This window comes from Callithrix jacchus, chromosome 7, assembly GCF_049354715.1.
Source record: "Callithrix jacchus isolate 240 chromosome 7, calJac240_pri, whole genome shotgun sequence".
Classification (NCBI taxonomy): Eukaryota; Metazoa; Chordata; class Mammalia; order Primates; family Cebidae; genus Callithrix; species Callithrix jacchus.
In genome coordinates, this window is record NC_133508.1 from 144866755 (window position 1) to 145010933 (window position 144179).

At 37.6% G+C, this 144179-nt stretch overlaps 2 protein-coding genes across 8 annotated transcripts; one reads left to right on the forward strand and one right to left on the reverse strand.

The window, feature by feature from the left end:
- Positions 1–3676: 3676 nt before the first annotated feature.
- On the reverse strand, positions 3677–78294 carry SLC30A7 (solute carrier family 30 member 7). 2 transcript variants are annotated; one of them, XM_002751133.6, is made up of 11 exons: positions 78026–78294; positions 77697–77798; positions 67257–67370; positions 63526–63613; positions 62447–62573; positions 60962–61105; positions 56450–56500; positions 51979–52114; positions 22927–23017; positions 19258–19407; positions 3677–10519 (listed from the first exon to the last, which is right to left on the reverse strand). In XM_002751133.6, exons 1-11 carry the CDS (start codon positions 78103–78105, stop codon positions 10472–10474), a joined length of 1131 nt encoding a protein of 376 aa, XP_002751179.1. In that variant the 5' UTR covers positions 78106–78294; the 3' UTR covers positions 3677–10471. The 2 variants fall into 2 exon arrangements, with proteins under 2 accessions (XP_002751179.1, XP_054092582.1); XM_054236607.2 differs by lacking the exons at positions 3677–10519; positions 19258–19407; positions 22927–23017 and adding an exon at positions 51073–51886.
- Positions 78295–79347: 1053 nt separating this feature from the next.
- Positions 79348–102426, forward strand: EXTL2 (exostosin like glycosyltransferase 2). Of its 6 annotated transcripts, XM_078332624.1 has the most exons (8): positions 79348–79516; positions 79720–79881; positions 81199–81246; positions 81646–81698; positions 85588–85665; positions 97013–97440; positions 98049–98119; positions 100405–102426. In XM_078332624.1, the coding sequence occupies exons 5-8, from the start codon at positions 85661–85663 to the stop codon at positions 100891–100893; spliced, it is 993 nt and encodes a 330-aa protein (XP_078188750.1). In that variant the 5' UTR covers positions 79348–79516; positions 79720–79881; positions 81199–81246; positions 81646–81698; positions 85588–85660; the 3' UTR covers positions 100894–102426. The 6 variants fall into 6 exon arrangements, with proteins under 6 accessions (XP_078188750.1, XP_078188749.1, XP_078188752.1 ...); XM_078332623.1 differs by lacking the exon at positions 81199–81246; XM_078332626.1 differs by lacking the exon at positions 81199–81246 and having other exon boundaries at positions 98052–98119.
- The last annotated feature ends 41753 nt before the right edge of the window (positions 102427–144179 follow it).

Consider the following 144179-nt stretch of genomic DNA (forward strand, 5'->3'; position numbering starts at 1 on the left):
GTTGACCAGGATGGTCTCGATCTCTTGATCTCGTGATCCACCCACCTTGGTCTCCCAAAGTGCTAGGATTACAGGCGTGAGCCACAACGCCCGGCCTAAGTTAAAATTTTTTATAGCACTTCGTCAAGTAATTTTGCATTATAGCTTGGATATTTTGAATATTATGAGTTGCTGGGTCTTGTTCAGATTTAATGGAGAGTATCAATATTTTTGTTTTAGCTGGCAACCAACCTGTTAGGTTTAGGATGCAATTCTAGATTGCTTTTTTTTTTTTGAGACGGAGTTTTGCTCCTGTTTACTCAGGCTGGAGTGCAATGGTGCGATCTCAGCTCACCGCAACCTCCGCCTCCTGGGTTCAGGCAATTCTCCTGCCTCAGCCTCCTGAGCAGCTGCGATTACAGGCACACGCCACCATGCCCAGCTAATTTTTTGTATTTTTAGTAGAGACGGGGTTTCACCATGTCGACCAGGATGGTCTCGATCTCTTGACCTCGTGATCCACCCACCTCGGCCTCCCAAAGTGCTGGGATTACAGGCGTGAGCCACCGTGCCCGGCCCTCTAGATTGCTCTTGATGGACTACGGTTCCAGTATAAGTTACTTTCAAAGACTGCAGTTCTCTTTGGATCTATCTCAAGTTTGTGGCATGCAGTTTGGGACTTTAGTCTGTTGGATAGTTTAGTTCTCAAGATTCTCAAGGCTAAGTAGAATCAGATCCAAGCATCAGTAATTTGAGGATGATCCTTGGGGTTTATAAACAACTTTATGAGGTTGCTTTCCTGGCTTCCTCCCATTCCATAATCTCTCCACTACTTCCTGATTCTCTGGGCTCCCTTTCTTGGTTGGTCCTTTGGCCAGAAATTTGAGGATCTAGTTACTCTACTCTTGCTATTTCATACCTTCATAACTGGGCCTGCATTCTTACCCATGTGGAGGAAGCAGAGAGAGAAAAGAAGTAGCAGGGTTGCTGAACTCTTGAAACCATAGCTCTACGAACAGAAATATTCCCCTCTCTCAAAGTTTTAGTTTCTGTGGGCTTCCATAGCTGCTGGCCACCACCACAGGGTTGTCTTGGGGGGAAGCTTTTGGAAGCCAGAGGGAAGTCTTCCTTCCAACTAATGTAAGTACAAATGTAGTAACCCTGCCTTCTTTTGAAGTCTGTAGAAACCAACACGACCTGTGCACAAATTATTGCTCATGAGGAAAGTAATATGATAAACATACAGAACAAATAAACCCTGTAAAGTTGAACATTATGATCTAACTTATTGTCTGGGGTGGGAAGACAGTGATAGCTAATCAGATGGACCTTATTTTATTTGTAATTTTATAAGTGACTATGATACACTCAAAAGTCCAAGCCAAATGGTCAAGCCAAGCCTTAATTGCTATGAATGCTATGAATAGTGTTCCTGCTTATATGTGAATCTGAGTGTCTTGTTTACTTAAAAAATACCACATTTAAAAAACACTATTCAGTGGATACCTTCAGGAAAGACTTTTTATAATGACTTTGTGTTGTTTTACTCTTTAGCTTTAGCAGTTGCTCTTTCACAAAAAGTACCATTCACTTAACAATTCACACAGAATCACTTTAAACTACATTAAAAAGCAAAATCCATCCTTTTTTTTTTTTCAATAAATTGATTGCCATGCCTACTGTGCCAGACTATGCATTTCTTACTGTTAACATTAGCAGATAAATTTGAATCGTGCATTTAAGTGTTCGTAGTATATGCTAAGCCTGAATTTCATGGTAGATTTTTTTGTCTGAAAGTAGAACTGGGTGACCTGACAATGTTTTAAATAACTAGAATCCCATTAAAATGTGGTTTGTTTTTTTTTTTTTTTGGAAAAAAATAAATAGTAAATTGCCATCATTCTGTCTACATCTATTGAACCTATTTATTCCTGTCTGCTGCTTTTTGCTGTAGACTAATGAAAAGTTTGGTGCCATATCAAGGGTTTGATATAATGAGGGAAAGAAAAGCATATGAGTTTCCAAAGTTGTTCAGGAGAGTTTATACTTGATAAGCATTAGAGAACTACTCAAGATTCCTGACCTAGAGGACTGAAAGTGAAAACTGGGAAAGCAAGACCAGTGTAACACAGGGTGGCTTCCCTTCCCACAGGTGTTTGTACAGACAACTTCCAACCCAGTATGTACACAGGAGAGGCTGCTCTGAAGGAGTGTTGATAGGCCACTGCAGAATTAGGCCCGAAGCTAATTCTAGAGAACACAGGATAGGTTAGGAGTCTCAATCTAGCAGGTCAAAGTGCACGATGCAGAGGGGTCAGCATGAGGCATTCAGGAAGCCAGGGCAGGACAAATGTTTCAAAAGAGTCCGGACAAAAGTTGGATTCAGCAAAAATTCCTTGTACTCCCTGCCAAAGCCAGAATTGTTTGGGTGGGGGCTGAAATGGAGATGGCTACATCTGGACAAGGAAAGTGATTCTGCTTGCAGTCATCAGTGAAATCCTGGAATAGGGGAGTGGGGACGGAAAAGAATTTGAAAGATTTCAAAGGAAGAAAGACATTTTATGATAAGAGATTCAGGAAATGGAGGTGATAAATGCATTGCTTAGTTTTCTAAGAATTCTATGAAGAATTCCGACAAATTGGTAGAGAATTGAATGGGAAAGATTTGTTTTCTCTCAGTTTTGAATTTGATATGCTGGTAGTTCTGCCACGAATGTGACAAGAAGTAAGCCACTGATGGCCTTTAAGCAACTTCTACAAAACAGGGAGGAGTGAAGCCATTCTGCTAGGAGCTATGGAAATGGTTAGAAAGGAGGCAGAAGCAACAAGTGTAGACCACAGATAAGGAATCTGACAGCAGACATGCTGAGGATAAGGCCCTTAAAGTATGGCAGAGATTGATCATAAAGAGGCTGCTTTGGTAAGAATACCTTTGAGAAGGAAGGTGGCATGAGTGGTGCCTGGGATATTATGGAAGAAGTTATTTTAAAAGGAATTGCTTCTAATTAGCGGGTAAAATTTGGAAGATATCATAATGGAGGTTCACATCTGATGCTTTGGTCTTTATGTCATATAAGATGAAGTCATCCGGCCGGGCGTGGTGGCTCACGCCTGTAATCCCAGCACTTTGGGAGGCCGAGGCGGGTGGATCATGAGGTCAAGAGATCAAGACCATCTTGGTCAACATGGTGAGACCCCATCTCTACTAAAGATACAAAAAATTAGCTGGGCATGGTGGCGCGTGCCTGTAATCCCAGCTACTCGGGAGGCTGAGGCAGGAGAATTGCCTGAACCCAGGAGGCGGAGGTTGCGGTGAGCCGAGATTGAGCCATTGCACTCCAGCCTGGGTCACAAGAGCGAAACTCCATCTCAAAAAAAAAAAAAAAAAAAGATGAAGTCATCCATAGAAACTGTGATAAGAGAACAATTTGGGGCTAATGGAAATATCTGGAAGTAAATAGTTTGAGACATGTTTATGAGGTCAAATACTGACTAACAGCCACAATGAGGCTGTTCACAATGTAAAAATATTTCCAACCTCCTAGTTTCTCTTCTCTCCTAATGAGTTCTGCTATTTCTTGGCGCCAAGAATCATTCTTTGCCTTTCATCCCTTACATTCTCTAGAATCTATTCCAATAACTGTAAGGTTCACAATGTTCATTTCAGTTCATCAAACTGATAGACACAATTCAGGTAGAAATTTTTAAACAAATTTTATTGAAAGAATTTTGATACAGTTCATGATTCTTTTTAAATGCATATGAAGTTTAACAAAATATTTACATGAATGTCTTCAAGTAGAAATGTGAGACATTATAGATTTGTTGTATTGCACTTAGGCAAATCACAATTGCTCACTTCAGCATATTCAAACCAAATCACAACATAGTCTTTGAAAGTTGGCCATATAACCTAGCCTTGTACTCAAACATTTTAAGAAATGTTTTGATGCCATAATCTTCACCTAAGGAATCAAACCCAAATACTAACTTGGACATAAGTTTAAACCCCACTAAAGGCAGGGAGGTAAAGTGTTGTAGGGGTGTTTAAAATATACTAAGAAGGGATTTGGCAACTTTTCATTCACAGTATCTCCAATACAAAAGAGTCATTCGGCTTATCAAACTCACAAAAGTGGGGGAAAATATCACTTGGGAAAAAATTTCACTGAATTGCTGTTAAAGGAAGCAATGACAAACTGTTGACACGACGAGATGTGTAGTTCAAAATCTAATCTACACTGAGGCTAACTGAGGCACAATGTGTGATACATAAACAATATTCAAATACTAAAACTCAAAATAAAAAAATTTTTCCCCACTAGTATAAAGTCGAAGTTCTATACAGGAAACAACAATGAAAACAGATGAAAAATCAGTGACGAAAAGGAGCGCAACTAAAATTTTGTGTTTGAGGAGAAAAAAAGAAAAAAAACGGTAAAAAATAATTCTGGGCAAATTTAAATCAGTTAATGAATACATGTAGTGTTGTCTTTAAAGCACCTTCAAGTACCTCTGAAAGAGTTTTGGATGACCATACATCAGGGATAAATGAAATCTGTGAATAGGGCGATGTACCATAAAAACAGGATGATGGAGACTGCCTGGCTCCTGATTTGGCCATACAAAATATAGAAAATCCAAGTGACCCAGGTTCTGAGTCCCAGTTCTGTCAAATTCCAATCCAACAATTTGTAAAATGGATAACATCTGTACCCTTCCACTGTATATGAAAAAGGAGCAGCTCACAGGGCTACTTGAAAAAAAAAATGGCCAAGGTGAATAGTCATTTATTGGTGCAAAAATGGCAAAAAAAATGCTGAGATGTCTTCTGTAAAAACAGCAAATTCCTGGTTTTACCTATCTGTAACCCTTACTTTTGACACTGCTATCTACAATGTTTACTAGTTAACCAAATATTTACTGAGCATGTAAATCCATGCTAGGTTTGAGGATAAAAGGATATATAAGATAAAGATATTCTTTATTACAAGCTTTCCAACATCATGATCAAAATTACAAATAATTCTCAAGGCTGTTGTAAGCGTTCAACACTTAATGTTAAGTTTAGGCATTGATTATTATTACTACTTATGAAACATTTCCTCCTTTTGAAAGGTGTATATAAAATGTGGTGTAAATCAAATCTACTTATCCCTCTCCTGCAGTGCAAAATATTTGTACCTTTAGGGAAGATAATTTCCTAATAAACGAAATTAAGTTCTCTTGAGTAGTTCAGTTTCTCTCCTCATATGGCCACAGAGGATGCTATCTTTTGATTCAGTCCCTTAAGCAACTTACTCTGCAGTGCCAACAAAACTTTGTTTTTCAAATAGTCTTAAAAGTGCTTAAAGTAATTCTGGTTCCTCTTTTTACCCTCTATAGTTTAAGATCAATGGTAAAGGTAGGAAATAAGCATAAGGGCATTGGAAGAAGGGATGAGTCTAAAATATAACAACTGTTTCCTCATACCAATTTTGTCATGGTGATTGCTCGCTAATTTTGTAGGAGAGTCTATTGAGATCTGCTACTACTTCTTGGATCTTTGAAGCACTGCTGAATGACACACAAAGCAGAGGTGTCAGCACCTGATTAATCAGTGCTCTTCTACTGGCTGTATTCCGTAAGCAAGTCACCTAAATTATCCCAAACAGCTTCCTCATCTGTAAAATAAGGATAAAAATTCCTTCCTGACAGAGGTGTTATGAGAATTAGAGGAGGTTTGCAAATGCTCTGTCAATCATAAAATCATGCAAAATTATTCCTTTGTAGAAATTTAAATATAATAACATGAAGGCCACACTAAGCGCCTGGCACATAAATACTTAATAAAAGTTATTTCCCATTCTTGCTTCCTGTGTAATTTGCAGTTAGGAAATGGCTAAACATAAACAAAAGATACCCTTGTCAGACTTACATCCATTTGGCTTTAAACCAAACTGTCCTCCTCTGCTCCTTTTCTTTAATTTTTTTTTGCTACATAATCTTTCACTGTATTTGAGGCTGTCTTGAGTCTCTGGTTGAGATCTGGATCACTAAAGCTTCTGGGGGATCATGTCTTCAATAAGCCTTCCAATGAATGTTCAAGGAAAAAAGGAGTATAATTTCCTTTATTTTTAATCAAAGTTCTTATGAACTGAAAACTTTTTTTCAAAGATGGTGATGAAAAGGAAGAAAAAAAGTTTAACTTTCCCAAGGTAATGCTTTTATGAAGAGTTAGAATCAGCAGTTTCGTATCTGGAATTCTGGTTAAGGCTTCAACATTTTACCTTACTTAAAAGATTTGTTTTATGCAACATTTAACGCCAACTTTTGCATGGCTCTAAAATTCTTTAAAATGCAAAAGCTCCTGTAATCCCAGCACTTTGGGAGGCCGAGGCGGGTGGATCACGAGGTCAAGAGATCGAAACCATCCTGGTCAACATGGTGAAACCCCGTCTCTACTAAAAATACAAAAAATTAGCTGGGCATGGTGGCACATGCCTGTAATCCCAGCTACTCAGGAGGCTGAGGCAGGAGAATTGCCTGAACCCAGGAGGCGGAGGTTGCGGTGAGCAGAGATCGCGCCATTGCACTCCAGCCTGGGTAACGAGCGAAACTGTCTCAAAAAACAAAACAAAACAAAATAAAATGCAAAAGCTTTTCCAATGGCTGAAAACCAACATGACAAGACTAAAATGATATGACCTGTGAATTAGCCTGGTTTATAAAACATAACAGTTCAGAGAACATAAACAAGATAAAGAAACTAAGTAATCCTTAAATTGGATTTAGCCTTGGGCAATTAACAGAAAAATTCACTCATAAAAGGACCACTGTACAGATATCATTTTTTTTAAATGTCAGGAACTGGTTTTATAAGAATAAAAAGGTTAAAATTAATTATAACATCTTCCATAAAGAATATTATGGAAATAATCATATATGAAACATGAGATACTAAAAGTCCATTTATAAAGTGCCTTAATATACCAAAAAAGGAGGTCAGATGTCCTTTATTTACAAATCATATTTAATCCCATTTACAGAAAGGCAAATATATTACACTGGAGAGGCAGCATAATAAAGCATAAAGAACTCTCAACTTTGAGTCAGAAAATCTGAATCTTTTTGGCTTTGCCATTAATTATCTCTGTGACTTAATGACAGCTTTTCTGGGCTTCAGTTTTCTCGTCTGTAAAATGAGAGGTAGAACTAGACTGCTTCTAAGGCTAGTCCTTGCTTAGATGCAAAATTCTATGTTAAGCAATGTAAATATTCTTAACTTTTGGCATTACATATCAGGGTTCTATCATATTAGTAATCACTGTAAAAACTGATTATTCCATGGTAGGTAGGTAAAAACATTATAGAGAACCGTGATCAAATACATTTTGAGTTCATTATTTGGCTGCTGTAAAAAGGTGCAAAAAAGCCATAGCATTTTGGTTAGATATATATGTGTAGGTTTTCAAGAATGCTGACGCATTCCAGATACAAGGGAAATGACAGCACAAGGAACACTGACCTACAGATAAACTAGATACTGTCCTTCACATAGACGCATGGGGAGTTAGCAAACTGAGGAAGCTGTGCATATGTTAAGCCCTTCATCTTGAGGAATATAATCTACATTTTAAAATCCAAAGCAAGTGGCCGGGCATGGTGGCTCATGCCTGTAATCCCAGCACTTAGGGAGGCTGAAGCAGGAGGATGGCCTCAAGTCAGGAGTTCGAGACCAGGCTGGCCAACATGGTAAAACTCCATCTCTACTAAAAATACAAAAATTAGCTGGGCAGGGTGGGGCGCACCTATAATCCCAGCTATTGGGGGCTGAGACAGGAGAATCGCTTGAACCTGGGAGGTGGAGGTTGCAGTGAGCTGAGATCATGCCATTGTACTCCAGCCTGGGCAACAAGAGCTAAACTCAAAACAAAACAAACTCACAAAACAAAAAACCAAAGCTAGTATAGATATATTTCTGTTTGGGAAAGTTTACTAGGAAAGGTAAACTGTCCATGAGCAATAAAAATTTGTTCTCCAGAGAATATTTTGGCTTTTAAAATATTGGCAAAGTTACACTCAGATATGGTTTTTTGTTTTTGTTTTTTTGTAAGAGTTAGTCCAACATCAGGAACATTGTAAATTAATTTTATAACAATAATCAGGTAGTATTTCTCATTGGAATTATCTACTTTAGTAATACACATATGCCAAGAACACTGATAAGACAAAGTATTTTCTAAGAGTGACAAAAAAGTTGCTTTTTCTAATTTTTTACTGCTGCACACATAGGTATACTGGCATTTAGTTAAAGCATAAATGTTAATGCCAACTTGCTAAATGATATGAGCTGGCAATATCATGTAACAAATGCAAAATTAGAGTTTTGCATCAGTCTAACACTATATAAACATACTCATGCATCTGTGTACTGATAGTACAGTCAAATAAAATTATTCATATTTTGACAAAAACTTAACTTGGAATGGAGGACTCTATGAAAGGCAGACTTGGGTCTTCAAATATCTCCATATGTGAAATAGTAGTAGTTATACATAACCAGTTTTTAAAGGCACACATCCAAAATTTCCCTTCACCTAGATCTGTCATTTTCTCTAATATGCCAAAACCCACAAAATATCCCAGAGTTCTCTCAGACTTGGTGGTGGTTGCAAACTTCTAAATGATTACTTACATTTGTAATGAAAAAGCAGTACCGTTATCAGGGCACTTCCTTTTGGACTTTCCCTCTTAAAAGACCTCAACAGTTGTTTTAAGCACATACTACTGCAGTAAATCATAGCTTTAGAACCACCTGGCAGAAAGCAAACGTGTTTAGAAAATACTATTTTGCCTGCAGAAAAGAGACTATTGATAGAGTTCATGGCAATCTGAAGTTTAGAAAAGAATGAAGAAAGTGGTCTAGTTCTCCTAATACAGAATAGTTCATAGTTGTAGGTCAGAAATAGGAGAAAAGACACTCTTAAACTTAGAAACAATATGGATTTCTGCCATGTCACTATAAATTACTTATTATGGATCTACATTCTTAATTATCATTTCCATCCTGCAGAGTTTTTCCTCCAACATTTACAATTTTTTAAAGTTAAAAGGGAATACATATTGTAAAATTAATGGAAAAATATTTACCCAGATCATTGTCTCTTCATAAACACGGAGAATACTTAAGGGGAGTGCTCAAGCACTTATCACAAATTGCAATTTTATTTTTTCAAATACATAAGAACCTAGAAAATTAACTTAGTACTTGCTTCTTAGATATTTGTGTTAGGAATAGTTCTGCATCACCACATTTCCTCTGTACCTTTTATAATTCAAATTCGATAAAATGCTGCTTTAGGATTTCTGCAAGCGATTGTATTTGTGCAAAGCTCAAACAGGAAAACAAACTGGATGACTTGGCATTTGAAGAATGAAAAAGCCAAACAGCACTGTCACAACCATTTCTGCCTTCAGTCTCCAATGCCTTTTTTTCATTATAAAATCCATAAAAGTGACAAGGAAAGATATAGGAAAGTTTATCACAAACACAGTTGCTTTTACAGAAATTTGGAATTCAGCAGATGTTTTAAGTCAAAACAGCTTTCTCTGTAACAGATGAATTTGCAAAGTTTTGAAAACACAGCCCACAACGTAATTTAAAATGTGATAATTAAATTTGTTTTAAAAATCAAATTAACATCTTTTATTTTCTGATGAGATAAAACAATAAAAGAAAAATGTTCATATATCTAAACCTATGCTGGAAGTACACAGAAAGATAATCTGTTTACATTACTAGCAATAGTCTTGTTTTATACAGATTACAGGATATCCATTAAAAAAAATACATGACCTTTGATGGTACATTTCGATGCTGGCAAATACATTTTCTGATGCAAAGGCACTTTGAAAACCCAATATGGTTTGGTTTGTAAGTTTGCAAGGTACAAACAATTTTATAAACATATGATTATACTGAAGAATGTCAACAATTGTGACATTACGTATAAAACAGATTTCCAATTTCTTTATTTTTTTTAAAAAAGTAATACTGGTTTTCTGGGAATGAAAGCAGTGGTTTCCAGCAGCTTCAGTGAAGACATTCCAGAAGACTGGGGGTCCACAATCTGAAATTCTTACTGGCTGGGATGAGAGAATGGTGGTGCGGGCATTCAATAGGAAAACAAACAAAAAAAAACAAAAACAGAAACAGAAAGAAAGAAGGACAAACCAACACCCTAAACCAGAAACCTCAGATGTCAAAATGGTTTGGAGGAAAGAGCACAAAAAAAAAAAAGACTAAAAGTCCAGGAGATAATCCTCTTAAATCTGACCCCTTAGCTGTGAACTCCCCACAGCGCATTAACGGCTGACTCTACCCAGTGTACTTGGTGCTCAGGAGTTGTAGTGATAACTTCTCTGTTTTAAAAAGCTGGGTACAATGTTTTGGATTGTACAGTACCAGAAAAATTTGGTCCGTAAAAGGTGCATAATTTCTTTCCATTCACTACATGGCTGCAAAGTCAATCTGTACATACAGCTGCCTCACTCCAGCCTGGAAAGTTAAAAAAAAAAAAATTAGAAAATCAAACAAGCCAATAATACACTACACATTTCAGGAAAGTAATTCTTTTCTTTTTCAAATCTTACTTTAAAAAAAAAAAAAAGGAAAGAAACAAATATATTCATAAGCTACAAAAAAGAATCTCCATTTACCACTATAAAATAATAAATAAATAAATAAGAGCCATGTTGACAGTCTTATTTCCAGGTGATACTAAGAAAAATGCAGTTCCCCTTCTATAATTACTGTTAGAGGACACCATGGTGCTTGACTGGTTGGCTACTAGTTGAAATTCATACGTCAATCCTGTCTAAATCCTCCTTTGATAAGTGATTAGTAAACAATTTTAGCAACTGTAACCATCTATTAGAATTATTTTGCACTCCAAGTCCTCTCTTCAGTTTTGGATATGAACTTGCTACTCAAGGATACTGCTCTCCAAATTGTCCCCAGTATCTTCTGTATTATCAGTTGACTCCTTTTCAACTGGATCACTTCTATTAGCATACAAACACACTGTAGCTGTTTCTATCTTTGAAAAAACCTCATGAGAAATTACCTTTTGGGTACAATGTACACTATTCAGGTGATAGTTGCACTAACAGCCCAAGCTTCACTACTATGCAATATATATATCCTTGTAACAAAATATATTCTGGCACCTGTATCCCTGAAATCTATTTAAAACAAAAACAAAAAAACCTTTACTTAACCCTACATCTGCTTCTGGGCTTCCAATCTCTGCTCTTCTCTACAGCAAAAAGCCTCAAAAGAGTTATTAATATTTGCTATCTACAAACCTTTTTCTCTCTTCTCTCTTGAACTCATTTCAACCAATATTTGCCTCCCAACACTTCCCCAAAACTGTTTGTCCAGGTCACTTCTACAGGGCTCACATCAATACCCAATTCTCAGGCCTCTCCTTCCTACTTCACCTTTCAGCAATAATACAGACGGTCATTCCTACCTACTAAGCCTTTTTTTTCCCTTTTGGCTTCCAAAGAATATTCACTGGTTGCCCTTTTACCTCACTTGTCTTTCTCAGTCTCCTTTGCTGGTTCTTCCTCCTATCTGAACACTGAACATTGAAATACCGAAAGGCTGTAGGAAAAAATAAAGCTTGGCACAGGAGTTGGTAAATGCCTCAGCATTCCCAATACACTTACCACTTTGTGATGTATTATACAACTTATTCACGGTGTTTATTGTTTATTGTTGACCTCTCACTATAATATAATCTCTCCAACATAAAGGACTTGGTCTTCTTTTCTACATTGCTAACTCTTAGAACCTTAACCGGGAACCAGCACACAGTTGAGTGATCAATAACTATTTGTTTAATTAAAGGAAATTCTACCAATTTCCTTCTTTTAACCCCAAATAATCTACTTTTAATTAAAGAAACCCATCAGTCACAATAACCCCTTTTTTCTCAGTACCGCAGAATAAAAAGGTAAATTGGAATATTTAATAGGAAAAAACCAGAGTGGGGAAAGAATTAGCACTACCTTCTGACAGTCATTTCTGGACTCGTCCAAGCACTGTTTCCTAGCTTGGCTTTTTTTCTAGCATTCAGGTAGGAGGGCTCTGTACTGAGTGCTTGAAAGGAATCAGAAACCACTCTAATGGATAGAAAGCTTGACAGACTCTAGAAGCTTGCCAGCGCAAGGAACGTATTTTAATTTGCTGTTGCTTATCTTATTTTTTTTTAATAAAAGATCTTCCTGTGGAAAGTTAAAGCTCTCCATTATTCAAATTTAAGAAAAGTATATTTAATAGCATACTCTCCTCAGTTAAGATAATTGATTAAGAAAAAGGACAGAATTTAGTATCTAATGTTCTTGAGCTACAAATTAAAATCAAACTTCAAATTTCTCATTTTAAAAGTGTTGATAAACACCAACCCTACTAATCTGATACAATTGTTACATATTCATCCAATATTTGACAGATATTCAATAATCCTTGCTATACGCCAGGCACTTATAACAGGCTATTACAAATTATTATGATTGATTACAATTATATAATCTTACTATCCAGATGACACCTGAAATGACTATACGTACGAACTCTTTAAAAAGTCTTATATCTCAAACCATAAGAGGAAATAAATGTTGTTCAAATAAATTATCTTAACTTCTTTTCTTTTTCAACAACATTGTTAGTGAAAGTAAAACGGGCAAAATAAGTTGGGCTCCTTTTATTGTCTCTGCCATTTTCCTTACTCCTAGCCCTAACCCAGAGAAGATGGTAATAAAAAATGAAGTAGCCCAAGGCAATAAAAAAGAAAGAGGAAAAACAAAGAGGCTAGGTAAATTATCTTTGCATAATCGTGAGTTAATTACTCAAGCTGATATCCTCCCCCTGAGGGCTTACAGCTTTCCACAAAAGCTCAGTCTAACAGAAAAAAAGAAAGTAATTTTGCTTCATCCATCTGGCCCAATGAGGACAGCTTCAAGTTTTACATTTTCCTTTTCCAGTTTCCTTCAAAGAGAAAAGTGGAAGAATCCTATGGTAAGTCCCTGAATGCAAACTAAGTTTTCTATAATTTGTTCATATCACAAAGACAGACAGACACTCCAGCAGATGAAAACACTGCTCAGGTCCATCATAAATTCTACCCACAGAGTGGGACCAGGAGCCAGACACTGGCCGACAGGTCCTTAAATTGTAAAAACCAGGCCGGACGCGGTGGCTCACGCCTATAATCCCAGCACTTTGGGAGGCCGAGGTGGGTGGATCACGAGGTCAAGAGATCAAGACCATACTGGTCAACATGGTGAAACCCCGTCTCTACTAAAAATACAAAAATTAGCTGGGCATGGTGGCGCGTGCCTATAGTCCCAGCTACTCGGGAGGCTGAGGCAGGACAATTGCTTGAACCCAGGAGGCGGAGGTTGTGTGAGCTGAGGTCGCGCCACTGCACTCCAGCCTGGGTAAGGAGCGAAACTCCGTCTCAAAAACAAAATGTGAAAACCATACAGTACTCACTGCATGTCCTGAGAATAACATACAAACCATACTTCAGTCAGCATTTTTATAAATGGGGAAGACACCTAGTTATTTTGAACACTTTTATGCTCCTAAGAAAATAAATGTTAACCTGGTGCCATAGGCTTAGAATGTCTTCAATCCATATTTATTGTTGTAGAAAGGATAACAAATCAGAAGTAAAAAATTTAGAGAAATACATAGGAATATGACTACAGACAATTGTTTTGACTGAACTTATATTCATCTTTATCCCTTTAAAATGAAGTCTTGAAAAATTGCCTTACTCTTCCTTGTGAAACCTAAATCATTTCAGAGTTACCAAAATAATGAGTAAATGTGACTAAATTACAAGTCAGGAACAGTAACTTGAGTGTGAGTTTCCTTTCTGTAAATTGTCTTTTGAGGCTCATTTAATGTTAGGTACCTATCACAGTACTTGGCACATGAGCTCTCAATAAATGCTAGCTGCTGATGCTGTTGTTTGCCCACTACCCACCAGTGAACATTGAAATCATGTGGATTACTTCAAAACAATAAACCTGGGGTTATTCACTCCAACCTCAGGTCAGATTCTGGTGGAGTTCAAGAACAAATGATGAAGAGAGATAATGGGAAGATGGATAAGGAAAAACTGCAGAGCAGGCAAGCAAAATCAATACTGAGGAAACATTAAAGCCCTTGATCCAAAGTTAAAAAAAATAAAAAGGCAAGGTAGAAAAAACAGCAATCTACCTGGAGAAGGGTAGCAATCCACTTTCTCTAACTCCCTAACCTCTGCCTCAAGCAGACAGAGTAAGGTCAGATGAGCCACAGGAAGGGATTAACGGGAGAGTTAACGGGGGCAGAAAGTTTCTCAAACTTGGGGCACTCTTATTTGGGCTTGTGAGGAGGCTTTCTCGTTCCTTCCTGAGTATCAGTGTTAATTTCTATTTTGAGGCCAGAGAATAGAGCACAAAAAGCTGAAGCAGGAAGCTGGGTGCTTAGGACTTATCAGGCACAAGGGAGAAAGGCAGAAGAGTAGAAAAGATGGAAGAAATAAAGGTAGAAGTTCTATCAAGGAGTAACTATGTATTAGGCAAGACCGTCTTTTGTGTTTTGTGGAACTGAGAATTGTAATAAACTCCAAGCGTATTCTAGACTTTACTTCAAACATATTCTAGATGTTTCTTTAATGTGTTTTGTTCAAACATTATTTCTAACAAAAAAAGCAGATTAAAACTTTTAGGATAACAGTTATGATTATGAAGTATGTTATTTAAAAAAATTAACAAATACTATTGGTCAATTTAAAACATAAATGTTAATTGCCATCCTAATCTAGTATCCCATTTTCTTTTCGTTTGTACAATAAACACTAAAGTTGAAATTTCTATTTTATCATTTCCCAAATAATAACTCATCAAAAAAAAAATTACTGCAAGGGTAAAAAGAGGGAGTGGACTTTTTCTATGCCAGCAGAAAAGCTGGTACTTTAAAAACTGTATTGTCACTTAATAATCCCAAAAAAATCTCAGTACTGAAGTGGCTTTCAGCAATGCACTTGCATTAGTCTATATTCATGTACAGCAAGCCAACTTCTTGAGAAGTTGAAGATTAATTGGTAACTCTGGAAAATGAGATTAAAAGCATGATGCTTAAGATATAGTCACAAAGCTATAGTTTTATAAACAAAATAGAAAGCTATAATTTAGATAGTGGCCCCTTCAGTTTAAAGTTATCCTCATAAAAGTTTTAACAAAACAATTTTTAACCAAAAACCATCACTTAAATTCTAATTTAAGATCAGTTGTAAGAAAGACACCTAAAAATGTAATAAACCAAAAGCTATAACTTATTATTGAAAAAAATCTTTCTTTTGGTCCTTTGGAACTAAGGTCACCAGTATTTTAAATTAGTCTATAAGAAATATTTTGTGTGCTCAAAGAGGGGGCAGTTTGAGTTTTGTTATTTTTGATAAATAAAAGTTATAAGATGTAATTTAATATTAAAAAGAAAATTTTTTAAATTTAAATTTCCTTTCATGAAATAAAAATGCTCCTGAAATCCTTGGCATATACTAATTGCATAAGGACATGCATTACTAGGATATATGCAGAAAAGAAAAATAAGTTCATGAAAAATATCAGTTTTATGTATGTCAGAACTGAAACAGTAATCATAAGACAATTTAAAATCATTAAATGCAAGAATGAAAGTCATTAGTAGGGTGACTCCCTTCTCCCCTAGGAAAAATGTGTTGAACCACCTTCACTACAAGCCTCAAAGAATCCCTGGTCTCTGCAAGGAATTAAACAAAGTGGACTTCACCTTAGCTGATAAAAGGCTTAAAATATTCAAAGCTCAAATGCAGTTTCCAAAACCAAAGAAAAAGCTGAATAAACTTTCAATTTCATTTTAAAAGCCAACATTTCTAAGGTTACAGAAGAACCTCCCTCCACTTACTTGAATGGCAACTTCAGCAGGTCCTCAGCCTGGACACAGACGCTTGCACATTTCTAAAACTAGAAATTGCATTCCTTTTCAGAGTGCAAATTGTGCCAAAGTCCTAGGAGAGGATGGGGTGTTGTCCTAGCGCTCAACAGCAGCTCACACTATGAGGGTGAAAGGACATGGCATATCTAGTAGAAAATTCAGGGTAAAGGAGGAAAAAATACTCTGGAAATGTCAGTGAAAAGAAACACTACTGCTAGCCTGGTTATCTTGTCCCTGAAACATGTAGAAGGTGTGAGAAGGATTCAGACACACTGAAGGTCTTGCATGCTTCATTATGAAAGTCGTAATGATACAGACTTACAGTGTCTGTTAAGAAAGACACCTAGTTGTTAGAATTCTGAAATAAATAAGCAGCATCAGCATATTGCTTTGCAGTAGTTTATGTCTTGATTACACGTCATAAGATTAGCACTGGAGTAAATCCTAATTATACATAAGATTATTTCATTAATTTATTCCCAAAGGGACCTAACCAGACATTTCTCTTTATCAGAAACATAGAGTCTAGATCTCATTAGGATCTTTCTGTGCTTGTGGTTAAAAAAGACCAATGAGAACTCAACAATATTTTTCCATATTTAGCATATATAAAGATGGCTTTAATCAAATACAGTTTTTAAAATCTATTTGTACAACAAAGTCATTATACACATATACTCTTCTAAGCATGGGAGATGCAAAATCATGACAGCTGGTAGGAACTTGCACACAAGTTGTACAATATATATATGACATAGGATAAAGTAATACTGCTTTGTGGGACGCTTAAGGTTTCATACAGAAAGTAACAATTGCATTGGATCTTTAAGTTAGAGTAGGATTTTTGTCCCACACAGAAGTGTCAACAGTCTGGTGGGTTTGGAGTATAAAGTACATGGCAATGAAAAGCAGGAGAGAGACTTTAAAAACCAGCTGGTTCATGCTAGAATGTCTGGGCTTTACCTGGATGGCAATGAGGAGCCACCAACGTTTTTATTTTTCAACTTTTTATTTTGGAAAAAAAAACTTTTTTTTTTTTTTTGAGACGGAGTTTCACTACAGGCTGGAGTGCAATGGCGCAATCTCGGCTCACCACAACCTCCACCTCCTGGGAACAGGCAATTCTCCTGCCTCAGCCTCCTGAGTAGCTGGGATTACAAGCATGCACCACCACAGCCGGCTAATTTTTTTTTTATTTTTAGTAGACGTGGGCTTTCACCACGTTGGCCAGGCTGACCTTGAACTCCTGACTTCAGGTGATCTGCCCACCTTGGCCTCCCAAAGCTCTGGGATTACAGGTGTGAGCCACCACACCTGGCCTATTTTGAAAAATTTTAAAGTCAAAATAATAGTACAATAAATAGCTGTAAACCCTTCACCTATATTCACCAACTGTTAATATTATGCCAGTTTGCTTTATCTCTCTACATATTAATATGTAATCTTTTTATTTTTGCCAAAATATTTGAAAATTAAACATCTGGCTACTTTGCTATTAAATCCTTCAACATGTATCTCCTAAGAATTAAGAACATTCTTCTATAAACACAGTACCATTATCGCATCCAAGAAACTGAACCACCTATACAATTAAATGAATTACTGCAGTCTATGTTCAAATTTCTTTGATTATCCAATACTTTCCTTCAGTGGTTGCTTTTTATCCCCTAGTCCAAGATCCAATCAAGAACCACACATCGTATTTAATTGTGAAGTCTCCTCTAATATAGAATTATCCCCTACCTTTTTCTCCTTTCATGACACTGGCACTTTTTAAAAGAATCCAAGTTAACAGTCTTAGGGAGGTTCTCACAAGCTGTATTTGTCTGGATATTTGCTCATGATCAGATTCAAGTTAAACGTTTTTGATAGGAGTAACACAAAGGTCATGTTCAATATTCCCCAAGGTATCACATCAGGAGGTACATAATGTCAGTTTCAACCACAGATTTTTTAACATGGAACCTGTTTCTTCATTAGATCTATGTGTTAGATCAGGGATCCCTAACCCCTGGACCATGGGCCAGTACTGGTCCATGGCTTGTTGGGAACCAGGCCACTCACAGTGGTGAGTAATGGGTGAACTGTGACATTCGATTCTCACAGCAGCATGAACCCTATTGCGAACTGCACATGTGAGGGATCTAGGCTGTGCACTTTTTATGAGAATCTAATGCTTAATGATCTGAGGTAGAACAGTTTAATCCCAAAACTATCCCTCCCACCACTACTCCCAACCCTCGTTCATGGAAAAATTGTCTTCCATGAAACCAGTCCCTGGTGCCAAAATGGTTGGGGACTGCTGTGTTAGATGATTCTGACAGTGGTATCAATGTCTAGGTTTTGTTCCTAACGTTTCGAACAATCTATACTGAAAAGAATTTATATTCTCTCTACAGCTTTCTTAGATGTTATTGACATGATGTTATTCTCCCAAAATATACACAACACATACCATAGTAATCAGTCTTTGATTGTCAGTCACACAGCTATGTTAATCCTGAACTGAAAGAATTTGGATGTAGACCATGCACTGACTAATTCATGATTCTAAATGCACTATTAAGAAAAACTCAACAGCACATAAAGTTATTGCATCACACAGTAGGTGACCATGGTTTTGCTGTCACACAAAAAAGTTAACAGTTTACTTTTAGCTAAAGCCACTGGCAACATACTGTTCTTATTCCAAACACTTTTTTAGAATTCTTGGCTTCAAACAGCATCTAACATATCAGAAATGTGCAGTAAAGGAACTCCTTTTTCTTGAAGGAACTCAAACAAGTACAATGATGGGTAAATAGGAACTATCTTCCTATTCCTGAAGAATATTAACTAAAGTATTTACCAAACTTGACTCTGTGGTTGGGAAAAAAAACATGGTTTTATGCTTAGCTTATAGTTTAGTAGTATATAAATTTATTACAATAAATAGCAATTATTATTATTTTTTGAGGCAGGGTCATGCTCTGTGGCCCAGGCTGGAGTGCAACTGGATCATAATTCACTGTAGCTGCAAACTTTTGGGCTCTAGCAACCCACTGGCCTCAGTCTCCCAAGCAGCTGGGACTATAGGTACATGTCACCATGCCCAACTAATTTTATGTTTTGTAGAGACAGGGTCTCACTATGTTGCCCACACTTGTCTAGAAATCCTAGCCTCAAGCCATCCTCTTACCTCGGCCTTGTAAATATTTTTTAAACTACTAGTTACAAAAAATTTTAAGACCCTTAAAAGAAGTTAGTAAAAAAAGATATACCTGAGTAAAAATATTATGTGTTTGGCTTAAAATCCACCTGGCATCAGCATCAGGTGCTACTACTAATTTCAAAGTCCCAACGTAAACATCAGAACATAAAGTCCAGAAGTGCTGTTCCTGTAAACTGTAAACTCCTTGCAACTGCTGTACCTGAAATACAAAAAAAGAGATATTGACATCATAATCAAGTTAACTACCCCTCTTCCAATTAAATTATTATGCATCATATCAGTGAACATGAACACTATCCTCCAGTTTAGAAAGAGGAAAGGAGGGTGTTGGAATAAATAATACATACTTATTATGTGACTGTATTATAATACTGTACTCATTATGTGACAGGCACCACGACAAGTGTTTGGGAAACACAAATGAACATATGTCAAAACTTGCAGGACATACCTGAGAGTGTTCTCCACAGGGAAATTTATAATAACAATCACTTAGTAAAGTTTAAAATCTATTTATGATTTGAAAAAAAAATTATTAGAAGGACACTTCCTTCACTTATTAAAGGTTAACTACCAAAAATATAAGAAAAATAAGGATGAAACGTTAGATGTATTCCCTAAAGATCAGGAAAAATACAGATACCCAAATCCCTGCTATTGTTCTGCATCTCTACAATGATCTGGAGGAGCTGAACTAAGATCACTAACCAGAAGTTAAAAGAAAAAAGCTCAATGTGAAAAGATTTTCATAAAAATTACAGAAGTTTACAAAGAAAGAGGGAGGCTTCTCTGTGAATGTACCTATCAAAAATACTTATTTTTTATCAGAATTTGATGAATGTAGTCATTATTCTCTATAAACTCCAGGGAAGCTGATGGGAAATAAAGATAATACCTACTGTGCCTTTTTAAAAAGCTGCTTTTACTGGGGGAAATAGATCAAAGTGTACTTTTTCTTCCTCCTTTTGGACTCTGACAACATAGCTATTTTAACCAGATATCCCTCCACATTTTTCTACATGGCATCCTCATAGAATGGTCCACTGTTAATGAATCAAACTGATTTTAATTGAAAAGGTATCTTCTACTTCCACATGCAACAGTACAAGTACATGATTGCGGTTATCTTAAAACACGAACTAAAGAATAACTCCTGTAGAAACTGGCTTGATTTTCCAAATTAAAAAACAGGAGGAAAGTGTAGTTACAGATGAAAAGGGCAGTGTGGTATAGTAGAAAGAACATGACTTTTAGAGTCAGAGTGATGTGGATTAGAATCCTGATTCAGCCACTAGCATTTGGACTTAAGGTGAGCCTCAATTTTATCTAGGGAAAGGAAGATGATACTTCCTCTGTAGTTTAGAGAGAAACTATGTATAACAATTAGTAACAATTATGCTGATGGATGCTATGTTAAAATAATAACCACAAATTTTGAATGGGCAATATGTATTTTCCCTGTATCAAAAGATTATTTTATACCTTCTCCTTTTTCCTCTAGCCTTCTGATGTCTCTGCAGGATTACACTGCCTGATAAATTATAGAGAAAACAGAAGTACAAAGAAAATCCCTTATTCTTTATCATTAAATCTACCAGTGGCCCCTCATCTATGTCAGCACTTCCGCATTCCTCAGAAGATATAGCATCCCTGCTACTATCAACAATTAATCCTTCCAGTGTGCTTTGGGTTCTATCCTTTCTCACCTTCTCAAGATGGCATTCCTTTAATAATCTCCTTTAGTACTATAACAATTTCTTCCTCTCAGTTGAACTGTTATCATCAGTTAACGCACACGTTCTAGAACTGTGCTGTGCAATACAAAAGTCACTAAACACATGTGACTATTTAAATGAATGGAAATTAAGTTCAAAAGAATCAGTTACACTAGCCACATGTGGTTTGTGGCTTCCATATTGGACAGTGCAGATTACAGAACATTTCCATTATCGGGGAAAGTTCTATGTGGTAATACTGTTCTAAAACATCCTACTTTGAAAACAAAAAAACACCCTCTCTCCTGATACTACGTCCATATCCACTATCAACTCATTTCTCTGCTCCCTTCAACAACACTTCTTAAAGGAGCTGTCACTTCCCCAGTTCATTTTCTCCTTAATCCACTCAAATCATGCTCCCCTCTCCAACACTCCAATGAAACTGCTCTTATCAAGGTCATTAATGGTGTCCATGAAGCCAGTCAACAATCACTTCTTGTTCCTACCCTCCTTGACCCCACAGAAATATTCAACACAGTTAATTACTTCCTCCTCCTTCAACTCTGTGATCCTATACCTTTTGGTTTTCTAGCACCCTACTAACCACTACATTTCCTGGCTTTCTCACCTGTGCTCCAAATTTATAGTTGAAAGCAGAGCTAAAAGAGAAAAACTAGAACTTCTCCTGACTGAGGTAATCACATGCAATCTTGATGTTTTAGATGCTATTCATATATTGATGACTTATAACTCTTTCTGGTCCTAATCTGTCCCCAAAAACCTCAAGATTTTCATATCCAACTATTTAAGTAACATTTCTCCTAGGAGTTAGTAGCCATTTCCATTTTAACGTATCCAGAATAGAACTGTTCATTTGGGGAGATTTTCCATCCTCAAATCTGTACCAACAAGGCCTCAGTCTCAGTAGGTGGCATTACCATCTACCAAGTAATAAACCAACACTTTCTCTCCCCTCTGCTAATATCCACTTCCAAAAACATATCCGCGATGTATATTTATCTTGTTCTTCACTGCTACAACTGTAGTCTAAGCACCACTGTTTTTCACTTAGAGGACAATAACTTCATAACTGGTTTTCTTTGCTTTCATCCTTCCTAGAATACGTTCTTTGCATAGAAAACACGATAATCTCTTAAAAACATGGGATTTGTAACACTTCGATAGCCTAAAAGCTTTCCAATGCTTCCTACTGAATTAGAATTAAATCTAAATCTTAGTAGGATCCAAAACCCTAAATGATCTTGCTCCTGCCATTCTCTCCAGCCTTTCAAGCCATTCTTTCCTTTATTTAATATGCTTCAGCCACAATGGCCTTTTTTATTCTGTTATCAGAAACACTGAATTAAATCCAGCCACAGGGGAAATCAGCAATTTTTCTTGTCTGGAACATTCTTCTCCAGGATTTTCATATGGCTAGATCTTTTGCCATCAAGGTTTCAATTTCCTTGAATACAACTTCCTTAGTGAATCTAAGGTAGCCATCTATCACTATCACATCACTTTGTTTTATTTCTACTATAGCAATTATCACTGATATATTCTTATTTATCTACTTATTGTTTAGTACCTGTATTTCCCCACTGGAGTGTACGTTCCATGAAACAGAGGCATAGTGTGTCTTGTTTACCATTACCTCCCCAGTACTTTAGAAGAGTATCTGGTAGAGTGGGAGCTCAAAAACTCTATGTTGAATAAATGCTTACATCTCTGCTATATATATTCTATTCTATTTTTTTTTTTTTTTTTTAAAAACTGCTCAGTTTCTAGATGAGAACAATTTCTACCATCTTTTCTTTAGTAAAGTTCAGTATTTTCCGACAATTATATTCTGGTTTGTATAAATTACATTTTCACGGTCAGCATTCAATCTTGGAAGAAATACTCAATTATACACACATGTTACCCATATTTGCAAAAGATTAAAATCAAGAGATTGAAAACGGAATAAAATCCAATGGTTCAGAATATTTGAAACTCACCCTGTGATAGCACTGAGGCAGAGTATTTTCTAATAGGGGAGGAGTTCTCTGCATTAATATTCCAACAGATTCTCTTAAAAGAGGAATAACACTAAGGAAAAGGAATACAACAATTTATTAAAGCCATATTCTGACAATCCCATCCTGCAAGAAAGCAATAATTTACCTCCCTATGGTAGAAAATAATAGGACTTATCAGAATAATATGAGAAAAAACAATCAACCAGTCATTGTTTTAGATTTTCCATGTGATCAGTAAAGTATCCAAAGTAAAAGAGCCAGAGAAAATGTATTCATGTATGAAAAAGTAAAGCTATAAAACTGAAATAATATCATATCATCTAAACCCATCACATGTTCAACTGTTAGTTAAAATATGACTCCACATGGTCTGAACCTTCCAAAGTAATCGTAGCCTACCATGCTAACTGGTCCTTAATATTTATCAAATATGTACATGTACTTATCCGAATAGCACTGATCAGGAAAAAAAAAAATACAACAGTCGATTTGTCCAATAATGTCACATTTCATTATTTAAAAAATACAGAAGCCTAATGATAACCACAGATTAAGTGAAATGAACTCAGCTCCTCTAGGGATGGTGCCCAAAAGTCTGCATGTGTTGATGTAACTAGTCTTCAGTTAGTTTTTGAAACTACTGCTTTAGGCTATTTGGATGATTAAATGTACACAAAACAATTAATAGTAGAATGGTGAGGGTGACTCTAATGCAATGGTTTTCTAATCTAGCACATATTCAATTCACCTTACAGTCTTATTTTGTTTTCATTTCTGACATATTGAATCAGAATCTTGGAGGGAATGTCCAAAAAGCTCTCCATGTGATTCCAATGATTCAGAGTGGTAATGCACTATTCCACTGCTTGTAGTAGGCTGAGAGGGGAGGTCAGAAACTGCTTCATTACACTTAATAGCTCCAATCAGTGCTCACTTTTAAACTGATAGAATTTCAAAATTTTCAAAGTAAAATTTCTGATAATAGCTGTGTGTTATGAAGATAAAAGAACATTCGTGGCCGGGCGCGGTGGCTCACGCCTATAATCCCAGCACTTTGGGAGGCCGAGGCGGGTGGATCACGAGGTCGAGAGATCGAGACCATCTGGTCAACAAGGTGAAACCCTGTCTCTACGAAAAATACAAAAATTAGCTGGGCATGGTGGTGCGCCCCTGTAGTCCCAGCTACTTGGGAGACTGAGGCAGGAGAATTGCTTGAACCCAGGAGGCGGAGGTTGCGGTGAGCCAAAATCGTGCCATTGCACTCCAGTCTGGGTAACAACAGTGAAACTCCGTCTCAAAAAAAAAAAAAAAGAACGTTTGTCTTTCAAGGAAGGTCTCATAAGAAAAGGACTAGTGGTATTCTGACAGACGGAAAGGAAAGAGAGAGAGAAATATCAATAAAGACCCAAAAGAATAGAGACAATGCTTATCTGGCTCACTATTATATTCCCAAGGAGGTCTAGCAAAGTGCTGGTCATAAAGTGGTCCCAATTGTTGCTTAAATGAATGACAGAAATACAGATCATCAAATGTTTCAGACTCTGGCCTGAAGAAAGGCAGAGGGCATAGGAAAGAAATGAGGAGACTGTCTTCATACTTTAAGTGTATAGTGATAAGTACTTGGATAAGGAGGGTAACCATAGGAACAAAGACAAAAAGGAAATTTAAGCAAACAGAAATAACTGGTATCTAACTGGATCTAATGAAAGACACAATGAGAGCAATGTTAAGGACAGTTTACTAAAAATATGGAGAAGATGGCAGTAATGAGGATAGAAAGCCCAGTGTGGACAGGAGTTTCAGTCACATTCAAGTAAAAATATTCTTTAGTCAATAATGACTTAAGAACCAAGAAAAATTAGATGTCACCTTTAATTCCTTCTTCCCCTTAAATCCCCAAGTTCTCATGATTTAATATCCTAAATATTCCTTGACCCCATTCATTCTCCTTCATTGTACTACACATATCCACAATAATCTCCATATTTTTCATGTGATTATAAATAGCTTCCTAAGTGGTCCCTTCAGCTCTAGTCTTATTTCCTCAAGTCCATGTAACAGGCAGCTTCAACAATGGCTCCCAATGACCCTACCCTACCTGGTATTCATGCCCTGTGTAGAATTTCAGGACCTAGTTACTTGCTGCTAATGAACAGGGTATGGCAAAAGTGATGAGATGTCACTGTCAAGATTAAGTGAAAAGACTCTGGCTTCTGTCTTGTATACCCTCCTCTTTTGTTCTCACTCGCTCCCACATATCTGCTGTGTTGTGAGCTGTCCCACAGGGAAGACTGTGTGGCAAGAAACTGAGGGATGCTTCTGGAGAGATACTAGGCAGACCCTCAGTTCAACAGCCCACGAGGAACATAATCCTGTCAGTAACCACTTGAGTGAGCTCAGAAGTAGATTCTCCCCCAAACGAACCTTGGAATAACTGCAGTCCCAGATGCTACCTTGAATACTAGCTTGTGAGAGACCTTGAGCCAGGCAACATAGTTACCTATGCTCGGGAAGTATAAGATAATAATGTATATTATTTTAGCTACTAGTTTTTTGGGTACTTTATTATGTATCTACAGATAGCTAATACAACGGTATTTTATAAAGATATTAGACTAACCTATATAAAATAGGTATGTGACCCTATCCCTTTCCCAGCAAGAAATGTGTCAAAAGCTCCCTACTGCCTAGGGAGTTAAGTGCTGGCTCTTTAACATGGTGTATTTTTGGATCTGGCCCCTCAAGCTTCAACTCCTATTAATCCTTGCTTCCTATTTTAAGCTCTCCAAATATAACATAGTTGTGCTTTACCTTATGGTGTTTCTTTCACGGTTTTGCTCAAACTGTAACCACTGCTTAGAATGTCCCTAAGCTGCTCTACAGTCTGGCTTACATTTCTTCTTTAAAATCCAAGCGTCACCTCTTCTACGGCGTATTTCCTCATCCCAAACTGCCCTCTACACTGTATAAGATGTCTTCTCTGCGCTCCTATTTAAAAAAAAAAAAAACTATGCTACCTACAGTATTATTACATTGCACGATAATTACCAGCTTGTGTTTCCCCCACCCCCTGATGAAAGCTGCTTTAAGGTAGGAATTATCTTACTTGTGTTTGTAAACCCAGCATCTCAGATGGTGTTTGGCAAATAAATGTTTATAGAACAGAATTTATAGCCGAATCCATTAAACATAATTAATTCATAAATTTTGAAACTATATCTGAGGCTAGGGATCAATACTAAATCTTGCAGCATATACGGAATCATTAGCAGTTAAGAAAAGGAACTAGTAAAGAGAGTAAAAGGCACAGTAAATAAAACACCTGGAATAAAGGGAAACGTATTTCCAGCAATAGTAAATACCTCAATAAAAAATAAAATAAAAAACAAAAACAAAACAAAACAAAAAAACAGAAAAAGGCCATTAGATTAAACAATGCAAATATTGTTTGAGGCCATCCACTGTAACATTTCAGAAACAGTAAAGAGAAAAAAAATGAGTAGAAAACAACTGCAAATGGACTTAAGGATTTTGACGGTGAAGAATATTGGTTATTCATTCATCTAAACTAAAGAGTAGTATCTGTTTCTACCTACTGTGTTGCTATTAAATAGGTAAACACTTCCTGTATTTACAAAAAAGGCAAAGAAAAAATGGTGACATATTACTTAGGTACTAGTCAACCATCATTTTTCTTTATTCTCTCCATTCTTATTTCTCAGGAAAAAGAGAATCCATCACAGAATATTTTTATATACTAAACTTAAAAAATTTTATCTTTTTCCAACTGTATTCAGAAAATGAGGCAAAAAAATGATTCTCCATGAATTTGTGTTTGAGAATAAAAAAAAGTTTCTTTCCTACCTGTCTCCTCAGTTTAGTTATTTTGATAAATTCTTCTCCAATCTTAATCTAGAGAACTACTAACAATGTTTAGATATCTGAGGTGAAAATTATACTCAAATGGAAGTCATGACTCTTGGGTTCTAATTCTGCCATTAAATAGCTTTAAGCAAATTTTTAGAGCATCAGTTTTCTCATCTATAAAATGAAGGAGTAGTTTAAACATCCAGGCAATTTCTTTCATATTTTATATATTTTCCATTCAATAAGAAAAAGTGGCCAAACTATAAAGAATACTAGAGAGAGGATACATTTGGAAATGAGAAAAAATATAAATTGTTTTCATATACTAAGGGAAAAAAAGCAGTGTCATTAAATGACACATAGATATACTTGGCAAAATGATTTACTCCATCTCAACAGATAATCCGGCAAGTGAATTTTATTAAGCAATCAATATTAGATGATTATTAAGGATCTACTACTATATGTCTGACATCAGATTTTCTGGAACTAGATGGGACCTTACTTTAGAGTTGTGGAAATGGTGGCCTAGAGCACCAAAGTAACTTGTCTAAGCGAATGAGCAGGAGAACTAGAACAGATTAGGTCGTCAGACTCCAAGTTCAGTTTTGAAAAGTTCAAGTCAAGAAATACCTGTAATATGCCTACTAGGTAGAAAGCATGTGCTAGACACTGTAAATACAAAAATAAATAATGTAGAATACTTTGTTTCAGAGAAGTCCATAACTTTACTTTTAATGAGCCTGCAGAAAAGGCAATGGAAATCGGACATCAAACTTATTTAGGGTCCACCATTTAAAAGAAGGCACATATGAATTTAAAGCAACCACATGGGATGCTTGTATCCATTTTCACTTTCCACAAACTTTTGGTGAATGGTTTTCTTAATTGGTAAATTGATAACTTATTTTTAAACATAACCTTTAAAAATAAAGGGGAAGAGAGAAAGGAATAGAAGAGGCATTGGCTCAACTGCAACGAAAGGCATGCAGTATGGGAAATGACATTATTAAGCAGTAGGTATGAAATAACTTTTGCGAACAATTTTTGGAATATTTATTGTTTTAGAATATTCAGGTTTAGTCTAATTGTTCCCCCAAGGAGCTAAAACACAGTAAGTAAGAGATGGTGAGTCCCATCCATAATAATCCTTGAGGAGATCAGCCTTCAAACATTAAAGACATTCCCTTAGAGAGTCCAACAGTCTCTTAATAAGTCACTTGGAAAAATCGTCTACAGATTTATCCAAATCGTTGTTCAAATTTTTATGTGTATATTCCATGTGTGTCACCTCCCAAAATCTGCTACTCCCTGCCACCACCTTTGTAAAAAAGAATCTAGTACTTCCTTTTCCTCCCCAAATTTGCTTTCACATGAGGCCCTTCGTTTGAGGACTCTAGCGTTGGTAAAGAAGTTACATGATCACGGATAATGTATTAGAATTAAAAGGGAATTTAGAGATCACTCATTTTAACACAATTCAAGAACCATACACAGATAAATATTTTACTAAAATTAATGTTAGAAGTAAACATATATTTTTAAATTCACTAAATTATAAGTTATAAGACATCATAACTGATACAAGGAAATAAAATTGACTTTTTGTATTTTTTTTCTTTTTTTCATAAGGCTCAATTGTGGTTTTTATTGATTTGCCTATACTGGAATTTGGAATGGTTGCCTCTTTAGGTAGAATTTTAATAAAATGTTTACACTCAATAGCAGCAAGCATTTCACCAAAGCAAAGGGATAGATCACACTAACTTTCTCCAACTGCAATTTTAAAATAATGCAAGAATTTCAGCTGCAGGAGCTATAACTAGGTCATAAAACTGTGGTAGGAAAAAAAGGCACTTGCTAAATCACATGGTGATATGCAATTTAGAACAAGGCCGATTTCTATAATAATTTAAAGAGTCATAAAAATGTAAAAGAAACCTGTAGAAACTCTAGTTTTTGCCTGTAAAAATTGTGTTTAGCTCAGGAGTTTGTGTCCATATTTTTCTGATTAACTATTGTAATGGAGAATCACAAACCAGATATTAGCTTGGATCTAGCTAGCCATAATGAAAGGATATGTAGAAAAAGACAAGCTTAGCAAATTCCTGACTGAGCTAAGACTTAAAGCTGCATCCAAACCTAAAAAGTAAGCATTTGGAAACAATTAGAGGTTCACTTCTGGTTGACTAACCCAATTCTAGTCTTCACAATGAAAAACCATTTCCCTATCATAAATAAAAAGAGATGATGAGTCATTAGGTATGAGTTTACCAGTAAAACAGGGCAATGATTTTATTCTTCAAAAGCTGAAGGTAAATCAAATTTATAATCATATGATCATAAACATAAAATTAATTTGAAAGCTTTACCCTTAAATGCTAACAGATTAAATGAGCAGTAGTCACTTATTACTATTATTATGAAATAATAACATATTCAAATCTTACTTCAGAAACAGCTTTTAGTGAAGAAGCCTCACTACTTCAACAGTAAATAAAATTATCTACCAGTAATCATAAACAAATTGAACAAAAAAGGGTATTCATTATGAAAACTTCAGAACACTGACTACTGACAATCATGTTTAGCAATAAAAAATTTCAGTTAAAATTATTACTTAGATCTGAGAATAAATTTCAAGTAATATTAATTAAAACATGATTACTGATTCATCTTTATGAATCAACTTATGAGCTAAGTCCTCCTGTATACTGCAGGGGGTTTCAAAATCTATAAACATAAAGAAAGAAAATTATACTTTCAAAAATCAATTTGAAGGTCTGGCATATGTTACATACCGTATTTTAGTAGACAAAAAAGCCAAAAAAAAAAGGTAAAGCAATTCACATTTAAATTAAATATGCAGTCACATTTGCATAAATATAATTAATTCATAGTGATGGATAATTACCTATTAATCCAAAATTTCATAAGCCTAGTATAGAACAGATAGCCCAAAATCTTATCACCTGGGATTGTGGTTTACTTTATAATTATACTGAGTTTCTGAAACCTCTGGTTCAAATCAATGCATATTTAAGAGAAACTACTTTACTCAATAATGGAGATATTAAGATACCCTAAGGTACCCCTAGAACTTACAGCCAAAGTCATGAAAGTCATCCTTTTCCATAAGCTTCCGGAACTTAGCTGTAACGCCTAATGCATCTGGTCTTTGGACCAAAAACACCAGTGTATTATGTCAAATTTGTAAATAATCAGTAATGTCGTTGTTTAGATAGCAGTTAATCGTTTTTAAAATGCTTTCATTAAGTTTTTCTAATTTAATCCTCACAACAACTTTAAGTAACCTTTAAGAAAATGTTAGAACCACTCACTCATTTTACACATGAGAAAACCGACCGGAAGAGGTTAGAACAACTTGTTCTTTGTTACACATAGGTAAGAGTACGTGGCAGAGTTGAGTGTGACACTGCCAAGACAAAAGCTCTGCACATACTGCAGTGTCTCATCACAGTTATGTTCTCTAGAGTTAAGAGAATAAGAATGAAATGCCATGTTCATTTTATTCCTAGTGCCCAGCACAATGCTTAGACCATAATAAGCACCTAACACATCTGCTGAATGTATTAAATATTTTAAAATGTCAAATGCTAAACTACTGGAATTTAAACTAGCCCTTGTTTGACAGGACTTTCAACCCTTCACAATAATAACTAAATAGCATAACAATGAAGAGCTTCCCAATTCAGTCATATACAAAAAAGAACTTCTAATAAATAGAAGGCAAAGTATCTTATCCTCCATTTGAACATACATTAGAAAGAATTATGCTTAGGAACAATCAGCATTCTCAATTCTCAATGTACCATGTATCTTAATAAAAGCTTTTCTCTTCATTTTTATGAGTAAGAAACTAAAATCACACCAGCAATATAAGAAAAAATATATCTTAAAATGGGAAGAGATTAAAGTCAATACGGTATTGGGCAACAAGCTCCAGAAATTATACACAGTTTTGAGAGAAGATCCGGCAGGAATAAATTCATATTATTCATGTTAAATATGGTAACATTTTTATCGAAATGCTAATAAAACCTGGAGGAACTACCCCATTCAATCTGAAAGCAGCGGCTAGGTTAGGATGGACATAGGCAGGAGAAGAAGCACTGTAGGCAAATCTGCATTTTAAAAAGCATGGAACTCAAGAAACAGGACCTTGTTTGGAAAAACAAGATGAGACAACAAGAAGGATTTGTTAAGACTATCAAAATCAAATTAATTATCATTCAGGCAGCTTCAGAGATGACAAGTATTCGCCCAGAACGAAAAGGTCAGCAAGAAAAATCCAAAAGGAATGGGATCAAATGCCAATTAATCTCCAGTTTCATCTGGTTATCAGGAATCTGAGTTAAACTATGTCTACCTAGTTGTATTTGTCCATTTTCATACTGCTATAAAGACCTACCTGAGACCGGGTAATTTATGGAAAGAAAAGATTAAACCGACTCACAGTTCCACAGGCTTAACAGGAAGCATGAGTAGCTCAGGAAACTTAAAATCATGGCAGAAGGTGAAGAGGAAGACAGGACCTTCTTCACACTTGGCAAGAGAGAAAGAGACAGCGAAAACGGAAGTGCCAATCAGATCTGGTGAGAACTCACTCACTATTACAAGCACAGCAAGGGGGAAATCCACCCCCATGATCCAATCATCTTCCACCAGGCCCTTCCTCCAGTGCAACATGGGGTTTGAGCAGGGACAAATCCAAACCATATCACTAGTTCAAGTTAAATATGGTATACTTATATTTGATCCAATTTACATAGTGTTCCAACCCTATCGTTTCCTCACAACATTGTAACAGAGCTTTGGCCCTTAATGGCTAAGTGTGTTGCTGTGAAGAAATCCAGGATCCAGAAGGACACTGGAGAAAAGGAGAAAAGCATATCATGGAAAGTACAGTGAATCCTTTGTGCTCTTACATGATGCAGGTAGAAGCCATCCAGGATTTGGTTTGGGACCTGGCCCATCAGATAGCCAAGAACTAGTCTTTTTAAAGTAACTAAGAAGACACAGATGAACTGTATTTTTTTTTTCCTTGCCTTGTTTCCTCTCTGTCTTTCCCCATTTGGTGATGAGTGAATAAGAGTCACTTAAATGAAACAACAGCATGTCACAGCAGTAAGAGAAGAATACCTTTAAGAGAATGATGTCTGCTTCCCAATAGCCTTCCTTTAAGAAAGGCAAGCAAGCAATTAACACACTTTTACTACCAATGTGGCAGGTGCCGTTCAAGTCTTTATATACATATTAACCCATTTAAGTCACACACAAAAAATTATAAGGTAGATATTTATCATTGTCCCCACTTTAAAGATGAAAAATTGAGTCACAGAGAAGCTAAATGACTTGTCCAAGCTCACAAAGCTAGAAGGTTAAAGTAGGATTTGAACCCAGGCAGTCTGTCTATATAGTGAACGTGCGTGTGTGTATGTATGTGTGTGACTTAAAACAGCACGAATTTATTATCTTGCAGTTCTAGAGGTCAGAAGTCCCAAATAGGTTCCATGGGGCTAAAATCAAGGGGTCACAGGCTCTAGGAAGAATCTGTTTCCTTGACTTTTCTGACATCTAGAGGCTACCAGCATTCCTTGGTCCCTGGCCTCTTCCTCCATCTTCAAAGCCAGTAGTACAGCCTCTTCAGATTTCTCTTGGACTCTGATTCTTCTGCCTTCCTTTTCCATCTTTCAAGACCCCTATTTGATTATATTGGGCCCACTTGGATAACCCAAAATCATCTCCCATCTCAAAATCTTTAACTTAATTACATCTGCAAGGTCCCTTTTGTGAAGTACGGTAATATATTCACTGGTTTCAGAGATTAGGACTTGGTCATCTTTGGGGCCATTCTTCTGTCCAGCCATTCCTCTTACCCTCGCCAGGTGGGTAAGAAGGGAGAAATCAGGAGGTTGCTGGCAGGATCTCACTGGGTAAAGGAGGGTCTGAGTTAGGTCTTCCAGGTGGGAAGACTTTTCACAACACGGAGAGGATTCCAGGCAGGCTGAGCAGCATGAATCAAAGGCACAGCAGTTACCGTGAAGTCTACCTGAAGGAAAGAGGTGCACCTTGGAGCATTATGGAGAGCAACGCTGTGGAAAAGTTGGGTTCCATTCTTCTTCAACTATGAAACTTAGAGAGCAGTGCCTCCTTTTCACAAGCAACATTTTCGTATAATTTGTGGATGTTCTTTGCTGAAAATTAGGAATGGATTAACTAGATTCTATAACAAAGCTTCTTTTTCTGATTAGCATTTTTCTGTCTTTCCTGATTTCTTTAACCTGATTCCCTTTTTTGTTGTTATTTGTTGTTGCTTTGCTTTTCCTAATTGAATTCTAGCTTTGTAGCAGACAAAGGGGTACCCTGTCAGTACCCTGACATACCTCTCCCCTGCCTCACATCCCTTTTCCTTCTAACTGCCAGCATTTCGCCTAACATCTTTCTCTGACCCCAAAGCTTGCTTTGCACATCTGCCAAGCGGAAAAAAATTCTGATTCACCACTCTCCCACTTTTCAGCAGCTCTCTTCCAATGACTAAGGAGTTGGTCTATAAATCCCATTTCCCTTCTTCCCCTCCAGGGGGATAACTCTGAAGCATAAGCCCTACACAGGGTCCCTGAGTTACTCACCAACTTAAGCTTCGGTTGCCCATAGTGGTAACTTGATTGATAATGAACCCGATGCTGGCTCCCTCCCTTCCTTGTCTCACTTCTCCACTCCCCTACAGGTGTTAGGATCACCTCTGAGATAAACTACTTGCACTTGAATCCATGTCACAGGGGGACATGAATCAGAGGCAACCCAAACTAAAGTAGGATTTCACCAACGTAGTGAGTGCTCTTAATGAGTCTGTGACACTACTTCTGATGAAGTTATAAAAGTGACATTGCTGGCTCTTTCCGAGAACCTCTGACTACAGTAAAGTCCTGATTTTAGGAGAAGCTGATTTTAACAGTATATAAAAGGACCAGCCACCGGAAAAAACGCAAAATCTCAAGAAAACATGAACAGTTAAAAAAAAACAGCAGACCTTGGCAAGAGGCAGCGATAGCCAACAATGTGAAAGTTTTCTGTCATCAGAGAGCTGACTAGTATAGTCAAATGACATGACCGAAACAAATCCCTGACACCTCATTTCCATTCTGGGCCCAGACTCCATGCTGACTTCCAAAGTTACATGTTTAAGCAATCCTAAAATGTGAAACAAAAGCAAAAAGAACTTATTTGATTACCTAAAATACAAAATGTTAAATATCACTGGGAGAATACATTTTTTATTGAATATCTCCAAGTAAGTTCATTGCTACATTACATTGGATGCTGACTATATTAAAATATTCAGTTGCTAAGGTATGACTGGAAATCGTGTTTCCAAAGGATTAATTAAGGAAAAGAACAGATTAACTTAAGGGCAGGCTATACCTAGTACTGGAGAGCTCGAAATTACACGTGGATGAAGAGTGACCATTAAAACTAAAGAACCAAAAGAGCCATTGGATTTTCTTTCTGCAGCAAAGCAACAACAAATAACAACAAAAAAGGGAATCAGGTTAAAGAAATCAGGAAAGATAGAAAAATGCTAATCAGAAAAAGAAGCTTTGTTATAGAATCTTAGTTAATCCATTCCTAATTTTCAGCAAAGAACATCCACAAATTAAGTTAAAAAATCTTAATATGTCTTTCACTTTTTTGATTTACTTTTATTTGAAGGCCTAAAAATGTGGATGATTCAAAAGTCAAAAGTATATTTAACAATATATTCTGTTCAGATACGGTGTTTCACATTTGTATTCCTAGCACTTCGGGCTGAGGAGGGTAGATTGCTTGAGTCCAGGAGTTTGAGACCAGCCTGGACAACCTGGCAAGACCCCATCTCTACAAAAAATACAGAAATTAGCCAGGTGTGGTGGTGTGCACCTGTAGTCCTAGCTACTTGGGAGGCTGAAGTCGGGGGATGGCTTGAGCCCAGGAGGTGGAGGTTACAATGAGTTGAGATTGTGCCACTGCCCTCAGTCTAGCCTGGGTGACAGAGCCAGACCCTGTATCAAAAAATAAAACAATAAAATAAAATTAAAATTCAAAGTCTCACTTCTAATCCCTTTCCTCTGCCTAGAAGGTAACTATATTTGCTTTTGGTTAATTCTTCCAGTGTTTCTTTGCAAAATTATATGAAAACATGTAGATTATATGCATGTCTCTTCTTCTTATATAAAAGGTAGCAGTGCTTTTATATAGCTTACGCTATAAACCTAAATATCATGTGCTACATATTAAGTGCTATCTTGTTTTCTTAATAACGTTCTTGAAAATCATACATTACCACATAGAGATCATCCTTATTCTCCTTTTTAAGGTTGTACAGAACTCCTTTATTGATGATGTAACATTACAAAATACATACTTGGTCTTTGACCCCATTTCCTGACATATAACTCTTAAAATTCTTGGAATCTCTAAACTGACGTCTTTCTAATAAGTTGACTGATGGCTGGCAGCCTGTAGGTAGCTTCAGGATATGGGCTGGTCATGCAGAAATATCAAGGCATGAATAGAAAGATCCAGATAGGGAGAGGGGTTGAAGGTTAAGTTGATCACCAATGGCCAAATAATCAATCATGCCTAAGTAATGAAGCCCCCATAAAAACCCAAAAGGACAGGGTTCAGGAAGCTTCCAGACAGCTGAAGACATGAAGGTTCCTGCAGTGTGGCTTGCCTAGAAAGGACATGGAAGGTCTGTCCTTCCCCTATACCTCACCCCATGCATCTCTTCATCTGTATCCTTTGTTGTAGCTTTTATAATAAGCCAGTAAACATGCTTACCTGAGTTCTGGGAGCTGCTTTAGCAAATTAATCGAATCCAAGGATGGGGTTGTGGGATCCTGTTTATAGGTGGTCAGTCAAAAGCACAGGCAAAATAACCCAGGGCCTGCAAATGGCATCGGAAGTGGGATTCCTCAACCTGTGAGATCTCACACTGTCTCCAGGTAGTGTCAGAATTTCCAGGTAGTGTCAGAATTGAACTGAATTAGAGGATACTCAGCTGGTGTCTGCTAGATAACTGATTGCTTATGTGAAAGTAAGTAATTCAAAATCTAAGCTGTTGGAACTTCAAAATATTTTGAGCCTGAAAGGAATGTGATTATAGGACCTCAGTCACATAACATAGCTGTAATCTTTGTTTCTCTTATTAGATTTGCCTTCTCTCTTACCCACATAGTTTTATAAAATGTTGTAAATGATTAAAGGGCACCTAGGAAGACCCATTCTCTCTTCCCTGTAGATTAACTGCCCTCTTACCTTTCTTACACACAGACTATCATGCCCAAGATGAAATGTTAAAAACACTCTTTTAAACTGAAAAGGAAATGTAAACAAGCTGTCACTCATCAGATTGCTGTAACTCATAAAGCAGCCTTGTATAGAAAATGCTAGAATCCTCATAAATTTGTGTTCTGCCTGTATAACCAAGACCTTAACTTTTAATTTGGGAGCACAGACACCCTTCCTCTGGAGTTCATGCTTCCCGGCTTTTCACTTGAATAAAGCTGGATTCTGCTCTGTTCGATTATTTCAGGTTCACACTTGCTTGGTTTCTGGAGAAAAAAACCCACACATTTCACAGAAGTCTACTCTGTTGATTGTTGCTGGGTAAGAGAACAGAAAAAGCACTTCGAGTGTGTTTTGTCCATAGAGAAGGCCATTTGTCCTCTTTCCAATCTTTTGCTGTCACAAATAAAGGCACAAAGAATGACTTTATAGATACGTTATTTTGTGGGTTTTTTTTGCAAATTTGCCTTTGGGATATATTCCTAAAAGTAGGATTGCTTAATCAAAGGTATATGCATATTTAATTTTGCTAGACATTGCCAAATTTCTGAGTTAATACTATTCTCATACCCATCAGCAAAATATGAGAGTGCCTACTTTACCCAAAGCCTTGCCAAAAAAATCATGCAAAACTTTGTATATTTATCTACTTAAAGGTGAGAAGTGGTGTCTCAATGTAGTTTTAATTTCCATTTCTTACTTGTAAGTTGGGCTGAACTACTTTTCTATGCTTAAAAGTTGTTCGTGCTTCCTGCCAGAGGATGCCACCGAGGAGGCATTGTTAAACCCTCTCCACTGCCGTCATGTTGTAGTCAGAGTTTCCTAAAGAGCCCAAACAGCTGTGGATGCTCTTCATTGTCATTGGAAGTTGAGCTTTGAAACAAAGCTGAGGAGGATCTGAGGAGCCATTCTGGGCAATGTGGAACACTCACAGACTGTGTGGTAATGGGAACACCCCAGGGTCTTTGGGTTTGTCACATATGCCACTCCAGGAGCTTTGGGGTTGTCACATATGCCACTGTGGAGGAGGTAGATGCAGCCATGAATGCAAGGCCACACAAGGTGAATGGAAGAGTTGTGGAACCAGAGAGCTATCTCAAGAGAAGACTCTCAAAGACCACTGCCCACCTAACTGTGAAAAAAATATTTGTTGCTGGCATTAAAGAGTACACTGAAGAACACCACCTAAGAGATTATTTTGAATAGTATGGAATAACTAAAGTGACTGAAATCATGACTGACCAAGGCAGTGGCAAGAAAAATGGCCTTGCCCTTTTAACCATGCTGTAGATAAGACTGTCATTCGGAAATACCATACTGTGAATGGCCACAACTGTGAAGTTAGGATAGCTCTGTCAGATCAAAAGATGGCTAGTGCTTCATCTAGCCAAAGAGGTCGAAGTGCTTCTGGAAACTTTGGTGGTGGTTGGGGAGGTGGTTTTGGTGGGAATGACACTGTTGGCTGTGGTGGAAACTTCAGTGGTCATGGTGGCTTTGGTGGTAGCCATGGTGGTGGTGGATATGGTGGCGGGGGATGGCTAAAACGGAAGCAAAATTTGGAGGTGGTGAAAGCTACAGTGATCTTGGCAATTACAACAGTCTTCAAATTCTAGATCCATGAAGGGAGGAAATTTTGGTGGTGAAAGAAATGGCCCCTATGGTGGTGGAGGCAAATTCTTTGCTAAACTATGAAACCAAGGTGGCTATGGCAGTTCCAGCAGCTGCAGTACCTATGGCAGTGGCGGATGATTTTAATTACTGTCAAAAAATAAAGCTTAGCAGGAGAGAAGAGCCAGAGAAGTGACAGGGAAGCTACGGGTTACAAGAGATTTGTGAATTCAGCCAAGCATAGTGGTGGCAGGGCCTAGCAGCTACAGAGAAGACATGTTTTAGAAACTACTTATGTGTATGGGCAAAAAACTTGAGGACTACGTTTGTGATCAATTGTATAACAATTAATAACAGATTATTCTAGTTTATGATCTGTGGAAAGTGTAAATCATTCCGCCAAAAGGTTTTAATATAAATTTTTTTTGCATCCATGCAGTTGATTGCTAAATGTTATAGTCTGATCATGATGCTCAATGTTTTTTAAAATTAATTAGTTAATTACATTAAAGTTGTATTTCTTTTCCTGTAATCTAAATGAACGTATACTTCTGCCAAGTTTTCTATCAGGAAGTTGGTCTCTTAGTTAAATTACATTTTTATTTTTAGAAGCTCTCTCTTTAATAGAAAGGTTAGCCCGTCATGAGCTAAGTGGTCAGTATTTACTCTAGTTTATTAAGTCTTGTGACTTTCCTTATGATGCTTTTTTCCTATGTCGAAGTTCTTCTTTTTTAAAATGTAGCTTAATTCATGAAACTTTTCTGTTACTGATTGTCTAGTTTTGAGCCACAGCTACCCCTTAATACTCTCATGCTACTGTATATAATTCAGCCACGGCTTCTTTTAATACGGGCATGGTTTCATGTTTTACGTTTTTTATTTCTTGGAATTTCCATAAATAGTACTTAAGGCTATGAGATCAGAATGTATCTACCAATTGTAGACGTTTATTAAATGTCTACCATCTAAAAATTTAAATCTATTTACATCTTCTTTTTTGACACTCTCATTCAACACTCATTCACTTCAGTGTTATCAAATATAATACATACAGATAATGACCAAATTTATATCTTGCTGCACTGACTTCTAAACTCTGGGACCTTATTTTTGATTGTATAGTTTAAATCTCTTTTGACATCTTTGTCATTAAAAATTCAGTGTATCTGAAATTAAATTTGCTCTCCTTCTAATGTTCCTAATGGTACCTCCATTATTCTGGCTTTTTTTTTTTATACTTTAAGTTCCAGGGTACATGTATAGAATGTACAGGTTTGTTACACAGGTATACATGTGCCATGGTGGTTTGCTGCACCCATCAACCCATCATCTACATTAGGTATTTCTCCTAATGCTATACCTCCCCAACCCTCTGCCCCCCCAGCAGGTTCTGGTATATGATGTTCCCCCCTCCTCCCTGTGTCTAGGTGTTCTCACTGTTCAACTCTCACTTATGGTGGTATTTGGTTTTCTGTTCCTGTATTAGTTTGCTGAGAATGATGGTTTCCAGCTTCATCCATGACCCTGCAACAGACATGAACTCATCCTTTTTTATGGCTGCATAGTATTTCATGGTGTATGTGTGCCATATTTTCTTTATCCACTCTATCATTGGTGGGCATTTGGGTTGGTTCCTATAAATACAACTTACCAGGGATATGAAGGACCTCTTCAAGGATAACTACAAACCACTGCTCAAGGAAATAAGAGATAACACAAACAAATGGAAAAACATTCCATGCTCATGGATAGGAAAAATATCGTGAAAATGGCCATACTGCCCAAAGTAATTTATAGATTCAATGCCATCCCCATCAAGCTACCACTAACCTTCTTCACAGAATTAGAAAAAAACTACTTTAAATTGCATGTGGAACCAAGAAGGAGCCTGCACAGCCAAGACAGTCCTAAGCAAAAAGAACAAAGCTGGAGGCATCATGCTACCTGACTTCAAACTATACTACAAGGCTACAGTAACCAAAACAGCATGGTACTGGTACTAAATCAGAGACATAGACCAATAGAACAGAACAGAGGCCTCAGAAATAACATCACACATCTACAACCATCTGATCTTTGACAAACATGTCAAAAACCAGCAATGGGGAAAGAATTCCTTATTTAATAAATGGTGTTGGGAAGACTTGCTAGCCATAGGCAGAAAACTGAAACTGGACTCCTTCCTTATTATACAAAAATTAACTCAACATGGATTAAATACTTCAATGTAAGACCTAAAACCATAAAAAACCTTAGAAGAAAACGTTGACAGTACCATTCAGGACACAGCCATGGGTAAATATTTCATGACTAAAACACCAAAAGCAATGGCAGCAACAGCCAAAATCGACAAATGGGATCTAACTAAACGTAAAAGCTTCTGCACAGCAAAAAAACCTATCATCAGAGTGAACAGGCAACCTATAGAATGGGAGAAAATGTTTACAATCTATCTATCTGACAAAGAGCTAATATCCAGAATCACAAGAAACTTAAACAAATTTATAAGAAAAAAACAACCCCCCCATCATAAAGTGGGCAAACGATCTGAACAGACACTTCTCAAAAGAAGACATTTAGGTAGCCAACAAACATATGAAAAAAAGCTCATCATTGCTGGTCATTAGAGAAATGCAAATCAAAACCAAAATAAAATACCATCTCACACCAGTTAGAAGGGCAATCATTAAAAAGTCAGGAAACAACAGATGCTGGAGAGGATGTGGAGAAATAGGAACACTTTTACACTGTTGGTGGGAGTGTAAATTGGTTCAACCATTGTGGAAGACAGTGTGGCGATTCCTCAAGGATCTCGAACCAGAATTAGCATTTGACCCAGCAATCCCATTCCTGGGTATATACCCAAGGGATTATAAATAATTCTACTATAAAGACACATATACACATATGTTTACTGCAGTACTGTTCACAATAGCAAAGACTTGGAATCATGTTTACTTTTAAAATACTAACCCATTTGAAATTTTTTCAGGTATATAGTATAAGATAGAGCTCTAAATTTATCTTTTACCAAATGGCCATTCAGTTTTTAGGAAAACTATCTTTTTCCCATTGATTTGAGGTGCTGCCTTTATCATTAGCAAACCAGTATATATCCATAAACTGGTTTCTGGATATCCTAATCTGCTCCATTAGTCTTCTTGCTCTTTCAGGTACCTCATCATTTTAATTATAAAGGCTTTACATTTTACATCATCTTTTCCAGGATTTACTTGGCTATTCATCCTGTTTACTTATTTTTCCTTATAGGCTTTAAAATCAATTTTTACTACCTCCTCCTCAGAATAAAAGGATCTATTGGCATTTTTATTAGAATGTTTAAAAAATTTTATAAATAAATATAAAAGGCATTGACATCTTCATGATGCTGATTCTTTAAAAATGTCATAGTTGACAAAAAAGTAGTTCAAGTCTACTTTTGTGTTTTTTAAAGTTGTTTAAATTCCTCATGTATATTTTATTCATTTAACCTCTACATTATCTTTGTTGTTGCCACTGAAAACGTATCTTCTCTTTAATTACATCTTTCAATGGGAATTTGCTTATACATAAAGAACATGGATTTCTGCATATCAATCTTATATCTGTGACTTTGCTTAATTATCTGTCATAATTTTCCCATCAACTTTCATGGGTTTTATAGACATATTATATTCTTTGTATTAAAAAAAAATCATTCCAATTTTAAGTCTCCAATACTTTCTCTTGTCTAATGTTACCGGCTAATGATCACTAATACTATGTTAAATAGCAGAGGCAACAGAGATAATCCTTGTCTAGTTCCAGATTTTGGTAGTAATGCCTCTAGTGTTACACCTTAAGAAAGGGATTTAGGCTTTAGGGCAGTGATGTACATAAGTTATCATGTTAAGGAATTATCTATTGATTTACACATGGCCATAAACATGGGAACAATATACACCATAGACTACTAGAGAGAGGAGGGAGTGGGGGATGGGTTGAAAAACTAACTAACTGGTACTATACTCTGTACCTGGGTTGAACATACCCATGTAACAATCCTGCACATGTACCCCTTGTATCTAAAATAAAAGCTGAAATGACGAGAGGGAGACCAAGACAGAAACAGAGATTGAGAGACATTATTCCAGGTAGGAATTATATTTTTAGTAGAGAGAGGGTTTTACCATGTTGGCCAAGCTGGTCTCAAACTCCCAGGTGATCTGCCCGCCTCAGCCTTCCCCTCAGCCTGGGATTACAGGCACGAGCCAATGTGCACAGCCATTAAAACTTTTGTGGAAAAAGAATAATACGCTGATTTTTAAACTTCTTCCTTCATTTTAGCCTTTATACTCCAATAATGTCAATGAGAATATACAGCATTTCCTTAGACAAACTACAGTTTAAATACAGCAACAAGAAAAGTAGTGGGGTTAGATTAAAAGCAGAAATCACACACACTGCTACTTGTCCTTAGCTCTTCTTATTTGACATTTGGAGGTTTTAGCTTTAAGGTAAAGGAAAAAATAATACAGTATGCATGATATTTAAAAAGGAACCAAATACATTTCAATGATGAAGTCTTGAACAACTCTGACTGGAAGATGGTATCTCAGAACACTTTAACTGAAGTCAAAGTGGCTCCTAATTTACAAATTCTTTGTATTTTAGGGTATTTTTGAGTTGGCTGTTTGAAAATCACCAATTTCCCACAGGAAACAATGAAAAAGCAGTCGGGTTCTACGGTGGATATTTTAGTAAGAGCACAGTACTAAATTCTGGTACTAAAGTATGGTAACTGAGCAGTTAAAAACAAAACAAAAAAACAGTGAGTTTCAAATAAGAGCATGGAAAATACCACCCAGTATGCGATCCTAGTAACCAAAAAACCTGCTCCTTCTTCACAGGCCAGGAGATAACCTTAAGTCTAATACTAGCAGTTACAACCTTTTGGAGGCATTGACAGCTAAGGCATATTTATGAATTGTGCATGTGTGTGTTTGTGTGTGTAGTAATGTAATGGCAGAGAGAGGAAATTAGTGCAGATTTTCCTTAAGTCAGTATTTTTTTAATATACTTAATGGTGGTTTATTGGTGGTTGTGAGAACTGAATTAATATCTGATACTGTATCTTTAGAACCTAAGGAAGTGTTGAGAACAAAGCAGATGGTTTAATAAAAACTACTGAATTTTTGCAAAATGATATTCTTACATAATTCGGTTCTTAAGTTCAAAATTCTGTTTACCATTACTATGCTCATTGTGTTCCTTTCGGTATTACAAAACCCTCTGCCAGCCTTTCTTAACTAGGGTTTCTCATCTGAACTAATGAACACAGAAAATGATCTTAGTGACTATTTCTTAATTCCCCCAAGGATAGTACATAACTGTACTTATCTAGATACATAGGTAAGGAGTCAATAATTCCACACAAATTGAGCCTTTATAGTATTAGGGAGTTTTTCCCAACTGAGAAAGGCTGTTAGACTAATCGGTATTTATAAATAATATTCAATTATGGTTTTATATGTGATTAAAGAATATAATAACTATGCAATAATAGTCCCATATGTTCAATTTTACAATATGGGTACATATACGAGCAGCAAGTTAAAATCTTGGCAAACTGGTTACCTCTATCTTAGTACCCAAAAGTATAGTTCACAAATTACAACCACTTGAAAGGCAAACCACAAAGGAAATTGTTAGGGAACACCCAAAAGCAATTTTGAAAAAAGTAAAATCTCCACAATTTGTCATGTGGTAACTTCCTACATATTAAAAAAAAATCCTTACTTTTTACTTAATACAGGACACAAATTTATTCTATTTTATTCTATTTAAACATGAAATCAACAAGATTTATTAAAATCAGTATAGGGTCCAAATCCTGCATTCATGAACAATGATAATCTCTTACAATTTAGAATGTCAAGTTTATAATTTTGTTTCCATTAATGTATATTCTTTCTATTTCATACCTCTATTTATAACCATTGTCGTTTCTAAAGTCTGTACCTTAGTTTGCCTCTTAAAAATTTGTTTCCTTTAAAATTAACATGCTATTTCAAAACTTTTTAGACCTAACAAAAAGATTTTCTTTTGGTTAAAAAGCTTTTTTTTTTTGGTCCTTATAAATGATTTCATGGTTAAAAAAAAAAAAAAGTACAAAGTACCACAGGATGGTAACTGGTGAGTTGCAGAAAATAGATTAAAAAAAAAATCTAGTAAGGCTTCAGAAATACCACACCAGTAACAAAGTATATTCCTGTATCCTGCTTAGTTTTATAATTTTCCATCATATATAGGTACCCTTTTTATTTACGTGAATTAAAAAAATCAAGCTACAGATCTATGTAAATGGCCTCATTTCTAAATTGCAGTGAGACTCAAAGCTACAACTAATTGCTCAGATTTCTGCATTCTAAGATATGAATTCATTTTCTATCCCAAGCTGCCTTAGGGAAAAAGGAACAGAACTACTCTGAAAGCTCTTATAGGAAATACATTTTCAGGAAATTTTAAAAAAAAAATCACACTCTTACATCATATTCAGTCTCCTGTTTTACACTGAGAAACAAAAGTCATCATAATACAACTCAGTTTTACCCAAAAATTTATTATCACTCTTTGCCTATGTTAGAAAGTGTTGAGAAAAAAAAAAAAACCTGTTTTTTTCTAAGAAATCACTTTCACTGTAGAAGTGAAAATGGAACACCGGGCAACCTAGAAGGTATAGACATATATTTCTATGGCATGTTTTCAACTGAGCAACAGTAGACCCAGGAAATATATAGAGTGCCACTATTTCTTTTGCTATTGATGAACTGTAAATACTGAATATATAAAAATTAATGGTAGGGAAAAATACTTCTTTATACTCTATTCAGTTGATTTTTCAAAGAGTTTTCACTATTTCCTAAAATCAGGCAAATTTTTACCAATTTGAAAAACATCTCAGAGTGATCTCCTTGCAAATAGTTCATTATGAGGTGTACATTTAAATAAACTCAGTTTGCTTTCATTTTTAAATGAAAAAAAGACTAAACTGGAATTTCTTCACTTTGTACTTTGGAGCTACTTTTTAACTGATTTCCATTAAAAAAAGTTATACTTTTTTGAGGTCTAAGTCAAAAATATTGACTTACCGTAGAGAAATTAGGCAAGAAACATAATTTTAAAATTACACTACCCAGAGAGAGCCAATTAACATTCAGGGAAATATATTATATATAGATGAATGCTAATTGGGATTTGGTGTGTACACGTGTGTACACACACTCTCTCTCTCTCTCTAGTTTCTCCCTCATGCATGTAAAGATAAATGTATAGTTTAGACACAGACCTTTTACAAGAATGGATTTTTCTGATGTGTTAGTCTGTATCTTGTTGTCATTTATTGCCACTTAATGTAAGCCTCTGCTGACAATCATCCAACACTTAATATTGATTTAAAATAATGACTATATTATTATCTTTCATCTGAAACCTGTGAAAGCTCTCTGATGCTGACCAAGCTTAACAATCTACATACAGAACTTAAAGTGTTTTTAAAGTATGCCTAAAAAAGATTGTAAAGAAATACTGCTAACAGTGGTTATGCGACCTCTGCATGTTGTGATCCTAGTTTTTCTTTACTTTATATGCTTTCCAGTATTTTCAAAATTTTGGACCATATTTTATAATCAGAAAACTACTCAAATTTTTCTTGCCAAAAATCTAATTTCATATGCATAATACAAACAAAAGTATTATGAGAAACAAAATAAAATACAACAAAAGAATCTCAGAATAAAAGAAAAAATCCAAAAGAAAACCCACAAAAATACGAACGTGGGTCTCTTACGGTAATTTTTCCTTATCTTTTTCTATATTATACCAAGTTTCTTTGTCAAAATAATTATCTCCATAATTGAAAAAGACTACTTTTAAATATGCAATTTCATTAAATCCTCAGCCTCTTCTGTACATAGCCATATAGCATGCTCATGCTCTACCTGAAAACTGACCGTCAGTGGAGGGCACTGCCTTCCCTAGAGCACTATTAAGAGGCGCAGTTTTCTCTCCTACACTCCAGTACCGTCGGGGCTTGTGGTGAGGCAGATGTCCTTCTTGCTTGTCACTACCACTATTTATCACAGTGCCTCCTACTTCTTCCCTACAGCAGTTTCCTTAAGGCTGTGCCAGCAGATTATTCCACACTCTACCTATCTTGATTACCAGGGTTACAATTCTTAATTGTCCCCCTTCGGTCACTGAAAAATTTGGTAATGGACTTACTATCTTTCCACCTCTACTTTTTTCATTATTCTTTATTTAAATTAACAATCCACCCAACATCTGGTAAGCTAAGCTTATCTTCTGCCCCTATAATCACACTTTAGGCCTTAAGATCTCAATCCCAAGCATTTTATGATCTGAACAACCCTTCCTATTTCTGGATCACTTCCCCTAATACCTCTACTCTTAATACGTCTTCCCAAGCAGGGAAGATAGGGTCAGTGGATTAGACTGACCCTATCTTAGACCAGACTAAGTAGATTAGACCACTGAGCCTAACACCTTTTTTAAAAGCATGTATCAATTACCTTTACATCTTAATTTCTCACCACTCTAATCCCTGCCTTGCCCCTTTCTCACTGTCAGTACTCACCTGACAAAACCCCAAACCTGTTAAATCCAACTCTCTGTCTATTCCATAACTCTTACCAAGTAACTGAACAAGACTGAAGAAAAACATACCACTATTCTGGTTGTTTTCACTTTAAGTTCATGACCACAAACCTCAAAGTGGGCCCTCTGTGCTGCCAGGCAATCACACTGCTCCCCTTCACAGCAAAAGGCTTTGAAAAGGAGTTGACTTAGTTGCTATCTCCATTTCCTCCCCTCCCATTCTCTCTTGAAGCTACTCTGTCTGATCAGGCTTTCATTCTCATCGCCCTTCTTAGTCCCAGTAGCGTTTAGCAGCGTTGATTAATCCTTCCTGTTTAGCAGGTTTCTTTACAAGGCTTCTAAAACAAGGTATGGTTGTATCTTTCTTCCCACCTCGCTGGCCACTGCACTTGGTTGCATCTGCCTCCTGACCACCCCAAGGGCTCAGTTGTCAGGACTCCTATCCTTCGTCAGTACTCAGTCTCTGAGCAAACTGTGTACTAAATATGACTTTAAATAACATATATGATCTGATGACACCCAAATTTCTATCTTCCACCCCAACCTGCTCCCTGAACTCCAGAGATATAAGCATGTATCTACCACTCTCTGCCCTGCTCATTGCGCTCCAGTTGCACTGCCCTTCTTGTCGTTCCTCGTATCTGGCATATCCTGCCTCAATGTTTATACTTGAAGTTCCCTCACCAGGGATATTCTTCCTCTGAACAGTCCCATGTCCCTCTCCTCTACCATATAGTCTCTGGTTGGTTATTACCCTATGCAGAAGACTTTCCAAGCTCTTCTAAAATAGCATCTTCTTACCCGACTCTATGCCATCTGTCACCAACTGACAGTCCATTACTTATTTGCAGGTTTGTTTGCTTTATTGGCTGTCTCCCTATTAAAATGTAAGATCCATAAGGGCAGGCTATGTGCCTGGCAAAGTGGGTACTAAAACATTTGTTGAATTTTACAATATATGAAACTTTTCTGTTGTCTCCAAAGGGTGGGATTATGAGAACCTTTCAACAGATAAGTTATACATTTCAGTAATGTTTGAAATGTTTACAGTAAGCATGTTTAGTTTAGATATGTGTGCCTGCCCAAATCTCATGTTGAATTACAATCCCCAATGCTGGAGGTGGGGCCTGGTGGGAGGTGTCTGGATCATGGGGACAGATCCCTCATGGCTTGGTGCTTGTGTTTACAATAGTTAGTGAGTTCTTTTGAGATTTAGTCATTTAAAAATGTGTGGCATATTTCCCCCATATCTATTTCTCTCTCCCTCTCTCTCTCACCATGCTACATGCCTGCTCTGCCTTCACCTTCCACCATGACTGTAAGCTTCCTGAGGCCTCCCCAGGAGCAGAGCAGATGCCAGCACTATGCTTTCTGTAAAGCCTGCAGAACTGTGAGCCAATGACACCTCTCTTCTTTATAGATTACCAAGTCTCAGGTATATCTTTATAGCAATGCAAGAACTGACTAATACACATGTATTACTTTGGTTATCAGGGAAAAAAAGGGCAAATAATAAAAATATTAAAGATTACAATAACAAAAAGGAATCCAATTATATGACCTGAAACTATGTATTTATGTAAGTTACAGAGAAGTTTATAAGTAGTTCAGTAGGACCTAGACAAGGATGACAAATAAGTTTTACCTTGGAAGTCAGCTGTGGTTGGCTGGTTGTGGTTGCTTGAGGCACTATATCGAAAGGGACCCTGAAGCTAAATCAGTTTTAGCAGGCAGAAGCACCATAATGAGGAATATTTTCCAGGAAAACAGAAGGAGTGGGAATAGTGGCATTCATGAATTCCTGTGCCAGATGAATGCCATTCCATGATGTTAAATCCAGGTGCGGACTATTTTCAACCCTTTCTTTTCAGTTGGCTGCTCCCTAGAATGCCTATTTGTACACTCTTTGTCTACTTGAAATTTCCATATAAATGTAAGAGATCTCAAACTTACATCCAAGACAAAACTTCTGATCTATAGTCCCCTTCAAAAACAAAAACATTACCTTTCTCCCAGTCTCCTCTCTTTCAATACCTCATTCACTCATTGCCCAGATAAAAACTCTAGACACTATCCTTAATTCCCTTCTTTCACTCAACCCTGACCCATACATTCATATTCTCAAGCAAATCTTGTTAGCTGTACCCCAAAGCATTTTCTAACTTGATCTGTGTCTCTCCATATCTAAGGTTAGTACCTAAGACCAAGCCACCATGGCCTCTCATCTATTCCACTTTAATCTAATAGCCTTCTAGCGGGTCTGCCTGTTCTCACTTGTGTCCCCTTATAATCTATTAACCACATGACAGCCAAAATCATTTTTTAAAATGAATATCAAATAATGTCACATCCTTATTGTGTCCCACTGCACTTGTGAAAAATCCAAACTCTTAACCCAGGTAATCTTCCCCAGCCTATTTCTCCAACTTTATCTCAAACCTCTCTCCTCTTACTCCCTATGCTTCAGTCATACTGGCCTCCTTTCAGTATCAAAGCTGTTTTCACCACAAGGCCTTTCTACCAACTGATCCTTAGACTAGAATGTTCTTCCTCTGACAAGCTTTTCTTACGACAGTCAGATCTCAGGTTAAAGGGGCCTTCTTCAGAAGTCTTCCAGATCTACTCAATTTAAAGTAGAACTCAATCACTATCATATAATCATATCTTAAATCTACACAATACAAGTAACTATTTGACATCCAAGCAGTCTAATTTATTAATTTGTTTGTTGTCTCACTCCCCTATCACAATATAGGATCAAGACAGTGAAGATCTTTTTAAGTAGGTGAAAGGGCCTCCTTAATAAATATTTGGTGAAGACAATTTGTGCAGTTTTCTTAATGTGTGTTATATTCAGTAAAACAAGTTTCTCTTGTGGTGTCTGTGTGTTAAATTAGAGAAATTAAATTTAAATTAGTTAAATTAGAGAAATCAATGAATGAGAACAGAACTAAGAATTCCCAATTTGGAATTAAAGTAATTCTCTGAGGTTGAAAAAGACCCACAAATTTATTTTGATTCAAATTCAAAGTGTACCAACTTTTTTTTTTTTTTTTTTGCCAGGGAGAATTAGGCGCTGACTTTAAAACAATGAAAAACCATTTGCCCTAATGGAGGTCCAGAGTGATAATAAACAGGCTATAGCAAGTAAATGCTATGAAAAGCGTACTACAGTAGAAGGTGCTATAGGTACACTTAACTCAGGCTGGGAGGTAGAGCATCAGGAAATGCTTCCCAAAGAGGTGCCATTTAAACTGAATCTGATCTAAAGGATGAGTAGTTGTGATACACATACGTGTGTTGGTGGGGGTGGGGCAAGGAAGACATGAAGTATAAGGGTATTTTAAACAGAGGAAATATGAGCAAAGCCCAGAATCCAGAGAACTGATAATATACTCAGGGAACTAAAATAATTTACTGTGGCTGAAGAGCAAAGTATGAACTGAGAAGTACTGAGAGAGACCAAAGAGGTCACCAAGGGTAATATCATGAAGCCCTATTAAGGAGTTCGGACTTTATCCTAAGGGCAAGAGTATTAGAGGATTTAAATAATTTTTATATGTAACATAACCCTCATTTATAAAAGATAATTTTAGCCAATGTGAAGTGTTTAGAGGGAGACAGAGAGGTCAATGTGGAGATTGCTACATTTTCCAGCCAAGACATAATTGTAGCCAGAATTAGCATATTAAGAGTGGAGACATAAGTGAATATTAAGATCTTACTCTGAGAAGTATTTAAGCAATTAGGTGAACACTAAAAGCACAAATAAGGAGCTATAGTTGTAACCGTGAATAAATTACCAAAAGTCAGGTTTCACAGAATATGGGACATCTAAGCTGAACTTTCAAGTACAGTAAGATTTCCAAAGAAAAAAAGGTATTTCAAACTATATGAAATCCATTTTTTTCCTTTTTATCTAGAGGCAGGCTCTCACTCTGTCACCCAGGCTGGAATCCAGTGGCACCATCATAGCTAACTGCAGCCTTAAACTCCTGGGCTCAAGAGACCCTCCTGCCTCAGCCTCCAAGTAGCTGCAACTATAAGTACACAACCACCACGCCCAGCTAATTTTTAAATTTTTTTTGTAGAGACATGATCTCACTATGTTGCCCAGGCTGGTCTTATACTCTCCTGGTCTCAAACAATCCTCTTGTCTCAGCCTCCCAAAGTGCTGGGATTATAGATGTAAGCCACTGGGCTGAGCCTATAACAGACTTTTATATAGCAGAATTATTTCCTTGTTCAAATAATTTGAAAAAATTAAAAAATAATCTGTGTGTTTAAAACATATATCTTTTTTTGTAGGCAGAAACTCTTTAAACATCTCCATTTATGACTAATCGTACATTATGATTTTATCATACTCTATTAATCAATTCTAATAAACTACCAGCTACAAGAATCATGAGGGTCTGGTCTCTGGCAGCTCTCTGTTATCACTACAAAAAAGTTTTCTTGACAGTAAAATCACAATGAAAAAATAAAAACAGTTAAGACATATACAGTGTATATGTACATTTCTAAATAACTGAAGACGTTAAAATAATGGAACATATTGTCTTATCATTATGATAAAAACTAAACCAATAGTAAAATATATCTCAGGATGAGTTCAACTTAAAAGATAACAACCATATAATCTAATTCAGCAAACATTTATTGAGAATTTATACACCTATACAAGTCTATTTTTCCATATACATTGGTACTAGAGTAGGCAATAGAAAGATAAAAGAGCTAGGAGACAGATGCTTCCTCAAAAATTTTGTAAGCCAGATAGGAAGACAGACATAATTCATTTCAGGAAGCATTTTTACAAGACTTCTGCAAGGATAATGTGACTTTATGAATAAAAATGGTTCCAGTAGAGACTTTGATATTCTTTTACATTTAATAATGTAAGATGCAGATGTCAAAGGAATAATACACTAACTATAGTGAATATATTTTATATTTCCATAATTTTACTCTATAGATGGAATGTTGAATTCAAGAAAATTACTACTGATTTGAACTATGACCAAAAAGTTTAGCTGCCAAGTCTCAAAAAGAAACAGACTGTAGGTAAGAAATACATGGCAAACACAGAAAACATATGAAGATTAAAAGAGAATCTGGCTGGGTACAATGGCTCATGCCTGTAATCCCAGCATTTTGAGGGACTGAGGTGGGTGGATCACCTGAGGTCAGTAGTTCAAGACCATCCTGGCCAACATGGTGAAACCCCATCTCTACTAAAAATACCAAAATTAGCCAGGCAGTAATTTACAGCTGGTTGAAGGTGGCTGTAATCCCAGCTAGTAAAGAGGCTGACACAGGAGAATTGCTTGAATCCGGGAGGCGGAGATGGTTGTGAGCTGAGATCGCGCCACTGCACTGCAGCCTGGGCGACAGGGCGAGACTCCATTTCAACAAAAAAAAAAAGAAAAGAAAAGAGAATCTATGTAGAAATTTCCTAAGGAAAACAACATAATTATTTTATTTTAGATCTGTAATTTAAGTAACATATTTATCTCCTAGTTCTTATTTTAATACAGTAACACTTACCTTACAACTATAAGAATGGCTATAAGTATTGAACAGATAGGATCTGCTATCATCAGACCAAAATTTTGCATCATGATGGCAGAAGCAATTACACCAATACTTCCAAGTGTATCTGCTAGGATATGTAAAAATACACCTAGAAATGAACCATAATAAAAATCAAAATGGTATCTTTTGGTTAATTTGAAATACAAGTATATCCTAAAACTATACTCTTAATTTTATATATAAAAAACTAGATATCAATTTTAAAAGTAAGTAAGCACGTATATTCACTGTTTAGTAACCATGTAATATAATAGTACATTTTTGAATTAAAATCATGTTTCTGTTTCAAATCAACAGGGGTTAAAGTAACTGACTGGTAAATTACACTTGTTCTTAATGGTATAAATGAAGTAGAGAAGCAAGGTGATTTTTAAAAACTGTTTGTGAACATTCACCTCTGGCTAAAAGGAGTCCAAAAGTTAATAATTTGTTAGGGGAAGGAAACTGCATTAGGCTAAAAGAGCTGGTCAAGAAAACATTTTAACTATAGATATACGTACCTACAGAGCCCTCTGCTGGTGATTAGAATTATTACCATTTGGGACTACAATTTCCTATAAACTGCTTACCCTGTTATTATCCTAAAAGCTCTACCTAAATTGGTTACATACTACACTCAAAGGTGATGTGAAAGAAGGCAGAGATTTAAATATTTTAAAATAAATATAAAATACATATTTATTTTTGAACTTTTAATAATTAAATATTAATTTGGTAGAATACTGATGTTATACTGATATTCTAAGAACTTAAACATAATAACATTTAGTAAGTCAAAGTTACCTAGAAAACCATTTAAAATATCAGGAAGTAAGATTTATATACAATATTTCCTGAGAAAACTCAACTAAGACAAATTATTTAGAACTTTAATACTAAATTTCTATATAGCAAAACATTCTCACACTTCAACCATGTCATGCAAAAAATAGAACATTCTTCAACACCATCACCTGCCCTATCTGAAAAGAAAAAGTTAAGGCATAAAAAGCACATATCTATTTGAGAAATAATTTTTCCTTTTTATTATTTGCTACACACTAAAGGGTAAACTATAATTATTATTATTTGAAACAAAACAAGTTTTGCTCTTGTTGCCCAGGTTGGAGTGCAATGGCACAATCTCGGCTCACTGCAACCTCTGCCTCCTAGGTCTAAGCGATTCTCCTGCTTCAGCCTCCAGAGTAGCTGGGATTACAGGTGTGCACCACCACGCCCAGCTAATTTTGTATTTTTAGTAGAGACGAGGTTTCTCCATGTTGGTCAGGCTGGTCTCAAACTCCTGACCTCAGCTGATCCCCCGTCTTGGCATCCCAAAGTGCTAGGATTATAGCCACGATACCTGGCCTAACTATAATTATTTTTAGGTATAGAAACACAAACTTACTTAAACTCAAGAAATTTTCTCATAATTTAAAAATTGACTGGTAATGAGTCAAATCAAATCTTGTGTTCTGGGAAATTATACTTCATATTTTCTGACACTGATGGAAGTTTGTATGAAATATTACATTAAATATAAATCATCCCTCGCTACCTACATATAACTTTTCATTTATATACAGTTTGACTCATTATAACTGTTCTTCAAACAGAATGGTTCTTTAAGAACAGCTCTCGGCCGGGTGTGGTGGCTCACGCCTGTAATCTCAGCACTTTGGGAGGCTGAGGTGGGTGGATCACTTGAAGTCAGGAGTTCGAAACCAGCCTAACATGGCGAAACCCCGTCTCTACTAAAAACACAAAATTAGCTGGGCATGGTGGTGCATGCCCGTAATCCCAGCTACTCGGGAGGCTGAGGCAGGAGAATCACTTGAACCTGGGAGGCGGAGGTTGTAGTGAGCCAAGATCATGCCACTGCACTCCAGCCTGGGCAACAAGAGCAAAACTCCATCTCAAAAAAAAAAAAGGGAAGAACAAATCTCTTAAAAACTCTTCCAAAACAAAGGAATTTAGTCAGATATACTCATAGAATATTCAGTTCCTATCCGCTATTTCCAAATAGCAATGATTTATGTACAGTATTTCCTGAAAAAAAAAACTCAATTAAGAAAAATTATTCAACATTTAGATCTTTAATACAAAATTGCTATATAGCAAAACATTCTTAAACTTCAACCATGCCTTACTAAAAACAGAACATTCTTCAACATCATCATCTGCCCTATCTGAAAAGAAAAAGTTAATGCAAAAAAAGCACATATCTACTGGAGAAATAGTTTAATAATGTTGGGCCTTTACTTTTAAAACTAAAACTGGAAAAAAAATACACATCAAAGGGGATACTAAAAACGTCAATATATAATACCTGCTTTTAAACCTTTATATTCTTTAACCAGTGTTTTGGTAGAATAAAAAATGAAAATGACTCTAAATATAAAAGGAAAAAGAAAATAATGATTTGTTCCTGATTTTCCTTAGACTTGGAAGTCCTCACTACCATTTATTTGCTAACCTGAAAACTGATTTTATTAGTAAGAGTCATTAAAACTACCTAAGCCCTTCTTACTACATAAACTATTTAAGAAGAAAAATCACTAAGAAAGAAATATAAACTAAGATGTTTAACTTATCCAAAGTTAAAAGCCTTAGAAGACATGCTAGGATACTGATAATATAACTCCCCAAGAACTTGGTAAGCTAGGGGTCAAGAGATAGCAAATAATTGAAAAATTTAATTAATTCAAGTTTTTCATGCATGAGTATCTATCTACCTGGTCGTTTTACAATAAGTTTTTAATGCCAGGTAGATATCTCTGTTCTTCAGCTATTTACTGGGCTCTTCAGCCACCATTATCTGATGAATGTTCAGAAAATATAAACTTATTTTCATAATAACTTATATAAAAGAAAATTAGGAAGGCAAATCTAACTTCCTTTCCTCCAACTTGTGATGATTTTCAAAATTAAATTCTTATTATCAAGGCTAATTTATAGTACTGGATATAGATGCATCAAATATGCATGATTATAAGCTATTTCAGCAAATGTTATTCTAAAACAATTCCATATATTTTGTAAATGGAAAAGTTGTGATTGGAAGACACATTTAAGCCTTCTGAAAATAAATTTCTCAGTATGAAGGAATATATTCACAGTGAAAAAATAAAAAACAAGAGTTATATGAAGCAATAGTGGTGCAGTTGAGATTGAATCAGAAACCAATCAGAAAAGTCAGATTGAAGTCAAAAGTTAATAAAGGCAAGAAGATAGCAGAAAATTAGGAAACCCTGACAATAAGGTCTAAATAGAAACCCAGAGCCAGAGATTGGTTCATAACTCAACCCCCCATCCCCAAAAAAACTACTATAATTCATAGGCAGGATTGATTTTCTCTGGCTTGTATAACTTTGCAATATACAATTTTACACACCATGTAAGCTCCTACAGGTATTAGTTATGGATGGCCTACAAATATGATGGAGTTCTCACTCTGCATTAGATTTTTAGCTCTAAATTTTCCCACAACATAAAAATATATTAAATATTATTCTTGGAAAACTATGTAATAATCTTAAAAAGGCAAACATACGACTACAGACAGTCCTCGACTTAAAATGATCAGCTGTGACTTTTCGACTTCACGATGGTGCGAAAGCAATATGCATTCAGTAGAAACTGAACTTCAAATTTTGAATTTTGGTCTTTTCCTGGGCTAGCAATAATGTGCTATGATCATCTCTCATGATGCTGAGCAGCAACAGCAGGCTCCCAGTCAGCCATGTGATGGCAACGGTAAACAACCAATATTATACTTCACAGTGGACTGTATTCAATAAAGTACACGAGATATTCAACACTTTATTACAAAATAGGCTTTGTGTTAGATGATTTTGCCCAATTGTAGGCAGATGCCAAGTGTTCTGAGCACATTTAAGATAGGCAAGGTAAAATGACTATGTTCAGTAGGTTAGGTGTGTTAAATGCATTTTCAACCTGCAACATCTTTAACTTACCACAGGTTTATTAGGCCATAACTCTACAGTAAATCAGGAAGATCTATACAATGTTTACAGTCACAGGCATGGCCATTACTTATATTTAAGCAGAATAGTTTCTGAATCTTTTTCTTTTGAGATGGAAGTCTCACATGTTACCCAAGGTGGTCTCAAACTCTTGGGCACAAGCAATTCTCCCACCTCAGCCTCCTGAGTAGCTGGGATTGTGGGGCACATGCCAACTGTACCCAGCTCAATATTTTGCTTTTCTTATTAAATCAGAGAAAACAGTCAAGTGATAATTAAAAGAATGTCTGCTAATATATCTACTAGTATATTTAAAAAGATCACTAGAAAGGCTAACATTCTAAACACAAACACTGTGTTATATATTTTTCTTAAAGGAAAATTTCAGACAACTAAAACTTCAAAAACAATAAAAGCAGTTTCAAAAAACTAAGAAACATAAAAATTGCTTGTCTTACCTTGTAAGATCTGTCTGCTGGGTCCTGTTGTTTCTTTCAAGGAGGGGCCATCTGTAGAGAATTAAGTTAGTTTAAAACATGTTTTCAATTCCCCATTCAAATTTTTACAACTCAGAGTCCTTTTCATTCAAAGGCATCATCAGGAACGCATGGCTATATAGCCATATCAAAATTACAAACTTATTTTTCAAATTTAATAAAACAATTGAGTGGAGGTAAATTTAGTGGACGTAATTTTAAAATTCATCAAAGGTATGGAGGATTTCAGGAATCATTGTATTAAAAAAGATTAAAAGCACAGGAAACTAAAAACACTGTGAAAATCTTCTGATACTCATAACATATCTTCCAATACTTTTACAAGTGGAAAATTCAGAGAAAATCAAATGTACTGCTTGAAGTTATGAGGCCCAAGAAATGAAGCCAGGACAGAAAGATAACCTGACTATGGTAATAGTTTTTCAAAAGCTTCTAGCGTAATGTGGCAAACTCTTCATACAGAAGAGATAAAAATACTACTTTTTTTCATTTTGCCTTTATGATGAAAAAAGTGCTATAATTTCTATCCTTAAATATCTGGAAAATTACTAATCACCTTTAACACTAAAGCAGAAAATACAGGTAAACAAGACAAAAGATTACCAATATTTGTTTAAACAGAGCATCAGGAAGACTGACGAGCTTTCTGATCACAGCTAACAAAGTATATGCTATGTCATCTGTTCATGGTCCGCAGCACCAAAAAGGTCAAAGCACCCTTATCAGTACAGCTTTGGTAGAGCATTGCAATAATATTCTGCAATAATGTAACAAAGAAATACAAAAGCATAATACCACATAATATTTCCTATCTAGATATACTGCTGTGTGGGAAGGAAGTAGCTACCCTAAAAAATCCAGCTGATAGCCAAGTGTGAGGGATATGCAGTTTTCAATATTATCTTGACATGCACGTGAGCAAAAAAGTTGGACAAGCAAGGTTTAAAGCATACTTGTGTAACTGTTATAAAAATACAGCATATTTTAGAGACTGACACAGGCCACAGGCAAAAATAGACAAGTTGGATTACATCAAATTAAAAACCTTCTGCAAGGCAAAGGAACCAAATAACAAAATGAAAAGGCAACTTACAGAATGACAGAAAATATTAGCAAACTATGTATCTGATAAAATATATATGGAACTCACAATCAACAGCAAAAGTAAATAAGTAACCTAATTTTAAAATGGTCAAGGAGTCACAGAAAGATACATAGTGCATGTTCTCACTTACTTGTGGAGTATAGTTTTGAAAATCAAAACAATTGAACTCATAGAAGCAGAGAGTAGAAGGATGGTTATCAGAGGCTGTGAAGGGTAGTGTGGTGCTGTGGGGGGAGTGGGGATGGTTAATGGACACATACACACACAAATAGAATGAATAAGATCTACTGTTTGATAGCACAACAGGGTGACTACAGTCAATAATAACTGTACCTTTCAAAACAACTAAGAGTATAACTGGATTGTTTGTAACACAAAGGATAAATGCGTGAGGGAAAGATACCTCATCTCCATGATATGATTATTTCATACTGCATGCCTATATCAAAACATCTCATGTATCCCATAAGAATATACACCTGGCCGGGCACAATGGCCCATACCTGTAATCCCAGCACTTTAGGAGGCCGAGAAGGGTAGATCACGAGGTCAGGAGTTAGAGACTAGCTTGGGCAACCCAGTGAAACTCAGTCTCTACTAAAACACAAAAAATTAGCTGGGCGTGGTGGCAGACGCCTGTAATCCCAGCTACTCGGGAGGGTGAGAGAACTGCTTGAACCCAGGAGGCAGAGGTTGCAGTGAACTGAGGTTGTGCCACTGCACTCCAGCCTGGGTGACAGAGCGAGACTCCATCTCAAAAAAAAAATGTGTGTATATATACATGTGTGTGTGACACACACACATACATACATATATACCTATTGGCTGGGTACGATGACTCACGCCTGTAATCCCAGCACTTTGGGAAGCCAAGGTAGGCGGAGGAGATTGAGACCATCCTGGCTAACATGGTGAAACCCCATCTCTACTAAAAATACAAAAAATTAGCCAGGCATGGTGACACATGCCTGTAATCCCAGCTATTCAGGAGGCTGAGGCAGAAGAATCGCTTGAACCTGTGAGGCAGAGGTTGCAGTGAGCCGAGATCACATCACTGCATTCCAGCCTTGGTGAAAGAGCAAGATTCCATCTCAAAACAATTTAAAAAATAAAGAATATATGTCTACTATGTACCCACAAAAATTTAAAAAATTTATAAAAAAATAAATGAAATAAAAATTAAAAAAAAAATTAAATGGCCAAATATTTGAATGGACATTTCTTCAAAGAAGACATACAAATGGCCAACAGGTATATGAAAAGATGCTCAACATCACTAATCATATGGGGAATGTAAATCAGAATCACAATAATATATCATATCATACCTGTTAGAATGACTATTACCAAAAAAGCAAAAGACAAGTGTTGGCAAAGCTGTGGAGAAAAGGAAACCCTTGTACACTACTGGTGGCAATGTAAACTGGTACAGACACTATGGAAAACAGTATGGAGGGTCCTCAAAAAAATAATAATGGAACTACCATATAATCAGCAAGCTGGGTATTATATCAATGAGAATTGAAATCAAGATCTCAAAGATATCTGCACTTCCATATTCACTGCAGCATTAATCACAATAGCCAAGACATGGAAGCAACCTAAATGTCCATCAACAGATGAATGGATAAAGAAATGTGGTATATACATACAATGGAATACAATTCAGCCTTAAAGAAAGAAAGAAATCCTGCTAATTTTGACAATATGAATGATCCTGAAGCACATTATGCTAAGTGAAATAAGCCACACTACATTTATACTGCTTATATGAGGAATCTAAAACAGTCAAATTCATAGAAATAGAGAGTAGAACAGTGGTTGCACGTGGTTGGAGGGAGTTGGAAATGGGGAAATATTAGTCAAAGGCCACAAAGTTTCAGTTGTGCAAAATAAATAGGTCCTAGAGATTTGTATGGCATAGTGCCATAGTTAATACTGTTTTGTATACTTAAAAATCTGCCAAGAGTATAGATCTTATATTAAGTGCTCTTACTGCAAAAGAGAAAGGAAGAAAAGAAAGGAGGAAGAAAAAAGAAAATGAAGAACAAAAGGAAGAAAATAAAGAAAAAAAGGAAGAGAAGGAAGGAAGGAAGGAGAAAGGAAGGAAGAAAGAATTGAGTGTAGGAAGAAACTCTCAATGGGAATGGATATGTTTATTAGAGGAATCATGGTGATGGTTTCATGCCTGCATACTTACCTCCAAACTCATCAAGTTGTATACATATTTACCTCTTTTCATATGTCAATCATATCTCAAGAGTAGTTAGACATTTTTTTTTTTTAGACAGAGTCTAGCTCTGTCGTCCAGGTTGGAGTCCTGGGTTCAAGCTATTCTCCTGCTTCATGGAAAAATTTCAAAGACTAAAGAATGAAGGGCTTAGAAGGCTCACTCTCCAAGATCCCTTTCATATTTTCAAATCTAAAGCTTTAGGGTTCTGTCTATGTTGCAAATACAAGATAATATTTAAGCATACACTCTATTGAGACTAATCAAATTGTGTTGCCTAAGTAGCTTCTATTAAGCTGTATTTTATAAACTATATAAAATACAATTCAAAATAAAATATTGAGTTGATAAATACCTCATAACTTAGTACCCAATGCTATATAAGTTAGCATCCAAGTATTTCTAAAGAAACATAAACATCAGGTGACAGACATCAAAAATTATAATACAAGTGTGCAAAATTGAAAACCTCTACCATATTTTTAGAAGCCTATATAGCACGAAAGGCCTTGTGATGCTTAAAAAATTGGAATTTTCATTTCCTAAAATGCAATTGTTCCTCATGCACTAACACTCATTTAATATAGTGGCATTTAGGAGGATGGGAGAGGGGATGGTTAACGGGTACAAAAAAATAGTTGAAAGAATGAATAAGACGCAGTATTTGCTAGCACAACAGGGTGACTATTGTCAAATATAATTTCACTTTACATTTTTAAATAACTAAGAGTATAATTGGATTGTTTATAACACAGGATAAATGCTGAGGGGCTGGAAACCCCATTTACCCTTATGTGATTACTATGTGTTACATGCCTATACCAAAATGTCTCATGTAACCCATACATCTATACAACTCTGATGTATCCACAAAAATTAAAAATTAAAAATAAATACATAAACGAGTATCATTTTATTATGATATACCCCTGGATAAAAAGCTAACATCCACTACCTTATACCGAATTAATTTCCTGCTATACTAAAAATAAACTAGCCCTGGGAACCATTTAGACTGATTCATTAGAAAAGAAGTTGATTGTGTATCTTTTTAATAAACTATTTCAACTAGGAAAAGTAATCCAAAAAATTTTCATTTATTTGGAGGCTATCCCTTTTGTCTTCAGGCTGTACTCACCATGAGAATGAAAGTGTCCATGTCCATGAGCATGATCATGGCTATGTGCAGCACCATGTTTCACATCATGGCTATGACAGTGATCGACATGGCCATGTGGCTGATCTAGAGCACCATTAAAAAGGGAATGACTGTGTCCATGGCCTAGAAAACAAAGTGTTAGCAAAGAAGGTATATAAAAATATATAAATGGTTACAATTGTACTGATACTAGGGCAAAGAATCAGCTCTAAACTCAGATCAATTCAATAAACATTTACTTGTAAAAGGTGTTACAGATTTATTAAAACAATCCTAAGTTCCTGCTATGGAGTCCCAGAAGGTAATAAAGCATAGAGGAAAGTGATAGACCTTACTGGAAATGCAAATAAGTACTACCTGGAAGTATACAGAAATATCAAAAGATAACATTATCTAATGTTATTCATTCCTTTGAGAAATACATATTTATAATGTTTTATGTTATAGGAATCATTCTAGGCATGGGAGATGAGGCAGTAAACAACAAAGACAAAATTCTGGGCCCCAATTTCTCAGAGTACTATTACATACACTAACACAGATTAACAAGACATATGCAAATGCTCACATGAAGGAAGACACAAGAAAGCTGCCGCATTTGGTAACAGAATCAGTAAAATCACATTAAAGCAGGTAGAAAGAGCTAAATGCAAAAGAATGCAGAATTGTCTCTCCACAGCATACCTAAAAACAACTAAACCAACAAGAAACGTCTTATACAGGCTACTCTAAAGGACAGAAAAAGAGTGGATGCTATCCAAGTCAAAAATACCACTTACATTTACAAAAATTCTAAATACCAGTAAATTAAATCCAGCACTGCACCATATGAAAAAATCATGACAATGAGGATCTCCAAGACATATCTACACATTACATTTCACACACACACACACACACACACACACACACACACACACAGCTTTTTTTTTTTTTTAGACAGGGTCTTGCTCTGTCACCCAGGTTGGAGTACAGTGGCGCAATCTCAGCTCACTGCAAACTCCACCTCTCAGACTCAAGCGATTCTTCCATCTCAGCCTCCTGAGTGGCTAGGGCTACGGGCATGCACCACCATGCCTGGCTAATTTTGTATTTTTTTGTAGATGGAGTTTCACCATAAGTGATCCACCTGTCCTGGCCCACACAAAACTTTTTGATAAGTAGATTTGGTCTGTGGTTTTCCGATATTTATTTTATATAAATGGTATCATACCAAACAGATAAGCTACTGAGGTCTGGTAGGATCCATATAACACACACCACTCTGAGAAGGCACTGAGATGGAGGGTCATAAAGAAGCAGGAGGGACAGTTCAGGAAGACATTCGTATAGTCTGTTGACATATTACTTTCGTTATCGGAAATCAATATAGTTTAAATTTTTAAATTAACAATTCTCTCAAGTAAATAATTATCATAGAAAATTAACAGAAGATGAAGAAACAAAGTGTTCTAACCATCATACCAGAGCCATGAGAATGTCCATGACCTCCATGTTTGAAAACAAATATTCCTATTAGGTTTACCACAAACCCAAGAATGGAAACAAGTAGCAGTCTCTCATGGTGGACATCTGGAGGGGCTAATGCTCTCTAGAAAACACATAATCCAAACAAATAGCATTGATATTCTTTCTGATTGATCAACTAAGAAAATCATAAGGCAATATTAAACACTTTCAGTTATTTTCAGAATTAAAAGCACTAACAAAATCTGCCAAAACAGTTCATAGAAATAAAAGCAGTGCTCACACACCGTAGAAAAAATAACAATTACTATTTTTAAATAAATATAAACATTTAAAAGCATAAATATTTGGTCCAAAACTTGTTGTTATTTGGTATCTTAAAATACTGTCTTTTATGGCTCTTGCCTGTAATCCCAGAAATTTGGGAGGCCAAGGCGGGTGGATCATTTGAGGTCAGGAGTTCAAGACCAGCCTGGCCAACATGATGATATGCCATCTCTACTAAAAATACAAATAAATTAGCCAGGTGTGGTGGCATGCACCTGTAATCCAAGCTACTCGGGAAGCTGAGGCAGAAGAATCGCCTGAACTCAGGAGGCGGAGGTTGCACTGAGCCGAGATTGCGCCACTGCACTCCGGTCTGAGCAACAGAGTGAGACTTCGTCTAAAAAAAAAAAAAAAAAAAATACTGCTTTTTATTTTAAATTCACTAATTTTTCAGTTTTCTTCCTTTTTAAAAAATACGTCAAATGTTAAAGATTCATTGGAAAAACTCTCAGGTTCTAATTTCTTATTGACCTCACTATCCAGATTGTGCCTCTACATTTCATAGTGTTAACATTTCATTCATAACTTGAAAGCACGATCATTTAATTGTTTTCAATTCCAAGATTCATATATATTTAATTTTTTGACTATTTTGTAAGCTCCCCTTGTATACACATAATATCTTCTCTAATCCAAGATTGCCCACAATATTTAATGATAGTTGAAAACAGCTGTTATATATCTTTAATTAATAAAGATCTTCATTACAGAAATGTAATTTACTGACTTTAAATCATTATCTACTATACCTCAACTCCTTCTGAGAAAATAAAAAAAGCAGTGAAGATCAAAAATAGGCCATTGACAAAGCCAGCCAGAACTTCTGCTCTAACATACCTACAGAGGAACAAAATAAATAACTGAATTATTACATTATTTCTTAAAAATTAAATCATAAAATTACATACATTCAGAGATTCTAAATCATATAATATGGTTTTAAGTGGCCAGCAAAGTCCTAGTGTTTATAGTACAGTGTGTTTTATTTTATATATATATATATATGTAGTAAAAATGAGGAAATGAATTATTATGAATTATGTTTAAAAGCAGAATGCCACAAAACACAGATTTTCACAAGTCAATCAAAAGACCTTCTTAGAGTAAGTAGTTTTAGAAAGACCTTTCACAGAAATTTAAATCTCAAGTTGCCACTGGAGAAGGAAAAACAGAACCAGACAAGTGGAGAAAGAAAGAAGGATTCAGAGATAAAAGTAGAAAAGGGGGTCTGGAAAGGGGTTTTTAAAAACTTATTAATTTCTCCTTTTCTAAGAACTCCTTATGCTTTCTGCTTTGTACCTTTTAGCTTTCAAGTCTTTGGAGAGTAGAGCTTTGCTTCTGAAGGAAAATGAAATTATTTCTGACTTATCCCAGAGACAACTTGAGATTTATATTTCTAATACTTTTTCTAAGATTAATAAGTTTAGCATAAACCTTTAATTACCTATTTTTAGAATCTATTTTAGCTTCACATAATTCTAATTAAACTATTTTAAAAATACCTGTCTTTTGTTCCATGGACTTCTGAAGCTTTCTGCTTCCTACCTGTACGAAGCATTGGGGAAAGATTTTACTTTTCTATATGGTATATTTGGCTTAGTTAAAGTTATCAGAAAGAACTTTAACTCAGCATTTTCAACTTTAATTAAGCATTTAACTTAGCAACATGTTCAAACACCATTCAAAGGGTGCTAACAGCAGTTAACCATTCTGGTCCTTAATATAATGTGATCATCAAAACTTGTGCTTTTCTTAGGTTTCTATGTTAACTTCTAGGTAATATGATTTTTACTGTAAAAATATTTTTAAAGAGAATTCTTGAAAATGTACTCTATAAAGTTATGTTGGAGTTTATGCTGTCAAGTGCAATCCAACATAGCATGTATTTCTATGCCAGAAATAATGCCTATTTCTATCTTCTAATACATCCAAATAACATATTACTTGTCATAACATAATTTTTTTGTTTTTCTGGCAAAAAGTTCATTAAATTCAAATAATTTGCAGCCAACTTTCCATAACCTACACTTAGGAATTTATCTAATAAATCAGCAGGGTTACTATCCAAAAACAAAAAGTATTTTCATTTAATCCAGGCTTGTAGTCCCATTAACTAATGCTTGACTGAAAGCCTTTGTGCTTGAGTTCTACCAGATTTCAAGATCAAAGGCAAGAATGTTTTTCAGGCATCTTTTTGTTTCTAATTCCTAGCTTAGTAGGTGTGCTCCCTAAGTTCAGATAAACTGTTGGAGTGATTTAATTAGCTTGAGTTTAACACACATTTGTTAAACTTGGTTGTAGGCTCAAAACTAAGAACACATAAAAACTAAACACACTTGCCTTTACACATAACTGTGTTTACTTAACAGATTGAATAGGTCTTAGAATTAGAACATGTAATTCACGAATGTGGTTGCTTAATTAAGTATGACTGGTATTTAGATTCTTGGGCCAGGAAGAAAAATAAAAAAAATCTAAGTGTAAGTACACATGTATATACGCTTGTATGTATGGATCTGTCTACCTACTGGATGTATATTACTTTTATGCTAGCTTTGCTCTTTAAAAAATAAGAGTGTGGCAAGATACAAAGATGACTTTTATATAAAGAAATACTTAAAAGTCCTTGCTTGCTCTCATATTCCACAACTCTTTCTTCTATTGCAGAGTGAGTTGGCTACTGCGGTCATCCTGAATTGGCGGGGGATTGGGGGAGTTATGTGAATTCATCCCTATGTTTAACATGAATTAATCAGTATCATTTTGATGTCCTGACACCAGTAGTTTACAAATGATGCTGCTTATTACTACAGCAATTATTCATAGTGTTAAATATTGTACCAGCTTTTATTCTTTAATCTTTCCCACAAGAAAACACACGCACATAAGGAGAGAACTAGTTAAAGCGGAATACTGAAATCTGCTGTGGTAGTGAAGGTATTCAAAGCTATTTCTAAAAACCATTTAAGAGCAGGAGACAGTACATTCTAAATTGGAAAAAATAGAAACTGTAAGCATTAAACAACTGAGAATTTTTAATAGTAAGCTACTGTTTATTCAGAAAGACTGTTGTATTCAATTAGATTTTTGATATATAATATAAATAATTTTCCAACAAAAATTGTAACTTTGGATATAACCTTTAATAATCTAAAATATACTTAATCTTTTAGTAACTATTGTTTAAATTATTTGCATATCACCAATATCATGTCATAAAAAGTGTTTTTATCTGAACTGTCAAGCTGCTTGAGTTTATAGATATATAGGATCTACTGCTCTATACTATAAAAGGTAAAATTAGTATTTTTTGGCTCACTTTTTGTAATTTCACAAATAACCATATTCCTTGGTTATAACTAAAATCAGCAAGTTCTGCCACAGAACTTCATATCTCCTTTTCAGCAATCGTCACAATATATAGCTATTACCGTATTTTTACAAAACTGTTTCCCCATGAGACCACAAGTTCCTAGAAGCCAGGAGGCATGTCTTATTCATCTTTATATCAGTAGAACTAGAAAAGTATTTGACTTTTATGGACCCTCAATAAATACCTAAAGACAACAAGAGCATGTGAAAGAAAGAATGTGTGCTTGCTAAAGGAAGGAAACAAAGCCAGAGAGAAAGAGGAAGCAGTGAAGGGACAAGAGCAAACAACAAAACAAGAGGCATAAGAGACAGTGCATATTAGAAGGTGGTTGTAAAAAGGACAGAGAGAGAGTGAGAGAAACTGCACAGGAAAGGGACACCTCAGGGAAGGAGAATCAGTGAAAGAAGGAAAGAAAGACTTGGAAAGGGAGACAAAAGAAGCAGAGCTAAAGAGGTCAACAGAAGGGGAGGAGGAAAGAGAGAGCCTGAGAGATAAAGGTTAAAAGGTAGAAGAAAAGAGCAGGAGGAAAGAAAGAATAAAACAGACAAAGTATAGGGGGAAAGAAGAAGGAAGAGAGAGGGAAAACGATCATGAGCACAAGCCCAAGTGACAAGCAGCAAAGAGTAAGAGAAGGAAAAGGGAGTTCAGGAGAAGAGAAAGTAAGAGCAGGATGGGAACAAGAGTGTGAGACAGAAAATATGAGAGAGTGATGAAGAAGGATGAGAATGTAAAAGAGCACTCATAGGGGAAACGAAGAGGTGGAAAAGGAGAGAGGGAAAGAATCAGTAAGAAAGCAGAAGAGAGGGAATAGGAAAGACAGAGGGGTGGGGAAGAGAAAGAAGCAGAGTATGCATCCTGAGCTCTGCTTACACATATATAATCACACTGCAAAATATTCTGTCAACTCAGAAAAAGAAACACTCAGGCAGTGTCATCAAATAATGAAAAATTCATTGCTTCCTCCAGAGGTGACAAAAATCAAATTATGCCTCTAAGATGATCCAATGTAGTCCCTTCAGCATAAAGTTACTCTACAAATATTTGATTAATTGTCCAGCAAGCATATGAGAAGAAATATGGTACATACAAGCAGATTTTTCTTCTTACCCATAAGAGAAAGCATCATTATCTCTCCATTTTGAAATAACAGAAGCTGCCAGTCCAGCCAAAATGGCAGTGCTATCGAAAAACATGTGGAAAGAGTCGGAAATCAAGCCTAAGCTGAAAAAGAACAAACACATTGACAAATTATAATAAAAACCAAATAGTAGGCATCCTTCTCTGAAAATCTAAGATTCAATCTTTGATCATCAGGAATTATATGTTTATATTTAAACATACAATTGTTATATTTAAAACAATTTAAATATGCTATATAGATAGCTATATATCTTGTTGATCAGGAATTATATGTTTATATTTAAGTATATAAATTGTTATATTTAAAACAATTTAAATATGCTATATAGACAGCTATTGAGGATAAGTTTTAAATATCTAAAAAGTAAACCCTTACACTCCTGCATAAGGAAAAGCCGAGCTGCTGTGAGAGAGGTAGAAACAAAAACATCTACTGCTGGGTACGGGGTAGGAATTTGACCATCCCTTGCAAAGGTCAGATGCCACTGAAAGAGAGGTAGGAAAAAAATGCCATCTGCTACTGGGACAAGGCTGATACCTATTTGCACCTAGGATCTTACAAAGCAAAGGTTTGCTATCGTTGAGTGTCCTGCTCCTCCCTTTTGAGAACAGGCTGAGGACAGTGGGGACAGGCTGGGAGAGAGGGAGAGCTGCAGGATCATTATTATTTACCCTGACATTCAGGTGCACAGGCTTGCCTGACTAGGGATACAACAAGATAACCTGGTCCCACCCTTCCCACCAAGCCTTGAATAAAGTATACGGAACAGCAAACTACCAGTGAGAGCACTGAGATATGTGCAGAACTTGCTGAAAGCTGAAAGTAGAGCAAGAACCCTTAAAAAAAAATCCTCCAATACTCCAAATCCAATACTAATCACAAAGTAGTAGAAACCACTGGAAAAATTTAAAGACTGTGGTTTATCAGCAACAACAAAACACAAAACCCAGCTCAACTTCAGTTCAACTATTGACCAGATAGTTTCAAAAGTCCCACACTCATTAGTGTTTTCCAGACAGAAAAATAGGTGGCCTATTTCTGGACATACACAGTCTCTATTATTCTTTTAAACACAATGGCCAGCACTCAATGACAAAATCATGAAAGAAAGAGACTCATTGTTAAGAGTTACAACAGTCAACACAATCAGAACCAGAAATGGCCCAGATGTTGGAACTATTAGATAGGACTTTAAAACAAATGTAATTAATACGTCAAAGGATATGGTATGAAGTCAGAGAAAAATCATTAACAAATGAAGAATTTCTGCAGATAAAAAATATAAAAGAATATAATGGAGATGATAAATTTGTTTTAATTACAATATGGAAGAATAATATTCCTGGGCTTCTGAGCAGACTGACACAGAGAGAATCAGTTAGGTCAAAAGAAGTTATATGAAGTGCAACACATAGAGAAAAGAGAGTAGAAACAAACAGACAAAGAAAGCAGAGCATCCCAAACCTGTCTGGAAGTACTGAACATACTAAAATACATGTATTTAGAGTCTCAGGAGCCGAGGAAGAAAAGAAAGGGGTAGGAAAAGTATTTAAAGAGAAAATGTTTCAGAATTTTCCAATATTCATAAAATAAATCACACAGATTAAAGAAGCTTAATGAATCTCAAGTGAGGAAAAAGCCCTGTACACTTCACAAACCATTAAACACCAAAGAAAAAGAAAAAAAAGTTTAGAAAACCAGAGGGGAAAAAATAGAAAAATTAAATTTAAAAAATAAAGATATAATTTATAGCATGTTTTTCATCAGAAACTATTCAAGCCAGAATGCAATGGAGCAACATCTTTAAAGTATTGGAAGAGAAAAAAACTACTGTCAACAACCTAATGTATGACAGTAATAGCATACAGGATGAAATAAGAAAATCAAAGCGAATCATTGTAAGGTTCTTATCAGATAGATACATGAAATGACATATTATTTGTGATAACTTAAAGATTAATATTATGCATACTAAAGCACCCACTAAGAAAAGCCACCAAAAGGAGGACAGGAAATCCTGTACCAACACAAAGCAGATGTTCTGCTATCACTGGGGATGGAGCAAGAAAGTTGTCTCCATCCAGGGCCATACACATACACACAGTAGAGTTTGGCTGTCACAGAAGGAGTAAAAATGTTGACAAAAATCATACCCCTGAGGTTTAGGCTTACAGAATCTACCAAAGATGAAGACTGGGTCAAGTTAACAAGTAAATTTACCATAAACTGGATACTGAATAACAAGCAACAGCAGTCTACAGCTTTGGTAGGGGCAAGAGCATGAAGAAATGTGCTTCTGTGGCACAGGCACCATACAGGGTCTACTAAAAGCACAAGGTCTAACCAATAAATGGTCTGACAGACATGGCATACCTATTTCCGATCATAAATGCTGTTACCTCAGTATCTACTGTTTTTTGCTCATAATATCCAGTATTTGATAAAAAATTTCAAGATACATAAAAAGAGCCAAAAAAAAAAAAAAAAGAAGTCACTGTGGAGAAAGCAGTTGACAGAACCAGACCAACATATTGACCAAAATACTGGAACTATTATAAACTGTAATTAATATATTAAAGGATCTATAGAAAAAATGGACAAAATATATGAGCCAATGGAGACTTCAGTAGAGAACTGGAAAATATAAAAAACAATCAAATGAAAATGCTAGAAACAAAAAGCAAGGTATCAATGATAAATAATTCTTCCAATTGGCTTATCACAGACTGGACACAGTTAAGGAAAGAAATCAGTGAACTTGAATAGAAGTTAATAAAAATTTTCTGAAAGCAATCATCAGTTCAGTCTTTAAAAACAAGCTTCTGAAGTCAGAATACCTGGGTCAAATCTCAGCTCCATAGTTACTAGTTCTGTGACTACTAAGTTGCTCAACTTCTTTATGCCTCAATTTTGCCATCGCTTAAACAGAGTAATAGTATAAAAGTGCCATAATTGTTATAATAATTGAGTTAATATATGTGAAACATTTACCACAATGCTTGTCACATTAAAGACATATAAATATTCCCATTATTACTAATTATTAATAAATTCCTATTAATTATTAACTATTACTAACGCTTATAATGCCTGGGGTTCCCAAGCACGACCCATACCTCTTAATACTTGGCTAGATGCTAGAGCTTTCATCAGTTGGAAGTGCTACAAACTGAAAGTCAAAAACATCCTACATAGTTTTAAAGTACAGTTTTAAATTTTTCTCATAATTTGGAATAATTATAGAATTCGAAACTAAGTCAAAGCACATTATTTATCTACAAGAAAAAGCACAGTAATTCATAGGTCTCTGCCAAATCTTTACAAAAGAGTTTAGATAATGTCTTAAACTTTTATCATGAACCTTATTGATTCCACTGAAACATAGATAGATGTAGTAGAAAGTTTAAGTGCAGATAGTACTTTAACCATCTCATCTGATACCTAACTCAAAGCAGAATGAGAATCTGTGAATATATGAAAAAGCAAACTGATAAAACTGACATGAGGACAAGATAAGGGGTATGTTATTCATGGAATTCTCTTAGATTTAATACTTTAAGATTTGTTCTTGGATAGATTATTGAAAATTACACACTTCAACCATAACATCTATGTAACATGGAAAATGATTTAACTTTATTTTGAAGTATGAAAGACTCATGTGAAGAATTTTTTCTATACTATGATAAAACAACTAATAAAGACATTGTCTATGATTTTGTTTTCTATCCCCCAAGAAAAGATTAATATGACAAAATACTGTTAAAATTTGATTTCAGAAAACTATCTTTCTATTCTGTATAATGGCATAATTGTGTTCACTTTATGGAATTTTGTAACTAAACTTAAAAGTTAATTTTGGGAATTAAATTAGACTACATATTCAATAGGTTTATTTTTTCCTCCGTAGGTATGGCTTTTAAATGTTTTAATTTCTTAATGTAAGTGTTTTATTAGTATATATGACTTTTATTTTAAATGACTGTAATCAGTTTTAGAAGGCAGGGCATTCATTCTAAATAAACATTTACTAATTTATTGATCTATTCTACTATCTATTTCACTATATATTTAGTAAGACATTGTCATGGGTTGAATTGTGTTCCTGCTCCCAGATTCATATGTTGAAGTCCTAACCTCTAGTACCTGAGAATTATGACCTTATTTAGAAACAGGTTCAATGCAGATGTAATTAGTTAAGATTAGATCATTAAGGTGAGCTCTAATCCAGTGTCCTTATAAAAAAGAGAAATTTGGAAGAGGACACATAGATCACCATGCATATATAAGGCAGAGATCAGGTGATGCTCCTATAAGCCAAAGGTTGTCCAAGATTACCAGCAAACCGAGTGAAGCTACAGAAAGATCATGAAACAGATTCTTCCTCAGAGCCCTCAGAAAAAAAATCAACCCTGATGACACCTTGATCTCAGACTTCTAATTTCTAGAACTGTGAGACAATAAATTTCTGTGGTTTAACCCACCTAGTTTGTGGTGTTTTATCAACCTAGCAAACTAATACATACTATTTTTTTTAACAAATTTATTTTATATACATATGATATACACCAAACATTACCTTAATGCAAAAAAATAAATTCCTTTTGCGTACAATAGCAGTCAAGTTCCTTTTAAAGAGGTGTGGCCATAGCATGGTAATTTTAATACTTATCAAAAGGAATTTTTATTTATATTTTAAGTAAATTTAATTAGCTTTAAAATATTATTTGTAGTACTTAATAAAATGTGACTACCTGAAACACTACTCCCTCTTCTGAGATGGAAGGACATTATGGCTCTCTTAAAACATTGCAATATGAGATATGTTCCCTTAAACCTGATGTCATGATTTAAAATTACCTAGCTGCAAATCTACACACAAACTCATGTGAAAAACAGTCTACTTTTAGTTCTCTGTTCACCTATCACATGTAAAAGTACTGCTTATGAGGAATGTCAATTTTACTGCTCATATTCAATCTTAGCATATGTTTCTGATTATGAATTATATTTAAACTATATGGCATAAATTTCCTTAAAAAATAAAGGTAGCATAGAAAATACCTAAGGTTCTATGATTGAAACACCAAAGGTAACTTCAGTAAACCATGATAAAGAAAAACTGTTGTGAAAATCTATATACTTGTTGTACACTCCTCTTTAAACAATGCTAGTTCCTCCAAAATGTATTTGTAAACTTTTTAAAATGACTACCTTCTAAAGAGATTTTAACATGGAAAACCGGCCAGGTGCAGTGGCTCATGCCTGTAATCCCAGCACTTTGGGAGGTCAAGGCGGGTAGATCACCTGAGGTCAGGAGTTCAAGACCAGCCTGGCCAACATGGCAAAACCCCCTCTCTCCTTAAAATACAAAAGTTAGCGGGGCTTCGTGGCATGCACCTGTACTCCCAGCTACTTGGGAGGCTGTGGCGGAACAATTGCTTTAACTCAGGAGGCGGAGGTTACAGTGAGCCAAGATCACACCACTGCACTCCAGCCTGGGCAACAGAGTAAACCTGTCTCAAAAAGAAAGAAAAAAAGAAAACTTCTTAGTGTATAAAGGAGAAACCTGAATACGGAAGCAAAAACAGCATAAATGTCAACAGAACATATGCCAAAAGAAACTTTTGAAAATAATTTTATTTATGGTCTATTGGAGGTATAAACAAAGAAAGGGAGAAGAGAAGCTATAAACTAAGAGAGACTTAAGAGACATACAAGCTAAATACTACGTATGGATCTTGTTTGATTTCTAATCTGTAAAACCAAATGTGAAAAGAATTATGAGACAATGAGAAACACCTGAATACTCACTGCCTGCTATTAAGGAATCATTAGTTTCACAAGTGATACTGGTTTTGAGCTATGTTAAAGCAGAGTGGATTTTATCTTTTAGAGAAGTATAATGAAATAGATATGGAAGAAATTACATCTTCTGTCTGTTTTAAATCAATCCAGAGGTGGGAGAGGAACAATAGATTAAATAGACCATGTACTGATAAATGTTAAGGCTGGGTGATGAGTACATGAGGTCCATTCAATTCTCTACTTTTGTTTAAAATATACCATGATAAAAAAAAGTTTTAAAGGTCTATTGGTAACTAAGCTAACAGTATATTTATATTGTTTGTTAAACATGTGTTCAAAATTGAAAATAAGGAATCATCATAATTCACAAATCCCTTACCAGCTAGTTTCCAAGATGTGGAAAGATTGGAGGGGGGAGAGATATTGATAATAACTATCAATTTATTATCAGGAAATTAGAAAATTCTTAGAATCGGCCGGGCGCGGTGGCTCAAGCCTGTAATCCCAGCACTTTGGGAGGCCGAGGCGGGTGGATCACGAGGTCGAGAGATCGAGACCAATCTGGTCAACATGGTGAAACCCCGTCTCTACTAAAAATACACACAAAAAAAATTAGCTGGGCATAGTGGCGCGTGCCTGTAATCCCAGCTACTCAGGAGGCTGAGGCAGGAGAATTGCCTTAACCCAGGAGGCAGAGGTTGCAGTGAGCCGAGATCGCGCCATTGCACTCCAGCCTGGGTAACACTAGCGAAACTCCGTCTCAAAAAAAAAAAAAAGAAAAGAAAATTCTTAGAATCCTGACATTGGCAAAGTCAATAAACTAAATGAGTTACAGTAAAATAGCCCACAACTCCACTACATTCCATTATACAGTCCCTTGTTTTAAAAAATTCTCAGCAACATGGAATACTTATCTATGTTTTTAAGGTGGAAAATAAAACTATAGAAAAGCAAAAGGCATCACCATAAGCTGGTAAGTAATGCTGCCTTTTGAGAAGGAAAAAGTTGATTTTAAAAGACTAAGATATATGAAAATTTGAAAAGAAAAACGTGATTGATATTAGTATTTTTCTTCATTAAGGAGTTACTTCACAAACACCTGCTGTGAAATAATATATTAAAGTAAAATCAAATAAATGTCTCGTATTGTGTTAAACATTTCTTGAACAAATATTTACTTTGTTAACACAAAGACATTAACCTTTAGAGTTACCTAAGTGTCTTCTATGTGTAAATGGTTCCAACAGCTTCAGTAAGAAATACTACTGAAATTAAATCTGCTAATAATGAGGTAAAAATGAAAGAAAACTATAAAAACACAGAAACTATACTGAGATACCAGAAAAAAACAGCATGATGGGATTGACAACTTGGACAATAGATGCTGCAGGCTCTGCTGCTCACTTGGGAAGTAAAAAATTCTAGGCCTCAATTTTCCACCAATAGAAGATCATAGGTTAGTTTCTCTCTCTCATAAAGACTACATTTGCAACTAGGCATGACCATGCGATAAAGTTTTAGTGAATGCATTGTGCGTTAGCATCCAGATAAATCTTTAAAAAATAACATGCACACCTTTTGCCTCTTTTTCTCCGCATTCTAGACATGATGCTGCCAGGGATAGCTAGAACACTAGCAGCCATCTTGGAAATGAAGTTTTATCTTGTTTAAGCAACGATTATTTTAGGTTTTTGTTTTGTTTTATTTTGTTTTGAGATAGCGTATTACTCTGTTGCCCAGGCTGGCGGGAGGTGGTCCCAGGTTCAAGCAATGTTCATGCCTCAGCCTCCCGTAGCTGGGATTACAGGTGTGCAGTTCTTCTGTAACTTGAAAACAAACTTAACCCTAGATGGTACAAAACTACATTCTTACACTATGTTACCTTGAAATTAGTCAGTTACTCAACAATAAAGTAGTAAATGAAAAATAAAATACTAGAAGGAGAGCATCCTAGAAGGAAGGGAAAAATCACGATAGTATTTTTACCATTTTCTTCACAGAGAAAAGGATTTAATGTTTTGTCATTGTTGTTTTCCCTTAACAGGGGTAGTTAGCATGTTTAGTATAGGTAGTGTCATTCTGTACATTAATTATTCCCTCATTCTTTCATTTAGCAAATATGTATTAAGCATCCACCATGTGTGATGTACTAAAGTAACTGCATAAGATAGAAAGGATCCCTACATTAATAAAATTTACATTCTAGTGGAAAGGTGAAAGGTAGCAGATATTTAATGAGGGGGAAAAATATATAACAACTACCTATTCTTCCACTGAGGATACCTACTCATCAAAAATATAAATCAACTATGATTAAGTTCTTTCATTAAAATGAAGGCTCTGAATAAGAACTAGAACAATTTGACATTTGTTAAAATTAGGTACACTGTGTCTATGAACCTTTATTTGTGAAGTGTTTTATTCATGTTTTAGTCCTCTATGGGAAAAAATTCCTGATATTTCATGATCCCAACAAATTGAACTTTATTTTTACAGAATGAAATTCAACACAGAATTCACAATGACACACAAAATGAGTTTTGGAAGAAATATAATCAAGGAACTCTAAAGCTAATTGAACCTATAGGAACAGAGATAATCTGGTAATATAAAGAAATTATTAGTCAGTCAACAAAAGGAAGTAAAAATTTGGATGTCTAAATAAAACACAGAAAGTCAGATTATAAAAAGTCCAGAGAAATTTCTAAATCTGCCCAAATATCAATGAGCTCTGTACTCAAAATTAATATTTAAGAATAATTGGTTGTAAATATGGAGATTAACGTAAATGGGCATGAGATGACGTACTCGTGCTAAATGATCTACGTACAACACACACTGTAGCTGGATTTCAAATCTAGCTAGAAGACATAACACAATGACAAACAGTATAAGCTGGACTGGTAAAGAAGAACATGTCACCTAAGGGTAAAAAAACAAGTCACCTACAACTGATGTTTTTGTTATGCACTGCGGCATACTAACTTTAAAAACAATGGTTTTAGTAATTTCTCCAATAGATCTCTACAGATCAGAAGTTAGTACAGATGCAACTTTCCATGAAAGGTGGTTTAGCAACTTCAGGTATGAATCTCTTGAACCAGAAATTTCACAGGGTGACATGCAAAGGAAAGCCATAGTGAACTATCTGTAGCAAAATATGCATATATAAGCTATGATACACTCTTGATACAATAAGCACATATGCCAAAATTATAGCATAATTTAGGAAAAGAAAAATGTAAAATATATTGCAAATATATATTTATGATGAAGTGTGATTTCAAGAAAAAGTGTTTCCAACATCTATAACATATTACAGTATGTTAGTATTATGGGATTAAAAAATTAATCTATGATGGGGTATCCTTCAGATAAACATATCTGAATCCCAAAGGATTCAAAATGATTATTACAAATATTAAGATTTCATTGTGTCAATATGCCTTTATACCCAAGTGTTGACTAAACCAGTAACCTTCATAATCTGCTGTTTATTATTTTTTGTAAAACTGAATTGATGGTTGAATTGAAAGAAGCCCATGTATTACAAAAAAGTATACGTGTCACAAAACCTGGTGATATTACCTACTGTCAATGTTTGATCTCAACAGAAGTAAAGATCAAGGACAGCAATTTTCTCTGAAAATGAGTCTTAAAGAACAGAGACTAAGTCTACTTAATAAATAGAAAATAGATTCTTAATCTAGAGTCCAAGATTTAGTACAGGGAACCCAACAACATCCTGAAGATTTATGTACAGTTCTCAGTGTTGGCTTTCATCAGATTTTTGAATGAGTATGCGATCTAAAGAAAGAATTAGTACACCGAGGAGTGTGATGGTCTTACTGTTAGCAGAACAACTTCATAAGACCTTAAGTTACTCAACAGCAAACACATGAATAATAGTAACTCCACTGCCAGAGAGTTATACCCTATATTTTCCTACTCCTAAAGATGTTTCAAAAACAAAAACAAAAACCTCCAAAGGTGCCATCAAAAGCCAAGAAATGTTAAGGTTTTAGAAAACTATATGGGATTTTTCCATCGCAGTTAAGACTACAGGAAAATCATGAGTTAGTTTCACCATTAAAGAGAGAAGACAATGACACTTATTTCTCCAGGTATCCCTTTATAAAACCTCTTCCCCATTCCAAGCTCAAATAACAAACTACGTAGAACATCTCAGATATACCCTCTCAGAATCTTAAGAGTGAAATCCAAATGCCACTCCCCCCTGAGAGAGGCAGCAAACAGGTTCCTCCCAATTACAACAAAGTGAGTAAAGCTAAGGCCTGCAATTAGAAATGAAGGATTCTGTCCATCTGCTAAAATAATAAGGGAGCTTTGTCAGTCTTGTCTGATGGAGCTGGAGGGAAGGGTGACAAGAGGGGTTGCACAGGATAGGCCTCAGATCTTACTCAAGAAATGCAGCCCTACCAGATCGGTGCGGGTATGAGAGAGCAACTCAGCAGCAGAGGTAGGTGCTAAAGGTAAGACCTGAACCTCCTGGTGAGGAGCGACGTGGCATTAAGCAAACAGTGCTTCGTTCCCCCCCACACCCTGCTTCCGCCCAAACCATTTTCCCCTTTGGTTACCAGTTACTCCAGATGCCGTAGAGTAGTTCCACAAAAGCGAAAGAGAGGTTCAGGCACAGGAAGAAAAACAGGTTCCGGGACGTTTTGTCGGACAGGATAGACCTGGGCATGGTACACGTGGAAAAGAGCCGGGAGAGTTAAGGAGGTGCCAGGACCCCGAGACTGGGTACCTTTTTCAAGACCCTCCCAACTGACACGCTCCTTTCCTCACATCTAGGGGTTGAAGGGGAGTTTCTGATGCTCCCTCCCTGGACCTCGGGCCATCCTGAGGTCTGGGCCTTCTCCCTTTCTGCCGGACACCCCCTCCCCGCAAACACAGCACCCCGCACCTAAACCAGCCCGAGATCTTGCCGAACAAATTGAACTTGGGTGGTTTGTATTCATCGTCCTTGATGGACAGGGGCAACATCTTCTCTGCCCGGCGAAGGGCCGGGTCTACTCCCTTCTAGAAGTGGTTCCGTGGGGTGATGGCAGTGATAGTAGAGACGCCTCAGACGGGAGTCCCCGGCGCTGGTCCCGGCCCGCGCGCCGCTGCTAGACACAGACAGACCCAGACACACACACCCGGGAACTCGCTTACTTCCGGCCCGGGCCGCGCAACGCGTCCTGGGACTGGAAAGGAGGGAGGCCGGTCGCGGGCGGGGCCTGCGCGGCGGTGGGCGGGGTTTGGGGCGGAGGGCGGGGCTTACGGCGGGGGCGGGGTGGGAGAGGTGTTGGAGCTGTTGAGGGACGCTAGGTGGCAATTGCCAGGGGGTGTGAGGTGGTGACCTGGGGTGGAGTCCTGCCACCTGGATTTAGGAAGAAAATCCTAAGGCGGAGACCTGCAGACTGGGCTGGCGCGAGATAGAGAGCCCGCTCACGCCCACCGGACCGCCTACCACCAGTGTTCCCGGATGCATGTGCTCCAGCGCCTGCCCTTTCGCCATTTCCCCCCATTGGCATTAAATCCTGGTGTGGTAGATATCAGTGATTAAAAGTCTAGACAGCTACGCGTTCTATTGCCGCCAGTCTGCAGGAAACGGCAAGTCATCGTTTTCTGCGTTAACTCTATGGGCGCCCAAATCTTAGGAATCCATTACACGCCACCGCCGAAACAGCGCTTGACCTCCTGGACTGCCACACAGGAGGCGATCAACGTTTTTCTTTCTTCCTTATTTTTTAAAGAGACAGGGTCTCGCTTTGTCACCCAGGCTGGAGCGCAATGACAGGACCAAGGCTCACTGCAGCCTGGAACTGCTGGGCGCAAGTCATCCTTCCTCTTCAGCCTGGGAGTAGCTGGGAAGCAGGGCGCGCGCCACCACGCCTGGCGTCAATGTCTTTCAAAATAAAGGTTGTTAAACGTACGAGGCAGGAGAATTGCCTGAACCCAGTAGGCGGAGGTTGCGGAGCCGAGATCGCGCCATTGCACTCCAGCCTGGGTAACGAGAGCGAAACTCCGTCTCAAAAAAAAAAAAAAAAAAAAAAAAAAGAAGCTTTTTACTGATAGGTCCTACGAGACGTGCATGATTTTTAGGTTTGGTTAATTCATTGTTTCCCCTACAATCTCAACCCGCGGAAACCCCGAAACTCGAATTCGTGCAGGTCCCTTTCGCTTCCAGGTCACCCCCGGGGCAGCGACCGCGGCTCTAATTCTTTTCAGAACCTCCGGGCCAGTTTCAGAAACGTGAAGGCAGAAGCTGGCGCCTCTGTTGGATGTGAGGGTGTGCGGAGCGCGGGGAGGGGAGCCCCACTGGCCTTTCCCGGGCACCCGGGGTCGACGGGAACACTCCTTCGGGCACCTTTCCGGGAAGTTGTTTGGCTGAGGGCAGGTGGTCCGTCACGTGAGTGATTAAAAGTTGTTACCTTGGAGAAGAAATGGGGGAAAGGATTGGCGTTCGGAGGTGGGCTGGAAACTACAAAACCGAGCTTCTTGGGAATGCCTTTTAGGCTAACAGGAAGTGGAGCGTCACCGAAAGGGAGGGGCGGCCACTCGGGGACTGTCCCCTGCTCCAGGCGCTCACTTTGCGGGCGGCGCTTTTTCCAGGTTGTTAATTCAGCGAATAGTGAAAGGTAGATGCAAGCTGCTTGATTTAGGAAAACAAAAACAAAAACAAAAATGAGCAAACGAGACGCCCCTTCCGTTTTTTGATAACCAAGCTGCATGGAAACGAATCGGCTGGCTCTACTGCAATCTACTGCACTCGAGGTAAGACAGCAAAATTCTCCAGTGTTAACATTTTTTTTTTTTGCAATGAGGATATATACATGGTTTGTTCTCGTTCTTGGAACTTTGTGTGCCTGCGTGGTGTAGTAATTAAGTGGTTGTATTTTTGAAAATATGTACTTACTCTACAATTTTGAAAAATGTTCATGTTAATTAAAACTGCTGTGTAAAAACAGCTAGGTATCAGAAGTAAGTTCTGAGAGGAGTATTTTATCTTTGCCTTTGTTACCGTATATTTCATTATTTTAATTTAAATGTAGAAATATTTAAAACTAGTAGCGTTTACTCTTTTTTTGGAAGGAAGTTTTTGTATTAGCAGTAGACCTTGAATCTTACTCTGCTGCACTGCTGAGGAAAAAATAATTGGGTGCAAACTAGATAGTTTAAAGATAAATAATTCTATGGTAATTGCATTTTTCTCGCAAAGTCTTTATTGGATATGATTTAACTTGGGGGACAGACGGCGAAGTACATAGAAATAAATTTTAGCAACTGATTTCCAGCATAATCCTAACTCATCAAGGTCAGCTGCATTTTGAACTTAGGTTTTGGTATTCTGTCTTTAAAAATAAATCCTATATTTTATACTGTATTGCTACAAATCAGAAATTGCTTAACTGGTTTATGGAGAAACCTAAATTACCCTTTTTCAAATAGTTCTGAAATAGGTACAAGAAACTGAAGTTTAATTTCAGTTACAGCAGTTTCCAGAGACTCCCAAATTCCCCCACTTCCTACCCCCAAATATACATGATAGGTATTCCCATGAGGACCTTCTCCTTTCAAAAAGTGACAGTGATGTCTTCACATCTTTCAGTCTTGAAGAGCATAATGACCAAATTTAAAACTAAAGACATTTTATTTGCAATATAAAAGTGTAGGTGGACACTATTTAAATCAGGAAAAGTTCTATGAGTGAAAAACGTTAGGATGTGCCTCACTTCTTTTGTCATTGTGAAATACTGTTTGTCCCATATATGTTAACTTATCTTTGTTGTCATATCAAAGTTTGTTTCATTCATTCAACAGTCATTTAATGAATGTCTACTACGTGCCAGGCTCCATGCTGGGCACTGGGGATACAAAGCCAGATAAGTCAAAGTTCTTTCCCTGGAGGAATTTTATGGAGGTGAGAAGTTGTGAAGAGAGGGGTGTTTTGACAGGCAAATCAGCCCAGTATTTTAGAACTGTGTGATGTTTAAAATTTACTCAAGGGATGCCCTTGGAGCTGTGTGGAGGGACACCTAGCAGTCAGTAAGTCTTTCTATATATACTAAGCCATTCCTTTTGCCTTTTCAGTATGTTGTATTGGAAAATCAAAAATGATTCTTCAGCTCTGTTCAAACGGTCAGTGTCTTGCAAGTCACCAATCAGAATTCTTAATTCCTTTATATGTTACAAGATTGAATACGTTTATAGGATCATAAAATAGATATACTAATGAACATTTTAAAACTAAAAAATGGATTTCTACCCTGAACTTTTAAATATGTTTTTATATCATCTCCTACCATCTAACATTAGGTTAGCTATGCAGACTCTATGGGTGGAAAAACCCGAGCTGCTCAGACATGTGATTGAGGATTCTGAGAAATGAAAGCAGAGAGAGTTAAGTGGCAGAAGCTCATCTCAGTCATGGTTCCAGCTCCTTTTGGGCAATCGTCTGCAAGAAATGAGAAAGTGCTATCTGTCCTTCCTCAGTAATCAGCCTTGGCATTTATCTGCAACCCTGTTTGCCCCTTTTAGATACTTCAAATTGAGTGCCCTGGGAACTGTTGGTGAAAAAAGGAGTTGTAAAGGTACATAAGACTACAAATTCTTATGAATCTAGAAATTGGATACAAATGCATATTGCTAACATGTTCAGATGTTTTTCTCATGTCATATATCCTCTGGTTTCAAATGTGGTGTAACATTAGGTAGTTGGGATCATGTGCATTTATTTTGCTTCTGGACCCTCGAATTAGGATTCTCTAGAGGGACAGAACTGATAGCATAGATGTATGTATGAAAGGGAGTTTATTAAGGAGAACTGACTGAAAGAATCACAACTTGAAGTTCCACAATAGGCCATCTGGAAGTTGAAGAGTAAGCCAGTAGTGGCTTAGTTGGAGTCCCAAAATCTCAAAGGTAGGGAAACCGACAGTTGGAGCCTTCAGTCTGTGGCCAAAGGCCTGAAAGCCCCTGAAAATCCACTGGTGTAAGTCCAAGAATCCAACAGTCAAATAACCTGGAGTCTGATGTTGGAGGGCAAGAAGCAACCAGCACAGGAGGAAGATGAAGCCCGGAGGACTCAGCAAGTCAGCTTCTCCCACCTTCTGCCTGCTTTTCCTTGCTGTGCTGGCAGCCGATTGGATGGTGGCCACTGGGTCTTCCTCTCATAGCCCACTGACTCAAATGTTAATCTCTGCTGGCAACACTCAGTAACACCTAGATATACCTAGAAACAATACTTTGCATCTTTTAATTCAATCAAGTGGACATTTAATATTAACCATCGCAAGTCTACCCCTTGTCAACTTAAACCCATACACATTTCTTGAAATCATACCTAATCTCCAAGTAAATGAAACTGCCTTTGCAAAAAATATAACTGAGGAAATTATGACAGTGAAAGATAGCAGATCTAACCAACTCCATCTTTCTTCAAAAGCTCTAAACTGTCCTTGTTCATTCCTTTGGAAGGAACTTAGTTTATAGTTTAAATAATAGCCCCTCCCAAAAGCTAAACTGTTCTTGTAAAAATGATTGAAAGGCCAGCAGCTACCAAGTTAAGATGAGAGGGGTTAGAATTCTAAATATTACTAGCTATTATTCCAGAGGTCATAAAATTTGCAACTTCTCTAATTACTCTTGAAGATAACATCACTATTGTGAACCTAAGATTGCCCTTTTGAGATGCCTTTTCAGGTTTTTCATTTCTCATAACTGAATGGCCCCACCTGGATGTGCCAACCAGATCTATAGCCCCCACCCTGGAGCAACATAAAAGGACGGCTTCGACTCCCTAAGATTTCATACACAAGCTAAATCAGTACCCCCAATTCACTGGCCTACTACCCACCAGATTATGCTTAAAAACTCCGATCCCTGAGTTTTACAGGAGGTTTATTTGAGTAGCAATAAAAACTCTGTTCTCCTGCACAGCCAGCTCTGCGTAGATTACTCTTTCTCTATTGAAATTCTCCGGTCTTGATAAATCCGGTCTGTCTTGGCAGCAGGCAAGGTGAACCCATTGCATGGTTACATAAAAGCAATCGTATAGTCACAATTATGCCTAACAATACAGCTATCCTTTATACAACCAGAAGCATGCTAATCCTTAACTTAAATGCTATTACATAAAGATAACAACACTTAAATGTTGATATGATGTCAATAAATGTCACATGATATGTATCATGTGATACAGAAAAAAGAGGGGAAATAAAATTAAGATATTTTCTTAGTACAAGTGTACACATGCATAAACATATTCTTAATAAAATAAGGAGGAAAACTCATGACAATTAGGGTCCTTTTTCTGCAACTGATCACGTGCTCCTAGCAGATACTGATCACTGCCTTCTTCTACTACCCTGTATTACCATTGCTTTCAGCAAGAACCTCAGCAAGTCATAGTTTTTTACTTGGTAGAGTAAATTGGTACTTCAGAGAGTGGGGCATTGCTACAAAAATACCCCAAAATGTGGAAGAGACTTTTGAACTGGGTAACAGGCAGAGGTTAGAGAAGTTTGGAGGGCTCAGAAGACAGGAAGATGTGGGGAAGTTTGGAACTTCCTAGAGACTTGTCAAATGGTTTTGACCAAAATGCTGATAGTGATGTGGACAATGAAGTCCAGGCTGATGTGGTCTCAGATGAAGATGATGAACTTATTGGGAACTGGAGCAAAGGTCACTCTTGCTATACTTTAGCAAAGAGAGTGGTGGCATTTTGCCCCTGCCCCAGAGATCTGTGAGTCTTTAAACTTGAGAGAGATGATCTGAATTTGGAACTTATGTTTAAAAGGGAAGTAGAGCGTAAAAGTTTGGAAAATTTGCAGCCTGGCTATATGGTAGAAAAGAAAAACCCATTTCTGGGGTGGAATTCAAGCCAGGTACAAAAATTTGGATAAATAACAAGGAGCCTAATGTTAATCACCAAGGCAATGGGGAAAATGTCTCCAGGGCAGGTCAGTGACCTTCACAGCAGCTTCTCCATCACAGGCCCAGAGCTGTGGGAAGGAAAAACGGTTTCATGGGTTGGGTCCAGGGCCCCACTCCTGCTCTGTGCAGCCTTAGGACTTGGTGCCCTGTGTCTCAGTCATGGCTAAAAGGGGACAAAGGCTCAGAACATTGCTTCAAAGGGTGCAAGCCCCAAGACTTGGCAGCTTATACGTGGTGTTGAGCCTATGGATGCACAGAAGTCAAGAATTAAAGTTTGGGAGCCTCTGTTTACATTTCAGAGGATGTATGAAAATGCCTGGATGTCCAGGCAGAAATTTGCTGCAAGGGTGGAGCCCTCATGGAGAATCTCTGCTAGGGCAGTGTGGAAGGGAAATGTGGGGTTGGAGCCACCACAAAAGTCCCCACTGGGGCACTGCTTAGTGGAGCTGTGAGCTGTGGTAGACCCACAGACAGCTTGTACCATGTGCCTAGAAAAGCCACAGACACTTGAACGCCAGCCCGTGAAAGCAACCAGAAGTGGGACTGTACCCTGAAAAGCTACAGGGGTAGAGCTTCCCAAGACCCTAAGGGCCCACATCTTGCATCTGCATGATATAGGTGTGAGACACAAAATCAAAGGAGATTATTTAAGGACCTTAAGATTTAATGACTCCCCTGCTGGATTTCAGACTTGCATGGACCTGTAGCCCCTTTGTTTTGGCCAATTTCTCCCATTTCGAATGGGAGCATTTTCCAGTGCCTGTACCCTCATTGTATCTTTGAAGGAACTAACTTACTTTTGATTTTACAGGCTCCTAAGCAGAAGGGGCTTGTCTTGTCTCAGATAAGACTTTGAGCTTGTACTTTTGGGTTAATGCTGGAATGAGTTAAGACTTTGGGGGACTACTGGGAAGGCATGCTTATGTTTTGAAATGAAATTTCGGAGGGGCTAGGATAGAATGCTATGGTTTGGCTGTGTCTCCACCCAAATCTCATTTTGAATTATAATCCCAATAATCACCACATGTTGTGGGAGGGACCCAGTGGGAGGTGATTAGATCATGGGGGAAGTTTCTCCCATGCTGTTCTCATGATGGTGAGTGAGTTCTCACAAGATCTGATGGTTATAAAAGTGGCTGTATTTTTCCTGTGCTTACTGACTCCTTCCTGCTGCCTTGTGAAAAAGGTGCCTGGTTCGCCTCCCACCACAATTGAAAGAGGTCTCCCTCGTCATGTGGAACGATGAGTCAATTAAATCTCCTTACTTTATAAATTACCCAGTCTCAGGTATTTCTTACAGCAGTGTGAAAACAGAGTAATACAACCCTCAATAGAAAGATGAATACCAAAATATAGCACCAACCTCACGGGGAGCCATCATCTACCTGATTGCCTAAATCTAATTTTTAGAAGACAGAATAACAAACTTCAATTTCTAAAATAACTCAAGGCTTCTGGACAATGACATTGAAAGCACTTTTTTTAAAATTTCCTGCTGACTGACAGAAACATCACAGAAAATTCTTTGATTTCTCTTAATAGTGAAAAGAGAGCCTGCTTCTGTCAATCACTGAAGCCATAAGGAAATTCTTTTAAAAAATTAAACCTCAACACAATGAGGTAAGTACAATATATTTTGGCTTTTGTTTCGTTGTTGTAAAGTACATATATATAAAATTTATCATCTTAATGGTTTTAAGTATATAGTTCAGTAGTGTGAACTGTTTCACACTATTGTGCAACCGAGCTCTGGAACTTTTGCATCTTGCAAAACTGAAACTATGTACCCACTGAGCAACAACTGTCCCATTTCTCCCTACTCCCAGTCCCTGGCAACTGCCATTCTTCTTTCCATTTCTATGAATTTGACTTCCCTAGGTACCTCATAATAAATGGGATCATCCAGTATTTGTTATTTTATGACTGCTTATTTCAATTAGCATAATGTCTTCAAGATTCATCGATATCATGGCATGTATCAGAATTCCCTAATTTGTAAAAATTGAATAATAATATTCTTTTGTACCTATGTATCACATTTTCTAGATGTATTATCCATCCCTATGTCAATTGACCTTTAGGTTGCTTCTGCCTTTTGGCGCTTGCAAATAAGGCCACAGTGAACATGGGTGAAGTACCAGTACTTTTGTCTGAGAAAAATTATTTCTTATAGAGTTGATTTTGTTTCCTTGGAAACAATAGTTCTTACTTAAGCCAAAATCTTGGACAATACTGAGATCTCTCTTAAATCTATTGAAATAGTAGTCCAGGTTATAGAATGAAGTCAATAAGTATAGAGTTGAATATTTTTGTAGACCAGAACAAAGCTGTAAATAGAGACTAGTCAGAAGACCTAGAAAATGAAAAGTGGCTCAAGTGAGAGAGTTTTGAGAGTTTGATTTGGACTTGCCACTCTTTCTGTGGCTCAGGAAAAATCATTTAATCCTATATTCTCAATCTCAGATGTCTTGTCTACACAATGGGGTGGATATGCTTTATTTTCCTTCTTTCTAAAAATTTGAAACATTATCAATATGAGGTACTCTATTGATAAGCAGGGAGAGCTCTGACAACTTTCATTAGTAATGCTCAGCTCTATGAGAGCAGGAATTGGTAAACAGGAACTGCTTACTACCATCCCTAGCACCTACAGTGTTGGGCACATGGTAAATACCTATAAATATTTGCTGACTGAAGGACCACCAGAAAGCTCACATGAAGTGGGATTGTGTCCATCTTAGGTTCAATACCTAAAAATATTGATAAGTCATAATTCATCTGTGTGAAATCCATTTCTCTTACAGAGTGATTTTGGAAATGAGTATATTGCTGAAAACCAATGTTGGATAAAAAAGAAAGGGTTCTATAGAACAGAACAGGGATCTGTTTCCTGACAAAACAGATTCAAATGAAAAGCTCCAGTATCCTGGACTGGTAAAAGTACAATAGTTGCAGATGTACTTTGTTTCCTTTTGACCCATTTCTAAAACTAATTTTGCATGGCACTGTACTGAGCTAAAAATGCTTTTCTATTTCTAGGCTTTCCTCTTAGGATGCGTTGACTCCTTGGATCCTATGAGTCATGGATATGTTCCTCTTAGGAATAGGGCCACTCTTCTCCTGCTCTAATATGTGTCCATCGGATTGGTCATCTCCAAACATCATCATCATCATTATCATCATCAATAGCTACAATTAATTGACTATTCCAGGAGATCTGTGCAAAGCTAGAAAGAACTTTTATCTAGCATAATTCAGACCTGCACAGTTTGAAAGTAGAGAAGACCTTATTGTCTACCTCAGTAGCAGATAGCTGGATTGAAGGAAGCAAGTGTTGCTTTAAAACGACTTTTGTTTAATATTTATGTTACTTCCCTGTAAATCCATGATAATAAAGCAAACTCTAGTTAATTGATAGTAGCTGCCTGAAGCATTGTTAAGAAGGAATAAGATACTTTGTATAGGAAAGAGGAAGAGGAAGACTAGAAAATGCCAGGACCGATGAGCAGCTTTTGCAATGCATAGGTTAGGATTAAGGAGGGAAATAGAAACACAAGCACTCGGTATCTGATATCCTGTTTCCAGTGCTGCTCATTCTAACCTGATTTACCTGTTAAGAAATGGCTCATTCAACCTGGCTGCCAGAAAGAAGACTTGATATTTAATGTAATCAGCACACAGATGCTTTCTTCACAGCTTGCAGTGCTAAATGACCTATTGCAGCAGCAGCAATCTATTCAAATGTGATGCTGAAGTCCATGTAGCTACTTCTCAATGTTTTAGGAATTGTTTAAGAACCGTAGTCTAAAAAGTAGAATAAGGGCAGGACGAGGCCTTCTAAATAACATGGTTTAAATTGGTTATCAATAATCGTATGTATGTGTAGCCAGTTCTGTCAATAGAAAAGCTGGATCGCTTCTTCTCTAATAACTAGTTCGTAACATAGTTGATCCAGATTGTAGTCATCTAAATGATCCATTCCTGTCACTGTAACTGGCCATAAACACAAGATCACAAGATGAACCTGTGATACTGCTTGGACCCTTTCATTATTATAAATATATTCCTATTCCTGCCTTTTCTGCTGTGTTTATTATTAACACAAAATAATTTAAATTATTTTGTTTTAGACTTGTGAAAAAAGTAAGAAGAATTAAGAAGAACTTTGTGAGAGTAGAAGAGCTCCTTAGGAAAAAGGGAGGGGAAATCGTTTAGGAAGGAGAGCATAAAATTGGTAGAAAATGAGAAGAGCTATATGGCATTTCTAAAACAACAGTGAAAAGAATGACTTTCCTGAATGTGGGTAAAACCCTGAAGTCAAAAACTCTTCCCAGAAGCTTGTATAGCACCTGGAAAAGACTTATGAAAAGTGACCTTTTCATATACCATTTCTGGCGTTTTGTATTTTACAATGAAATAAATTCTAATTTATGCTGCTTATAATTTTAATGGAGGAAGCTTACCACGGGCAATATTGAATTGAGTTGTGTGGTGTTCTGACTTAGTTTTCTTTTTCCACCAATTATCATGAAGTCTATAGTTTTTGTCACTTTCTGAACCCAAACTAAATTTTCTTTTCTCAACCAAGTTAGACTTTTTTGTCTGCTTAAATCATGTATGCCACCTGCTGGATTAGTAATATAGGTTCTGGTTATTATGACCTGCTAAACTTCCTTGGGGAAACTCATAAGGATGATATTATCCAACAAATGATGTTTTCCCCAAGGCAAATCAGCTCATTCACCAAGAGCTTTCATTTGAACAGGGATGTTCAAATATATTTTAATGCAGAATGTCTTTGAAAAGATGGGAAAAAAAAATCAGAGATCTGAGACATCTTTTATTTATCAAGTGGCTTGGCCACAGAACTGAACGTAGCAGGGGGGCCTGAGTGGTCTGTGTTTGAGGTCACATTTCATGACATATTCTCGTCACCAGATGGGTGATGACCCAGGTCTTCTGTGTAGGGGATGGTGGCTTCTGTACTGTCCAGTCTTAATTGGGGCTTAATTTGCATTTAATCTGAGTTTATTCTGTTAATGTTTCAGGCATCCATTGATGTTTAGGATAATTTAGACATAAATTTCCTCATTTTTATTCAACTATACTGTTGTGAGCACTTAGTCAAAAAATGGGACAGACACTGTTCTAGATTGATTATAAGGAATGACAGAAAGACACATTAAGACTGAAAAAACAGCTAGAGAAGAGTCCATAGTTGAAATACCAGAAAACAAGGATGAGAAACACAGTATTCAGAGTTCACTGGAACATTCGGGATGGAGAGTGGTGAGGGAAACATTTACAGGAAAGGTGATATTTGAAAGAGATTTGAGGGGCAGGGAACAGGAGTTTGTCAGATAGAAATAGAAAAGGGTTTTGTAAGTAGAGAAAATAGCATGTACCAACACATGGAGTCGTGGATTAACTCACTACATATAGGTACCATTGAGGGGAAATGTCTTTTTGGAATTTGGCACCACATGCCCCTTTGCCTCAGTTTGAACAGTGTTGGTCATCTGCATGCCATAATCCTGGTCAGAAACTGCTCATTGGTTGTACAGCTGTCTCTTCCAACTTTCTTTTTGCATGCTCTTACATGTATCAGCCTAGGTTCTGCATTGGCCTCTATATTCCACCTTGGAATGACTTTATCTCTTGACAGATGAGGCCCCTTTTCTAAGCATTCACAATTCTATATTCATCAGTTTATAGGCAAGTGCATATTCTGGAAGATGAGCCAGAGGAGAAACAATCTGTATAGTAGGAGGCAAATCTCGTAGTGAAAGGCAGAATAGTTATCATTCTTCTACCATCTGTGGCATCAAAATAAAAATGACAGCTTCTCATTGTACAATACCACGTTGCTCATTGCTTTTCTACCTATGAGTCAGAGAACATAATCTTCGTTCATGCTCTGCACTGGCATATTTGTTTTTAGCTTCTCTCTGGATAGTTATGCTTTCCAGTCTGAAGGAACTAGCCTTGAGAAAAGAATCCTTCAACAGCATTTCTTCTAGGGAATCTTGATAGATTATGTAGTAATTAACCGAATAGCAGATCTTTGGAAATTCAGATTGCCTGGTCCTTTTTAAAATGTCCATGACAGAATTTGTACTGTTGTTTAATAGACTATGTATTAATTTACTCTCTTATACTATGTCCACATTTAAGAAAATTACTTATAATTTCAAATAATGCTCTTTCAAATCTACTTCAGTTCTCAGAGATTTAAATATTACTGACATAATGACCCAGCAATTCTACTCCTAGGTAAATACCTAAGATGAATGAAACCATATGTTCACATAAAAATGTATACATGAATGTTCACAGCAGCATTATTAATAACGGCCAAAATTCGGAAACAATTCAAACGTTTATTAACTGATGAATTAAGAAAATGTGCTGTACCATATAATGGAATGTTACTTGGCAACAAATAAATGAGGTACTGATGTATACAGCATGGATGAACCTCAAAAACATTATACTAAGTAAAAGAAGCCAGATACAATGGTCCTATGTTATATGATTCCATTCATAGGAAGTGTCCCGAATAGGTAAATCCACTGAGACTGAAAATAAATAAGTGGTTTCCTGGGGCAGGGATGGAGGTCAGGGGCTAAGGGAAGTGAAAATGGGGAGTGGCTGCTAATGAGTCTCGGGTTTCTTTTTTGGGGTGTTGAAAATGTTTTAAAATTAAATTGTGGTGATGGTTGCAAAACTCTGTGATTATATTAAAACTTACTGAACTGTATACTTTAAATGGGTAAATTTTATGGTATGTGATCTCTCCTTAAAGCTACTAAAAAAAAAACTTCAATATAACAAGTATACATTTTTATATTATCTTAACGGTACCTTAGTGACAGTCTTGTGTATTAATTTTTTGACACATCCATGCGGAATTTACCATAACATAGTGGAAAGAGATGTGGACCATGCCATCAGGAGGTTTAGAGTCTTGCCCTGGTTCTCCTGCTGATTAGCCGCATGCAGCTGCAGGACCTGAGGCAAGTTCCTCATCCCTGGACCTTGCTTGAGTTCTTTATCTGTGAAACAATGGAGTTGGCTAAGGAGGGCTCTGAAGTCCCTTTCAGTTCTCTGAGTTTCTGTGTTTGTGCAATAAGTCTTGTAATTATGTAATTATTGGCGCAGTATATTTTAGTTGGTTTGTTGTATTTTTTTGTTTGTTTTTTGAGATGGGGTCCCACTCTGTCCCCAGGCAGGAGTGTAGTAATGCAACCACAGCTCACACTGCAGCAGCCTCGACCTCCTGAGCTCCAGCTATCCTCCTGCCTCAACTTCCTGAGTAGCTGGGATTTGGGGCATGCAGCGCTATAGAGGGCGATTTTTTAAAATTTATTTGTAGAGATGGAGTCTCATGACATTGCCCAGGCTGGTCTCAAGCTCTGGGGCTCAGGCAGTCTCCTGCCTTGGCCCCCTTAAGTGCTGGATTACAGATGTGAGCCACCATGCTTGGCCTCCCGGGGCAGTTGTAGAGACAGGGTTTTGTCTCTTACTGTTTGAGTCTAACTAATAGAAATAGGATTTTCAGAAGCCCCCTCTCTAGTAGTCCTCCCCATGATGTTTAAGTGTGTCTTATTAGGCAACTTATATGTAGGTGGGGATTTCTCAACTTTGGCATTATTGGTGTGTTAGGTCAGCTAATTCTTTGCCATGGGGGACTGTCCTATGCATCATAGGATATTTAGCAGCATCCCTAACATATACCCACTAGATAGCAATAGTATCTCCCCTCCAGTTGTGACGGAGACATCACCAGACTTTGCCGGATGTCCCCTGGAAAGCAAAATCATCCCCAACAGCAGTCCCGAACCTTTTTGGCACGAAGGACTTGTTTTGTGGAAGACGATTGTTCCATGGATGGGTAGGAGATGGTTTGGGGATAAAACCATTCCACCTCAGATCATCAAGCATTAAATTCTCCTAAGGAGCACGCAGCCTAGAGCCTTCACATGAGCAGGTCACAGTTCATGATAGGGTTTGCACTCCTGTGAGAATCTAATGTCACAGCTGATCTGACGGGAGGTGGAGCTCAGGTGGTAATGCTTGCTTACCCATGGCTCACCTACTGCTGTGCAGCCCAGTTCCTAACAGGCTGAGGACTAGCACTGGTGTGTAGCCTGGGGATTTGGGACCTCTGGCATAGAAGACACTAAGTAACAGTGTATTAAAATAACTAAAAGGATGTGTTCTCTATCTATAAAGAACTAACTAATTAATATGTCCAAAAAATATCATTGGGGGAGTCTTTGCTTATTTAGATAATAAGGAGAAGAGGAAGGATTTTTGTTTTGTTTTGCTGACATTTACTCTATTTATCAGTTATATTTACTGGAGTAATGGGGATGGGAGGAGGACAGAAAGGGAATAGACTAAGTGCTGTCAGATCCTTTTTGGAATGAGGCAGGATGTCAGCAAATATATACAGACATAACTTTAAAAAGGAAAAGCCAAAACCTAAAGGGAAAATTTAGGAATTGGGGGCAAGAGAACTGAGAGGTGCTTGTGTTTACTTCTTATTTCTTCCCGAGTAAGACATAGGTCATCCAGATGTGCTTTTCTCATATCTCTCATTGAGAGCTCAAAGCTGCAAATTAGATGATAGGTTCTTTCTCTAAAAGAAGAGCAGAAGAGCACTAAAAACTGTGAAATCTGTTTAGCCGTAAAGCCATGATTATTCTCCAATTTGTACTCAAGCTGCTTCTCGTGGGCCTGTGATGGAGTTGGAGACCTCAGCTCTTCTCAAAGTGCAGTGCGCCATTTGCACGACAGTCTGTAAAGTACTTGGTCTTCATACTTTACTATGCAAACGAAAACATTTACATAATTTTATTGGACTGCATTATTTAATAAATACCACATGAAATATTTACACTATGTTGCTAAAGACATAAATTATTCATATCTCCTGAGACCTTTCTGATACAGGTAAAATTAGGGGATTAGAAGCTAGCTATCTGAAAGGCAATTTCTATGATGGTACAGGGGATGAACTCCTCCTTAAATAATACATGAGAGGGAAGCAGTCACTCACGAGTGTCTTCAACAGTGTATATTTATAGTAAGCTATAGTAATTAATCTTCATTACTTTTTCTGGATTAAAACTGCGAGACAGTAAGTTTTGAGTGTCTAGAGATCAGAAATACTTCTATGTAAGTTTTAAAATATGCTATTCCTACTCTGCTGCAGAAAATGAATATAAAGATCTTAATCGTGGCATACTGCAATGCAGTTAGTCAAAATGATCCTTCACTCTCAGTACTTATAACTGGCCATTTTTATATAGAACTGAAAATATGTGTTATGGGACCTTCTTTTCATTTGTATTAAAAGGATTTTCAAGGACTTTGAACCAAGATTATTAATTCATAATGATTTGTCTTTGACCACATTAATGGTATATGCTGTTTTATATGAAAACATGGTACACTAAAGCTTTAAATTACCATCCTTGTAAAATAAACATGGAAAAGCCAAGGTTACCTTGAAAATAGTTTATTTTCTTTATACCTTAAGAGTGAGGCTATGAGAGAAGCACAAACACAAGATTGCTCTTTTTAATAGAACAAGCAGCCGAGAAAGTCCAAGAGAGATACCCTTGAAAGCACTCTGAAAAGCTTACTTTAAAGGTGACGTTACTTTTCAAATCTGAACAGCTGAAAACTGAGAGCTGCTGAATGGCAGTTATCTTCTCCTCATCCTGTGAACAAACGCTTCCTTTGCTTGCACATGTCTGAGCATACTGTCCCATCATGGAGAGTATGCCCCTGTCCTTCTTGGATTCTCTATTCCCCATTCTCATAAACTTCAAAGGAAGATGTTAAAGACTGGTATGTATGATCTCTCTACATCCTTGAACTATAGAGAGAAAACTTGCTACAATTGTAAAACACACCTCACAACATGAAGCAAGGTTACAGAAATACGATGGTCACCAACCCAACCACTGCCAAGTCTCCCCAGTGGAAAAAAAAAAAATGTTGAGTAGGTATCATTTGGAAAGGAAAATGAGATTTTGTTTGAAATAGAATATTCCAAAACTATTCTATTCAATTCCAAACTAAATTTAGAGTACAGTCTTGGGATTGCCTGTGGAATGATGGCCTAGCTTCAGTTGCCTAACTTTATCCCAAGACATGAAATCAATAGCTTAGATATTACAGTGTAAGTATACATACAGTGCACTTTTCCAAGACAAGGGGAAGTACCAAAAATGAAATATACAGGAGCAGTGTTATACCAAGAAGAGTAGCTGTTTACAGTTAGTATACTTCAGCTGTGGTTAGCAGTGAGAAGTCTTTTCCAGCTGTATTACATCTGTCTGTATTAAGCAATAGATGATAGTAACTGTTTATCATATAGCCTAAGAAGAGAAACTGTATCAGAAGTGGGGATGAGAAGGGATAGACTATGGATTAATTGAGGTCATCAAGAGTAATATCCTGTCTATTCTTTCTAAGAGATCTATTTTTTTTTCTTAAAGGTATTTTAAATACGTTGTTTAGAAACTCCTGAATGGTTTTTGTTTCCAGTCTTTTTTTTTTTTTTCCATAAGTAAATTTCTTTGAATAGTTCATTTTCCTCACTTCTGGCTTTGTACTTGAATAAGATCCAAGATATGGTGAAATGGCTATGAAGACTCAGTTGCCAAAGTCCAAAACAAGGACCATACCCAAAATGTTTCTGGTGGCTTGTGGAAGAGTAAGTAGCGTGGAGTCAGAAGCAGAAATAGCAGAAGGCTGAAAAACAGAGATAATTGAAAGCCGACAGTGCTACAGTAGGAGTCAGCAAGCATGGAAATGAAATGTTATTGGAATCCAAGGAATCAGAGTCTTAAGCATCTGTAAAACTCTGAGGCTGGGCACGGTAGCTCACGCCTGTAATCCCAGCACTTTTGGAGGCCAAGGTGGGTGGATCACCTGAGGTCAGGAGTTCAAGATCAGCCTGACCAACATGGAGAAACCCCATCTCTACTAAAAATATGAAATTAGCTGGGTGTGGTGGTACATGCCTGTAATCCCAGCTACTTGGGAGGCTGAGGCAGGAGAATGGCTTGAACCCGGGAGGCAGAGATGGCAGTGAGCCGAGATCACGCCATTGCACTCCAGCCTGGGAAACAAGAGAGAAACTCCATCTAAAACAAAACAAAACAAAAATCTGTCTGTGAGATTTAACTTCTTCTCATATAAGCGAGGGATCTGATTACACAAAAACTTTTGACCATTGGATAGCCAGACTGTACTTATCAATTTGCTCACTACTGTTCTGTGACTATCTCTGGAACACGCTTTAGGTACCCTAAGGAAGTTGAGACAGTACATAGCTGATAATAATATCTTGTGATTTGTACTGTGAGAGAGGGAGCTGCGGAAGCTCAAGGGCTATGCCTCAGTTCAACTTGGATTTAGCACCAGGCATTACACGCCCAGGCCCATGAACAGCCTGGGCTCTTGGGGCAGATTTTCCTGAAGGAAATCCTAGCACCATTACTTAAATTACTTGGTAATCTTGGGAAGGTTATTCTCTGTAAGCATTTAAACTATTAAATGGGAATAATAATAATAAATAATAAATTAGATGCAGTGGCTTCCCATCTGGCATATAGTAATAGCCAGACCCTTTAATGAGGATCAGAGGACCCACATAATCAGGCCCTTGCTTATCATTCTGATTTATTCTCTTTATGAAGAGATTCTCTTCATACCCACTACCCCAGATTATCTTTTGAATTTGTTTATTGTGCTATCTATTTCTCCCTGTCATCTCCTCTGCTACTAACAGCAGACACCTTTTCTATCTCATTAATTGCTGTATCCACAGAACCTGGAACAGTGTGGGCACAAAGTAAGTGCTCAGTAACTATCTGTTGAATGAATAAGTACATATTGTGGCATATGAAGCACATAATACAGGGACTGATAAGTAATAAACCTATCAAAATTGTTTGCTGCCTAATATATTATGGCTCTCGATATGACTTTATTTGGGAAAAAGTCTGCTACTACAGAAGTGTAAATTTGAAATTAATACATTAATAAGGGAAATATAATCCCAGTTGAAAAATAATCTCACTTCTGGAGATTTCATGATAAAGTGAGGGCAAACATTTAAATGCTTAACTCTTCCACTGTGAGGTGTGTAACATCTTTTGTCTGCAACTGCATAACAAGCAGGGTGAGAAAGGAGAAGCATATGTGATACAGCTAGCCTAGAGTTAGAACCTGTACACTGCCATTTTATGAATGACAAAACGGTTTCCATACTCCTCACAAATGAATGTTAACCTTGGCCTCTGTGAAACTGCTAAAAATGCCAAAAGGTAAAGCTACATACTTTCTCTTATCTGTAACTGCCAGAATTGCTGGCCTTTGATCACCAGTAATAGCCAGAGTAAGTACCCCTGAATAATTCCATTCTGGCGCCAAGTAACTCCTACCCAGACGATGTGTAAGCAAATGGTTATCTTAAATTCTGTAAAAGTGTCAAGCACATCCCCTAGCCCTTGGAATGTCCGGAGCTCATCACCCTCCTCTCTACCCAGGAGGTGATTTACAGCCCACCGAAATATCTGAAGACTTTCATCTCATCTCTGCTCCTTACCCCCACTCCCAAAGTGGTTTAGTGGGTCTTGTCTCTCTTCTTTTGGGACCACAGGTTGGAGAGACGTGAGTCCTCCGTGGTCGCCAGCAATAAACCCTGCAATTTGGCGTACTTTTGTCTTAGTGTTGAATTTCTGTGCTCGGTCCGATACAACACATTAAACTCTAGTTTTTAAAAATCTCTTTGGCCAGATTGCCTTATTGAGGAGGAAGGGAGAACTGAATTTGAATGAACTAAAGTAAGATTAATATCTCTCCTCATTGAAAAAAAAATATGAAAACACAGGGACTAGTAAGAATGCTGACATCCTGTATGTTGTTTCCATTTTTCCTCTAGGTGTTGCCACATCTGCAAACTTCCTGGGAGAGTAATGGGGATTCGAGTGCTTCGATTCTCGTTGGTGGTCATCCTCGTATTACTACTGGTCGCTGGCGCTTTGACCGCTTTACTTCCCACTGTCAAAGAAGACAAGATGCTCATGTTGCGTAGGGAAATAAAATCGCAGGGCAAGTCCACCCTGGACTCCTTTACTCTCATAATGCAGACGTACAACAGAACAGATCTCTTATTGAAACTTTTAAATCATTATCAGGCTGTTCCAAATCTGCACAAAGTGATTGTGGTATGGAACAATATTGGAGAGAAGACACCAGATGAATTATGGAATTCTCTAGGACCCCACCCTATCCCTGTGATCTTCAAACAACAGACAGCAAACAGGATGAGAAATAGACTCCAGGTCTTTCCTGAACTAGAAACCAGTGGTGAGTTGCAGTGGAGTTCTCAGCCTGGAAGGGCTGCTCCTATCCAGAGCTGGGGCGGGCATGGGAATTTCTGGCCTTCTGGTTGTCTTATAACTGTCTGGAGAAAAATGAAGGAAGTTACTCCTAAGAACGCACTTTGGAAAGCTTGGGGACAATTTCCAAGATGTCAAGAAGCAGTTTCCTGGTAAAGATGTTATTGTAATAAAGGATATGTTATAATTATTGCATTACAGCTGATAGTAAGATGCCATTTAGATTATGTTTAATATATTTTTTTTGCCACTCCTCTTTCCTCCCATTCCTGACAGTTTCATGAGGTTGCCATTTGCTTCAAAGAATCTTGGCTTTATTTATTTATAGGTTCAACAGTTTCTAGGATGATGGGTGATAACTACTTGATTATTTTCCCTTCAGGCAGTTATACAACCAGTTATGATACCAAAAAAACTATTTTTCTACTGGACAAATCTCCCCAAGAATACATTGCTTATTTACTTATTAGATCAGAAAATACTGCATTTGAATGATCTATGTAGACACTATTGTATTTTACTACTTTTGTTTTCATTTCCAAACTATTCAACTTCAATTTTTGTCTTTTATTTTAGCAGTGTTGATGGTAGATGATGACACACTCATCAGCACCCCAGACCTTGTTTTTGCTTTCTCAGTTTGGCAGGTAATGTTGCTGTCTCCTTTATGAAACCGCCTTTGTCAGACCTTGACTCATACTTACTCAAGGCTACATGGTTAATATAAAGGTTACCTAAAATATCGTAGATACTATTTGTCTAAAAGATGGATAAATTTGTTATAGGCTAATCAAGATTCCCTGAGCTTAGTTCAGCCAACCTGAAAGTTACGGTATCTTTTATCTAGATTTAATTTATACTTTGGTATATTTTGGGAAAAGAGCTAGAACTACTTTGCAGAGAACAATGAGGAAATGATGTGGTTTAGCAAAAACTAGAATGATGAGATATTTTGCACAGACATGTGTCTCAAATGGTAAGGGGATTTCTATGTTAATATTGTATATAACTTTTTATAAAAGGAAGTTATGTATTACCTCCACAAAATTTAATCCTGGTTCTGAGACCATTGTTTAGAAATTTTGCAGGAATAATTCTACACGTACCATTGTGGTAGGAGGGATTTGTTTTGTTTTGTTGTTTCCTAAATGCCAGGTTGAATGAGCAGGCATAAATTGCTCAGTATCCTATAAAAGCAGCTCTCTCCTACTGAGTATGTGTTAGTCACAGCTAACTTTTACCAGTTGCACTACCATTACCTGAAACCAGAACTTCATAGAAGTACTCGGAAGCCGTGTCAAATAATTAAACACTGTGCTACCCAATAAATGATCTAATTGGCACCATGGTAACTTTTTAAATTAGCTTCTTGGGATATAACAGCATTAGATATTAATGGCAAGTGGTCACAATACTCTGCAGATATCAGCATTTTTAAAACTCCAATTTTTAACTTCATGCCTAGCGTGCTGATCAACAAATTGAAATTTTTCTGTATCAGCAGTTTCTTCCAGCCCTGTAAACAAAAGCTTCTTGGGCAAAAAGTTCTAACGTAGTACTTCCATTGAAGCTTAAAAATCAATCTGTCCAAAATGTAAAAATGGAGGCAGAATGTGGGGACTGTGGTTAATTGGAACCATCTGAGTAAACTATAAATTAAAGATGGAAAAATATGATTTCAGGGTTTATTTCTAAAAATATCACAAACAATTTCAATCCATTGACCAACTTGAATTCAGTCCAACCCAAACCCTGTATAGCATAACGATCTGAGGTTTGTATGTAAGCAAGCAAGATTAGAGTAGACATTCATCTGCGTCTTTGTATTTGCCCATTACCTCCACTTGTAGTATTTTCCCTTTTCCCCCTCTAGCCAACTGTGAAATTTCTTTCATTCTCCTAGATCGTGTAAATAGCTCATCTTCTCTGAAGCCTCCCAGCCTTTATCCCCCATTCCCTGACCTCCCAGCAACACAGTTGTCATTCTACCCTCAACGTTCCCATCAGATTTACCCAGCTGCACCTAAAAACTTTCTCACAGTATTGTAATTCCTTGTTTGCATATCCATGTCATACCCCCCTCTACCCTCTCTAGACTATAAGGGCTTTGAAATAGGATTTAACTCAGCCTAATTTGCATATGTGTGTGTCCCTAGTTCTGTGTCTGTTCAATAAATGAATGAAACTCAAATTATTTATGAGAGTGAATGAAACCTTTCCACCTTGTAAGTTCTTACCTCTTTCCCATGCTTTGGTGTTTTTCTTTTGTTTGTTGATTGTTGTTTTATTTTTAGTTCCTCTCATCTACCATCTATCCTTTCATCAAAGATTCTGATGTATCTTTCTCACATATATATAATATAAACATTTATTTTATATAGATTAATATAAACATTTATTTATATTATCCCTTTTTTAAAAAACAGAAACACCCAAGCTGAAATGGGATAAAATATAACATTGTTTAAAATCAGCTGTAACTTTTATGAACATTGAGATCAGCATGAAAAAGAGATAATCACACATGTAGGTCCATAAATTTATATACTCCTAAGAGATTAGAACAAATTTTCAAAATGATCCCATTATTTCTTATCTCCTACAATAAATAGCATTCAGGCAGTCAACTTTTCTCACAGCAGAGTTTGAAGGACTGGACTCTTTGGTGACTGGAATTTGTTAATATCAGATAATGTGTGAATTAGGAGAACATTTGTAAGGGTAGAATATTTTTTTTCAGAGAAATTTGGGTTGTGATGCAATTTGACCTGTAAATGTATCAGAACATAGATTTATGAAGTTACCTGGAGTTAGATGAAAGGAAACATTGACAAATCAGTTTCGTTCTCTCTGTAATAATAAATCATTGCCTTTGCACTATGTCTTCTGTAAAAATATGTGACACTTAGTTGTTCTTTTTTCCTCTTTTCAGCAATTTCCTGATCAAATTGTAGGATTTGTTCCTAGAAAGCACGTCCCTACTTCGTCAGGTATCTACAGTTATGGAAGTTTTGAAATGCAAGCACCAGGGTCTGGAAATGGTGACCAGTACTCTATGGTGCTGATTGGAGCCTCATTCTTCAATAGCAAATATCTTGAACTCTTTCAGAGGCAACCTGCAGCTGTCCATGCTTTGATAGATGATACTCAAAACTGTGATGATATTGCCATGAATTTTATCATTGCCAAGCATATTGGGAAGACTTCAGGGATATTTGTGAAGCCTGTAAACATGGACAATTTGGAAAAAGAAACCAACAGTGGCTATTCTGGAATGTGGCATCGAGCTGAGCATGCTTTGCAGAGGTCTTTTTGTATAAATAAGCTTGTTAATATCTATGATAGCATGCCCTTAAAATACTCCAACATTATGATTTCCCAGTTTGGTTTTCCATATGCCAACTACAAAAGAAAAATGTAAAAGTGAAACAAACAAAAACAAACCTGAAAACTGCTTGGTATTTGAGTAGCTTCTCCATGCTATGTATTTTTTTAAGCAACATCATGAACTTTTATCTACTCCAGAAGTCTCTACAATAGAAAAAAAGTACAGTGCTTCTAGGATATAAAATTCACATTACTTTCGAAAGCCAAGAAGTTGGGCTTATGCAGTTAGGTCTTCTTATGAAGAGTTTTCATCCAGTGATTTTATTGTTTACATCCTGAGACTGTTCTACAGTGTCTTTGACTCCTGGCATTTGCCTTAAGGGCCTATAGCAAGCTGTTTCTAGGATCAGAAACCCAAGAGAGGCATTTCTCTGCTTTTTCACTAATGGTCAATTGTTTTAATTTGAAACCTGAAATGCCTCTTTAGCAAAAGCCTGTGGTATAGGGTAAAGCCATGTGAGAAGAGAATGGTCTCAGTCACATATGAAGAGGAAAATCTGCAGCTACCAGTGCTTTCCTTGTGTCCCTGCTAACCAGCTCCTCCAGGACTAACTCAGTGCAGCATGTTTTTGATGTAACCGTCAGTGCTTTTATTTTTGTTAAGTCTCTTGTGACTGGGACAGTTAATTTTAGTAGTGAAGAACGTCTAGGTGTTTGCTTGATTTTTGTGAACATTTACTGCACGGATCACAAAACAATATAGCTTATGTTTCTTATATGCAATTTATATGCAGCAAAGAGTAAATGTGTTACTAGATTCGGGTAGTGCATTTTGTCACTGAATCAGACTTTGCGAATGAACATTAATTCTTATGTTTTATATAATGTATGTGTTGTTTAAGAAATGTACGCAGAAAACCTTCTGAAAAAATGAGTAACAACTGGCAGAAGTTAAAACCTTTGTATGAAAGATCTTTATTGTTTGAGCATTGGTTATCTTCTGGATACTAAAGAGTTGTATTGCAAAGCCAAACACTTGCATTCACAACTTAAAAAAGAAAAGATCCAAGGTATTATTCATCATGATGAAATTTCAACTACGTGCAAAGAGGAGAAAATAAGAACCGAACAATAACAGAGGAATTCCATAAGGAATTCTATATGTCAGTTCATTGCTGAGCTGCCCACTCTCTGTTATGTGAATTAGTATCTGTGTTCCACTCATTGTCTGTGTTTAGTTCTTGTTCACAACTGGGGCAAGGAATTCTTAAGTAGGCCTCTGTTTACCACCTTTTCTTTCTCCTCCTTTCTCTCCTCTTCCTCCTTCTCTTCTTATATAATGCCAGTGTATTCTCAAAATTGTAGAGCTGTGAGAATATTAAAATAATCATGGTTAATGTTCCAATAATGAGGTCTTTGTGCATTTAGTTCAGTGTATGATGGTTTTTTTTACGTTGAAGAGTATATGTGTCTTAATGCAATCAGATTTAAAAAGAAACAAAAACAAAAAGTTAGAACCTTACTAAAAATTGATAATGTCAATTATCTGTTTTGTCCGATATTGGTAGTACTTTTTTGCCTCTTATGATTCCTCTAGCAGATAAATAAAATAAACTTTTGCCATCCATGTGTTCTGTGTTAACTAAGCAGACTCATGTTTTTGTGCTTGGTGTTCTTACACATTTCTATATATGATACTCTAGTATGTTGCTGAGAATAAGGTAGAGACATTTGTCACATTACCTGTGAAAAAATATTCCCAGATTTTATTTTTCATCTTGTATCTTTAAACTTGTCTTAAGCATCACATAGGTTAATCATATCATGGTTTCAGCTATTATAGAGCAAATAATATGAAACCAAAATGCAGTTCAGTCAATATTACAAAGACTTCTGCATTGTAGCTAGACTCCTACTAAAGCTATTTTTCCCCAAACACCTCTTTTTCTTGCCCCAAATGATCCAGAGAATTGATGCTCAGGTTGAAAACTTTGTAAGAGAAGCAATGCAGCATAGGGGGTCAATTGTACACACTCTCCCATTAGAATACTTGGGCTCAAATCCTTGCTAGACCTCTTAACTACTCAGTTTCCTCATCTGCAAAATAAGAATATCTGTCTGGGGTTTGTTTTAAGGAATAAAGGAGATAACTTGCATAAATATAGCACAGTGCCCTGCTCATTTTATATGTCCAATAAATGAAAGCTGTTGAGATGAAAGTGTCATTGATGCAAGAACAGAGTTAATCCTTCCACTCACCAGCCAGATGTTAGGAAAGCCCTAGGTCCAACAGGTGAGACGTTCAGGAAATTATTTACATTTAACTATGGGCAAGAAACCATGGCAATTTCACCTTTTTTTCATTATTTCAAATACTGGTTTTTTGTGTTTTTTTTTTTTTTGAGACAGTCTTTTTCTTCTCATTAGAGCAGTATATATTCATTCTAGCAATTTTGGCATATTCGGGAAAGCATGAAGAAATAGTTAAAAGCCCACTACCCCAATTAACAATGGCATTTTCATATGTATTCTCACAGACTTTTAGGCATATATTTTACTGGCATAGTTTGTCTGGTATTTTATTATATGAATAAACCATAATTCATGTACTCAATCATGCTACCATTTTATCTTTTTTACTATTATAAAAATATTTGGATAAGTATCTTTGCCTTGAAAAGACATCTTTGAGCATATCTATAGTTATTTCTTTAAAATCAGGTCCCACAAAGTTCAATACTTGGGTCTGTCTAGTAATGCTTGTGCTTTTAGGATTTTTGCTACGTACTGTTAAATGCTTCCAGAGGTGTTGACATGGCTACCCTATTAATACCACATCTCAGAGCATCTGTTTCTCGTATGTTTTCCCAACATTAAATATTATTTGAACAGTTCTTTTATATATTTTTTTCTGTGTATAAAATATTTCAATGGTGTTGGATTTGAGAGACTGCTCATTCATAGAATTCTGTATTGAGAAGGCTGAAAAGGTTAACAACTATCAAAACATCGGAAGCATTTGACGTGCTTCTAAAAACTTTACTCCAAGGTTGACAGTATAAACTGAAAATTTCCTAGTACCAGCAATAAACCATTTGGAAGCAATAGAAATGGCCACAGTTGTTTTCCCTGGCGAAGACCTAGGGCTTTGAAGGGATAGGTCAGGAAGGGATATCTGTGCATGCTAGAATGCACGCACATGAGAGGGTAGGAGGGACAGGGTGTGGAGTGTGGGAGAGGGAGTAGAGGATATTGCTGTTTTGGAGGACGAGTATGGAGATACTGAATCTCAAGGGTTGCTAGGAAGACCTAAATGGTGAGATTAGATCCTCTATCCCAGGCCAGCTTTTATTATTTATTGTTTTACTAGGGTGCTTTCAATCTTGTTCACTTTCTCCTTTTCTTCCTTCTTCCCCATCCCCCATTCTTCTTTCCTTTTTTCCATTCCTTGAAAGCGCTCTTAATTACAACTCAAATATTTTCAAATATATAGTTACCATAGGTGAAATGAAAAGACCATTTGATAAGCTAGAAACAGGCACTGAGTCCTGGCTTGACTTAATTTCATCTGCAAAATGGGGTTGAAAATACCTGCCCTAAGGACTCTCCCGAGTCCGTCAAGGATGGAGTCTTCATCACTCACTCAGACGTCTGGTATGAGAGCCTTTACTGCAGTGCCCGCCTGGAGCCCCCCCAGCCTCCGCACGTCCCACGAGCTCAGTCTCCAGGGCTTTGGCTTTCTCTGTTCATTGTCACCCATTTCCAGTATTAGCTCAGTGTTGTGTGAGCCACACTCCTTCATCATTGAGGTGTTTCTGTTATCAGTGGGCAAGCTAAGGGCAGAAGGGCATTTGTGGAACACTAAAGAAATTGTGGGACTGACAAAAAAAAAAAAAAGGTTGTTTTTGCTTTCACAGGCCATAATGTATAGAGAGAACTTTGCAATATCGGGAAAATTAAAGAATATGGTAAAAGCTATCACTGATAAAGAGCAGGTGGCCAACAGTTAAAAAGAAAGCTTGGTTGTGAAGTAGTAACTGTGTCATAATTATATCTTAGAGTATAAAAAGAAGCGAGAGTAAATATGCAAATACTGAAAACAATTTAAGGAGCCCGCTTTAGCTCTAGCTCAGAAAGAATATGTAAATGAAGTATTTATTTATTCTAGAGATGCCTTGAGCCTCTTTTCCTTTTCATATGTCATTTTTAAAATCTGAAAACAAAAAGAATAAAATTCTTGATTGGAATATTTTGAGTAGTTAAAAAATACATATGTATCTGAAGAAATCAGTCTTACCTTATAGCAGTACGTCCTAACCTGGACTGATTTTGCCCCAAGGGGACATCTGGCAATGACTGGAGACATTTTTGGTTGTTACAGTGGAGGGCTTGCTCCTGGCATCTAGAGAGTAGAGACCAGGGATGCTGCTAAGCATCCTACAGTGTACGAGACAGGCCCTCACCACACGGAACTAAGTGTCCCAAATGTCAGTAATGCTACAGTTGAAAAAAATATATTTGACATATTAGAGAACATTTGATCAGTCTTATATCACACACTTTATCACAATGAAAGTTGCATTTTTACAGTTTTATCCTGTATAGCAATGCCTATTGGAACAGAACATTAAGGAAAAATGTGCTTATATTCTTGATAAGACATCTGATACATGATTCTATGGCCCTCAACCTGATCAAAGAGCCAGAAATTTCCCTGGTTAAGGTTTATTTTTGATTCACTTTCTTTTTCTGATCCACATACCTCTTTTCATTTTCGCATATTGAAGAAATGGACAATGGAGCTTGATTTTCTGGGAGGGAACATATGAATGGATAGATATTTCTGAAGCACGACAGAGAAATCCTGTATAATAGGTTGTGTCTTTTAACAATGTCTCTAGTTAAAGTCAGCATGGTTGAGTTAACATAAGTTAAATATAAATTCTCAAGTAAGCATAGTTATGTATGAATATGTGTGTCCAAATATTTTTGGTTTAAACAATAAATAATATACATCTAGTGAAGACAATTCATATAGGAAAGAATCTTGTAATGAGAGAATCAGTGAACTTTTTTTCTAGTATCAGCTAGGTGACCAAGTTATTTAAATTTATCTGGGTCTCGATTTCCACATCTACAAAAGAGAGGGACGAACTAAATGATCAGTAAATTTATTTCCCGTTGTAAAATTCTGTAACCCTAAATGTGAGTATTGAATTAGTAGGTTTTAAAGTAGGCATTTTTTATTTCCCAGCAAGAAAAAATTATCCCATAGAGTTTAGCTCTGTTGAAACCTCCCCTACATCCTAAGCCTATCTCCCCAGGAGCACTGTCTCCAAGTGAATTCTAGCTTAATAAACATCACTAATTGTTTGCAGTGTTTTAGGACCAAAATACGTGATGGTGATGATGTCATCACTCAGTGGTAAACATCGACTGGTAGAGGTTGTGATTTCACAGACGTTTTACTTCTTAACGAAGCTATTTAATAGATATCACTGGCCATTATGAAGAACTCCAAGAGAGTTACAGAGGCTAACGGACCACTTGAGTCAAACTGAACTATAAATCATAAATCACTACATACAGCAGCTAATTTGTTAAATTAGCTAATTTTACAACTCCAATGCAAATAGGAGTTGTAAAAGCAGTCAAATTATTTGATTTCATTTAAACTAGTGAAACACGATTTTTTATGGAATTTACCGTCTGACCAGCAGGTGTCAGTGCAACCTAATTTACCGACTAACATTTTGGTAGTTTAAATACCTGCTGGTAAACTAAGTGAACTAGTCTCAAAATAGCAAAGTTAAAAACCTACTGTCATTATTTTTGATTAAGAATATCTTTCTAAGTAGAGCTATAGAAAATATCAATCTTTCAAAAGTTAAGTTATATGGGTCCTTGCCTAGGTAAATCATACTACATAAGTTATAACACCTGGTTATCATAATTTATGTGACAATAGCATTTCTCAGTGACATGTGGAAGATGTGACCTTAATTAAATACAAAATGCTAATCTGTGGTGAAGTGTTAGAATAGCACGTTATTTTAAAAACTCACGTATCATGGACACTTGAGCCAAATGTAACTTGTCTCTGGGTGACATATACAAAGCCTTGGAAGAACACATTAATTCTCAAAGAACACTAAACATCAGTAGTGTGATACCACTTGTTTTCTATAATGCAGCCTTTTGCTTTTGGCAAAAACCGTAACTGTAAGGACAATAGCAGCACTTATTATGTGCTGAACGCTCAGCTTATGTTGTCCCATTTAATCTTTGCAACAACCCTGCAACATAGAAGCTTGTGTCATCCACATCTTGAGGATAAAGCAACTAACATTCAAAGAGGTTATGTAATTTTTCTAATAAAAGTTACACAGCAGGCAAAACGACAAACTTCAGGTAGTTCCAAGGCGGTACTCTTCCCTTCATGCAATACTCCATTCCTTTAAAAACGCTCTTTTATGACCTTGTATTGAAAAAGCCTTGCGTCACTTGTTTATCACACTTGCTGCTAAAGCTACATTTTATACAAAATATTCCTACAGCAATGATATGGCACACAACTAGAAGTACATCAAGAATAAAATAAAGGAGTGTGTGCACAAATACTTTTAAAAAGCAAAAGCCATAATTCTTATAAAGAAAACATGTACTCACCATATCATAGCAATCCCATGCCTAGGTATTTACCTATGACATATGAAATATATATCCACACAAAGACCTATACTCAAATATTTATCAAAATTTTGTTCATAATCATCAAAACTGGAAAACAACCCAGATTTCCATCCACTAGTTAGAGGATAAATGTATTGTGGTTTATCCATATAGTAGCATGCTACTCAGCAATAAAAACAAACTACCTTTACATGCAACAGCATGGCTGAATCTCCAAAGCGTAAGTCAAGTGAAAGAAGACAGACACCAAAAGCTGTATACTATACAATTCCATGCATATGGCGTTCTGGAAAAGGCAATACTCTAGGGACAGAAAAGAGATCAGTGATTGCCAGGGCCTGGAGGTGGAAGTAGGGAATTGGCTATGAAAGGGCAGGAGGAAATCTCTAGGGATGATAGATATATTCTAGATCTGATGTGGTGAGTGGTGATGAGACTATATACATACGACAAAACTCATAGAACTGTACACTTAAAATTGGTGAATTTAATTTGTGTAAATGTTACTTTAATAAATCAGACTTTTTTTAAAAAAAGTGAAAGACATTAGACATATAGAAAGTATTAGTGATGTCACTGCTAATAAAATTCCTGAAGAGTTGAGTCAAACAGTAAGGGATAGAAGAAAAGTTGACAAACAACCCAGGTCTTTGCCCAGTCTGGGAAGCTGGGAGGACAGAAACCAGGGCTCCAGAATTAGCTTGCCAATCCACTTGCGTGATCCTGAGTGAGGCATTACTTCTCTCCAAGTCTCAGGTAACTTACTATTAAATAAATTGCATTAACTATCTAAATTCTTTAAATTTCTTGAACTTTTCAAGCTAGAAAAACAGATCCCAAAAAGGATGAGGTTCAGTGTTCCAAAAATTATCCTACTTGCTGGCCATGAAAGAAAAGCCCAAGTATCACACGTAATTGCTTTAGTAGGGAAATAGGGTTCACAGTTTCCACCAACGGCACTTACCATTCCTTTAGAGAGGGTAATTACACAATGTGGCCAGCAGGTGTCACTCACTCATTTACGAAAAACTGATCATTCTTCATGTCCAAATGCTTTTTTTAAATGAATGTTTGCCTGATATTTTCATTTGAGGTGATTATGAGCATTGTTTCTCTGCATAAATGCCTAGAGGAAGGACGATATCCTGAAAATTCAATCAGGTTCTCAATTTTTTTCTTAGGCCTCATCAGGTATGCTAATTAAACCTATGTAAAAAAAAAAACTATGGAACCTATGGAAATTAAACCTATGGAAAAAAAGTATCTTTCACTCCATGATGTTTAATGTTTCAAAGACTTTTAGGAAGCAAAGCAATGGCTTTATGAACATTACTTACCCAGTCTTGGCACGCTCTGTCCTTAAACAGCATTCTTATCATTGTCGGCATCGCTCCCTGCATGAAGCCTTCCCCTGGAGTCTTCGATACCATAAAACCGTACGTGTCCTAAGTAAAGCAACTTTTATACTGTCTTATAACTATTTATGTACAAATCTACCTCTCATCTCTTTTGACTACTCCCCAAACCATAAATTCCTGGGTTATGCCAGCGCTGTGTAGCCAAGCGTGCAGCATAGGATCTTGTGCTCAATAATGTTGGTTGACGGTGAACAAAAAAGTAAATGAATGTTTGAAACACTTTTTACCATCTCAAAACAGGTGGTGTTTCTATGACCAGGTGAAATCAACTGAAAAACACATAGCGACACATGCCTATTTTCCTTGGAAAAACATATGGGATAATTGTGACTTACAGAAAGAAGTAAGGGCAGCAGCATATGGAATCCAAAAATTTGAGATAATGGGGCAGATACATGGCGTATGGAATGAACTAGCAGGAAGTCTTAGCGTTTTTGTGCCACAGACATCTGAGGATGCCTATCAACCCTTTCTCCAAATAATATTTTTTAAAACATAAAACACATAAGATTACAAAGAAAACTAATTGAACTTAAATGCAGTTATCAAACTGTTTAAAACTATTTATAAGATCTAGCAGCAGACTTAAAATTATTATAATTTCATAAAAGTGAAGAGTGTAAATGATATTTTGAGAAATCTGCGACAACTGTAACATGATATGAAAAAATATTTTTGACAGTCACAGCTACTGCTGATCTTCTGTAGTTTTTGCCTAAATTCACAATTGGTGAAAATGCTAGATTTCAGTCAAGTGAAATTAAAATGGCAATTTTTTTTCTGAAATTACATAGACCCTTAAATTCTATTTGTGAGCCACTTGAGGTGGGGGCTCTATGAACTCAAGGTTAAGAACCCCTGGGCTGAATCGAAGTTAGGATGGTGGAAAACAAGGAGTTATGAAAGATGATAGAAGAAAAGGATTTTTCTTCTATAGACAGAGTTCTCTCTCTCTCTCTCTCTCCCTCTCTCTCTCTCTCTCTCTCTCTCTCTCTCTCTCTCTCTCCTCAAGCTCACAAAATTGGCCACATGTGGTGGCTCATGCCGACAATCCCAGCACTTTGGGAGGCTGAGGCAGGGGGATCATTGGAGTCCAAGAGTTCAAGACCAGCCTGGGCAACATGGTAAGACCCTATCTCTAAAAAAGATAAACATAGAAAAATAAAGCTCATGAGAGTCATTTTCTCACCTCTCATTTATTCCTTGCCTCATTGCAATAGGGATTATATACTTGTGATTCCCTAAAACCATTCTTTCCCAAGTCTTGCCTGATGTCTAGGCATTACACAGTCCACTGGATATAGCTTTGTTTACCTTATTTGATTTCTCTTTGGCTTTTTCACTGTTAGCTACTCTCTTTTTAAAATGTCTTTCCTCCTTTGGCTTAACTTTTTCTTTTCCTCCTTTTTCTTTGGATTCCTCCCTTTTAGCCTCCTCTCCCCTCTCCTCTTGTTCTGACTGTGGATGTGTCCGTGGACTTCTCCTATTTGGCTTATCTTCTCACTCTGCACCCTTTCTCTGAAACGCTTTGTCAATGTAGTCTTTAGTCCAAGCCTCTTTCCTGAATCTAGATCTCTATATTCAACTATCTATGACATATTATTCAGAAATGTACCAAGAATCCCTCAAACTCAACATATCCAAAATTAAACTCATCCTCTTCCCCTCCCTGCTTCTTCTTTTTCATTTCCTACTTCGGTAAATGATATTATAATCCCAAATCTGGTTGAATCAAAAGTCTAGTTGTTATTTTTTTTACTTCGTCTTCTCTCACACCATCAAACAAAATCAATGGCCAAGTTGTAAAGATTATCCATCTTTAAGATGTCTCAAGCTTGTCCCTTTCTCCCAGCTCTGCTGTTACTGTCTTGGACATTTTAATAGCTACTGGCAATCGTCGTTTCTAATTTGTCAGGTATTATGCCAAGTATTTTAGACATGCTGTCTTATTTGATCCTCATATTATCTTCTGAGGTAAGAATCTTACCTATCATTACAATGAGGAAATGGAAGCCAAAGAAGGGTAAGAACTTGTCCAAAGTCACAGGGATTTTAATGGCAGAGCCTGGATGGGAGCCTTGGTCTGTTGGACTGCAAAGCTACATGCTTCCTCGTTGCCCTCGGGATCTCTGTGTTCTTCACTTACATGCTATTTATCACATGACCACTAAAATTCTTCTCAGAGGCACGTCTAATCCCCGTACTGTGCTGCCTGTGATTTTTCAGTGTTCTTGAGAATCTTCACCATAGTGCTCACACTCTATCCTGGCCTCCATGAGCTCAGCCCTGCCAACCTCTCCAGCCTCCCGCCTTACCACCATACAGCTTGTGCTCCACACCTAGGGGCTTCCCACCCCACCCACACATCTCACTTTCCCACCCTGCTGTATTCATTTGCTAGGGCTGCTGTAACCAAGGACCATAGACTGGGTGGCTTAACCCACAGACACTGATGTTCTCACAGTTCTGGAGATGGGAAGTCCAAGATCAAGGCGTCGGCAGGGGCGGTTTCTTCTGAGAGCCACAAGGGAAGATCTGTTCCAGTTCTCTCCCCTTGGCTTATACATGGCTGCCTACTTGCTGTGCCTCACATGGTCATCCCTTCGTGTGTACAGCCCTGGTGTCTCTCTGAGTATCCACATTTCTTCTTATAATGAAGTAATCAGTCAGATTAGAGCCCAACCTAACAGCCTCATTTCAAGTTAATTACCCCTATAAAGGTCCCATCTCCAAATACAGTAACATTCTGAGGTACCAGGGGTTAGAGCTTCAACATATGAACTCGGGAGGGGACACAGTTCAGACCCTAGCACCCACTAACCCAGCTAACTGTCACTCACTCCTCTGGATGCATTCGCTCATGTCAACCTCTCTGGGAAGTCTCTGAAGACCTAGATCCAAGTTAAGCTTCCCTCTATTACAGCATTTCATGTTCTGTATTGTAATTGAATTTCCTTTTCACTTCTCTGAAACCTCCACTGGACCTAACTCCTCGAGAGCGGGAACCATGTCTCATTATTTATTTTTCCAGCCACAGCCCCCAAGCCCCATACCTGAATCACATAGGTGTTTAATCAGCAAATTAATCAGACAAAAATATATTAGTTCATATTTTCCAGATCCTTAATTTGCTCAGGCACTTTTCAGGAAATTAAGGTTAAAGTGCCAAGTGGCAAACAAGATCAAATAAAGCCCCTCCTCTCATGGAGTAAGCATTTTAGCAGGAAGGCAATACGCAGGTAAAAATAAGTGATATAATTTCCAGCCCTGGTAAAGAAGATAGAATCATGTGATGGAGAGTAGCTGTAGGAGACTTCTTTGGTTGGGGGTTCTGGGAAAGCTGGAGGAGGATGTGAGGTGTGGTTTGAATGATGAGTTGTTAAGGCATGCTCTGTGGGAAGAGAATTTCAGGCAGAGAGAACATCAGGGGCAAAGGCCCCGAGATGGGAATACACTTGGCAAGTTTGGGAGATGACAAGAATGCCAGAGTGACAGTGGAGCAGTGACTGAAGATGAGACTAGAAGGAAATAATGTCGGAATCTCGAGCTGTGCACCAAGCACAAAGGAAGCCATTGAAATGTTTTCAAGAGGGGTGAGATATGATGGTTTATGTTCTTAATAAGATCACTCTGGGCCCTGTATAGGATGTAGATTTTAGAAGGGCAAGAGTGGGACAGGGGGGCAAATTAAGAGATTGCTGGTGCTAATCAGAGAAGTGGCTCTCCACTGGGAGTGATTTCAACACTCCCACCCCAACCTCTGTAGGGGACATTTGGCCATCTCTGGAAAGAGTTCTGGTTTTCACAACTGTAGAGTGGGAGTGACTAGCATCTGGTGGATCTATCAGGGAGGCCGCTAAACAGCCTGCAGTGCACAGGACGGCCTCAGAACAAAAAATTACGTGGTCAAAATGTCAGTAACGCCAAGGTCGAGAAACCCTGGTCTAGAAAGAAATGATGGTAGTTTGGACCAAGGTGTAGTCATGATGCTTGTCAGAAGTAGTTAGACTTGTATGTTTGGAGTTAGCCAGAAAGACATACGAGACACGTTGACAGATTAGATATGGGCTCCCGGGTTTTTGACTGGAGACATGAGGTAGATGTTGGTAATATTTACTGAAATGAAGAAGACTGGAGCTCAATCATGAAAGCATAGATGATACTTAGAGCCGTGAGAGTTGGTCGAATCATTTAGGGGGATCGTGTAAATAGAAAAGGGAGAAAAGGCTGGACAGAGCCTGGAGCACTCCAGAACTGAAGTTCTATTGGAGCAGAAGAAGCCTCTACATGAGTACAGAAGCGAGGCCCTGAGAAGGCAGAGAAGATGTGCTCCAGGCACCGGGGAGGGTGGCCAAGGGGCAGGAACTCTGTTTCCCTGGAAAAGGAGGGAAGACAAAGTTCATAAACAGGGATAAAGGCAGGAGACTGGGTTTTGGGACGGGAAAGAGGGCACTTTTCAGCAGTGGACATGTACTGTCTGTGAGGAAGTTCTGAGTATGAGTGTCCGCTGAGTACGAGTATCAGCTGAGTGTGAGTGTGAGTGTATGTCGGAGGTATGCGGATTCGAGAGGAGAGAACGTTGTGAAATAGCTTTTTTGGAAAAGAAGAGAATGAAGTTACCAGGGCAATGAGATGGAATCATCTAGGACTGTTTTGAGTCATTTGAGGTTTGTAGTTACACACTTAAAGCAAGTCCGGTCAGCACAATTTCTGGATTCGTAATAAATCAATAACCTCTACTGAATGAATAAAATATTATAATAATAGTAATATTAACATCTATCACGTTGGGTGTTTGCAATGTAGCATGCATCGTGCCTTATACAATGTTCTTATTTAACATTCTCAAACAAATCTGATGAAATAGGTATTATTGCCTTATTTAACTGATTTTAAAAACTAAGAATTAGAATGGTTAAGTAGTTTGTTCGAGGCCACAAAGTAAAAGGTCAGGATTCAAACCTGGGTCAGTCAGTTATAAAGCTTGTATCCTGAACTATTAATAATATATCCTACCCAGGCTACTGTTACTAAAAACCACTGCCCTGACCGGGGCTTTGTAATTTCCCCAACTCTTCAGGAAGCCAAAGTTACTAGTAATTCTAGAAATAGTAGTGGAAATAAATGAAGATAGTGCTTAATGTAAATCACCCAAGGTTCATTAAAAATGCATATAATTAATTGCTACAATTTACTGCTTTGTGATTCTTCTGTTGCAAGATTCTTCTTGAGGCTTACTTAAATTCGGTGTTACCTGTTTGCTGAAATGGGCTAGGAAGGGCAAGTGGAGTAGGGACCAGGTACTGGAGAAGGACCAAGGTGCAGAGTGTGATTTGCCCTCAGCTTCCAACCCTGTGGAGTAGTCTCGAGCTCAGATAAAGGACTAAAATGGCTTGTATTGAGAAAATATTCTGCTCCTCCTTGGATCTCCTTTGGTTGAAATGCAAATGTGAGGGTTGAGAAGAGGTTATGTAAGACCTCCAGAGAGTATCTGAAGACAATGGAGATTTTCCTTTGTAATTTGGCTCCTACAATGCATTCAGCTCACTACACATTCTTGGTAGCGGTGTGATTCCTGACATGGTGCAGTTACAGATTAAATGCAAAACATAATAGGTCCTTCTAGTCAGAACACCTGATGTAGTTTGGATTTGATTCCCCGCCCCAATCTCATGTCGAATTGGAGGAGGAGCCTGGTGGGAGGTGGTTGGATCTTGGGGGCAGATTTCTCCCTTACCACTCTCATAACAGTGAGTGAGCTCTCATGAGATCTGATGGTTTAAAAGTATGTGGTACTTTCCTCTCCTCTCTCCCCCAGCACCATCATGGGAGGAAGGTACTTTCATCTCCTTTGCTTTCCACCATGATTGTAAGTTTCTTGAGGCCTCCCAGTCATGCTTCCTGTTAAGCCTGTAGTGTCAATTAAACCTCTTTCCTTCATAAATTACCTAGTCTTAGGTAGTTCTTTATAGTAGTGAAACTAATACAATATCCAAGGCAAAGTTCTCTGTGTTTCCCTGAGTTTCCCTCATTTTAAATAGCTCTCAGCCATAGTCTTTATGAGGGAAAGAAGTCTTTCCCTCTTCACAACAATTTTAAAAGTTTAGAAACTGCTTGGGTTTTTTTTTTCTTTTTTTTTTCAGGGATGGTGGTTGAAGAAGGGATGAGGACAGAACCAGAAAATTTCTAGCTCTGATCAATTTGCATATAGCATAATTGATATAGTTGTATATCACATCAAAAGTCAGATTTAGTTTGTATGTCTTTGTTTCAGTAATATTTACCTACCACTTGCCATTAATGACTGTTATTAAAAAGCTGTTTTTTAAAAAATAACTTCTAACTTTTTTGGTATATTTATTTCAATACTTATCAAAAATCAATTAAAGCTCAGCAGTTTTGCTCCATTTATTTTATTTTGTTTTAAGCAATGTATATAATTTAACAGTTTATTTTGTCACCTTATTTGTCATGATGAAAAATATACTGACTAGGATGGGGTACCCTGCTTGACACTGGTTGTGTTAAGATTTCTCTTTTTCATGCACTAGGTTAAGTCCCTATGAATCTGGGTCTTCCTCTCTAGGAAAGAGGTTAAATAATCTTTTAGCATTCCACAAGTACTTATTAAGCACCTACTTCCTAGCAATGTGTTAGGTGCTCAAGACAGAAAGAAGGACAAGAAATGGCCAATGTTCTCAGGGAATGGAAGGAAACAAGCACGTCACTTGTTACACAGGGTGAAATAGTTCTGTCTGAAAGGTAGAATGGAGCAAAAATAGAAAATACATGGCTCATGGAATAGTTCGGCCATTCTCTTCTAAGATGATGTTGCCTACCCTCTCTCACTCTGACCTCTCATGTCCAACAGGAATTGCAGAGAGACTATCAGCAGGTACCATCTACCATCAGGAAATCAGGCTCAGGAGTCAGATTTTAAGGAAAAGATTATTCTAATCTTTTGCAAACTCCCTCAGAATATAGAAAAAGAGGAAACATTTTCTGCCACATTCTGTCAGTTCAGTATAACCTTGATAACAACCAAATAATGTAGAAGAAAGAAAAATAACTGGCCAATTTTACTAATGAATGTAGACGTGAGAATTCTAAAAAATATTATCAAATTAAAACTGTCAATGTACAATGTATAAAATGGTTATGAAACATCATGATCAAGTTGAATTATCTCAAAAATGTAAGGTTGATATAACTTTAGAAAATTCTAGAATGCCATTCAACAGAAGCATAAGGTAAATGAGGTACACCCCATATAATTTTTTCTTGGGAATTGGATGTTGTCCTGGGGAATATTTGGGATGGTGTAAAAACAATGAATTGTTTGAATTTAAACAAAGTTCCTAAGTTTACCTGGATCTGTGTATGAAAATAGTTTTTAAAAATCATTTGAAAGAAGGAGAAAAAACTGAGTTAAAAGTTGAAGAAAATGTATCTTTCATATCTGAATTTTGTCTTCACAATGTATTTACTAGGCCTGCCACTGGGTATATTTTTATTTTCTTTTGTTGTGGAATTTTCCATCCAAATTCACACAAAATTTGCATGATGATGTTTTGAGAGGCACTGTTTTATTACTAAAGTTTGGTGATCAACACCCACTTCATTCTTTTACCTATTAATTTTAAATTTTGAAAAGAAATTGTTAATTGTGCAGTATGACCTGTACTGTAAAAGATATACTTTCCTTCTGTTGTTCATATTTCTATCACCAGTTAGCTGCATATATATATATATACATTGGAATGACATATCTCAAATGCAATGACATCCATAGAAGAATAGCAATTACCAAGGATATACTCTTTCTTAAGAAGCTATAATATTGTTTCTAGTCATCTGGGTTGTATCTAGTTGTCAGTGATTCTTCAAAACTCATTATAAATGGATTAGTAAATATGTATACAAAGCCCCTGAATATGTTATAATTAAAGCTAGACTAGTGAATCTGGCTGTGTTCCAATTGTTATTGTTTTATTTACTACTATTTTATAATACTTGGAAAATATTTTTCAATTATCTTTTTTCTAATATATTTGGTTATATGTATAAGGAAATACATTTAACTATTATAATTAACATAAGATCATATCATGGGTTCAAAATAAATTATTCAGTGAATGTCAATTGCTAGAACTGACCTATTGAGTCTTGTGTTGGGACCTACAATACTCTTATCTCATGAACAGCATAAAATGGCCTTATGTAATCACAACAGTGAATTTTCAGGCATTGAAATAATTATACACACACACACATTTTAAAGGTACACCAAATCAATAGAGTTTATTTTATGATTTTATAAGCTGGGGCGGTAAACATATCTTGTGTTTTTCTGCATGCCTCAGAGAGCCTAATGCAGGTCTATAAAAATAGTTGACACTCCATACTTGGATAAATGACTCAAAGTGAGTGAGGGCATCAGTAATACACATAGAAACTGAAGCCTGGTGCTTGGGTTCACATCCTGGCTCCATTATTTCTAAGCTGCGTGGCTTCGAGCAAATGACATAAATTCTCTGTGCCCCAGTTTCTCAGGTATTTGCTGTGTGATAATAATTATACTTACCTCATAGAATTTTCGTGAGCATTAAGTGATTAATACATATAAGTATTTAAAATATTACCCAACATATAACAAACATTCAATTCAATTGTATTAGCTATCATCATTGGGAATAGAGGTGCTAAGATAGAGCCCTTTTCTTTAATACATTGAATACACATCTTTTCTCAAGCTATTGCTCCAAAGTGATCTGCACAGAATGGTTGCCCAGTGAAGGTTCATACTGCTGTGAGTGGTAACCAACATTCAAGCTTTTGTTCAGTTCTAGACATCAATAAATGCCAGTTTTCCTTTTCTTTTCTTCTGTGCCCTACTATGTTCTTCATTCATGTCTCTGTGTGACAGTTGTTATTCTTATTACTGTGCTATTAATAAGTTTTTGGCACTGCTAATCCCCTATCTTTGATCTCAAGACATTTATTATTCTTTGGATCTTTCATCTTCATTTACAAACAAATCCCAAAACTTGACTCTTTGTAACCAGATAAGCCTGAATTTAAACCTTGGCTCTGCCACAGAACTTCTTCAGTCTTTATTTACTCATCTGCAAAAGGAGAGAATTAAATCTATTTACAGGGTTGTTGACAGCATTAAGGCAATTTTCTGTTACTGTGTGTGCCCATCACAATGCCTGGCACATATGAGTTAAACAAAATATAGCAATTCCTTCTCTCCATGAACTGATTTTTCTCATTTCTTACTTTGTGCATTAACTTATTTCTTTAAAAACTGAGATAAAATTCTTAACTGACTTTTAATCTGGCTTTTTCCCAAAATCTCAAATTTGTATTTTCGAAAATAAGCTAAAATTTTGAATCCTCCAGTGTCTAAAATACTGTCTGAGGGCCTACAGGGAATACAAGACTCTATGAAACATCAGTTCTCCCCTCAAAAGAAACCTGTAATATATTGGTAGTTTTAATTTTCATGTAAATTACTATCTGGGAGCATTAACCATCAGATTTCTTATATATATTATGTAGTGAGTATGAAGTTCTCAGGTCGTAAATATGAGCGTTTAAGAAAATAACTTTGGTTTTATGTAAACTTGGTTTTGAGCCTAAGATCTCCTTCCCCTCCCGCCCCACCCCGCTCCAGTAGCAGATAAAATGATTTGATCCATTCTGGGTAAATTCAGTTGTTATGGTCTTCTCTCCTTTTCTCCGATGTGAAATTTAATTTCCAGGAGCTGATAGCATTGTGGTTTCTGATGGGGATGGTAGAAGAATAGCTGGCTCATGCTTATCATCTGTCTTTCATATTGGCTCCCATGGAGATGTTCTAACCCGTGGAGTCTTGCACATACCTTCTTGATGGCATCTGCAGAGGTGTCCCTGTTCCTACCTGCACCATAATGGTGTGGTCCCTGCTGCTTCCCCCTCATCATACAGTCCCATCATAATGACAATGAGCCTCTTGACAATTCTCTGGCGAGTGTCTGCCCCCTTTTGAAAAGCATGAGATTAATTCCTCTCATACATCGCTATTGGCTCTTAGGAAGCTCAGTAAGGCCACCTCGGGCTCTAATTGCCCACACCCACACACACAACCACATCTGCTACTAAGCCTGCTCCTTGCTGGTAGAGGGAATTTCTGGAGACAATGTTGTCTTCAAAAACTCCCCATGATCTTGCTATTCAAAGTGTGGACCATGGATTATCTGCATTAGGATCACCTGGGAATGTGCTAGAAATGCAGAATCCTGGGTCACATTTCAGAACTACTCAATTAAAAGTGCATTTTAGCAAAATCCTCAGGTAATTTTTATGCACATTAAAATTTGCAAAGCACTGATCAAAGATACAGCGTAGAGTTGCAGTTTACCCTCAGAACATTGAACTCATCTAAGGATTATATTGCTCTCATCTCCCCGGGGGGCTAGTTACTGAGGGAGAGGTATAGGGAAGTAGGATCTGGGGATCTTTTCAGAGAGTTTCATAATGTCTTAACAATCTTGTTTCCCATCTCCACTATATCCCTTTCCTTCCCTTAGTCCAGATAAAGATTTAAGTTATTTCCTTCTGCGAGGGGAAAATGCTGCAGCAATATTTGATTTAATCTTTGTATCACATAGCTGGGCATTTTAAAGTGAAAAGCCAAGAGTGTGTTATATTTATTTTCTGAATGTGCTGCAATTGCCTCCCCTTCCCTTCTTCCTCATGTCTCTGCTTGGGCCAATGGAACAATCCAGTTTAGTTGCCTGGATACGGGAGGTTCAGGGTCAAGGTAATATAGGAGAAAGCAATTAATACTTTACAATATCATCACATGGCATGAGGATTTGATTTAGGTTTTAAAATATGTTAGACTCAAATGGATTTATGTTTTCTAGAAAGCCAGACTGCAATTCTAAAACTGTAGTTCATTCTGTCATATTGAAAGTCCTTCTATCAGGCTTTGTTTTCTGACAGTGGACTTTGCTATAGCATTTTTGTGTGCAGATAGTGAATACTGGGTAAGTACACTGACAGAAATGACTTAAGCCTCTTCTGTCTTCAAAGTCCGGTTTGCTTCAATAGTTGATGTTACAGATTATATGTTATTTACTCTCAAAGGTCTTCTTTGACTCCTTAGGAGCCAGCTAAGCATTCCTTGAGTTCCAGGTACTTGCTTCTACGACAGCATTTAACACTTGGTTCACTGTATCCCTTATTAGACTACAAGATTACTGAGGACAAGGATCAGGGTCTCTATCACTGTTATATCCCCAGTGCCTCACCCAGTTCCTGGCTCATAGGAAAAACAAACCTTCCTGGATGAATAAACGAACAAATTTAATGGTATTATTCAAAATTTTTCTCACTGAGCCTCAATACATGAGAGGGAGAAAATAAATATATAAAATGTCATGGAAGTCTTTTAGTCCAATCACTGACTCAAAGGAAGAATCCTATATATAGAATCACTACAGAGTCAAGCTTTTGCTAAAATATTTCCAGAAGAGGGAATATACTCAGGTTTTTTCCATTTATGGATCATTCACATTTTTAGAAAGTTTTTTCTTTATTGAATCAAAATCTGCCTCCTTAATTCTGTCTGCCCTTTGGAGTTTTGTAGATTTCCATTTCTATAGTCTAATTCTGTAAATTTGCTAAAAAGACATAAGTTCAAAATGTTTTAAAATATAGTAAGGATGGTTCATCTCACATAGAAATCACCAACAGCTGGAATATCTGCTTCCCCCCAATAAAATAAACAGGCTTTGCTTTGCACGTATGTATTTTAGAACTGTCAGAAACGGAAAGGGAGAGGAATATGTGGGTTTGGCTACCACATTCAAGGAGGGAAAATTACCTTGATTTTAGCTTGTGATGTGAGAGCAGCATTGCTCAGGTGCTTTATGATAGCTGCCATATAACACAATATGGGGATTCATTTCTGGTTGTGATATTTTGCATTTGAAAATGCTCATCAAAATTTCTTTATGTGCCCTCATTCTATGCCCATATAGCTACTTCTTACTTGTCATTGTCATTCCAAATTCTACATTTGAAAGACCAGAATTACCTCCTCCTCTTGACCAACTGCTTCTACTCTATCACTAGCACTTTATTCTCCCAGGAGCATAAAATACGTGGTTCATTTATCCTGCTCATCCTCACATCCTCTCAGCTACGCAGCCATGAGCATTTCTCCCCTGCAGTCTTCTCACATTTACTTCTTCCTCTCCAGTAATGATAAGGAGTCTCTCATCGCTCTATGATTCATTTGCTGCTTCCCTTTCTCACTCCAGCTTCTAGCCTGCTTTCATGGAAAAGACAGCATGGCTACATTTTTTTTTAAAAAATTAATTCCATTGTCATCAATCTTTCACCTAATTTAAAACCCAAACATATGGATGACCTAGTACATCAGTCTAAGCTCCTCTACTGCCATCTCAAGGTCTTCCTTCAAACCCCACAATGCTTGACTCTCAAATTGTCCAGGCTCATGTTAGCTACTGCACCACCCCATACAACCCACCCAAAACTCCAAGCCCTCTTTCCTTGCAACCCATCTGCACCCCAACCCCTCCACAGCTATGCCACATTTGCATTCATGTTAATCTGCCTTCTCTTCTGTGCAATTCTTAAGTTATATTTCCCCCACAAGTTTTTATCCCAGTTATTCCAGGACTCACGCATTTCCTTTGCTTTCTCTCACTTAACATTTTTATTGTGAATTATGACTTTAAAAAAAGTGAATAAAACATGTACAATTTTAAAACAGGTTGTGAAAAGAGTATCCATGTAACTACCACTCAGATAGGAAGCAGAGTATATCTGGAACCCAATATATTTTATAGTAATAATAGTCTGTACCTCATAATTTAGTAGTTATGGTAATTAAGTAGCATCTTGCCTTGCCTTATGGCTTAAGTGTGTCGTGTTCCTCCTACTCAATTGTAGGCTCTTGAAAGGCAAGGGCCATACAGATTATTCTGTAGAGTATCCCACAGTGTCTCAAACTGTGCTAGGTAAATACTATATATTCAAGAGATGCTCGTTCATTGATTATAGACTAGGAAAAAGCAACACTTAGTACAAACAATATGTATGTTTATGTCCAAAAATTAACATTGTTATGTCTTTCAAACACATGTTAATCTTTAGGAAATAGCACAGTTCTAAGGTCTTAGGTTCTTTTTTTCCCCACATATCGTTCTCCTTGGTTTTGGTTTCGGTTTTCTTTTCCTTTATGTGGCATTCAGCTTTCTTGGAGATTTCTCGGGGAATTTCCAGTTTTACAACGCAGAATAAAAAGGAATGCCTTGACAATGAATAAAAGTCCCTGGCAGGAGAGCAGAAACACCAATGACTGCCTGTCTTAATTCAGTTAAAGAACTGCTATGATCAGAAAGCAGTCTTCCCTCTTCCACTGCGCAATTCTCATGAAAAAAACTGCACTGCATCCAAAGGTCTTTTAGCAAATGTGAAAACACTCCCCATATTGGAGGTTTCATCACACAGGACCTCAAGCAAAGATTCCATGACAGCAATAGAAATACTAAATATATATATTAAGGAAATAGTAAACATAAGAAATATACATTTTAAAAAACCTAACCCCTGAAAAAGTTCTCAGTGCAGGATATTTGACTCAGGGAATTGTGCAGTGTAAATTACATTTAAATGTATAAAGTATGCTGATGGTGATAGACAGCAAAATTGCATACATATTACAAGACAACAAAGAATTCTAATGTTTTGTCAGACCTATGAATCCCTGAGATGTTGGATTAAGTACGTATTCCATACACAGGAGAATCGGAGATTCAGCAGCAGAAAGAAGGAAATCTATACTTTTGTCCCATCCTACACTTTCTGTGACTAAGGAAAAAAATCATTGTATTAAAGAAGTATTTCTTGTTTGGGCTAATTATAATCAGACAGTGGAGAAAAGCAGAAAGAAAACTTACATTATCGAAATGGATTTATTTACCAGAGCTTAGTTCATCCACAGATCAGTGAAATAGCTGTATTAGGAAAGATAGTAAACTACCAAAAATAGTACCTGGCAATCATGGTGTTCAAACTGCTAAGCAACTAAACCTAACTGTCAAGCTTCAGATGTGGGGAAGTGGACAAAACTATTTGGAAGCCTTATATTTTTTTTTAATGTAGTTAACAAATATTTGTTGAGCACCTTCCATACGCCAGATCCTTTTATAGTTACTTGGGATTTTTCAGGGAGTGAAATAGACAAAAGCCTTTGCTCTTATGGAGCTTACACTCTAGTGAGGATATGCTGATAGCCCTTCATGTTGTGTAACATGCTGCTTTTATGAATTTCAAAGCCAAAGAAAATAGAGTGCTGATTTTGTGGTGAAATCATAGAAAGACTGCAAGTAAACACAAGCCTCAAGATAGTAAACGCCTGGAAGGAAGAGGGCACTGGGCTCAGGGAAAAACAAACAGGTAGCTTCAATGACATTGGTAACATTAAATTTCTGAGGCTGGGTGGTGGATTAACAGGTGTTTATCATTTTGCTTTTTAAGGTAGCAAAAGTTATATAATTTATGCATATAAACTATTACATCATAAAGTCTTTTTTAATTAAAGTATGAATGTTTTCAAAAAAAAGCGAGTGGACAGAGCATGGTACAAGGGAGTTAGCCCACGTAATTTAAAACGGCTAAGAAAGACTTCCATTGTTTCTTTAGACTGCTATTTTATTTCATGTAAGATACAATTTTATGACTTTTATTACTATTTTTGAACAGTTTATTCTATTTAGAATAGCAAGATTTATGGGCAAATCTTAGATCGGGCTATCTGGAACCAGATGATGCCTTAGTCAACTCAAGCTGCCATAACAAAATACCGTAGACCAACGGGCTTAAACGACAGAAATTTATTTTCTCACAGTTCTGGAGGATGGAAGTTTAAAATCAGGGTGCCAGGATGATTGGGTTCTGGCGAGGGCTTTCTGGTGTCTCTCCTTATAAGGATACTAATCCCATCATGGGGCCCCTATCCTTATAACCTCATCTAAACCTGAGGACCTCCCAAAGGCCCCATCTCCACATCGATGTTTGAGGTTTCAACACATAAATTTGTGATGGACACAAATACTCACTCCATGTCAAATGCTGTGCAAAGAGTATTGAGGAGTATTTTCCGGAGCTATACTTTTAAGGAAGTGAAGGGTGAGGACTGGCAGAAGGAGAAACTGACCAGAAATATGTTTGCAACTGGGGCCTCAGCTGATATCAGGAAGAGCTGTAGAACTAGAATAGCCAATTGGAGAGGCAGTGAATCAGAGCAAGGGGGTAGTCACTGGATGTTGGACACTCTCTAAGAGGTATAACCCTGGGCAAAGCAATAATAGCTAAAGAGAGACAAAGTTATAAACTATCAATAGCAGATTATCCCAGCAGCTAGAAGATGAAAGTGTATGCCCTGAAGAGGAGATCTGGGAAAGGCATCACTGTGTCTCCGATATGGTTTGATTGCATCCCCATCTGAATCTTAAATTGTAGTTCTCGTAATCTCCACATGATACTGGAGGGACCTGGTGGGAGGTAACTGAATCATGGGGTTGGTTACATCCATGCTGTACTCGTGATAGTGAGTTCTCATGAGATCTGATGGTTTTATAAAGGGCTTTTCCCCTTTTGCTGAGCGCTTCTCCTTACTACTGCCACGTGAAGAAGGATGTGTTTGCTTCCCCTTCCCCCATGATTGTAAGTTTCCTGAGACCTCCCTAGCTCTGCAAAGCTGTGAGTCAATTAAACCTCTTTCTTTATTAAATTACCCAGTCTCAGGTATTTCTTCATAGCAGTGTGAGAATGGACTAACAGTCTCCTACAGAGTTATAGGAGTTAAAATGTCATGATTACAACTGACTGAAGTTAAAATCTGAGCTCTGTGTGACCTTAAAAAAGTTAATTGTAATCTATTAAAAAATTCTCATGTATAAAAATTGGTTATAATAATAAAACGGGAAACGTTCTCTTGTCCCTGCTTCACAGGATGTGCGATGGGGGTGTGGCTCGCTTCTTCAGTGCCCCACTGCTCAAACCTCTAGGGCAGCATGCAGATGGGCAGGCTGTGGGACTCTGACCAAACAGCAGTGTGTAGTGTAAATGTTTACAGCTCCTGAAGCCCCAGTGTGTGTGTGTGCTACTCTGTGCTCTTTCAGTTTGATGTCTGTAGGTGGCTTGTGTTCGTCAGTTCAATCAGACCCTCTACCTTGTCACAAGGACTAAGGGCTATCTGTAGCCCAGGGTTTCTTGTTTTAGTGTATCAGAAGAATTGGATCAGATGTGGGCGTGGAGAATGAGTTCAAGGTTTTATTGAGTGGAAATAGATCTCAGCAGATCGGGGAGCCAGAGGTAGGTGGTTTTCCCCTGGAACTGGGCCGCTTGGAGGCCTGGACTCTCCTCGAACGGCCCCAGCCAAACTCCGCGTTGTTCTGCTGGTTAGTGGCCTGCCAGCATGCCTGTGCCAGTGCGTTTCTCTGGACGTCCAGCTACTTGTGTGTTTCTTCATCTATGTGCTCCTCTTGATGTTCAGCCACTTCTGTCTCTTGCTAGGTTCTTGGGTTTTTTTTTAATTGCATTTTAGGCTTTGGGGTACATGTGCAGAACATGCAAGATAGTTGCATAGGTACACACATGGCAGTGTGTTTTGCTGCCTTCCTCCCCTTCACCCACATTTGGCATTTCTCCCCAGGCTATCCCTCCCCAGCTCCCCTACCCCACTGTCCCTCCCCTATTCCCCCAATAGACCCCAGTGTATAGTATTCCCTTCCCTGTGTCCATGTGTTCTCATTTTTCATCACCCGCCTATCAGTGAGAATGTGCGGTATTTCATTTTCTGTTCTTGGTCTTGGGTTTTATAGGCACAGGATGAGGGCATGGCAGGCCAGGGTAGTCTTAGGAAATGCAACATTTGACCACAAAGGCAGGAGTGCATATCCTCACCTAGGTTTGTGGGGGTGGTGCCCTAGCCAGGGACCAGGCCCTAGTCTAGGCTGCACTTCCCTTCCCTACTTCCATATTACTTAAAGGGACCACCCTCTTCCCTTCCCAGCAGTCCTGTATTGTTCCCACCCACCAACAGGTCCATCTAACTGCTGTTAGAATGTGGATGATGATCAGTCTTAGCTGCTTCCTGCTGACGGGGCATTGTGCTGGGGAAATAGCAGTTAGATTTCTCCCAGAGGTTTAGGGTTCCTAGCAAAGGAGACCCACTTTCCGAGGCTCTGGTTGACCAACCATTTCAAGTTTGATGGCTTCTAGGCATGAGAGAAACAAAAACAAGTTTTATAAGGTTAAGTATGCATGGGGTAAATATGTATATTATGCAAGGAAAGAATTTAGTGCCAAAGATTACAGAGACAAGAGGTAAAATATACTGACAGCAATATTAGACCCCAAGCTGTTTCACCCTGGTGAGTGAAATTAATCCTTGTGTGGGAGTGGATAAACTTTAGAGGAGAGATACGTGTTCTCGCCGTGTCTTTAGCAGTTAACAGGTTCACCTGGGAATACCTGTATCTCCTCTCTCTTCCCCAAGCCTCCCTGTCTGTATTATAAAAGAATGAGGTAGCCACTTTCAGGAGGTCCTCTAGTGTACTATCATCTGGTCCCAGGGCCCATTTCTGCAACTTCCTCCTGATGCAGGAGCTGTCTGAGTAATAAATTTATCCTTTAGGAGTAGCTGTCCCTCGAATGAATCAGGAGATAGAGAGGTGTGCTTTATCAAGGTGTCTCATAGTCTTTCCAGGAAGACAGTGGGAGTTTCATCAAATCCCTGGTTGGTCATGGACAACTTAGTAAAACTGAGAGGCTTGGTCCTAGTTCTACATAAGCTTCCATTATGCATACCTGAAAGTGTCTCCTCTTCCAGTCTTCCATCTGATCATTGGGATCCCATTTAGGGTCATCCACTGGTACTGTTTCTCTTCTGGTTGGATAATGTTTGCCCCATTCCCTGATGCTATATGTGATACAAAGCTCGTCCCCAAATCTCTCTGCTACTTGCAGAGAAGGCTGCTTCTCGGTGTCCTTCGTGGTCTGATTCAAAAGTAACATGACGTCTCTCCAGGAGAGTTCAAATATTTGGGTGAAATTCTGGAAGGTCTCTAATATCTATCAGGCTCATCTGAAAACTTGCCAAGATCCCCCTTAAGTTGCATTAAGTCCTGTAGGGAGAAGAGAACCTCGACCTTACTAGGCCCAAATTCACTGGGCATCTGTTGGAAGGCAAGAGTGAGACTGGGGCTTCTTTAGGGCAAGGATTTTTAGGAAGGGGCAAGTGAGGGGATGAAGCTGGATAGGGAGGTTGTGGTGGATCCAGAGGAGCAGAGCTGGTCAGCAAAGGTCTAGACTACCTTGCAAGTTACAGAAAGCCTGCACATATGGGCCTCAGACCATCTGTTCCTCATGTCTACAGAAAAATTACAATTGCCAGATGGTAACAAAATGAATGGTTCCTTCCTGAGGCCAAGTCAGTTCTTCCTGTAAACCATAAAGGCCAATCATTTATGCAGAGGCTGTGAGGCATTTTTCCTCCAGATTCTGAGAATTGAAGCAGTCTCAATGGTTCAGGATATACTCTACAGGAGTGTAATAGTCTAGGAAAGGTCAAGAGAGCTGGTTGTTGCCCATTCTGAAAGACAGATAACAGAGGTGTCCCTCATTTCCTTCCTTTAGTGAAAACTCAGGGTGTGATGAGGAGGGAAAGCATCCTCCTTTCACTCTCTACCCCTCATCCCTGAGCCCCGGTGACCTTGGCAGGCGCCAGCCATGGATATCAAAGTTGTGTGTACCCAGGAAGCAGGGGAAACCTTGAAGCAGGAGAAAAGGACTTAACCGCCCTCACCTACATTTCTCCCTGCTGTTAGCAAACTTTGAGTTCTTTGGGCCTGTTTATGCCATGAAGCACGGCTTCTTTTTTTTTTTTTTTTTTTTTTTCTGATTTCTTGATTTTAATAAAGTTCATTTCCACCTAAATTTCTCTAGGAGCACATTTACTTTAAAATAAAAAAAAAAACCCTTGGTGATAAATTTGCAAAGATAAGCCATACTGGATAAAAGCCACACAGAACACAGCTAGAAAAAGAAAATAAGGGGACACACACACACACACACACACACACACACACACACGGAGCTAACCCTTAAAGGAAAATAAATTTAGGGAATCCTTCTTCAATTGCTATGGTACCCAATTTAGAGACAGTTTATAACCAACCAGAAGATATATCAGCAAGCAATAAGATACAACAATAAGCAATCAGAAACATCAGTGAGCAGCAAGACACCAGAGTCAGGGTGGGGGGTTTGGTTGGCAGGAATTGGTCCTGCCCATTTACATTGTGCCTGTTGCCTGGTTTTGGATCCCTCAGACCTGGTTTTTCTTTTTTATACCTGAGCCTGAAGTTTGGAGTCAAGTGTGGGAATGAAAATATATTTTAGAGGCTGTTTACATCTGTTTAGTGTCCCAAATAAGCCCTGCCAAACTTGCATTCCTCAGCCAGCAGGGGTCGCTCCTGTTAACTTCCCTATCAGAAACAGAGTGGTGGTAGGCGGGCGCTCACTTAGAAAAGGAAAAAAAGAGAAAAATAGTTTAAAGGAACAGAAAAAGGGAAAGTTTCTGGAGGGAGAACCTCTTGCTTAGTGCAATTGGGCCTTTCTCTTGGCCAGGGAAGGAAAGGTTCCATTGGCACAGTGAGTGAGAAGCATCCATCTGATGGTCCTGTGGGCTGTGGTTACCACCGTGGCCTCCTTCCGGCCCCACTCGTGGCTGTTGGGCTTGACCTTTGCCTGCTGCAGGCACACCTAGGCACCTGAGCTGGGAAGGAAAGGATAAGGAGAGGTCCCCTAGCCCTGCATGCCTGCGGCTGTGGAGGTGGAGGCATACATGGCGCCTCTACGAACAGTTGGTTTAATTCCCACCTTTGGTGGCTGAGCCCAATGCTCATCTTAGCAACGTTGCCACAGCCTGTAGCAAAACTCTTAACATTATCAAGGAAGAGATAAGAGCCATTTCAAACTATGTGTGAGAGAGAAAGGAGACAAAGTCTGGGGGTTTTGACTAGCAGGTTAGGGCAGTCTCTGAGCCTCTTTCTCACAGGAAAGAGAGAGGTGTCAGTGTTTTGGAAGAGACCCAAACCCAACAGTTTTGCATTCGTTCACACTCACCGTCCTCAATCCCAGACGAGCCCCCAGTTGAAACAGTAAAAGTTCCCTTGTCCCCTCTCACAGGGCATGTGATGGAGGTGTAGCTCACTTCTTCAGTGTCCCACTGCTCAAACCTCTAGGGGAACATACAGACGGGCAGGCTGTGGACTCCAACCCCATAGCAGTGTCTGAGGGTAATATTTACAGCTCCTGAAGCCCCAGTGGGCATATGTTACAGTTCTTCTTTCAGTTTGCTGTCTACAGGTGGCTTGTGTTAGCTCAATCAAAGCCTCTGCCTTGTCGCAGGGACAAAAGGCTTTCTTTACTCCAGGGTTTCTTGCTTTAGTGTACTGAAAGAATCTGATCCCACATGGGCTTGGAGAATCAGTGCGAGGTTTTAATGAGTGGAAGTAGCTCTCTACTCAAGGGAGACGGTTTTCCCTGGAGTTGGGCTGCTTGGTGGCCCGGGCTACCCTCCAACTGCTCCAGCCAAACTCTGCATCATTCCGCTGGTCAGTGGCCTTCTGGCATGCCGGTACTCTCCACATCCGGTTCCTGTGTGTTCTTCCATTGATGAGCTCCTCTCGACATCGGTCACTTCTGCCTCTACCTTGCTGGGGTCTCAGGATTTTATAGGCACAGGATGGGGGCTTGGCAGGCCAGGATGGTCTTGGGAAATGCAACCTTTGTGTGCAAAGGCAGGATTGTGGGGGTGGAGCCTTAACCAGGGACCATGTCCTCTTCTACCCAGTACTTCCCTTCCCTGAAGGGTCCACACTCTTCCCTTTCCAGCACTCCCATATCAATAATACTTAACACTAAAATACTTAATAATATCTTACAAAGTTGTAACAAGAATTATATAAATTTTAAATAAATATAAACAAACGTGTAGTGTCTGATTCATAAGTTCAAAAAATGTCAGGTATTATTATGACTATATTAATATCACATATTTTTCCTGAAACAAAATTGAGTATATACAAATTTTAAAATGATTGGATGTCTCAGATACTACATAATTAGTTCATAGGCTGAAAAATTTATTGGGAAGTTTTCAGTACCTATTGTCAGTGCCTTAAAAATGCTCTGAAGTGTAGTCATAATTCTCAGATGGGTGTCGAGGTAGCAAATGAGTTCAATCTCAAATTCCAGCTAACAGCAATCTGTAGTGGCTACCATGGTATGAAACTTTCTGAGGAGACTTCCACTTCCTTAGGATGTAGCTGGATGTGAAAAAACTTTGCTCCTACAGTAAAAACAACAACAAAAAACTCAAGCAAAATAAAAACTGTAATTTTCTGAAAGCTAAAAAAGAAAGGGGCACTTCAAGAAGCCTTCAGGAACTAAATTACAGAGAGAAATGGGCCCATCATGTTTGTTCAAGGAGCTGTGCCTGCTCCCATAGTAGGGTGAAGAGGGATGTGCCTGGTCTGTGTACAAATGGATGGAGGAGCTTACCTGTCATAGATGCAGAGAAGTGGCATGAATAAGGATAAATCAGCTACACATAAGCCTTGGGTGGCAATATGTTCTGATGAGACAGAATGGCATCAAGAAGAGCCTCAAATACTAAACAAATTGCTAGGCTTGACAATTCTCTAATCCCATTGTGAATTTTTCCTAAGAACACAGTGAGGGTTGAGGGGCTAGGGATGTAGTTCTTAGCAATCTTGTGGTTATTTGATTCTAGGGCCCACCACACTGAGTCCAAAAAGTGAACCAAATATTTCTTAAAAAGCAGCACAATTGACTCCCAGTTCAGCTATGGATAAAACTGGCAGAGGCATGAAAGGATGTTAATTAGACTGATCACAAGTGAACACAAAAATAAAAACACCACCAAATCCTTGTAATTTCTAGAATTGAAAGTATAATATTTGAAATAAAAACTGAATGAGATGTGTTTAACAGCAGACTGGCAGAACAGAACAAAAGCCAATGAACTTTAAAATAGGTTAATAAAAATAGTCTAAACTGAAGAAGAGTGATAAAAATGATCTGAGAAAATGAACAAAGTGTCAGGAATTGTAGGATAACCTCAAATGGTCTAACATAAATGTAATTGAATTTCCAGAAGGGAAGAGAGAGATCAGGGTACACAGAAAAACATTTGAGAAAATAGAGGCTTAAAATGTTCTAAATGTAATGAACTAACACCTGTTCATTCTGGGTGGTTGCCATAGAGATGTTTGTTAGTTTACACTTCCCTTTATTTTTTAAACTTTCAATGTCTTTTAAAAATTAACATTTAAAAGAAAAAGTCCTTGGAATTAAACTTTTAATATTAAAAAAATAAGCTTAAGAGAAAAATACTTTGCAATTAGGCTGCTTATGTTGGAACCTCTGTTCCATAATTACTAGTATATGACCTAGGCAAGTTTCTTCAGCTCCATAGCATTACCTCTGTTATCTGTAAAGTGGGTATAATAACATATCACTTCATAGGGAACAATATGAAATAATGTGTGTTAAATTTTTAGCACAGTTTCTGGCACCTAGCAAGAGCTTAATAAATATAAAATTTATTTTTCTTCTCCTTTGCCTCCTTGTTCATTATCTAGGAAACTTTTAGCTTGTGGTTATGTGTAAGCAGAATGACCAGAAAACTGGTAAGATTATTTTCAGACCACACTAAATCAAGGAAGAGTTCCTTCAAACACATAACAGTACTGTCTACACATAATCATCCATAGTAAGCCAGCAGATAGATGGAAGAGACTGGAATCATTAGGCCTGACCTTATCTGAGGACATATTCTTTTGCCAAACACACCTCTCTGCTGAGAATAGCACAGGGCTTGAAGAATGGTGCAAAGCAGTTCACCACCCTTGACTAAACTCTTATTCCGGAGAGAAATCAGAATAATTCAAGTAGCCTGTTAATGATATCACAGTTTCCAATTTCCTTCTTAACCAAATTGAACATTTATTTTGCTCTTCTGCAACAAGACTATGCTATAATAATGTCTTGTTTGGCAGTCTAAGCAACACTGTGTCCCCCTGATGGCCAGTGATCCTTCTTGTGTATAGTTTGCATCATATTTCTCTACAGCACTATTTGGCACGTGATATATGGAAAACTAGGCTGGTTTACTTCTTGCATACGCAGCCTTAAATATTTCATGCTGTTTTATTTCTGTTGGCTTTTCATTTCTTTATTAGGAAGACCTAAGTGTCTTCTGAAAATACAGAAATATTCACTACGTTGTCTTTTATTCAAAATATTTCTTAAGATTTTAAGGAAAATCAGTTCCGGTTTATAACCTTAGAGAAACCACTATTTGTACCTCTTTCAGGTTAGTGTTTATTTAAATCTTAAATTGTGATCTTTAGACGAGTTTACCAATTCAAACATTTTCATATATTTAGTTAACAAACATTCTTTTACCAGACACTTTTCTTGATGGTGGGGATATATTGATGAATCCGTAAAAACATGACAAAGACATTGCCTTTGTTGAGCTTATAGTTTAGTGAAGAAAAAAGACAGTAATAGGGGAATCTGGCAAGATGGTCCAATAGGAAGAGCTCCTGTCTGCAGCTCCCAGCAAGACCAATGAAGGAGGCGGGTGATTTCTGCATTTCCAACTGAGATACCTGGCTCCTCTCATTGGGACTGATTAGGCAGTGTGTGCAGCCCATGGAGGGCGAGCCGAAGCAGGGTGTGGTGTCACCTCACGTGGGAAGTGCAATGGGCTGGGGAACTCCCTTCCCTAGCCAAAGGACGTTGTGAAGGACTGTGCCATGAGGAACAGTGCATTCTGACCCAGATACTACACTTTTCCCATGGTCTTCACAACCTGTAGGCCAGGGGATTCCCTTGGGTACCTGTACCACTGGGCTCTAGGTTTCGAGTACAAAACCAGGCAGCCATTTGGGCAGACACTGAGTTAGTTGCAGGAGTGTGTTTTTCATAACCCAGTGGTGTTTGGCACACCAGTGAAACAGAACCATTCACTCCTCTGGAAAGGGGGCTGAAGCCAGGGAGCCAAGTAGTCTAGCTTAGTGGATTCACCTCCATGGAGCACAGCAAGCTAAGATCCACTGACTTAAAATTCTCCCTGCCAACACAGCAGTCTGAAGTTGACCTGGGATCCTCTAGTTTGGTGGGGGAGGGGCATTCACCATTGCTGAGGCTTGAGTATTCGGTTTCCCCCTCACAGTGTAAACAAAGCCAATGGAAATTTAAAACTAGGAGGAGCCCACCACAGGTCAGCAAAGCCACTGGAGCCAGACTACTTCTCCAGATTCCTTCTCTTTGGGCAGGACATCTCTGAAAGAATGGCAGCAGCCCCAGTCAGGGGCTTACAGATAAAACTTCCATCTCCCTGAGACAGAGCACCTGGGAGAATGGCTGGCTGTGGGCACAGCTTAAGCAGACTTAAACATCCCTGCCTGCCATCTCTGAAGAGAGCAGAAGATCTCCCAGCATAGCACTTGAGCTCTGCTAAGAAACAGACTGCCTCCTAGAGTGGGTCCCTGGCCCCTATGCCTCCTGACTAAAAGACATCTCCCAGCAGGGGTCAACTGACACTTTGTAGAGAGGAGCTATGGCTGGCATCTGGCAGGTGCCCCTCTGGGATGAAGCTTCCAGAGCAAGAAGAGGCAGCAATCTTTGCTGTTTTGCAGCCTTCACTGGTGAAACCCAGGCAAACAAGGTCTGGAGTGGACCTCCAGCAAACTCCAGCAGACCTGCAGAAGAGGCACCTGACTATTAGAGGGAAAACTAACAAACATAAAGCAGTAACATCAACAGCAACAGAAAGGATGTCAATGCAAAAAAAGCATCAAAAGGTCATCAGCAAAAGGTAGATAAATCCATGAAGTTGAGGAAAAACCAGAGCAAAAATACTGAAAATTTCAAAACCAGAATGCCTCTTCTCCTTCAAAGGATCACAACTCCCTACTATCAAGGGAACAAAATAGGAAGGAGAATGAGTTTGACAAATTGACAGAAGTAGGCTTCAGAAGGTTGGTAATAACAAACTCCTCTGAGCTAAAGGAGCATGTTCTAACTCAATGCAAGGAAGCTAAGAACCTTGGTAAAAGGTTACAAGAACTACTAACTAGAATAACAGGTTTAGAGAAGAAGATAAATAACGTGATGGAGTTGAGAAACAGCACAAGAACTTTGTGAAGTATGCACAGTATCAATAGCCAAACCAATCAAATGGAAGGAAGGATATCAGAGATTGAAGAACAACTTAATGAAATAGAGCGAGAAGACAAGATTAGAGAAAAAAGAATGAAAAGGAATGAACGAAGCATCCAAGAAATTTGGGACTATGTGAAAAGACCCAACCTATGATTGATTGGTGTACCTGAAAGTGATGGTGAGAATGAAACCAAGTTGGAAAACACACTTCAGAATATTATCCAGGAGAACTTCCCCAAGCTAGCAAGACAGGCCAACATTCAAATTCAGGAAATACAGAGAACATCACTAAAATCCTCCTCTAAAAGAGCAACCCCAGGACACATAATCATCAGATTCACCAAGGTTGAACTGAAGGAAAAAAAGTTAGGGGCAGCCAGAGAGAAAGGTCAGGTTTATCTGCAAAGGGAAACCCATCAGACTAACAGCAAATTTCTCTGCAGAAACTCTACAGGCCAGAAGAGAGTCAGGGACAATATTCAACATTCTTAAAGAGAGGAGTTTTGACTCCAGAATTTCAAAGCCAGCAAATCAAGCTTCATAAGTAGAGGAGAAATAAAATCCTTTACAGATAAACAAATGCTGAGGGATTTTGTCACCACCAGGCCTGCCTTACAAGAGCTCCTGAAGGAAGTACTAAATATGGAGAAGAAAAACCAGTAGCAGCCACTAGAAAAACATAACAAAATACAAAGACTAGTGGCACTATGAAGAAAACCGCACCAACTAATGTGCAAAAGAATGAGCCAGCATCATGATGACAGGATCAAATTCACACATAACAATATTAACCTTCAATGTAAATGGACTAAATACCCCAACTAAAAGAAGTAGACTGGCAAATTAGACCAGAAAACACCTCTGATAAAATTTAACGCCCTTTTATGTTAAAAACACTTAATAAACTAGATACTGATGGAACATACCTCAAAATAATAAGAGCTGTTCTTGACAGCTCCACAGCCAACATCATACTGAATGGGCAAAAGCTGGAAGCGTTCTGTTTGAAAACTGGCACAAGACAAAAATGCCCTCTCTCATGAGTCCTATTCAACATAGTATTGGAAGTTCTGGCTAGGGCTATCAGACAAGACAAAGAAATTAAGCGTATTCAAATAGGAAGAGAGGAAGTCAAATTGTCTCTCTTTGCAGATGACATGATTGGACATTTAGAAAGCCCCATCATGTCAGCCCCAAAACTCCTTAAGCTGGTAAGCAACTTCAGTGCTCTCAGCATACAAAATCAATGTGCAAAAATCACAAGCATTCCTATTCACCAATAACAGACAAACAGAGAGCCAAATCATGAGTGAACTCCCATTCACAATTGCTACAAAGAGAATTAAATACCTAGGAATACAACTAACAAGGGATGTGAAGGACCTCTTCAAGGAAAACTACAAACCACTGCTCAAGGAAATAAGAGAGGACACAAACAAATGGAAAAACATTCCATGCTTATGGATAGGAAGAATCAACATTGTGAAAATGGCCATACTGCCTAAAGTAATTTATAGATTCAATGCTATCCCCATTAAGCTACCATTGACTTTCTTCACAGAATTAGAAAAAACCTACTTTAAATTTCATATGGAACCTAAAAAGAGCCCATGTAGCAAGACAATCCTAAGCAAAAAGAACAAAGTGGAGGCATCACGCTACCTCACTTCAAACTATACTAGAAGGCTACGCTACAGTAACCAAAACAGATATATAGACCAATGGAACAGAACAGAGGCCTCAGATAACACCGCATGTCTACAGTTATCTGATCTTTGACAAACCTGACAAAAACAAGTAACGGGGAAAGGATTCCATATTTAATAAATGATATTGGGAAAACTGGCTAGCCATATGCAGAAAACAGAAACTGGACCCCTTCTTTATACCTTATACAAAATTAACTCAAGATGGATTAAAGACCTAAACATAAGGCCTAAAACCATAAACACCCTAGAAGAAAACTTAGGCAATACCATTCAGGACATAGGGATGGACAAAGAATTTATGGCTGAAACACCAAAAGCAATGGCAACAAAATCCAGAATTGACAAATGGGACCTAATTAAACTAAAGAGCTTTTGCACAGCAAAAGAAACTATCATCAGAGTGAACCGGCAACCTAGAGAATAGGAAAACATTTTTTTGCAATCTATCCATCTGACATAGGGCTAATGACCAGAAGAAATTTGCAAGGATAAAACAAGCAACCACATCAAAAAGTGGGCAGAGGATATGAACAAACACTTTTCAAAAGAAGACATTTATGTAGCCAACAAATGTGTACATATAAAAAAACTCATCATCACCGGTCAGCAGGGAAATGCAAATCAAAACCACATTGAGATACCATCTCTCGCCAGTTAGAATGGTGGTCATTAAAAAGTCAGGAAACAATAGATGCTGGAGAGGATGTGGAGTAATAGGAAAACTTTTACACTGTTGGTGGGAGTGTAAATTAGTTCAACCATTGTGGAAGACAGTGTGGCAATTCCTCAATGGTCTGGAACTAGAAATACCACTTGACTCAGCAATTCCATTACTGGGTATATTGCCAAAGGATAAGTCATTCTACTATAAAGACACCTGCACATGTATGTTTATTGCATCACTGTTCACAATAGTAAAGACTTGTAACCAACCCAAATGTCCATCAGTGATAGACTAGATAAAGAAAATGTGGTATATATGGCACATAAATACCATAGAATACTATGCAGCTATAAAAAATGAGTTCATGTCCTTTGCAGGGACATGGATGAAGCTGAAAACCATCATTCTCAGCAAACCAACACAGGAACAGGAAACCAAACACTACACGTTCTCACTCATAAGTGGGAGTTGAACATTAAGAATACATGGGTCTTTGGGAGGCCGAGGCAGGTGGATCACGAGGTCAACAGATCGAGACCATCCTGATCAACATGGTGAAACCCTGTCTCTACTAAAAATTACAAAAAATTAGCTGGGCACGGTGGCGTGTGCCTGTAATCCCAGCTACTCAGGAGGCTGAGGCAGGAGAATTGCCTGAACCCAAGGGGCGGAGGTTGCGGTGAGCCGAGATTGCACCATTGCACTCTAGCCTGGGTAACAAGAGCGAAACTCCATCTCAAAAAAAAAAAAAAAAAAGAATACATGGGTGCAGAGAGGGGAACATCACACACTGGGGCCTGTCAGGAGGTGGGGGCCAAATGGACAGCTAACATTAAGAGAAATACCTAATGTAGATGACAGGTTGATGGGTGCAGCAAACCACCATGGCACATGTATACCTATGTAACATACTGGCACACTCTGCACATGTATCCCAGAACTTAAAGTATAATTTAAATAACCCAAATATTCCACTGAACTTTGAACTGAAAATAAAACATGATTATTTACAGTAAAAAATACAATAATAAAACAGAACTATGGCCTTACACTGATTGTGTAACCAGCATCAATTATTTAAGGTGAATCCTGGTAACAAATGTAAATATAAATTGAGCTTCTAATGGTTCTGCTTCTCCGATTGAACTCTGACTTATGCAAGTATTGGGCAAGTTTTTGCAGTGTCCCATACCTGAAGCCATCCGAAAAGCCCCAGGCAAAGTAGATAGTGAAAGGCATATAGGGAGACACTGTCAGTTTGCTGCTGGATGCTGCTGGATGAAACGGACTGAAGCAGGTATTATTCAAGTAACTGCAGCAGTGGCTGGAATAAGAAGTGAGGCTGAAAGGACTTTAAGTAGTGTGTGAGACATATCTACTACAGCATTCTCTAATAAAGGAATGCATGGGGTACGAGGGAAATGCCTAATTCAATTAAGGTAAGGATTTCAAGGAAAATATATACAGTTCTGTGTCCCAGCAGAATAGTGTCCTCAAATAAATGTCATCACATTTGTTACTATAATTGTAAACTTCTCTTTATATTACTAAAGGTTGTTACCTTAATTTTTAACTATTTCAAGTTTAAATTGAATATCCATATTGGGTAAGGAAGCTGATGCTTTTGTTGCTGTAAAAGCATGCTGCTTGTTAACATGAAGATGGAATTTCAATGTTCCTATTTTAGTAGTGTGAAACACCAAGTTCATAACATTATAGCATTGTACTACCCCAAAGGGTTAATCTCTGCTTCCCAGAAAAATAAGTGCACTGAGAACAGTAGGTTTTTGCAATAGAGAAAAAATTTAATAATTGTAGTACCAGCCAAGTGAAAGGAGAGGAGTTTATTATAACTCAAATCAGCCTCCATGAAAATTTGGAAGCTAGGTTTTTTTAAAGAATTGTTTGGGGGACAGGAGGTTAGGGAATGGGGAATGCTGATTGGTTGGGTTGGGGATGAAATCATAGGAAGTCAAAACTTATCTTCTTCTTCTGAGTCTGTTCCTGGGTGGGGGCCACAAGATGGGATGAGCCAGTTTACTGGTATAGATGATGCTAGCTAGTCCATCAGATTGCAGGGTCTGAAAAATACCTCAAATGCAAGTCTTAGGTTTTACAATAGTGATATTATTTACAGGAGCAATTAGGGAGGTTGGAAATATTGTGGCCTCTGGCTGCATCACTCCTGGGCCATAATTTTTAATCTTATGGATAATTTGTTAGTTTTACAAAGGCAGCCTCGTCCCCAAACATCTAAGAAGTTTGTTGTGGGAAGGGACTCTTGTCTCAAAGTTAAACAATAAAGTAAATTTCTCCCATAGTTAGCATGGCCTTCACCTAGGAATGAACAAGGGCAGCTTGGAGATTAGAATCAAGATGGAGTCAATTTGGTCAGATTTCTTTCACTGTCATAATTTTTCTATGTCAAATTTTTCTCACTGTCATAATTTTTGCAAAGGTGATTTCAGCATGAGTCCTTCTGGAATCTTTAAAACTAAGGTTTTTTTGGCGGGGGGAGGTGGGAAATTACTAGCACGTCTCTCATAAATATAGTTTTTCCACACTTTATTATATACAACTTCTCTTTCTTTCTTATATTTAGCAACAGAAGGAGATTTTTGAGGCTGTTTCAAAATGAGGAAAAAAGTAGACTGAGCTAAGATGCATTAATGGTATGTGCACAATGTTATCTAACTTCCTGCTTACATTTTGCCTGAATATAAGTATTTTTGACATAAATCAATGCCTATTATGAAGAGCTATTTTTATACTAATAAATGGAAACTATCATGTAATCAGATCTTTCATTAACTAGCTTTGTGCCTGCCATAGATGGAATGGGAGGCAGGGACTTTGGATGGTGATAAAGGTTCTGAGAGTGGAGCCACATGAATAGAATTAGTTTCCATATAAAACAGACCCCAGGGAGATCCCATGTTCTTTTTGCCATGGGAAGACACATCAAGAAGACAGCAGTCTGTGGATCAGGAAGTAAACCCTTATTAGACATTGAATCTGCAGGTGCCTTGATCTTGAACTCCCCAACTTCCAGAACTGTAAGAAATAATATTTATTGTTTAGGTCACCCTGTCTGTGGTATTTTTATAGTACTTTGAATGGACAAAGGCAATATGATTGGAGTAAATAATGTAAACTCTTTGGGCCTCCATGTGTGTGTGGGGGGCGGGCAGAGAGAGAGAGAGAGAGAGAGAGAGAGACATGTAAATATAAATTTATATAAATAGAAGTGTTTTAGTTAAATAGGTTTTCTCCCAGTTCAAAAATTCAATTGTTGGCCAGGCACAGTGGCTTATTCCTGTAATCCCAGCACTTTGGGAAGCTGAGGCAGGTGGATCACTTGAGGTCAGGAGTTTGAGACCAGCCTGGCCATGTTGAAACCCCATCTCTACTAAAATACAAAAATTAGCTGGACATGGTGGTGCACACCTATAATCCCAGCTACTTGGGTGGCTAAGGCATGAGAATCACATGAATCATGAAGGCAGAGGTTACAGTGAGCTGAGATCATGCCACTGCACTCCAGCCTGGGCGACAGAGCGAGACTCTGTCTTTAAAAAAGAAAATTCAATTATTTAGGCTTTAATTTTGCCAAACAAATTCCAATGACTAAAGAAGCCCAGGAAAATAAGAAAAAGTAACCTTATATCAATTATTTTTGTTACTGAATTTCAAATTCCACTGGGATGAATACTTAGATTTAAAAGCAGTTTATAAATGGGGTTGTTTTTTCTCTTGACAGAGGAAAAAGTAACACCCAAGTGCTTAATTATACTAAGACCTATTGTCTGCAGATTTTTATCACTTAAAAGCAGCAGAAAACATTCCCTTTGGTATCCTCTAAAGGAAATCAAACAATTCACTTTTAATAGCAATACATCAGCTAAGTGAAATTTTGACACACATTTTCCCCATGAAGAGTACCTTGAAAGAAAGATCAAAACCTTTTAAAAACTTTGTAGCACCAAAGGGTCCCATTTTCCTTGGGAACTTCCCATGATTCATGAAATTCCAAAAGTCTAAAGATTCAGATCAGATGAAAACTGAAGGAAAATTCATTAACAATTGTGTTTATCAATATTTTAAAAGAACAAAGCTTGACATGCTAGTGAGTGATATGGGCCGGATGTGAGACATTCTGAAACCATATTCTGTGACCTGATTCCTATCAGATATAAAAATAAATCCGACCCAGTGGCCAGGAAGGCTGCACTGCTCTGCATAAAAGTGAAAGCTAATCAAACTCTCTGATAATAGTGAATCAAAGGATGAAAAATAGAGAAGTCTGGAACAAGAGGAAAAGAACTTCTTTTAAATCTTAGAAACAAGAAAAGAAGAACTTACCGTGTAAGCTATGGTAACTACCTTTCCCCCCAGCAGTACCACTCCTTGGAGGACCTGTTTCCTGGTGCTCTGCTGGGTGCTGTACACACACTCATGAGTGCATAGCTCAGTTTGAGGCTAAGTGCATCCATGTAAGCAGTTCAGGCATGTCTGAACAGATTTGGGCAAATCCGTTTTATGAAGGTGTTGAGATCCGCCTGGAAAATAACTCACCTTAAGGGCAGAAAAAGTCAGACATCATCTGTTTAACCCACTATGAAAGCCTTAGTCATCAGAAGATAGGGCAACTTCTGAGTCCACTTGGTCCTCATAATACTGTGTCACTTGGCGTTGTCTCCTGCTCATGGACCCTGTCTCAGCCAGGGAGAGAGAGCAAACAGTAAAAGGAAATTTCTACGGAAACGCAGTAAGGTATTGGCACCGGGGAGCTCCCTTGCTTATGTGAAGACACATCAAGAAGATGGCAGTTTGTGGATCAGGAGGTAGTCTGATCCAAATCAGACTACCAAAGCAGTGTTGCTCATAAGGTAAACACTTATTAGCATAAAAGTAATATAAAATTTAATGTAACATAAAACAGAGGAAAGAGGCATACCCACTTTTTATGACAGTCTGACAAATAGTTTTCACATGTATTCATCTGCTCTCACATTGCTACAGAGACTTACCTGAGCCTGGGTAATTTATAAAGGGAAGAGGTTTAATTGTCTCAGGTTCCACAGGCTGTATAGGGAGCATGGCTGATGGGGGTGGGGGAGATCAGGAAACTTACAATCATGGCAGAAGGCAGAGGGGAAGTTGGCAAGCCCTACATGGCTGGAGCAAGAGGAAGAGAGAAAGCAAAAGGGGAAGTGCCACCACACACTGCCAAAAAAAAATAGATCTTGTGAGAACTCACTATCACAAGAAAAGCAAGGGAGAAATCTGCCCCCATGATTTAATCACCTCCCACCAGGTTCCTCCTTCAACACTGGGGATTACAATTCAACATGAGATTTGGGTGGAGACACAAAGACAAACCTTATCAGGCATCTCGAGGGAGAAAGAGGTGATGACAGCCCCCTGGTGGGGTACTTCAGAAGTAGGGGGGGGGTCTCCTGGATTTCCCCTGTTAACTGAAAGTATATTCATTGGTGCTTCTAGAAATTCATGTTTACTTCTAAAAAGCCTTTAGGCAATGATGGATGTATTAGTGAAGATGAGTTAGGTTGTCATAAAAACATGTTGCTTCTACTTACAACTCAATAATCAGAAGCCTCATGGCTCTGTCGAACTGCAGCTTGGCAAGGCAACATGGAGGAAGAGATGGCGCTCTTGCTAAGCACTGCTATCTCAGCCCCAAAAAGTATGGATGCTGTAAGCAAAGGGTAGGGGGAGGAGCTGATAAGATGCATTCCTAATTTTACTGCATTCATTTCCACATGCTGATCATACCGGGGAAGATAGTGAATTGTGTACATAAGGCTTTTATTTAATCCTCACGGCAGTCAGAGAAGACAGAGAAGTTAAGTAACTTGCCAGAAGTCACACAGCTGTCCAGGTCTCCTGAACTTCAAAGCTGTTTGCTTTCTACTACTCCATGTTTGTTATAAAAAAAAAAAATTATGCCTTAAAATAGCCTCAAACATTTACTGACTTCCTACTCTGTTATTATCTCAGTTTTCTTTGTAACAACCCAGTGAGATGAGATTGCTATTATCCCCAACAGGATCACAGAGGGTTAAGTAATTTACCACAAGGACAAAAGACACAGTGTGTGCTCAGATCTCCCCCCTTCAACTGACTGGAATTTGAAATCCAATCAATTCCTAGTCTGATGCTTTTTCCACCTCCTTAATTGGTGATGAAGATACTTCAATTATACCTATTATTAATGTCATTAATCAAAGGCTACAAACTATGGTTAATTTGGTGAGTGCTACTCTGGAGGAAAATAAGTTCTTTCTAACGGAAACCTTAATTTTTCATTTGAGTAAGTCATTGAACATCTCCAAAGCATAGACTTTTTTGGCCTTCACAAATCAGTCAAAGATAATGGGTACATTATTATACTAAATAGACCTCAAGTACTTAAGACACATGCTTAACTCTAACTCGTAGGATGTTTTTGAAACAGAATCCATGAAGAAAAAGACGATGTCAATAGACATGGTTGAGATGAAAGGCAGGCAAAATGCTGCCAGGAAAGAGTTTAAAGAAAATTCATAAATGAAGACTAAGAACAATTTTTCTTTAATGTAAAGGGGAATGTCATAGAAATGATAGGAAAACAAACCACATAGTAAGAATCTATTAGGGCACAGGTAGACAGAGACAAACCTGGGAAGGTAAGAGTGTATTGGGCTAAAGAAGGACAACAGAGTAGTTGGAATATCAACTAAGTCACAAGTTATCTGTCATATGCAAAATCTAGCTAAGATAAAGTTTGGGACTTCTCTCATACAGATTAAACATTGTTTATCTGCAAATAGATGGATTTCCTTATATGGGCCCTAAACTAAATTAATAGCCTACCAACCAAAAAAAGCCCAGGTCCAGATGGGCTTGTAACTGGGTTTTTTCTTGGGTGCTGGTGAGGCACATCCCCTGAGAGAATGCTGTGGGTTCTTGGCCTCCAATCTCTTAAAGAGTAAGTGATGGGACCACTGCAGGTGCACCGTATGCTCGTAAAAGTAAATAACAGACCCAAGAAGTGTTGCAGAGAAGAAGAGAAAGACTTCCACAAAGAGTGTGGAAGGGGATTCCAGAGGGGAAATCCCAGAGGAGAAAGGGAGCTCCCACCATGTGGGAGGGGAGTCCAGAGAGCTGGAAATCCGGCTTGGGTGAAGGAGCAGGGGAATTTATCCTGAGAAATTCCCACCTTCCCAAGTTCCTCTGGCCAGTGAAAGGAGATCCTTTAAACTTCCACTAGGTTGATTGACTTTTAGTTTCTTCCTGCACCCCCGAAATTCAAACATAAACCGTAAAATCTCCTGGATGAAGAGAGATGGGAGGGGAACGTGGTGCTGGGAAATTCTTGCCTTTAAAACTATGCTCCCTCGTGGACCCAGAAAAAGAACACATTCCCTCATTTTGACAGTCAAATTCAACCAGACATACAAAGAGGAGTTGGTACCACTCCTTCTGAAACTATTCCAAACAATCCAAAAAGAGGGAATCCTTCCCAAATCATTTTATGAGACCA

Bases quoted from the DNA above. Each gene is read 5' to 3' on its own strand.
- SLC30A7 (XM_002751133.6), bottom strand. From the start codon at position 78,105: ATGTTGCCCCTGTCCATCAAGGACGATGAATACAAACCACCCAAGTTC. The intron at 77,799-78,025 runs GTGCGGGGTGCT...TACCATGCCCAG, and splicing joins AAGATCTCGGGCTGGTTTAG to GTCTATCCTGTCCGACAAAA. The intron at 62,574-63,525 runs GTATAGTAGATA...TGTGTTTTCTAG, and splicing joins TTTTCTCAGAAGGAGTTGAG to AGAGCATTAGCCCCTCCAGA.
- EXTL2 (XM_078332624.1), top strand. The intron at 97,441-98,048 runs GTGAGTTGCAGT...CTTTTATTTTAG, and splicing joins TCCTGAACTAGAAACCAGTG to CAGTGTTGATGGTAGATGAT. The intron at 98,120-100,404 runs GTAATGTTGCTG...TCCTCTTTTCAG, and splicing joins TTGCTTTCTCAGTTTGGCAG to CAATTTCCTGATCAAATTGT.